The following is a 137,548-nucleotide window of genomic DNA, read 5'->3' on the forward strand; positions in this document are numbered from 1 at the left end:
GTGCTATTCTGACATCCTCCTGGGGCTGCTTATTATGAGGGGCTCCCACCATCCCTGTGCTGTGCTGACTTCCTCCTGGGCTGTACCTCTGCTGTGCATATTATGAGGGGCTCCCACCATCCCTGTGCTATGCTCATTATGAGGGGCTCCCACCATCCCTGTGCTGTGCTGACTTCCTCCTGGGGCTGCTTATTATGAGGGGCTCCCACCATCCCTGTGCTGTGCTGACTTCCTCCTGGGGCTGTACCTCTGCTGTGCATATTATGAGGGGCTCCCACCATCCATGTGCTATGCTCATTAATCGGGGCTCCCACCATCCCTGTGCTATGCTGACTTCCTCCTGGGGCTGCTTATGGTGCAGGTGTCAGTGCTGTATATCACGGTACTGGTGTCAGATCACTCTATCACGGTGCAGGTGTCATTGCTGTATGTCACGCTGCTGATGTCAGTGCTGTATATCAGGGTGCTGGTGTCAGTGCTGTATATCACGGTGCTGGTGTCAGTGCTTTATGTCACGCTGCTGATGTCAGTGCTCTCTGTCACGGTGCTGGTGTCAGATCACTCTATCATGGTGCAGGTGTCATTGCTGTATGTCATGCTGCTGATGTCAGTGCTGTATATCACGGTGCTGGTGTCATTGCTGTATATCACAGTGCTGGTGTCAGTGCTTTATGTCACACTGCTGATGTCAGTGCTCTCTATCACGGTGCTGGTGTCAGATCACTTTATCACGGTGCAGGTGTCATTGCTGTATGTCACGCTGCTGATGTCAGTGCTGTATATCACGGTGCTGGTGTCAGTGCTGTATATCACGGTGCTGGTGTCTGTGCTTTATGTCACGCTGCTGATGTCAGTGCTCTCTATCACGGTGCTGGTGTCAGATCACTCTATCACGGTGCAGGTGTCATTGCTGTATGTCACGCTGCTGATGTCAGTGCTCTCTATAGATCACTCTATCACGGTGCAGGTGTCATTGCTGTATGTCACGCTGCTGGTGATCATCTCCTGCACCCTCTTCTTTGCCTACCCTGACCTTCCCTCTCCTCCATTGCCTTCATGCGCTCCACAGTCCTGAATTGTCACAACAATTTCACATATAAAAAAAGAATGCCTGTAGTTGTCGATCCCAGATTCACCTCATACATGTGTTATGTCATTGGCCATGTGGTGGGACTATGTTTACACAGCTAGTAATTATTTTGTGGCTGCAAATTTGACCTGTAGGTTTGCAAAGTTCGCCTCCCATTGAAGTCAATGGGGCCCGCCGTGAACGTTGCGGTTCGCGAACGATCGGCCGCGTTCGCGGTCCGCTTTCGCGAAACGTCCCGTCGGAAGTTCGTCCATCACTAATTAGAAGGATATTGCTAACGGCAATTATCTGCATGATCCCAAAATCAAATTCCGATAACACATCCTGCTCGAATGTCCACCCCATTTCACTTTTAAACGACATAAAAATTCTAGCGAAAATGTTGGCATCCCACCTCAACAAAATCCGAGCTCAAACCTTCTGGAAGGAAATATTTTTAATTGCCTCCAACCTATTCAAAATGCCAATGCAACCAGACCCTAGCACGGTATTACTTGTACTTGACACATATACAGTTCAAGCTTTTTGTCCAACTCCTTACAGCTGCTAAGCAAACTCTCGTAAAAGCATGGAAATCCCCTTCTTTGGTGGTAGCTGAGTCAAAACATAGAATGAATAACTTCGTGATCCACTCTAAAATGGCTACCATAGAACATAATCAAATTCCAAAATGTGAAAATATGTGGCACCCATGGGTTAATTCTTTCGCACCATCATCCTTTGATGATTCAGTCCTCCTGCTATGGTAGTTGATTATATTTGATGGAACTCAAACCTTACTGGCTCTCAGATCAATCCAGTAAATTTCTTCTCTCCTCTCTTCTCTTCTTCCTTTTCTTTCTCTATTCCCTTTCTTTCCTCTCCCATCCCCGTCATTGATTGTTGAAGCTCATTTTTACTAATGTTGTATCTCATCCACGTTATATTGGAAACTAACATGGTAGAAATAGATTGATACCTTTTGATAAAATGTATCATTTCTAAAATCTCTATTCCGAGTATCCTTATTTATTTATCATATTTCATTACATGTTTTATTAGATTCTTACCTACTTCTGTAATTATTGAGCTTCATTCCTTATGTTAACATGTATTCATTAACATGTACGATAAGCTTATTACTATGAACTTAATAAAAATCTTTTGACAAGGAGAAATCATCCAAAATACCATATTTTTTGGACTATAAGACGCACTTTTTTACCCCAGAAATATGGGGGAAAATGTCCCTGCATCTTATGGTGCGAATATACGATAAGCACCGCCCCCGCCCCCGCTGGCACCGCCCCCCACGATGCTGGCACTGCCCCCTACCACCACTCGCATTGCCTTCCGCAGCCACCACCGGAAGAGAGGCAAGAGAGCGGGAACATAATTCAAAACCCCCCGTGGGCTCCGGGAGAGTGCATAGTGGCCTGCTGGAGGAGGAAGAAGTGCCAGCTGTCCCTCGGGGAACCTTGGCACCATAGAGGCAGAGAAACGCAGGACCGATGACAGGAGTGGCCGGAGGAAGAGGCGAAGACAGGAGTCAGCTCCCAGGAACAATGGCTGGGGAGGAGGAAGACGGACAGAGGACAGGAGGAACAGGCAGACCGCTGGGATAACATCAGGTAAGGCAATGGTCACTCTGCATTCCTATGGTAATGGTCACTCTGCATTTTCTATGGTAATGGCCACTCTGCATTTCTATGGTAATGGGCACTCTACATTTTCTATGGCATGGTCACTCTGCATTTCTATGGTAATGGGCACTCTGCATTTTCTATGGTAATGGAAACTCTGCATTTTCTATGGTAATGGTCACTCTGAATTTCTATGGTAATGGTCACTCTGCATTTTCTATGGCATGGTCACTCTGCATTTTCTATGGTAATGGACACTCTGCATATTCTATGGTAATGGTCACTCTGCATATTCTATGGTAATGGTCACTCTGCATTTTCTATGGTAATGATCACTCTGCATTTTCTATGGCATGGTCACTCTGCATTTTCTATGGTAATGGACAGTCTCTGCATTTTCTATGGTAATGGTCACTCTGCATATTTTATGGTAATGGCCCTCTGCATTTTCTATGGTAATGGTCACTCTGCATTTTCTATGGCATGGTCACTCTGCATTTTCTATGGTAATGGACACTCTGCATATTCTATGGTAATGGTCACTCTGCATATTTTATGGTAATGGCCCTCTGCATTTTCTATGGTAATGGTCACTCTGCATTTTCTATGGTAATGGACACTCTGCATTTTCTATGGTAATGGACACTCTGCATATTTTATGTTAATGCAACTCTGCATTTTCTATGGTAATGGATACTCTGCATATTTTATGGTAATGGCCGCTCTGCATTTTCTATGGTAATGGACACTCTGCATATTTTATGGTAATGGACACTCTGCATTTTCTATGGTAATGGCCACTCTGCATTTTCTATGGCATGGCCACTCTGCATTTTCTATGGCATGGTCACTCTGCATTTTCTATGGCATGGTCACTTTGCATTTCATGGGCACTGGAAAATATTTTAGTACACCATTTGGTTCAGAATATTTTTTTATATATATACACACACACACATATATATATATATATATATATATATATATATATATATATATATACATATACATTAATATTCTATAAAGAGTGCCAGGGAAAGTCTGTAAAGAACATTCCAGTAGTCAGTGACACAGAGCACAGCACCTACTATGGGATCCCAGCACAGGCCACGTCCAGGAGCTTTATATCCCGCTAGACAAGCCGCTCTTCACCATTTACAGGCATTGGATAGCATTCTGGGATTTGTAGCCGTATTATCTCATTGTGGTAAAGGGAATCAAATCAGGATTGTGTCAGGCTTTCCAGGTGGCAAGGGGAGGTAAATTATTGTATGATCATTACTAACCTGATTACACAGCCAGTACATGGAGATCAGCCGCTGATAAGGTAGTACAGCCAGCCCTCCTGTACAGGGTACTTTCAGTTCAAAAGGGGACCCAGGCATCTGTTGAGCACTAAAGCTGTCTGCACTGTCTATTCATCACTGAAGCATAGTAAACAACGTTTACTATGCTCCAGTATGTGAATGAACAGGAAGCCTCATAGCACTTCCTATTCATTCACCTGTGCAGCTGAGGCTGTAGAGAAAGGGACTGATAAATCTATGTCGTCAGTCACTCTTGGCTGGGGGGGCTGTCGGATAGGCTGTATGTAATGCTTACAACATTCCCATATCATCCACTTTTGTGGCATACTGTAAGCAAAATTTAAAATCATCTTCAGGTGATTGCTGAGGTATTAGGGTCAGAGATGTCTCTCTAATTAGTGTCTGTATTCTCATTGTGTAGTCAGATTTCCACACCTGTCAAACCCTGGGTTCACATCACGTTAGAGCCATTCTAAGCACAGATACCATGTTATATAATCATGGGATGGAGACACAGAGGGGTCATTTGTCAAGGATCAGATGACATGCAGCCTTTTCATTCTGCCTTGTTTCCTATTCTCGAAGAGTTCATTTATACTTGCATTGATCTCTGAAAAATGATTTGCAGTGGATCGCTTTTCAGAGAGCAATACAATAGCAGTTGTCAAAAAAAAAAAAGTATCAGTTTTAGTAACACCTCCTAAATTCCTGTTTTGTTTTCTGACAGCCAAACAAGGTTTTTGAATAGGAATACAGTGCCACAAGTGTGTGCCTAGCATTTGGCTCATAGTTGCAATGCAGTCATATTCACTTGAATGGGTCACGTTTGGTGGTGGTACTGCCCACTGACTGTAACAGGGCATATAATTTTTTATGTCCCTTGTGTATTAAACTTTCTTAACTGCCTGTCCACACTGAGTGTTGCATGCTCAGCTCAGTGTACAGTTTTGGTATCTGCTGGCTGAGATGAATTAACTACTGCACATGTGTGGCAGTGACGTCATCACAGACAAGCCAATGAAAATGGACAAAGATAGCCCACACACGCTCATTGGAATCCATGCTCCTATCTCTGGATGTGAACAAGGCCTTTGACACTCTGTCATGGCCTTACCTCATGTCAGTTCTTTGGCATTACGGATTTGGGGCCTCATTTATGCAATGGATGTCAGTCCTATACGACTTCCCCCAAGCAAAAATTAAGTATTACGGATTCGAAACCCCCCTTTTTCATATCAGGAGGGGGGCCCGCCAGAGATGTCCACTCTCACCTCTTCTTTTTGTTTTGGCACTGGAAGCCCTGGCGGAGGCAATTAGAGTACATCCAGATATCCGTGGCATTGAGGTTGCGGGTTGTCCCCATAAAATATCCCTATTCGCCGACGACATCCTTCTCACCGTCACCTCCCCTAGAACTTCCCTACCAAATTTACAATCTCTATTAGACACCTTCGCATCCCTTTCAGGGCTCCGGGTCAACCCATCTAAATCAAAAGCATTGTCGACTAACCTTTCTCCGGGTCTGCTGGGAGACTTGCAGTCTGCTTTTCCATTTCAATGGGTTTCTTTGCTACCTTACTTAGGAATCCACCTTACCCCTACGTACTCTGGTTTATGTCAGGCAAATTTTCCGCTATTGTTCAAAAAACGAACAGATATGCTGTAGTCGTGGTCAAATTTGCCTCTCTCTTGTTTCGGTAGAATAATGGCCATCCGAATGTCTTAACTTCCAAAACGACTATATTATTTTCGCGTTTTACCTATCCCGGTCCCTTCACATATCCTTAGTATTCACCAACGCAGGATTTTACAATTTATCTGGGGATCGTCCCGCCCCCGAATTGGCAAACAGATCTTGTTCACTAAGCGATTTAATGGCGGTCCCTAACCTAAGGGCCTATTATATAGCCGCCAATATAGCCCTGCTTTCACACCTCCATGAGACATACCAACTCCTGCTTTGGGCTACGATTGACCTGGTTGACGCCGACCCTATTCCTTTTTCTTCGCTGCCCTGGCTTCCTCTTGTGCACCGCCCATCGGTTATGGGGCCTTGCATGGCCCACACATAACGACTATGGGACTCGGTGAAATACTCTGCAGGACTGATCTCTTCCCATGTCCCTCTTTTGCGGCTCCTGCATTGCCCATTATTTCCTCCAGGCTGTGACAACCCCGCCCAATTTTTATGGTGGACCATGAATGGGTTCACAGATATCCATTCGTTGTTCACCCCCCACTAGGATCTTGACATTTGAGGCTTTACGCTCTTCTCATGATATACCTCTACGAGAGTATTATAGCTATTTACAAATTGTCATTTTCTCCAAAGTATTAAATTCCAACCCACTCCTTATACTTTGACTCCTTTTGAGAGCCTTTGCAGAACCAGGCCCCATTCCCCCGGCCTGATTTCACTGATATATTCGGCTCTGATATCCACGAAGAGACCCCCATTGAGGCCTTATCAGCTTCAATGGGAGAAAGAACTGGGGAATGGCAGACAATGACATTAGCTTTATCTAAGTGTTCACGTAATATGTTAATACTGGAAAATGCTTATAAGGTATTGTGCAGGTGGTATTATACACCGGTAAGGCTGGCTCGCTTCATTCCAGCTTGTTCCCCACTTTGCTTTAGGGGCTGCTCTCAGGAAGGCTCTATGGCTCATATTTGGTGGTCATGCCCGCGGGCATGCAGACTGTGGGTCAGGGTATACACACTTCTCCGCAACCTGTTTCAGGTAAATCTTAAAAGGGATCCATATGAAGCACTCCTTGGCAAGCCCATTGCTGAATTACTACGCCCAGAGCGACAATTAGCCCAACATCTCTTTACTGCAACTAAACTGACAATAGCGAGAGCATGGAAAATCCCTACACTAAGCTTTGAGGCAGTCAAAAATCGCCTGAATAACGTCATGATTAATGAGAATTTGACGGCTATTCTTTCTGATACGCATAACAAATTACTCAGGGTTTGGCAACCCTGGATTACATACCATCACCCTTCTAGGTTTGATGTTACATTACTATCATTATAGGACTCCGGTTGTGCACACCCCGTGGACCCCCCCTCTCTGTTCCCCTTCTCCTCCGTTAACCCCCCCCCCCTGCTCCATGCTGTTCTTTTTCCCTTTTCTATAGATCTACCAATTATTCCTTTTCTCCTGACCACTTCCCTTCTCCTCTCTTTCTTTTCACTCGCTTCTTGAGGATGCTAACCATTTGGTTACAATGTAGTGTATTAAACACACCTATTACTGTTCCAGACAACCCGGTATGACCCAGGTCTTGGATCTGTGTTTTCTATGTTGATAGAGGCCGTTAAACTCTGAATTACCATGTATACCACATGTTATGATACTCAGTTGTAAACCTGTTCTGTTGGCATATATGACAATAAAACTTTTGTAAAAGAAAATGGACAAAGATCGGTACCCGGAAGAAGACCAGCCGAAGATGTCAGTGGCCGGTAAGGGATTTCCAGGACACCACAGCACTGGAGTGGAGGTGAATATAGTTCCATATGGGCAGTCAGGGGTAAAACTGCGTAAATGAGCACTTAGGGAAAAACAGTACTGCTGTGTATAGTTAAAGGAATAGTTCACCTTTATCAAAAACTGCATGTAGATAAGAGATGCCTGCAGTGGCGGCTGGTGCTCAAAATTTTTGGGAGCGCAAACAAACTGAAAAATACTTAAAAAAAAAAAATCAATTGCAGCCTCACTGTGCCTATCAAATCCAGCCACTTTGCCCATCAAATTCAGCCGCTGTGCCATCAATTGCAGGGGACGGTTCTTTTATTCAGTGAGAAGTGTCCCTTGTGCTGGTGTCTGCTGTCTTTATGGAAATCTTCCATCCTCTGCTCTCCAGCCACTGGACCCGCCATGATCCCTCCTCAGGACTGCCCAACCTTTCTGCCCCCCCCCCCCCCTTCTCCATTCATAAAAGTGCTAGCATAGCTTCCATCAATGAAAATGCTCTATGAATGGAGGAGGTAGATCTTTAATTATTTTATCCTTTCCTTCCATTCATAGAGCGCTTTTCATTTATGGAAGTTATAGTACAGATTCTATGATTGGAGGAGGGGGTGTGTGGGAAGGGCAAGCATAGTTGGCACTTGATGAGGGCTTATGACCGGTCCGGTGGCTGTATTAACCCCTGCAACCCTGCTGGACATTTACTTATACGAGGGGGGAGGTGAGGGCAGAACATGGAAGACTTCAATATATAAAGCAGCAACCAGTACAAGGGACACTGCTTCTGGAATGGAAATATCATCCCTTGTACTGATTTAATTTTTTTTTTAAACAATGTAACTAAACTTAGGCTTCCCCTAAGTATCAATAAATGGCCCATTTCACCAATGTGTTCACGTTTCGTAAAGTCAGGGTGACTTGTCTCAAGCTGCTTCACCATCCACATTGACCACGCAGAATGGCTCCTCCCCCTTAGGAAACGCTTTATTAGATAAAAAGGGAGATATGGCCCCCCCTCATTTTTGGGCTTCATTATTGTAGTTTAATATATACAAGAAAGGAGTACAAGATAAATATAGATAATCCTGCTGTATGCCAAGTGCTGGCATGGTGGGGGAGGGGTGATGTGCCCCCCTACAGGATGGGAGGCGAAGCTTGTGATAGCGCTGTCTATATTATTATCCCGGGCTCCATCTTTTGGCACATACCCGGCTCCCATTACCGCAGAAGAAATTCATTAAAATTTCATAAATCTGCCATTCTAAAGGGCATACAAACCACTAACAACCTATTTCTCCTATTTATTCCTTTTTTGCTCTGTTAAAGCCTAACTCCGGGTTTTAGTGAAGTTTAACCACTTGACCTCCAGAATATTTACCCCCTTTCATGACCAGGCCATTTTTTGCTATATGGCACTGCATTACTTTAACTGACAATTGCACGGTCGTGCGTCGCTGTTCCCAAATAAAATTGACGTCCTTTTTTTTCACAAATATAGATTTTTTTTGGTGATCACCTCTGCAGTTTTTATTTATTGCAATATAAACAAACAAAATAAAAAGACTGATAATTTTGAAGAAAAAAAACAATATTTTTTACTTTCTGCTATAAAACATCCAATAAAAAAAAATTTAAAACATCAAATTTCTTCATCAATTTATTACAATATGTATTCAGCTTCATGTCTTTGGTAAAAAAAAAAATGATTACACACAGGTGGATTCTATTTATCACCATCAGTCATTTAGGACAACATTGGATCATTCAGAGATCCTCGCTGAACTTCTGGAGTGAGTTTGCTGCACTGAAAGTAAAGGGGCCGAATAATTTTGCACGCACCACTTTTCAGTTTTTTATTTGCTAAAAAAGTTTAAAATATCCAATAGATTTCGTTCCACTTCACAATTGTGTCCCACTTGTTGGTGATTCTTCACAAAAAATAAATTTTTTATATCTTTATGTTTGAAGCCTGAAATGTGGCAAAAGGTTGAAAAGTTCAAGGGGGCCGAATACTTTCGCAAGGCACTGTATATATATTAGACATGTGCGATTCGTTTCGTACGAATCTCAAATTCGTACGATCGGGAGGATCCGAAATACGAATTGCCGTGCGTCCGAATTCTGTACGGAATACGAACTTTTGTTTACGAATTCCGGATCTCAGTCATTATGCTTATTATGACTTGCAGAAGACTTCTGTGATAGAAGTCAATGTAAATTGCCTGAAGACATCAGTGAAGGACTTTCATCCTCTCTGGGCAGGCTGCCAAGAAAAGAACAAAATGATACAATGTTTCTTCTTCAATGGGCTGAACTCAGTGTGTAGAAGTTTTCAGTTTAACCATTTAAAGACTAAATCTTTTCTGACACTTGTTGCTTACAAGTAAAAATCCTGTATTTTCTGCTAGAAAATCACTCAGAAGCCCCAAAAATTATATATATTTTTTTAGCAGAGACCCTAGGGAATAAAATAGCGGTTGTTGCAATATTTTATGTGACGCGGTATTTGCACAGAGGTCTTTCAAATGCAAGTTAGCCCTTTATCACGGTGCTGGTGTCATTGCTGTATGTCACGCTGCTGATGTCAGTGCTCTCTATCACGGTGCAGGTGTCATTGCTGTATGTCACGCTGCTAATGTCACTGCTCCCTAGAGGTCCACCGAAAAAAAAAAGGGCTAACTTGTGTTTGAAAGACCGCTGCGCAAATACCGCGTCACATAAAATATTGCAACAACCGCTATTTTATTCCCTAGGGTCTCTGCTAAAAAATATATATATAATTTTTGGGGCTTCTAAGTGATTTTCTAGCAGAAAATACTGGATTTTTACTTGTAAGCAACAAGTGTCAGAAAAGATTTAGTCTTTAAATGATTAAACTGAGAACTTCTACACACAGAGGTCAGCCCATTGAAGAAGAAACATTGTATCATTTTGTTCTTTTCTTGGCAATCTGCCCAGAGAGGATGAAAATCCTTCACTGATGTCTTTAGGCAATTTACAGTGGTGTGAAAAAGTGTTTGCCCCCTTCCTCATTTCCTGTTCCTTTGCATGTTTGTCACACTTAAGTGTTTTGGAACATCAAACCAATTTAAACAATAGTCAAGGACAACACAAGTAAACACAAAATGCAATTTGTAAATGAAGGTGTTTATTATTAAAGGTGAAAAAAAATCCAAACCATCATGGCCCTGTGTGAAAAAGTGATTGCCCCCTTGTTAAAACATACTATAACTGTGGTTGTCCACACCTGAGTTCAATTTCTCTAGCCACACCCAGGCCTGATTATTGCCACACCTGTTCACAATCAAGGCATCACTGAAATAGGAGCTGCTTGACACAGTAAGGTCCACCAGAAGATCCTTAAAAGCTACACATCATGCCGTGACCCAAAGAAATTCAGGAACAATTGAGAAAGAAAGTAATTGAGATCTATCAGTCTGGAAAGGGTTATAAAGCCATTTCCAAAGCTTTGGGAATCCAGCGAACCACAGTGAGAGCCATTATCCACAAATGGCGAAGACATGGAACAGTGGTGAACCTTCCCAGGAGTGGCCGGCCGCCCAAAATTACCCCAAGAGCGCAGCGACGACTCATCCAAGAGGTCACAAAAGACCCCACAACAACGTCCAAGGAACTGCAGGCCTCACTTGCCTCAGTTAAGGTCAGCGTTCATGCCTCCACCATCAGGAAAAGACTGGGCAAAAATGACCTGCATGGCAGAGTTCCAAGGAGAAAACCACTGCTGAGCAAAAAGAACATCAAAGCTCGTCTCAATTTCTCCACAACACATCTTGATGATCCCCAAGACTTTTGGGACAACATTCTGTGGACCGATGAGACAAAAGTGGAACTCTTTGGAAGGTGTGTGTCCAAGTATATCTGGCGTAGAAGGAACACTGCATTTCATAAAAAGAACATTATACCAACAGTAAAATATGGTGGTGGTAGTGTGATGGTCTGGGGCTGTTTTGCTGCTTCAGGACCTGGAAGACTTGCCGTGATAAAAGGAACTATGAATTCTGCTGTTTACCAAGAGATCCTGAAGGAGAATGTCCGACCATCTGTTCGTGTACTCAAGCTGAAACGAACTTGGGTTCTGCAGCAGGACAATGATCCTAAACACACCAGCAAGTCCACCACCGAATGGCCAAAGAAAAACAAAATGAAGACTTTGGAGTGGCCTAGCCAAAGTCCTGACCTGAATCCTATTGAGATGTTGTGGTATGACCTTAAAAAGGCAGTTCATGCTCGAAAACCCTCTAATGTAACTGAATTAGGACAATTCTGCAAAGATGAGTGGGCCAAAATTCCTCCAGGACGCTGTAAAAGCCTCATTGCACGTTATCGCAAACGCTTGGTTGCAGTTGTTGCTGCTAAGGGTGGCCCAACCAGTTATTAGGTTTAGGGGGCAATCACTTTTTCACACAGGGCCATGATGGTTTGGATTTTTTTTCACCTTTAATAATATACACCTTCATTTACAAATTGCATTTTGTGTTTACTTGTGTTGTCCTTGACTATTGTTTAAATTGGTTTGATGTTCCGAAACACTTAAGTGTGACAAACATGCAAAGGAACAGGAAATGAGGAAGGGGGCAAACACTTTTTCACACCACTGTACATTGACTTCTATCACAGAAGTCTTCTGCAAGTCATAATAAGCATAATGAGCAATGTTTTTGCCTTTAAATTCATCGTAAAGAACGTTCGTACACGTTAACGACAATTCGTATTTCGTACGAAACAGAACGGAATTTCGGACACGAAATACGAAGTACGAATTAATTTTATTACGAATCGAAACGGAACAGAACGAAACAAATTTATTGACGGCGCCCATGTCTAATATATATATATTTTTTTACAAGTAATGGCGGAGATCAGCAACTTGACTGCAATATTGTGGCAGACACATCAGACACTAACCGACACTTTTAACACTTTTTGGGGACCAGTGACACTAATACAGTCATCAGTACTAAAAATATGCATTGTCACTGTACTAATGACACTGGCAGGAAAGGGGTTAACATCAGGGGCAATCAAAGGGTTAAATGTGTTCCTAGCCTGTGTTTTCTCACTGTGGAGGAGGTGTTTGACTAGGGAAGGCATTGATCTATTTCCCTGCTTTGTAGACACACAGGATCAATACCTTCCCTTCTAACAGAACAGCGATCGGCTTTGTTTACATAGGGAGATTACCGTTCTGGCTGTGTACTGTATAATCAGCAGATGCCGGCAGACATCAAGCTGCGGTACCTGCTGGATCGCTGCTCGCACAATCCCCAGACCCAGAAGTGTCAGATCATGTACTAGGTATGAAATCTGAAAAAATGGTATACAGTATACATAAAAATTTATATCTGGGTACAAATATAGAAACACTGTTTATGACCATGTAAGCCACATAAATTTATACATAATCCATGTAGGTATAGTCACCCTACGCGTTTCGGAACATAATGAACTGTCTCCTTCTTCAGGGAAATAGGTACAGGATTAACATGGAATAGAAATTGTGGCAGGGTTGAATATGTCCCAGAATTGTAGTTTATTAAAAGCAGAGCACAGTAAATAGACTCCCAACGAATAGTTCACTTTGCCAGTGTTCAGAGCACACGAGAAGGGTAAAGAAAAAATGGGCCGGTGGCATAGCACTGTGCAGGTATACTCGGGACCTTCTGTAATTGTAAAGGCCAAAGGGAAGTCCAAAAAATGGAAAATCCAAAGAGAGGCCACCCTGGAAAACCCTTATAGTTATCAGAGAGTGGAGATTGGCTGGCAACTCGTCCGACTGGCGTTCCGCATGTGAGATCTGCAGATTCGGTTAGAAAACAATCAAAAAAGACAAAAAGAAAAAATGGTATACAGTATACATAAAAATATATATCTGGGTACAAATATAGAAACACTGTTTATGACCATGTAACCTGAGCTGCAGCATGGTGGCCAAGACCATACAGCGGTTTTACAGGACAGATTTCGCTCAGAACAGACCTTGCCATGGTTGACCTAAGAAATTGAGTGCATGTGCTCAGTTTCATATCCAGAGGTTGTCTTTGGGAAATTGACGTATGAGTGCTGCCAGCATTGCTGCAGAGGTTGAAGGGGTGGGGGCCTGGGGGGTCAGCCTGTCAGTGCTCAGACCATACGCCGCACACTGCATCAAATTGGTCTGCATGGCTGTCATCCCAGAAGGAAGCCTCTTCTAAAAATGATGCACAAGAAACCCTGCAAACAGATGGCTGAAGTAGACTAAGGACATGGATTACTGAACCATGTCCTGTGGTCTGATTAGACCAAGATAAACTTATTCGGTTTAGATAGTGTCAAGCGTGTGTGGCGGCAACCAGGAGAGGAGTACAAAGACAAGTGTGTCTTGTCTACAGTTAAGTACGGCGGTGGAAGTGTCATGGTCTAGGGGCTGCATGAGTGCTGCTGGTACTGGGGAGCTAAAATTCATTGAGGGAACCTTGAATGCCAACATGTACTATGACGTACTGAATGATTCCCTCCCTTCGGAGACTGGGCCCCAGGGCAGTATTCCAACATAACTACCCACCCCAAACACACCTCCAAGAAGACCACTGCCTTGCTAAGGAAGCTAAGGGTAAAGGTGATGGACTGGCCAAGCATGTCTCCAGACCTAAATCCTATTGAGCATCTGTGGGGCATCTTCAAATGGAAGGTGGAGGAGCGCAAGGTCACTAGCATCCACCAGTTCCATGATGTCGTCATGAAGGAGTGGAAGGGGACTCCATTGGTAACCTGTGAAGCTCTGGTGAACTCTATGGCCAAGACGGTTAAGGCAGTGCTGGGAAATAATGGTGGCCACAGAAAATATTGACACTTTGGGCCCAATTTGGACATTTTCACTTAGGGGTGTACTCATTTTTGTTGCCAGCGGTTTAGACATTAATGGCTGTGTGTTGAGTTATTTTGAGGGGACAGCAAATTTACACTCAAATATGGAGCCAAAGACAGTCACCAATGGTGAACCACACAAAGGCACTAGCAGCGCTTTGTTTCTTTAAAACATAAACAAAACTAAATATATCAACCTACACCCAGTAAGAAACCTTATAGAATAATTAATTTCAAACTGAAAGCATAAATACTGTATGTTAGTTGAACTCAATACGTTCCTCTATGGATCACTCTGCCTATATATTTCAAAACATTTATTTATATTAAAAAACTCATAAAAATGCGCACTCACAAAATCAACATCTTGAATAGTACATAAAATACAAAATCACATTACGATCGGTCCGGTCTAACCTTGCATCGCCATCCGCGGTGTTCCCGGGAAGGATAGACTGTCAAACGATCGTTCAATCAGGTAAGCTGCGTGACTCCGCGCTGACGCGTTTCAGTCATCACTTTCATCAGAGGGCGTGGCCACGCAGTGCAGCAACCTTCTTTAACCGCTTGAGATCCGCGTTATAGCCGAATGACGGCTACAGCGCGGACCTGCTTTGCCGGGACTACGTCTATTGACGTTGTCCCGTGCACGAACGGCCTGCGTGCCCCTCTGTGATCAGCGAGTCTATGATGTTTATGTTTTAAAGAAATAAAGCGCTGCTAGTGCCTTTGTGTGGTTTACCATTGGTGACTGTCTTTGGCTCCATATTTGAGATGTTTGAGTAATATAGCACCAGCTATAGTTTAGTACTTACCGTGAGCGCTGAGGGAGTGGGATTTTTAGTTTTCTAATATCTTGCTCATATTTTCTTTTAGAAAATGTACACTGTTAAACAAGCTGTGCACTCACTACTTTACAATGTATCAAAGTGTAATTTCTTCAGTGTTGTCACATGAAAAGGCAGAATAAAATATTTACAAAAATGTGAGGGGTCTGCTCAACTTTGTGAGATACTGTATGTATTGGCATGTGCTAAGGTCTGCAGCAATGAAGAGACATTTGAAGGGGTGTGTGGTGTTCTGCCATTCACTATACCCATTCAGTGTTTACCAGTGACACCTATAACACCAGAAGAAGGATGAGGACCAGAGAAGAAGGATGAAAACCAGAGGAAGGCGAGGAACAGAGAAGGACAAGGAACAAAGAAGAAGGGTGAGGATCAGAGAAGAAGGGCAGGGACCAGAGAAGAAAGCCAAGGACCAGAGAAGAAGGACAGGGACCAGAGAAGAAGGACAGGGACCAGAGAAGAAGGGCAGGGACCAGAGAAGAAGGGCAGGGACCAGAGAAAAAGGGTGAGGACCAGAGAAGAAGGGCAGGGACCAGAGAAGAAGGTCATGGACCAGAGAAGAAGGGCACGGATCACAGAAGAAGGGGCATGGATCAAAGGAAAAAGACACGAACCATAGAAGGACACGGGATCATAGAAAGTCTCATCACTGAGCTGGGACGGCAGCTGCCATGCAGGCTGGACCTCCTGGACCACATACTCTTCAGGAGGTCTGTGAAGGCAAGAGGGACGGTGAACTGCACAGAAATTATGGAACCTGCAATAGAATGGAAGAAAAATGTTACATTACTCTATGAAGACATTCTTTACTTCAACAGCGGAGTTCACCTTTACTTCCCTACACACCAATGTACATTCCCGTTTCCTTCACTCACCTCTCCCCCCCCCCCCCCACCCCTCCACTGTGTAGCTGAAGGAAATACCTTCTCATTCAAGGGATGGAGGAGTGTGTGACCTGGTCAGATGACAGCACTGGGCCAATCAGCTCTGTCCTAATACCAGAGATGGGATTGTGGTGTCTCCCAGAACTTAGAAGAGTGGAGGAAACAACAACCCCCAGGCCAGGTGTGCTGTACAGGGATTTCAGAATAGGAGCGGGTATAATAGAAAGCCCCCCCCATAGTGTGACATTATAGATACGACCCCCAGATAGGAACAAGTCTGACCTTCTCCTATCTATGGGATGACAGGGGAAACGTGAGAGAAGAACATGACACCTTTCAACTCAGAAAACCACGGGCCGCCCTCATCCCAGCCAAGCGCGGTGTCCACTGTCCTGATCCCAGCCAAGTATGGTGCCCACTGTCCTTATCCACAGCACCCCAAGGGCCCATCCCCCTCATCCCGAACACCCCGAGTTCTCACCCCCTCACCCCAAACACCCCGAGGGCCCATCCCCCTCACCCCGAACACCTTGAGGGTTCATCCCCCTCACCCCAAACACCTTGAGGACTCATCCCCCTCACCCCAAACACCTTGAGGGCCTGTCCCCCTCACCCCAAACTCCTCGAGGACCCCATCCCCTCTCACTGCCTGTAAAAGCAATCGTTCTACATTGCAGGGAATCACTGGCTGAAAACAAAGATACAGTATGTGGATGATGCCTGTAGCTGCACCCCGATATCTCCACTGAAAGTCCAGGGCATCAAAGACATGAGGAGGACACACATGACATCTAACGAGAACAAAGAATTACAACCACAGTTGCCTTGCTCTGCAATTACCGTATTTATCGGCGTATAAAATGCACCGGCGTATAACATGCACCCCAGGTTTAGGAGGGAATTTTAAAGAAAAAAACTTTTAGGAGAGAAGTTTAAGGAAAAAAACGTACATTTAAATGCCCATCAACGCAGCCTTATCAGTGTCCATCTGCAGCCTTGTCAGTGTCATTTGCAGCCTTGTCATGCAGCCTTGTCAGTGTCATTTGCAGCCTTGTCATGCAGCCTTGTCAGTGTCATTTGCAGCTTTGCCATTTAAAAATGGCACCGGCGACATACAGAGCCGGATATCCTGTGTATCTCGGCGGTGCCCAGGAGCTCTCGTCCGTTCTCGGCGGCTCTCGGCTGTTCTCAGCTGCTTCCGGCTGCTCTCGGCCGTTCTCGGTAACTTTCGGTCGCTCTCGGCCGTTCTCGACATTTTATATATACATATATATATATATATATATATATATATATATATATATATATAAAACACTCCAAAACACACCCAAAGAAAAACGCACACCTCCACAACATATACAAACTTATCCTAATCTACAATATATAAGACTCCTATAATAAAACACACCCAAATAACAATAAAGAGGGGTACAGTGGTCCCCAAATTAGCAACACAATGGAGCTAAATATTCCATTCACCCTTAGCCTCATTCATACGGGGGGTATGAATCCATACCCAATAGGAGGGGCGTGTTTACCAGCATCCCGTGTAGGCTGTACCATTGCTGTCAACTGGGTTGCAGTGGCTGTACCCAATTTGACATCTGTGTGGGTGCTGGTGCACAGCCCCGAATGCACCCAGGGTGCGTCCGTGCAACTGCACCCGCATGGATGTCCTTTTTAGACTAACTCAGCCCCTACACAGGGTACAGATTCATACACCCCATGTGAGTAAGGCCTTGGACTTCTCCATGTAGGACCTCACTGGTGGGAAGTGTTCTCATTTCTCTAGCAGAGAAAGCCTAAAGAAAGCTGAAAAGACTCCTCCCGCCACTGAAGACAAAAAGAGTTCCAACCTCCCTTCATAGCCGGTCTAACACACGCCTCAAAAACATACTGGCCTTTAACTTCCCCTCATAGTCGGTCCAGCACACGCCTCAAAAAAATACCGGCCTCCAACCTCTGTCAGGGCTGGCTTAGCCCTTCCTCCTCTGGGCTGGCCGCTCAGCTGTCGGCTAATTGCCAGCTCTCTTCTCTTTCCACAGTTACCAGCTGTTCCCGATGATGCTCGTCTGACCTGCCTATTTAAAGCCTTCCAGCTCACTCTTTTGTTTGTCTTTGCATTGGTCACATCACTAGGAACCATCTCCTGCTGTTTGTTTCAAGACTGGCTTGCTGACAACCCTCCTGGCTTCTATCCTGCTTGCAGTTGCTCTCCTTGGATCCCTGACGTCTGGACTGGCTGATTACCCGATCTGGTTTATGAACTTTGGACTGGCTGACTACCCGATCTAGCTACTGGACTATGGCTATGCTTGGCTACACTTTTTTCTATTTACCTTTTTATTTTTATTAACCACTTACTTACTGGGCACTTAAACCCCCCTCCTGCCCAGACCAATTTTCAGCTTTCAGCGCTGATGCACTTTTAATGACAATTGCGCGGGCATACAACACTGTACCCAAATGAAATTTTTATCATTTTTTTCCCACAAATAGAGCTTTCTTTTGGTGGTATTTAATTACAGCTGGGAGTTTTATTTTTTGCTAAACAAACAAAAAAAGAAATCATGTTTAATAGTTTGTTATAAAATTTTGCAAACAGGTCATTTTTCTCCTTCATTGAAGTGCGCTGATGAGGCGGCACTGATAGGCTGCACTGGTAGGCACTGATAGGCTGCACTGGTGGGCACTGATAGGCTGCATTGGTGGGCACTGATAGGCTGCACTGGTGGGCACTGATAGGCATAGTTATGGCGGCACTAATAGGCACAGATAAGGCGGCACCGATGGGCACAGATAAGGTGGCACTGATGGGCAAAGATGGGCACAGATAAGATGGCACGGATGGGTGGCACGGATGGGTGGCACTAAGGGGCACTGATAGGTATCACTGATAGATGGGACTGATGGGCACTAATAGGTGGCACTGATAGGTGGCTCTGATAGGTGGCACTGCTGGGCACTGATGGGCGGCACTGATGGGCACTGGTAGATGACACTGATGGGCACGGATATGTGGCACTGGGGTGCAGCACCTTTGTTGAGGCAGATTGTGGGCACTGCTGGGTGGCACTGTGGGCACTGATGGGTGGCACTGCTGGGTGGCACTGTGGGCACTGCTGGGTGGCACTGTGGGCACTGCTGGGTGGCACTATGGGCACTGCTGGGTGGCACTAACGGGGGCACTTATTTTTTATTGAGGTGGCACTGGCAGGGGGCAGGTGGGCACTGGCAGGGCTGGCCGTGATCGGGACTGATGTCCCGATCACAGCCACCGGTGACCGGCTCTTTTTTTTTCTCCTCGCGCTGTCAGCGCGAGGAGGAATAATAGCCGATTACCGGCTCCGTTGTATCACATGATCAGCTGTCATTGGCTGACAGCTGATCAAGTGATAAGGGGTCGGGATCGACCCCTTGCTCGGATCGTTGATCAGGCGAGTCTCATAGACTCGCCGATCACAGAGCGCGCCTCAGGGGGCGCGCAGGCCACTCGTGCATGGGACGACGTCAATAGACGTCGTCCCGGAAAAGGAGGTCCGCGCTGTAGCCGTCATTCGGCTATAGCGCGGGTCTCAATTGGTTAATAAACAATTGTGATTTGATTGTACTTCTGTCTCTGTCTGTAGCATGGTTCCTGACAACCTCCCCTCATAGCCGGCCCAACACACGCCTCAAAAACATACCGGCTTCCAACCTCCCCTCATAGTCGGTCTAACACAAGCCTCAAAAACATACAGGTATCCAACCTCCTCTTACAGCCAGTCCAACACACGCCTCAAAAGCCTACCTGCCTCCAAACTTCATAACATAAACAATTACTTATAAACAAAAAAAAAATACTAAAGTGTTGAAATGCTAAAAGATGGATGAATGTTTAAAAAAGGTCTCTAAATGGTACAGCTGTCACCAATAAAGTGCTCTCACTATAAATGCAAGTGATAAATGTAAACAATTAATTAATTACTGTGACGCAAGAGTTAGCACGTATTTTGAGGATTACTGTGTATTTTATCAAGGTTGATAATAGCGCTCCAATTGTCAACAAGTAATTGTTTACATTTATCACTTGTAATAATCAATTACTTAATTTAGATCGACAATACATCAACCAAACATAATCACCTGTAAAAAAGTGCCTGAGATGTTGGCGTTAAACAGCCTGCTAGGCCTGTGGAGAACCAAATCAAGTCTTCCAAAAGCTGCTTCATATCCAAAAGTTGCCAAATGTAGACATTAAGCTTTAAGGTTAATGAAAAATATCACATTCTAAAGGGAAATGTAGTACAAGGGGTAGGGTGAGTATGGAAGAGGGAGGAAAAGAGAGGGGGGTTGGGGGAAAGGAAGGGGTGTGGGGGCTCCCCCCAACCTTCATACCCCTTCTTTACTCCAACCCCCCCTCCTTTCCTCCCTCTCTCCCTTTCCATACCCCCCCCCCCCTCACCCTTGTTCTACCTTTCCCCTTAGAATGTGATATTTTTCATTAACCTTAAAGCTTAACCTTAAAGCGGTAGTAAACCCGCACATTTTTTATTTATTTTTTTAAACCTGCAAAGCAAAAGGCATAATGAGCTAGTATGCACCGCATACTAGCTCATTATGAAATACCTTAGAACGAGGCCCCGACATCTGGCCCGATCCACGCCGAGGGAGCTGACATGCTCCCTCTGCGTTTCTTCCGGGTATCGCGGCTCCGGCGCTGTGAGTGGCCGGAGCCACGATATCGTCACTCCCGCGCATGCGCGCGGGAGATTTCAGTCCGGCCGCTCGGCTGCTGCCGGATTTTGACGGCGAGAAACCCCTTGTGCGCATGCGCCGCTGCAGTCAGCGGCGCATACCGAGGGGAATATCTCCTAAACCGTACAGGTTTAGGAGATATTTTTTTTACCTACAGGTAAGCCTTATTATAGGCTTTCCTGTAGGTAAAAGTAAAAAATGTGGGTATACAACCACTTTAAAGCTTCTGTAGAAGCTGCAGAAAGGGAAATAGAGGGCTGATGGGAGGACCCTCCTATTACTGGAATGGCAGCCGCCACCAGTGTAGGAACTTGTTTTTGGTACAGCCGTACCTGGTCCCTGGGAGGGTTCCTCAGACTTTTTGTTGAGTCTTCTTTTAGGAACAGCCAATTGTCCTGTTTGTCCAAACGTAGACATTAAGCTTTAAGGTTAATCAAAAATATCACATTCTAAAGGGAAAGTTAGAACAATGGGGAGGGGAAAGGGCTAATGGGAAATCCATCTAGTTACTGGAGGAGTGGCAGCCGCCACCAGTGTTGGAACCTGTGTTGGTACAGCCGTATCTGGTCCCTCAGACTTTTTGTTGAGTCTCCTTTGGGAACATCCAATTGTCCTGTGTGTTCAAATATAATGATAGTGATTCTGAAGCTGCAGAAAGGGAAATTGAGTGCTGATGGGAAGTCCCTCCAGTTACTGGAGTGGCAGCCGCCACCAGTGTGGGATGGAGGGAGAGGGAGGGAGACAGGGAGGGACAGCAGGCCCAGATCCTACACAACAATAGAAATTTGTGTATTCTAGAAAGTTTAACAATCAGCAGATAAAGATATTCCAAACACCTGGTGTTAGCACTTCAATCATCCCGGCACCATGGTTGTTATGGTGTTTGATTGAAGCGCATTATTTCTATTATTACATTATAATATAAAATTAAATCATTCAACTTAAAGCGATCCCCTCCTTACATCTGTGTCCCCATTAGCGGAGTCCCTCCTTACATCTGTGTCCCCATTAGGGATGAGCCGAACACCCCCGGTTCGGTTCGCACCAGAACTTGCGAACGACCCCCGCGTTCGAAACGAACGTTAGAACCCCATTGAAGTCTATGGGACTCGAAACGTTCGAAACGGAAAGTGCTAATTTTAACGGCTAATATGCAAGATAGTGTCCTAAAAAGGGTTTGGGGACCTGCCTCCTGCCTCAGGGGACACGGGTCACTGCAAAAAGAAGTTTTGGGGGGAAAAAACAGTTTTGTGCTTAAAAAACAAACAAAAAAACAGTAAAGTTAGCCCAATGTTTGCATAAAGTGAAAGATGAAGTTATGCTGAGTAAATAGATATCAAACATGTCACTCTTCAAAATTGCACATGCCCGTGGAATGGCGCCAAACGTCGCTACTTAAAAAATCCCCATAGGCGACGCTTAAATTTTTTTTTACTGGTTACATGTTTTGAGTTGCAGAGGAGGTCTAGGACTAGAATTATTGCTCTCGCTCTAACGTTCTCGGCGATACCTCACATGTGTGGTTTGAACACCGTTTTCATATGTGGGCGGGGCTTACGCATGCGTTCGCTTCTGCATGCGAGCACATGGGGACATGGGCGCTTTAAAAAATTTTTTTTTTTTTTATTGTTCATTTTACTTTATTTATTTTAGTTTGACATTTTTTTCCCCAAAAATATATTTTTGATCACTTTTATTCCTATTACAAGGAATGTAAACATCCCTTGTAATAGGAATATGGGGTGACAGGTCCTCTTTACAGTGAAATCTGGGGGTCAATATGACCCCACATCTCACCTCTAGGCTGGGAAGCCTGAAATAAAAAATAAAAAAAAGATTCTGGATTTGATCGTACTGGCGAGTTGGTAGAAGCACCGGAGGGCGGTGAGGGGTGGGGGGCGTCTATGGCTGGGTATTTCAGGGTATCACCGAGTATGGCTGGGTATCTCCGAGTATGGCTGGGTATGGCAATTTATGGCAGGGTATTGCAGAGTATTGGCGGGGTATTGGCGGGGTACTACAGAGTAATAGCAGGGTACTGCAGAGTATTGGGGGGTACTCCAGAGTAATGGCAGGGTACTGCAGAGTAATGGGGGTTACTGCAGAGTAATGGGGGGTACTGCAGAGTAATGGCAGGGTACTCCAGAGTAATGGCAGGGTACTGCACTGCAGAGTAATGGCAGGGTACTGCAGAGTAATGGCAGGGTACTGCACTGCAGAGTAATGGCGGGGTACTGCAGAGTAATGGCGGGGTACTGCAGAGTAATGGCAGGGTACTGCAGAGTATGCACTGGTATTGCAGAGTATTGGCAGGGAATTGAGGGGTTAAATTCGGTGAGCAGCGATGTGGGCACTGCAGATGCAGCCCACATCGCTGCTGACACCGATCTCTTTCCCCTCCGCTGTACCGATCGGTACAGAGAGGGGAGGGAGGAACCGGCGTCATAACATGACGCCGGTTTGTTTACAAGTGATCACTCCGTCATTTGACGGAGCGATCACGTGGTAAATGGCCGCGACGAGCGGCCGTTTACCGTGATCCGTGATGCACCGGGTCCTGTGGACCCGGCGGTCACGGATGCTCTCGAGTGCGCGCCCCAGGGGGCGCGCGAGAGCAGAATTCTGGGAGGCCGTTAATTAACGGCCTCTCAGAGTTAAACAACCGCCCTGAAGCCGTTAATCGGCAATGGGCAGTTGTTAAGTGGTTAAAGCTAGATCACTAGCTATATAGGTGAGGTGAATATAGTGGTGTATACTGCGGTCAGGGCACAGACAACAACCACTACACAGCAGCAAGATAGGAAATCAGCCAAAAACGATCGGTGTGTACTGTGTTGAAGGTACACAGAACACCCACTGCTTCAGATGCTAACACACTACACAAGGCCGCCTCAAAGGCGGCCTTATATAGTGTGGGGCGTGCACTACACAGCCTGAGCTATGATTGGCCACAGGCAGGATGCCTGTGGCCAATCATGGCTCTCCTCGCTGCTGGCGCTACGATTGGCCAAGCATGCGGGGTCACAGTGCATGCTTGGCCAATCATGAGCCAGCAATGCACTGCGCCACCGCAGTACATTGTGGTCCGCGCGCGCCACTCGAATTTAGACGCGAACGGCCCAAACGTTCGGAATTCGCCGAACGGCCGAACGGCCAATGTTCGAGTCGAACGTACGTTCGACTCGAACACGAAGCTCATCCCTAGTCCCCATGTATTGTACTGTCAATATATTTATAATTTTAATTTTATAATTTATGATATATATAGTTATATTTTTAAGTGCTGTGTAAACTGTCGCTATAAAAATCCTGTATAATAATAATAATACTCCTGCTAAAACACTCCATCGGCAGTGAAGGGGATCACATTACTTTTTCTTTTTTGTAATTTTATTTGATGGGCACAAAGTGACACTTCACTTATATGTCCGCACAGCAGAGTGGTGCATTAAGCTGCAGTATGTCGACATTCAGGGCCATCAAGTAATTGCGGAAAAATGCAGCATGTCTGCATTTTTTCACACTGCATGCACCTCACCTCACTCCAGCACTGTGGTATGAACAGGGCACTTAGATAACAATTGTTTTCTATGTACTGCTGCAGTGACTGGTGTTTATCCTGGGTGGAAAAATGAACCCTCATATCTGTGGCCTATGATACACATCACACTTGTGAACATTTTTTAGATGCAAGTTGTTTTTAAAGCACAGTTTTTTTTTTAAACTCCATTCAGTCATACCCTGTAGTTTATTACTGGGCCAATTTTCAGTTTTCAGTGCTGCGATAGTTTGACTGACATTTACTCGGTCTTGCAACACTGTACCTGAATTAATTTTATCATAGGTGTGCGCAGCCTATTGCATTAGAGTGTGCACCCCAAAGCCCAAAAGCACATGCGTGTGTGTGTGTGTGTATGGATATGCGCGGCATTTCCAAAAATGGAGCTGCCGCGGTGTTGACTCCCGTGCGCATGCGCGGGAGTGACGTCATCATGGCTTCGCCGAATGACAGCGGCGGAGCTGCGAGACGCCACCAGCAAGATGGATGCGGCGGACTACAGGGGACAGCGGCGACTTCGCTGGCTCCTGTGTCAGGTAAGTGACACATAATGGGCTACTATGCGATGCATAGTAGTCCATTATGCTTTGCCTTTGCAGGGAATGAAAGAGGAAGTAAACCCATCAGAGTTTACTTCCTCTTTAAAGGGGTTGTAAACCCTCATGGTTTTCATCTTATTGTATTCTATGCATTAAGGTGAAAAACCTTCTATAGTGCGGCAGAGACTGGATGCAGATCAGATGTACAAGAGAGGAAGGGGAGGTGAAAGGCATACCTCCCAATTTTTTGAGATGGGAAGAAGGGACACCTATTATCAAAAGTATGTAGTCATAGGACACACCCCCTGCCACACCCCCTTCAAGGAGAATTATACAAAAATCATTATTAGTTAAACCCACAAGTGTTTTTTTGCAGCAATTTAGAAAGTGGATGAAAGGTTTCACACTGGGAAACACTTTTTGATAAATATTGTATTTTATATAAAATGATATAGATCAGACCAAAATGAGGGACAAATGAGAAGACAAGAGGGAAAAGGGGGACAAAGGGACTTTGTTTCAAATCAGAGACTGTCCCTCCAAATCAGGGATAATTGGGAGCTATGGAAAGGGTTAAAAAAAAAACAATCAACCCCCACAATCTGATGGAGCTCCTAAACTGGAACTAATTAATAATTCATTTGTTCATTACTTCCTCCATTCTTCATTGAGAAAGGGGCGGGCTCTCAAATGTAAACACTACACTGCTTACATCTGCGATTGGCCATCACAGTGATCAAATGGTATGGAGCCGGTTCAGTACACCCCAATGATGTCTCAGGCATTACCAGGTACAGTGGCTGCCTGAGGGGTAATGAGCGCCTCTTCAAAAGCAGTGGGACATAAGTGGTGCTAAAGCTGGACCTTTGGGATAAGTAAATATTGTTTAATGCTGATGTCCTAGGGAAATAAGGGCTTCCCTGAAAAGGTTAAATGCTTGTTTAGGTCTACTGGACCGGAAAAAGGATTGAAACTTACCCGATCTTACACTTCCCGCAAGTCCCTGCCCTGTCAGCACTGTCTGTGTTTATGGGGGAATCATGCAAATTACCCGTGGTTGCAGCAAAGAAATTTGCACCGGCATTGACCAGCCGTACACTAATTTTGCATTATAAAACACAAGCATGTGCAGACCATACATTTACAACTGTATACTGTCTCACCCTGTGACTTTTAGACAATGTCATTTTATTAACATCTATAGCATTCTTTCACTAACTATGACTTTGGTTTGGACAAGTTTCCGCAGAACTAACTCCCCAGAAGGAAACTGTATTATGCAGTAGAAGGTATCTGGCTTCACATACCACAGCTTCCATTGTTTCAGCAAACAGATAGCAGACATAAAAGAGTGATGATTGTAATCTAAATTCACTATAATTAGTAAACTTTTTTCTAACATTAAATGAGTTTAATTACAGCATCCTACACCCAATGATGGACGCATTTTTGTATTGCTATCATGCTTCTCATAGCATATCACATTCCAGGCAAACTGTGACTACTATTGTATATATTGATATATACAGTAATTGTGCTGCCACTAAATTCCGGTAGACAAAGTCATGTAGAATTTTGAGGCCAACCAGTCTTACTACTGAACTAACACCAAATAAACCAACACCAAAAACAAATTCATGATTACATGGAAGCTCAAGATGATATATTCGCTATGCCAATACATTAATTGTACAATTTATATAAGTACATTTTTTGAAAGTATATACAATTACCTGTTGATTTTCGTAGAGGTCCAGGATTCTTATAACCTACCATGCAGTGAATTGAAATCTCAAACAATGTTATTAGTGTTCCAACTCTCTTCTGTGAGCTACACACCCCTTCCTCCATAGATAATGGAGATGAGGAAAGGGGGACTGGGGCAGCATTCCCTCTCCTCCCTACGTTGTTGAGCCCGATACCTGCTTACATCATGTAAGTGTTTTTCTATCGTTGTGGAATGAATACATTTGAACCTCTACACTTATGCCGCGTACACACGATCGGAATTCCAGTCAGAAAAAGACAGATGAGAGCTTTTCATTGGAAAATGCTACTGTGTGTATGCTCCATCGGAATTTAGCTGTCCGAATTTCCGCCAGCCAAAAATTGATAGCATGTTCTCAAGTTTCCCGACGGAAAAAATTTCTATCGGAAATTCCGATTGTGTGTATGCAATTCCGACACGCCAAAAATAAAGCATGCTCAGATTCAAGTACGAGACGGAAGCTATTGGCTACTGGCTATTGAACTTCCTTTTTCTAGTCCCGTCGTACGTGTTGTACGTCACCATGTTCTAAATGATTGGAATTTGGTGTGACCGTGTATAGGCAAGACAGCTTGAGCGGAATTCCTTCGGGAAAACCATCAGAGCTTTTTCCAACGAGAATTCCGATCGTGTGTACGCGGCATTAGGAGGTGCTTCCTTTTCTCTCCCTTCTTGAAGAGTCCTGTGCATCTTCTGGTCAGTTTCAGCCAATAATTCGGCCTGATTCGTCCCTGGAACAGAGAACAGGGATGCACCGGACCCCTGCTTTAAGCCACTCCACACAGCAGTGTGAACCCAGCCTGAGATAATGTTCATTGCCTGGCTGTCATGTTGATCCATTTACTTCAATGCTTTCTCAGTCTTTGGCCCAGTACTTTCTCAGTACAGGTTTCCTTTAATATCAGAGAAGAATGAGGGAACATGTCACTCGCTCCATCTATGAGAATGTGTAATCCCTGGCCTGAAAATTCCTTTACGTGCTCTCTTTTTACCGGTTTCACAGTCTGACCCCTTGCATTCTTTGCCATTCAGTTCATGAATGTTCTCAAGCACTGGCTCAGAATCTGAAAATGTTTGTTGGTAGTCAGTCAACTTAGTTTCATTTATTGCCTCTTTTCTTCTGGTAAGAAAGAAAGGGATACTGGCAGCGGTTCACACACAGGCAAAGTTGAAGTGAAGCTTTAAGCAAAATGTTTTTTTTTTCTGCTGTCACTGAGGGAGAAAGTGAGGAGAAACCCAACATTTGACAGATGTCATTGGGACAGGAAGTGGGGGGAAATTTTCCAAGGGGGACACATGTTCTGATGACAGCTCTCATACAGTAGGTGGGATTTTCCCTCACTGTGGGCAGATTGTCTTCCTGATGTCTCCCCAGAATATAATATTAGGGGAAATCACCAAATGGAGGCATAAACAACAAATAAAACCTCACAGAGTTTCTAACTTTTTCCTAATCAGCTCTGTTGTGAACTTTGGAAAAAAAAATAAAAAATTAAGAAATACAGGACTACTGCCTGTTACAAATTATTAAATATATAGTGTAGATTGTAAGCTCTAACAAGCAGGGCCCTTTGATTCCTCCTGTATTGAATTGTATTGTAAATGTACTGTCTGCCCTCATGCTGTGCAAACTGTTGGTGCTATATAAATCCCGAATAATAATAATAATAATATATGACTTATTACAAACAGTATATAATTTCTGTAAGATACTGTACAATAAAGAACCTTTGTTATAAAGCTCTCCATGCTTGCAATACTAAGTAAATATTCTTTCAATTAGAAAAATCTTGGCAAAGCTCCTGCAACAGAATGCTGAGCTTGTTAGCAGTAGCAAAGAATACTCCCAGTTATCCCCGTGTATACTTTGTGTATATAAAATTGCTGCCTATGCAATTGAGTTTACATTTGTGAAGTCGCTTTATGCAAGCATGTTTCTTTTATATTTCTGATTGTATAGGCATACCTTCTGTTTTATGTCTACTTTATGTTTACTTATTCTACCATTAAAGCATAACTAAACTCTAGGCAAAAACTTCTTCCTAGGATTCAGGACTGTAGATAGTTTTTTTTTTTGTGTTTTTTTTTTTTTGGGGAGCAAGCCTAGGGATACAGAGGAAAACAATTAGGTGGTATACACAGTGGTGGATTGTGTATGTGGCAAAATTGTACTAACAGTGAGAGGGCCTCAAAAGTGCTCAGGTGTCAGAAGTGCTTAAGACACTGACCACAGGGTATAGTAATGCACAGAGAGCAGGGATCAGAAGTGCATTACGTACCGAGTAAAGGGGTCAAGAATACATAACACACAGAGTACAGGGGTCAGGAGTGCAGGGAAAAAAATGCATATTTCTTATTTTTTCCCACAGGAACCTGCAAAGCATTGCACCTGAGATCAATGGACAGCAGGTGGAATGTCTGGCTCCCACAGACTCTTCCTCTCTGCCCATACCTCTGTATGGGCTTTCAGTTGCAGAGGAGGCTTCAATGCACTTTGAGTGTGGTGATCACTGCACACCTATTCCATTGAGAAGTCTGTAGTGGGGTTAGATGGGACTTGGGTAGTTTATTTATTAACAGATCTCCATGAATGGATGATGCAGCTGTACGAGCAGAGTATATGACAGCTGCTGTGGGGAAGAATAACCCCCACATGTTGCCGGGGTAAGGGGTGTTTTGGGGGCGAGAGAGTTGCTTAGCAACATCTTACACCCTAAGTAGGGGTATAACCTTTGCTAAAGGTGGAGTTAGCCTTTAAGGAATATTTTTGGGGTAAAAAGGCTGTGACTTGTGTGTGCAGTGTGTACTGCAAGTGGGCATAGACTGTATTTAAAGTAGTACTATAGGCAATTTTTTTTTTCATTTTGGATAGAGTATGTGAGGGTTATAACCCCTGATGGTTTATTTTTTGCCATCTATGCCCCATTGGGAAGATTTTCCTTCACTTCCTCTCCTATAGCACAAATAGGAAGGGAGAAGAACTCCCTGCAAATTAAGGGAATCTCTTGAGGACCCCCAGGCAGGGCCGGACTGGCCTACCGGGATACCGGGAAATTTCCCGGTAGGCTGCCTGCCCTGGGGCTGCTTTAAGTGGCGACTGCAGTGCTCTCCTCCCTCTGTCCTCTGGCGATCGTATATATCACAGAGCTGGGTCTGTATGCAAGGTCCCGCCCCCCCTAGACTGACTCGTGTGATAGTAGATTTAATCACTGTTCCGCCTATCACACGAGCCGGTCTAGGGGGGCGGGACCTTGCATACAGACCCAGCTTCATGATATACGAGTGCCGGAGCACAGAGGGAGGAGAGCGCTGTTATACAGAAAATTGTGAGTCTGCAATTAGTGGGCAGAGAGGCTGCAATTGGTGGACACAGAGGCTGCATTTAGTGGGCAGAGAGGCTGCATTTAGTAGACAGAGAGGCTGCAATTGGTAGACAGAGAGGCTGCAATTGGTGGACACAGAGGCTGCAATTAGTGGACACAGAGGCTGCAATTGGTAGGTAGAAAGGCTGCAATTGGTGGGCAGAGGGTGCAGTTGGTGGGTACAGAGATGCTTCAATTGGTGGGCACAAAGAGGCTGCATTGGTGGGCACAGTGAGGCTGCAATGAAGTGAATCTGCATTGGTGGACACAGAGAGGCTGCATAGGTGGGCACAGAGAGTCTGCATAAGTGGGCACAGAGAGGTTGCAATGGTGGGCAAAGTGAGGCTGGATTGATGAGCACCATGAAGCTACAATTATGGGCACAGTGAAGCTGCAATGATTGGCACAGGGAGGCTGCATTGGTGGGCACAGGGAGGCTGCAATGATGGGCACAGTGAGGCTGTATTGGTGGGCACAGCAATTCTGCATTGGTGGGCACAGCGAGCTGCATTGCTGAGCACGGCGAGACTGCATTGATGGCCATGGCAAGGCTGCATTGATGGGCACTGCAAAGCTGCATTGATGGGCACGGCGAGGCTGCATTGATGGGCACAGTGAGGCTGAATTTGATGGGCACTGATGAGGCTGCATTGATCTCTTGTATCGTGTCTGCAGTCTCTGGCCATCTCTTGTACTGTATCTGCAGACCATCTTTAGTGTGATGTCCTAAGTCTCTAACCATCTCCTGTACCATGCCCGCAGCCTCTGACACCTCCTGTATCATGTATGCAGCCGCTGACATCTACTGTATCATGCCTGCAGCCTCTGACCATCTCTTGTATCATGTCCGCAGCATCTACCCATCTCCTGTATCCTGTCCGCAGCCTCTAGCCATCTCTTGTATCCTTTCCTCAGTCTCTAGCTATCTCTTGTATAATGTCCTCAGTCTCTAACCATCTCTTGTATCATGTCCTCAGTCTCTAGCCATCTCTTGTATTCTGTCCTCAGTCTCTGAACAACACTTGTATCATGTCCGTAACCTCTGACCATCTCTTGTCTTATATCATGTCTGCAGTCTCTGGGGGGGAGTCTGGAGAGGAGTTAAGAGTGGGAGTGTTGCCAGGATGGGGGTTATGGGAGAAGTCAGATGTGTGTGGACTGTGGAGAGGAGACTATAGGATAAAACCAGAGGCATCAACCTGGAGCCATCTAACAGAGCGGAGGTCAGTGACAGTGCTGCCAGGCAAGTCTGAGGGAGGGGGCACTGATGAAAGGGGGGAGTGAATACAATAATATAAGGGGGCACTGATGTAAAGGTTTCTTCCTTATATCAGTACCCCCCCCTCCCCACCCATTCTTTCTGCGGAAGGTGGTCTCTGGAAACCAGAGTCCCCCCTGCGTTCCTGGGGTGTTCCTTGATGATGAACCAATTTTACCACTTTTAACTATAATTTGCTTTTTCATACACATATATATATATATATATATATATATATATATACCCTGTATGCTTTCATATCTGCCTTCTATGTATATATAGAATACACTCTTCAAATGTGCTTTAAAATGCATGGTTTCAGAAAGTCCTATCTGGGACAAAAAGTGACAGTGTGCTTCAGTGCTTGGTGACTTCCTGGATTGCAACCGGTGCGATTCCCATGCATAAAGACAATAATCTGCACTCACCAGCTCCCCTGCCCCTTGAGGGGTTAATGCGCCTCCACAGTGTAAGCCCCTGTGTCGCTATATGGAGCTGCTTCAGTGGGGCCAGACGACGTCCAATGACGAAACGCGTAGGGTGTGGCCTAAGGTGTACACTCTCTCATTACGGCGGCGGTGAATTCAAAAGCTGTGAGCAGAAAATATACTGAGGCATTGTTTTTACCCTTCGGTTTGTGAGTAACCTCTTATACACCTAATAAAGTGTTGTTTTAAACGGGATCACACTATGTTTGCATCATTTTGTTTTTAATGAGGGATACTACTGGATGGCAACTGAAGCAGCTCCATATAGCGACACAGGGGCTTACACTGTGGAGGCGCATTAACCCCTCAAGGGGCAGGGGAGCTGGTGAGTGCGGATTATTGTCTTTATGCATGGGAATCGCACCGGTTGCAATCCAGGAAGTCACCAAGCACTGAAGCACACTGTCACTTTTTTGTCCCAGATAGGACTTTCTGATATCATTTTTCTGCTGCTGGACATTTGTATCAATTTGCATCTGCATTTTTGTAATTTCTCTTATAGCGACTTTTTATTTATTGAATATAAAGCACTGTATTTATGTATTTTGTCATATATTTCTAAGCACGGTATATATTGTTGGTTGTAAATTGCACATAAGGATTTTTATATATTTTTTATTTTTATATGTCAGTCACTAGTGGATAATTTAATAATAAGGCATGGTTATTGTAGACACTAAGTAGACATAATCAGGAGAGCGCCATAACTACCCTTCTTTATACTTGTTTATGTTTTTCAACCTTTGGGTTGGATATTTTAGGTAGTGGCAGCCCCGCATTCCCACGTCAACTGTTATTTGTTTATAAGGTCTCGCGTTTTGGGTTTAATCATAATTTCACGTCCATAGCGTACCTTGACCCCCCCTTTTCCATGTACAAATTTAGTTTTTGTCTCAGAACAGTAAAGGGGTTCTGAGGGTTAATTGTGTAGGTTTAACTTTGACATCAGTTTGGCTGGGCTGTGTTAGAGTTCTGCCTGGTCATGTGTACAGTTAGGTGCACATGACAGGCTCAGAATCAGGCCTGGTTGGACGTTTTGGGTATCAGCTTTCCCGGAGCCAATCAGTGGGTGCGCCGGGCCCCGCTGAGGAGTCTGGGGAAGGGTACTTAAGATGCTGAAGTCACGTGTTCCAGGTTCGTTTGTGAGGCCCTAGCAGTCTGTTCCTGATTCTGGGCTGGGGTAGCCCCGTGAGGGGTCCCGGTCAGGGGAGCGTTCATCGCTCCGAAACATGCTTCGGTTGGCTAACCCCAATAGACCCGCCTGGTCTGGGGTAAGGATACGTCTGTTCCCGAGTCTCGGAACTGGCTGGTCCGAGGCGCAGTAACTGAGGGAGGATTCAAGGTGTCCGGGTGTGCTCTCAGCTTGGAGGGGCACCGCAGCTCGTGTAGGCGACCGAGGGAGGACTCTTCGGAGGAGGGCCAATAAGCTGGCATCCTGAGAAGTGCCTGGTTGCTGAGTTGTGAAGGACACTGAGGAATTCATGTTTTTTCCAGTACTGCCAAGGAGACAGAGAACGTTCCAGGTACTGAGGAAAAAGGTTCCTGTTCACTTCTGTTATCAGTTACTCAAGATCAAAGATTTCACAAGTTCTGGATCAAAGTGCTGACTGCCATAATCTCTGGCTAGAGATTTGTTCAGCCTTGAAGAGCCCAGCTGCGAGTGGCTACTCTCTGGGTGATATTAGAGACTTTCTGATATTAGCAGTTCAATGTGCCTGAGTTTCTTCACCCTTGCCCTCTGTTCCCATATGAGACTGTGTTGTTGGATGTTACCCCTGCAAATAAAAACCTTTTCTAAAGGACTTTTATGGTGTTAGCATCCAAAGTTGTGGGGTACTAACCCTGGGAACCCCTAGACGTGAAAGAACCAGCCAAGCGGAGGTAACCGGTAAGCCCAAAAGTTAAGGCCGCCCTGCCAAGGGTTATGGCCGCTACACAAATATCATGCATTTACCATCTTTATATTCTACAGGGCCTCTGCGTTCAAAAAACATAGACAGTGGAATACATAGAGAATGTCAATGACAAACAGAAATAAAAGACATGGTGGGGACAGCACAGAAGTCAGCATATCCATAAACCATGGACACTCCTGTTCTCAGTTTGTTCTCAGCTCCAGTAGCACAGCATCACTGGTTGCGCAGTTTATTGCATCATAGCAATCGATGATACAACCCCGGCCCCATTCAGCGGGATATTCATGTCATGAATTTGTAACACTTAAAAAAAGATCCTCAAGATACTACCTGTTAAAACTTAATGTATATATACATATAGGTACTGTAACTTGTTTTATTATATATACACAAAATATATATATATATGTACATTCACAATGCAAAGTTGTGGTACAGCAAGTAGCTGATAGGAAATGAAGTAGTATCAAGTCAAACAAGTCACAAGAAAAGTACAGCATATATAGGAAATGATAAACTTATAGCCTCCACCCCTCCGCTGACACATTTGGCACCTTTCAGGGGGGGGGGGGGGGGCAGATGCCTGGTTTTGACAGGTACCTGTTCCCACTTCCAGCTGATCTTGCCACGACAAAGTCATCTGGAAGTTCGGCCCCCCTCCTCCACTGGGCTATTCACAAAGCACAGCAAGCTTCGCTCATGCGCAGTAGGGAGCTTAGACCCCTTTCACACTGAGGCATTTTTCAGGAACTTCAGCTCTAAAAATAGCGCCTGTAAAGCACCTGAAAAAAGCCTCAGCTGCAAACCCAAATCACAAAAACTCCTGCTAGTAGCTTCTTTGCAGCGGTGTAGGAACGGTGAATACACAGCTCCTACACTGCTCCTCCACTGCTCCTGCCCATTGAAAACAATGGGGCAGCACCGTGATACCGTCAGCAAAGCGGCGTTTTGCGGGCGGATTTAACCCCTTTTCGACCACTAGCAGAAGGTTAAAACCGCCATGCTAGCGTCCGAATAGCGCCGCTAAAACTAGTTAAAAATAGCGCCGCTTTACCCCTGACGCCCACGGTGGCTCAGTGTGAAAGGGATCTTAGTGGAGATGGTGGCAGCAGCACCCGACAGCTGATTAAAAAATTGGCTGGGGTGAAGACACCACTGGATTCATGAACAGGAGAGCGTCCTAATATTAAAAGACAGCAGCTACAGTATTTTTAGCTGCTGACTTTTATTTTTTTTTTATTTATATTTCTTATATATCTTATATATCTTATTTATATTTTATTTTTTGTGAAGGAGCCTGGAGCTCCTCTTGTAAAGCAGGGGAATTGCAGGTCAGAAGGAGGTCAAATGCACTTGTCAATAAATTCTGAATGATCTAAGAACGCCATTGGTCCAGTCCCCTAAGTCTCACCAACATGGGGCAGACAGCAATGAAACCTGAGGTCTAAGGCAGTTGTGGCAGGTGCTCCATTTTTTGGGGAGGGTGGCGGTAGGTCAGTCGGTCACATGATTGCATTGACAACCCCACCCCCCCGTCGTTCAATCGTTAGTCAACCAACCCCAAACTTAGCCCATCTAGGTCGCGGGCGGGGCATCTTCCTTGTCAGCTTCACCCTGCGTCTTCTCCTCAGCATCATGGTAACTTCCCCTGAGTCTTCTCCTCCTTGGCAGCCAATAAGATTGCTTCTTCTCTCAGTCAATCAGGTCTCAGAACCCTCTTACTGTTTGGCCGGGAGGAGAATCAGGAAGACAATAGCGAATATTAATTTGCTATTGTCACACAACTGGGTGGGCTCAGAGTGCAGTGCCCTTATGGAGGAGCCACCACTGGTCTCAACCCTTTCTCACTCTAACAATATATATTGCTACATTAGAATCTTAATATGGACACATATTACAGACAACATTAAAAGTAGATTTTACTGGGTTTTAATAAGTGTCATGGGTAAATGTTTAATTTTAAAAATAAGGATTTTATACAAATAATTAAAAAGATAAAATGTCAGTTTATAAACGTTTTTGCAATTATAGTTTCCTTTTAGTGACTGACAAAGTGTATATGTGGTAAGCAGAAAGATATAAAAGTACTGTACAGCATCTGCTGTAATAAGTTCAGGTAAAATGCTTCATGTTTAATCATGTAAAATCTCTAATCCACAGACCCCTTTCACATGTGCTTTGTCCAGTCCGATCAGTAGGAGATCTGTGACCAGATGCTCGGCTGAACCAGATCAGAATAGAACGGATGTCACTTTTGTGACACCTGTGGCAGTTCATTTTTTTGCTGCAGGAGCTATATTGGATCTATATGAATTTTACATCCATTTACATCAAACTACCTCCAATTTGTCACAAGTCTGAAAAAATAGAAAAAAAATTTTTCTTGACCTGGGCAGATTTGCAAGTAATTGGATGTAAACAGACACATCCGTTTACATCCCTTTGTCCATAGACTTATGTGGAGCTTCTGATCAGGTCTGCTTGAAAATCTAAGCCCTTGTACACACGGTCGGAGAATCCGTCGGAATGTGTCCTATCGGACCGTGTCGTTGGATAATCCGACTGTGTGTGGTATGCATCGGACTGATTCCGTCGGAATATCCGTCGGACCCAATTTTCCAACATGTTGGAAATATTTCCCGACCAACTGGTTCAATCGGACATACTCCGATCATGTGTAGAGAATTTTGATCGGACCAAGTGCCACGCATGCTCAGATCAAATTCCTACATCAAAGCTATTGGCTACTAGCCTGAACGTAGTCCCATCGTAATGAAATTACATCATCACGTTCTGAATGATCAGATTTTTTGACAACTTAGTCCGACCGTGTGTATGCAACAGTTTCGGACAAGATCCGACGGACAAAATCCGACGGACAAAATCCGACAGATTTGGTTGTCGAAATCTCCGACCGTGTGTACAGGGGCTTACAGGCTGACCTGATCAGACTGCCCCTGTGAAAGGGCCCATAGTTCTGACTCCTCTGAGGGAAACTAGATAACGAATGACAGGATTTATCCAACCGCAAAGTGCAACATGCAGAAATATTGGTGTGTGTTTTTCATTCTCTTATGCGGCGTACACACGACCCAACTTTACGACGGACTAGATCCGGCGGACTTGCCGACGGACTTTCAAAATGAACGGACTTGCCCAAACACAGACTAAAGTCCCTTCATTTTGAACGTAACTCCAGGTATGACGGGACTAGAAAGGGAAGTCAATCTCGCAGCTTTCATCGGCGAGATTGACACATTGCGAGCCCCGTCGCCTGATATGTATTTTAAGGGGAACCCCCCTACGCTGAAAAAATGGCGTGGGGGTCCCCCCAAAGTCGATACCAGACCCTTATCCGAGCACGCAGCCTGGCCAGGCAGGAAAGGAGGTGGGGATGGGCGAGCGCCCCCCCCCCCCCGAACCGTACCAGGGCGCATGCCCTCAACATGAGGGGGTGGGTGCTTTGGGGAAGGGGGCCGCCCTGCGGCCCCCCACCACAAAGCACCTTCTCCCCATGTTGATGAGGACAAGGGCCTCTTCCCGACAACCCTAGCCGTTGGTTGTCGGATTCTGCGGGCGGGGGGGCTTATTGAAATATATAAGGGGCCCCCAGATCCCGGCCCACCACCCTATGTGAATTAAGTGTGGGGTATATCGTACCCCTACCCATTCACCTGGGGGAAAAAAGTGTCAATAAAAAACATACTACACAGGTTTTTAAAGTATTTTATTAGGCAGCTCCGGGGGTCTTCTTCCAACTTTGGGGGTCCCTTCCGACTTCTCTGTGCTTTCTGCCTCTTCTCCCGCTCTCCGGTTCTTCTGCTGGGCTCCTCCACTATCTTCTGCTCTTTTGCCGCTCTTTTGCTAGCTTTCTCCTTCGTTGTCGTCGCCGTCTTCTTCTTCTCCTTCCTTCTTCTGTTCTTCCGATGTTGACACAATGCTCTCTCCTGCTGTAATGACGTGGACACGGTGCGCAATGACTTATATAGGCATAAGGGCATGCTGGGACTGTGCCGTCATAAGGGGCGGGGTCACCGGGTGAGATCACCCAGTGACCCCGCCCCTTATGCCTATATAAGTCGCGGTGCACCGCGTCCACGGCATTACAGCAGGAGAGAGAGCATCGTGTCAACATCGGCAGAACAGAAGAAGGAAGAAGAAGACGATGACGGCAATGACAACGAAGGAGAAAGCCAGGGTGGGTGTTAGCGGTACTGGCACTAACCTAGCGCTGCCTGGGGTGACGCAGACCCTGACCCTAAAACCTAATTGATATCACCTGCCGGGTGATCAGGGGGTTAAACCTTTATTGGGTAATAAATGGTGGGTGCCCTGATGCTATAAAAAGCAAACTAACTAACCAGAGTCACCCGTAACACTTATACGGTAATCACTGGTGAAAGGGTTAACTAGGGGCAATCATGGGGTTGAAATCTTTATTAGGTAGTATATGGGAGTCCCTGACGCTATATAAAAACCTGACGGGGACCCTAAATAACTAACTGGCTAACCAGCGTCACCAGTGGCACTTATACAGTGATCGCTGGTGAAAGGGTTAACTAGGGGCAATCAGGGGCTTAGAACCATTATTGGGTAGTATATGGGGGTACCTAGCGCTATAAAAACCTGGCGGTGAACCTAAAAAAATAACTAGCTACCTAGCAGCACCAGTGACACTAATGCAGTGATCAGAAAAACAATCGCTTAATGACACTGGCAAAAGGGGGTGAAAGGGTTAACTAGGGGCAATCAGGGGGTTAAACCTTTATTGGGAGGGGTAGGGGGCTACCCTGGACCTAACACTAACTGCCCTGACAGTTTTTACTGTCACAACTGACTTTAAATGCAGTGATCAGTAAATAAATGATCACTGCAATCAGTGACACTGTGACTGGGCGGGGGGTGATCGAGGGGGGATTTGTGTGCCTATGTGTACCTACATGTCAGTGTAGTGTTTGGTGCACTTACTTTCTCTGTTCTCCTCGCAGTCCGGTCAAAATGACCGCCCCGAGGAGAATGACATCACTTCCTCCCTGCCTGTGTTTACAATACACAGCGGGGGAAGCTTCTCATTCGCCAGGAGCGATCGAGAGGGGATGGCCAGAAACAAACGGCCATCCCCTCATCCCGGATCGCTCCTGAAGCAAAACGGACCACCGCATCCAGTGGGAGGGGGTCCGATCGGACCCCCCACCCACTGGAAGGTAAGCACGTACATGTACGTGCTTGTGCCTGTCGGTGCCATTCTGCCGACGTACATTGCCATGCGGCGGTCCTTAAGTGGTTAAAAACCTGTGTAGTGGTTTTTTTATTGATACTTTTTCCCCCAGGTGAATTTGTAGGGGTACGATGTACCCCATACTTATTCACATGGGGTGGTGGGCCGGGATCTGGGGGCCCCCTTTGATAAGGATTCCAATAAGCCCCTTGCCCGCAGACCCCGACAACCAACGGCCAGGGTTGTCGGGAAGAGGCCCTTGTCCTCATCAACATGGGGACAAGGTGCTTTGGGGGGGGCCGCAGGGCTCCCCCCTTCCCCAAAGCACCCACCCTATGTTGAGGGCATGCGGCCTGGTACGGTTCAGGGGGCGCTCGCTCATCCCCACCCCCTTTCCTGACCGGCTGGGCTATGTGCTTGGATAAGGGTCTGGTATGGACTTTGGGGGGACCCCCATGCAGTTTTTTCAGCGTAGGGGGTTCCCCTTAAAATCCCTACCAGACCCAAGGGACATTGCCGCTTATCTCTCGTGCTCGCTGCAATAGGAAAATGTGTTTTTCCTATTGCAGCGAGCGCGAGATGCACAGTATCCTGCAGCTGAGAACCAGCGCGATAGGTTCACGCTGGAAACATTTTCGCGGGCGGGTGCTGTAGCTGCCCTTGCGTTGTATTTGGTCCGTTGGACCAGCATACAGACGAACGGGCTTCCCGATAGGAACTTGGTGCAGCGGCCCAAGATTTAAAACATGTTCTATTTCTAGGTCCGTCAGACTTTTGGGAAGAAAAAGTCAGACGGAGCCCACACACGATCGAATTGTCCGACGGATTCTGGTCCGCCGGACCAAGTCTGCTGGAAAGTCCGATCATGTGTACACGGCATTAGACAAGCAAAGTTTGTCTAAGAAATGCATAAAAAATGGATAGCGTAGGACCCTCTAATTCGGGTTACTTTGTTGCAGTAAGTGGGCTTAGCACTATATGACCATATAGTATGAACAAACCCCCATATTTTCTGAATATGCTCAGGTGTTTTAAATAGCCTTGCAGGAGTTAAATTTCACTTTTGTATGTGTGAGCTGTCTTTTTTTCTCTCTGTATGGTCTTATGGCTGCACCATCTTTTGCATTTTTTAGGGTGTGCCCCCCAAATCTTTGTTTGTCTAGTGTATAGATTCGAACCAAATCCCTTTGGGCTGGAGCACCCCAACCACCCCCTCCTCATCATTGCCCCTTATTAGTGTCCACCTACGTTATAGGTGGGGTCCTTTTAATCCCATTTAGAGGAGTGTATGCTCCCAGGGTTCAGAGAAGCAGGATATTCCATTCTATGGATAGCGTAGGACCCACTAATTCGGGGTACTTTGTCGTAGTAAGTGGGCTTAGCACTATATGACCATATAGTGTGACCAAACCCCCATATTTTCTGAATATGCTCAGGTGTTTTTAAATAGCCTTGCAGGAGTTAAATGTCATTTTTGTATTTGTGCACTGTAATTATTTTTTCTTTCATTCTCTTAGGCCCCTTTCCCTATGGGATGGCCAGATCAAAACGGACTGCATGCCTGTTTCCATCCAATTATCACCTGACCTGATCCGCCCAACCAGGGTTGCCAACGTTCCACAGCATTTTTTACTGACAAAACATGGAAAATTTACTGGTGGAGCACATTTTTTTACTGGCAACCTGAGAAATTACAGAACTCCTATTGAAAACTAACACAGTGAATATTTGAACAGTATAAACATGATATGGAAACACTGACAATACCTATACTAAAGCAATTTGCTTGATTTACACTTAAAAAGTCAACACCGCATAAAAATATCAGCCCCTGATATTTATTGGCAGTAGTAAAAAAAAATCACATATTTTTACAAACTGTCACTAAATTTACTGGCAGTTGGTAACCCTGCGCCCAACGGATGGAGAACTCATCCCTATACGGCAGTTTTTAGCGGACCGGATCGGATTGGATACTGGCAGGTGTCAGCAGACTCATGTCTACTGACATCCTCCGCCCCATAGAGAACAATGGGTGGTCCGATTGTGTCCACTTGAAAAACGGACAGACGGACCTAAACAGTTGGCTGGTGTAAAAGTGGCCTTAAAGTGGCCATACACTGATCAAAACTCAGCTGGTTCAGCAGAAACTGAACAAATTTAAATCAGTGTGTGGCCATGCCTGCTTGACAGATGTCAATTGACTTCTGTTGAAGGGACATACTAGAAAACCTTGATTGATGGCTAAAAAAAAAAAATACAGTACCTATCCATGGCCACCTACACAAGAACAATAAATAAAAATATGAATAAAAATTGTACTTCATATATCTAAAGCCTCACAAAGATCAACCAAAATGGTACCCATAACATGTTATGTTAGATCACCATAATAATCTCAGAGAGATATAAATTACAGTATATATATTTTTTTTTGACAAATTCTTTTTTATTGACTTTTCAAAACGACAGGCCAGCAACCAGGACTCGCATAACACATCAAACAAACAAGACCTCAGCACTAGGCCATTGACTTAGCTCCAAGCCTAATATATAATCATAAATGACAGTATATTTACCGTATATACTGTATTCTTTTACTTTCTTTTTTTTTTTGTACCAAAATGAAATTTAAATTTTCTCACTGCACTGCAGTATATCGTTTTTTTTTTTGCAAAAATAAAAAGTGAAAAAAATCGTTATGTGCTTGACAAAAATAACATGAGGATATTTTGGTATCGGTTTGCACAGCCTGGACAACAGCCAGAACATGATTGTCCCCAAACAAGCCTTTAGAAGACAATCAGGTGTATTTGGATAAGCTAACAAGAAAATAAACAATCTGTGCGATCAGAGATAGCTGGAGCTATTGAAATGTCAACAGCTACTTTAATGCAGCTTAGGGCTGGATTTCACAGACATTCTAATATATTATTTGAATAGTTCTCCCAGCCTTACCAGCTATTTAAATGGCCCTGCGGTTAAAGCAGAACTAAGCTTGCTCAATCATTATTATTTGTAATCCTTATGCAGCTAGCATTAGTAAATAGATAGAAAAGTATATTATTGTTTACTTGTTTTAAATGTTTCTTTTACAGTTCTTCAGTTGCTTCCTGGTATCTGGCCTAGGAGAATATGTCATACATCCCAGAAATCCTCATGGGCATTTTTTTTTCATCTGCAAGGGGGAGGAGGTTTTTCTCAACTAAGCACACCCTCCTGCCTGCATGCCCGAGCTACGGGCAGATGGATTCCAGGAAGTAAATGCTACATTAATCACCTGCCCTTACTCAAAAAAAAAAAAAAATAGCAACAAAGCTGCTCTGCACCGAAAAAAAAAAAGTAGAGGAGCTCGCTGATAATCTAATATCCCGGTAAAAACAAAGATATATAATCATCAAATCCAAGGTAGCGCTGAGCCACACATATGAAAAGTGCATTATCAAAATGATAAGAACCTTATAGATCCAAATATGATTAAAAAAAAGTCTACAATTCATGTAAAAAGAAAATTTAAAACAACTCTATGAATAAGTTGCCACATCAAGTGTACAATACATATAGTGAATAGACATAGATGGTGCTATGTCAGATGGTGCAATCCTGTGATAAAAATATGACACACAACTCTATAAATATACTAAAACAGCAAACAGCAATTCATGTAATAGGTAGATATAGACAGCCCTATGTGAAACAGTGCAATCCAGTGCAAAAACATGCATAAATCATAAACAAAATGTCCATAAAGGCCAATTAGTGATCATAATTGATAAATAAACATTCAAAAAAGTGAAAAGTGATGAAGACTCCAAGTAAGGAAGAAATAAAGCGTGTATCCCAAGCTGGGGAAACAGAGAAAGACTTCTGTGTATCTCTACCACAGGTGCAGAGAAAAGAAATCACAAGCCGCTTACACATTTTGTCATAATATGACGTCTTCAGGGCAACCTCTGAACCTTATGCGAAACATGTAGGAGCGTAGTCCACACCACTGCATAGTTGCCAGCCGATGCTTTGTTTGTTATACGCTTGATGAAGATTTTCATATGTAAGTGCAATACTGATTTAATTTAATTTAATTAATTGAATTTCTTCATAGAGTCATTTTATATATTTGTTTACATGAATTGTAGACTTTTTTTTAATCACTGTTGGCTATTGTTCTCTCAGTGCTGCTTCTTTAAACTTTTAAAAGGATACTTTACTTTTATTTTACTTTTTTCTTCTTTCTTCTTTTTTTAATTTTACATTTAGCATGGATTTTTCATTGGGTTGTGGAAGTTTTGGCTGCAAGATTCACATTTTCGGTCTATTACCATTTTCCAATGTAAGTTTTTGGAGTGCCAAGAGGTTCTTTGTTTTTTTTCTGTTTCCCTGAACTTCTGGTCTTTACAGAAATGAATTAACAGTGGACAGTGCAATCTACGCTTGGTCTGTTAGTTTAGAGAAGGGAGGAGAAGGAGGGAGGAGCGGGGGAGTACTTTGCTATCTTAAGCTATGGGCTGTGTGTTTTTTATTGACACACACAGTGTACAGAGTAATAACTCTAGTCCCTTCATGTAAGGGTGGCTCCATAGGATGTTGCAAGAGAAAGGAGCCACCATGAAGCAGGAGACCCGGTGTAGTGTCACATTTTGCTGCCTATCACAGGATGCTGCGGAAGTGACGTTGCCGCCAGAAATTGCGTACTGCGCATGCGCGATGCGTTTCAAACACTCGCGCCATGCGTTCCAACATAGTTTCGGCAATACAGTTCAGCGAAACCATCACATAATGTTACGGAAGTGATGTTACACACAACACAAACACTGGGCCGTACGTTACAACACTAATACTTCCCTTGTTACCTAGTAGGTTTTGCATTGCTGGGACTTGTAGTGCCTATCCTGAGCTACATGCTTCAATGTTCAGTGTCCTCATCCCTATCCCCGAGCTTCAATGTTTAGTGTCCTCATCCTTATCCCCGAGCTTCAATGTTCAGTGTCCTCATCCCTATCCGCGAGCTTCAATGTTCAGTGTCCTCATCCTTATCCCCGAGCTCCAATGTTCAGTGTCCTCATCCTTATCCCTGTGCTTCAATGTTCAGTGTCCTCACCCCTGAAGCAGATGTCGCTCGTCTCGCTGCTGCCCCCGCCGCCATCCTCTGTCAGGGAATCGGGAAGTGAAGCATTACAGCTTCACTGCGCGGTTCCCTACTGCGCATGCGCGAGCCGCGCTGCGCGTCTCTTATGGTCCCCCACTGTGTCTCTGGGAACTGTGTGTTTCCCAGAACACAATGGGGGGGGGGGCGGAGCGTCTGCGGGGGTCTGCGGCGGTCTGCCCGGAAGTGGGTGCAGATACCTGGACTATCCAGGTAACTGCACCCCCCTCCCCCCTGAAAGGTGCCGATTGTGGCACCAGAGGGGGGGGGGGGAGGGATCAGATTAGCGGAACTTCCCCTTTAGGATGAAGAACCGCTTTAAGCCTGGTGGTTGATTGCTCTTGCCAGCCTTTGGAAGAAGCTTCCAGAAATAGAGTAGAAAGGTTATCCACCGGGTTAAAAATATTCTTCTAACCTTAGCTAATCCCTGGGAAGGAGGCCCAGAAAGTATAGCTGGAGAAAAGATAAATGTTTAGGAAGACCTTTTTTATGGCTCTCTTGGGGCTTCTCACCTGGAGGCAGCCTGCGTTACTGAAGAGATGGTTCTGTTAGGCCTGTACTTGGCTGAGGGCCTGAAAAAGCCTGCATTAGGGCTCCAGTCGCACAAACAAACCACTTATTTCCACAGCCAGAGTACCTGATAAAGGGGACATGACAAAGAAGACTCTGCCCTGCAAAATGTAGCTCTGCCCCCTCAAGCCCAATGTGTGATGTCACCATGGCCGGCTCCCCTGGACAGTCATCTTGCTTAGCCACAGTGGCTCCAATCATACACACCAGTGTGGGTTCTTCCTGGCTCCCATCCTATGAGAAACTATAGTACCTCTTGGCATACGTATCCACGTATACACCTATGACCATCCAGGACTGACTATCTATTGGGACCCATGACATAATGCCACGGGCAGGAAGTTTTTGGTATATTGCCTGTTGCTTTATTTACAAAATCTGAGTGCATTTTTATCATTTATCTTTTTATTTAATAAATAGTACTATTCTTAGAACCGATCACTGTTTCTTTGGTTTTTTGGTTTTTTTTTTGCTACTGTAGTTTTACATCCACTGATGAGACCATCCACCAGGAGCAACTCCTTTTCCATCCTCCATACATCTCCATTGGGGAACATTAGAAGGTCGCCACCTGCTGGATATATTAGGTAATGCCTGTGTTACACTACCTTCTCATCCTATGGGAAACTAAAGTACACCTTGGCATACGTATCCACCTATGACTGTCCAGGACTGACTATCCATTGGGACCCATGACATAATGCCACGGGCTGGAAGTTTTTGTTATGTTGCTTGTTGCTTTACTTACAAAATGTGAGTGCATTTTTATCATTTATCTTTTTATTTAATAAAATAATAGTACACTTAGAGAAGCCCACTCTCCCTTTTTTTTGCCACTGTATCTTTACATCCACTGATGAGACCATCACCAGGAGCAGCTTCCTATCCACCCCCATACATCTCCATTGGGGATCATCAGAAGGTCTTGTCCTCCTGCTCTCATTCATATATTCTCTACCATCTGTATCCTCATTACCAATCGTTACTGACATTTGGTTTGTTCCTTGACTATGCTTCAGCCCAACCTGCAACCACTTGTCACTGACCTTTGGCTTGTTTACTGACTACGCTTCTGCTGGATCCCTACCTGCTATATCTGCTACTGGACCTCGGCTTGCTCACCTCCTGGTGGGGTGATCCTGAGGACTGCGACCTGGTATTAACACACAGCAAAACCCATCTCCATCATCAGGTGCTCTGGTGAATACCGGTTAGTACTTAGATCCCCCATCTTGGGTGAGTCTGCTTGTATACCGATCCTGCTAGTTGGTGGGAGACTACAATAACTACTGGTCTTCAAGCCTGACCCTTGACGGTGACAGGGGGATTGGTTTCTGGTCTTAGGCAGTATAGCCAGCCCTCCTACACATCAGGTGCTTGGGCTGCCCTGTTGAGCTGATGTGGCCCAGGCCCCATACAGAAGGGCTGACTGTACTGCCTTAATGGTGGCCATGTATGACATAATTTTGGCCTAGGCCAGAAACCAAGAAGCCAATGAAGATTAAAATTTGATTGAGAAAGTTTAGCTACACTTTAAGTTAACTGAGAAATGAGGCTGAATGTTGCCATTCCCCAGTGTATGTATGGACATATACTTGAATCTTTCTATGTACATACCCACAAATATTCAGATTGGTTCCCAAACCTAATGATTTAAGACAAATTCAGCAGATTTACCCAGACAGGCTTTTTTTAGTTACTTACAAATACGCCATTATGCACAATCTTTGGTAACGAACTTTCAATTCTCCCCCCTAACCGAATTTGAAAAAATATGTCTAGAGGGCTCGTTCCCTAAAGCTATGATTTTGCACACCTATCAGCTCTTGCTCATGAACTTGTCACCAACCAGACCACGGCATGCCAATTTGCATAAGTGGGAGCAGGCCCTGGGTGAGGATATACCCCTGAACACGTGGCAGCTCTAAGAGCTCCATCGGTAAGCTCTATAAAGAAAATCTATACAAGATCTTATTTCATTGGTACCAAACCTCTGACCTGCTCCACTCCATATACCCCCAGCTGTTGGCGCTGTTGTAAATATAGGTGGATGCTATATCATACCTACTGGACCTGCCCTCTACTCATCCCCTATTGGCAGATGGTACACTCTTTACTCCAATCCATCTTTGGTACCAGGGTGCCCTTCAATCCGAAAAATCTTCTCCTGGGCCTCCCACCTCCCTCTTTCTCTAAATTGTCAAAAAAGCTTTTAGCCCAAGTGCTAACAGCAGCTCAGTGTTTGGTGGCCCTGAAGTGGAAAAAGAGGGAAGCTGCACTCCAGGATCAGAGATGTTAAAAGAATGGAGTACCTGACAGCTTCCCTAAATAATACTCTTGATATACACAATCAAGTGTGGGAGTCGTGGGTTCTGTTGGAGACCCCTACAACCTGATATTCTGTGAACATTGACCTTGCAGAGGTCGCTTACACTTATGGTTGGTGCCCCTCAGATGGTACAGAACTTCTAGTGTGGCAGGTGGTTGTCCTCTCTTATCCTTTCTCCTCCACTACTCTCTATCTCGCCTCTCTCTCTCCCTTTTCTAACTCTCCATAACCTTTTCATTATACTCTTCTTCTCCTCCATATGTTCACATGCACTTCTGCAGGTTAGACTCTGAAGTACTACAAAAATTCTGAATTCAACTTAACTAATCTGACAATTCCACATATTGCCACTGGATGTATGCTTTGCATGTCTGTACCAAATTTTACCACTGGCCAAAATGTATCTTGATTATCTGCCAGATATATTCTCTCTACAAGAATGCGTGTTTTCTTATATTTTATGTTGGACATTTTTTTTAAATCAATAAAAAATTGTCAGTTTTCAAAAAACAAATTCAGCAGAAATAATTTTATGCCCTTAAAGAGGAAGTAAACCCTGATGAGTTTACTTCCTCTTTTTTTCCCTGCAAAGGTAAAGCATAATGGACTACTATGCATCGCATAGTAGTCCATTATGTGTCACTTACCTGACACAGGAGCCAGCGAAGTCGCGCTGTCCCCTGTAGTCCGCCGCATCCATCTTGCTGGTGGTGTCTCGCAGCTCCGCCGCTGTCATTCGGCGAAGCCACGATGACATCACTCCTGCGCATGCGCACGGGAGTCGACAAATGCGGCAGCTCCATTTTTGGAACTGCCGCGTTCAGTGCTCCTGCGCGCCGCTGTCTACGGCGCATGCGCCGTAGACAGCGGTGCCCGTTTTTGGGCAAATATCTCCTAAACCATATAGGTTTAGGAGATATTGCTTGGACCTACAGGTAAGCCTTAATCTAGGCTTACCTGTAGGTCAAAGTGGTTTGTAAGGGTTTACAACCACTTTAAGTACTATAGAGTCCATCAGTCCATAATTATACCTGTTTTTTTTACATCAGCAACCCTGGTTTGTGATTTTGTGTGCTGTAGGGGTTAATATTGTAAAACTTATAGCTCATGCTCTGAGAAGAGTAGATGATGGGAGATTTCCCAGATTTTGATTGCATTGATGCCAAAAGCAGTCATATAATCTCTGTGACTTACAAGTGGCTTTAAAGTGTCAAAGCTGGTTCCCCTTTTTCCAGCTGGGGAACAACCAGCATAGCACAGGAAGTTTCCAGCTTGCTCAATCCCTGTCTACTTATACCATCTCAATTATCACAAGCAATGCTTGACTCTGTTGTCAACAGTGCACTATACATGGGATGGTTGAAATGGTCACTCTTAAATTTTTTTGTTGAACCACAGACAATCAGAAGACTTGTTGAGTTGGATACTTTTCTGGTTCTTTGGAGATTTTAGTTAGCTTAGTTTTGTAATGTATTCCAGCAGATGCTGGGTAGTATTTTGGCCACTGCCGTCACTGTCTCTGGATGCATGCACACTGGATATTTGATTAGTTTAACTGGTAATGAGCCTTTAGAGAAAGACATTAGGTTGATGGTGCACTAGCGTGGGCTACTGGCAGCAAGGGGTGAACAAAAAGGGAATTCGCAGGAGTTCAGTCAGCTTGGCATTGCCAAATCTGTGCAATGAACTGCGCATGTACTGTACAGGGACAGACAGGCAGGCAAGCAGCTTAAATGCATGTCTCTTGTGCATTAAAAATCCCGTCTGTTCACCCATTTTTAATATTTGCCATAATATGCGGCAAGATCTCTCGGAAGTGGGGAGGGGTACCTGTCGAAAATAGGTACCCATTCTCCCCCCCCCCCCAAATGATGCCAAATGTGGCACAGGAGGGGGGAAGGAGGCAGATAAGTGGAGCTTCCACTTTTGGAAATACCAGCCTTTCTGGCTTGATCACCAGGTGAAAATATAGGGGGAAAAAGTGAAAAATGAAAACGTATACAGCCATTACATTTAAGTATTGGTAAGCTGCAATTTAATACATTTTTGTTTTTGGGTTTATTATTAATATGGGATTGAACTCGGGGGGATGTGTCTAGTTGTAAACACTAGACAGTGCATGTTGAGTGGATAGTGGTTGGTCTGTCTAGAGAAATGGGGGGGGGGGGGTCTCCTATAATAGAATATATGTAAATATAGTTTAGGTGGGAGGCAAATGATAGAATGGAGGGTCATTAGGTAATAGTCTTGTTTGATACCATTGGGTGTATCGAAAACATTGCAATATAGATCATTGGGTATTAGTAGGCATGGTTTGAAGGAAAGATTCCTAGACATCAAAACATTAATGAACCTGTGTTTCCTTATGTAACACTCGGCCCTAGGCTGGATACATTTAGTTTTTGGCTCTGTTGCACCTAGCTGGGCAGCAATTTCTTTTTTAAGTCTGACCAGATTTATCCCTAAACCTGGTGGCTGATTGCTTCTGCCTACCTCTGGAAGAATGTTCCAGAAATAGTGTGGGAGGATCAGTCACTGGATTATCAATATTCATCTGACCTCATCCAATCCTTAGGAGGTAGGCCCAAAAGGCCAAAAGGTGTGGCTGGGGAGAAGATGAAGATTTGGGAGGGTCTGTTCAGAGCTCTCTCTCCTGGGGCCTGTGCCCCTGGGAGGCAGCCTGAGTGTGATACAGAAGAACTACTGCTGTCACGCCTCAGCAGATGCAGCAGCTGATGGCCTAAAGGTAGCCAAGCTTAGAGAAACTTGCTGTAAGACATTACCTGTAGAAGCTGGGCTGGTGAGGAAACTTTTCACTGTCAAGTCTTTCATTGGTGCTGCATCTGGATATTGTGAGTCTTTTTGCCTATAGCTCCAGGTGTTCAATCACTTTTAGGGTTAGATGGCAGAGGTGGCTGCAAGGATTGATCCTGCTTATAGAGTGTCTGGTTCACTGGTCATCCCCTCTACTTTCAGAAACTTTTCGAGAATTCGTCCCCTGAGTTTTGCATTTGATTTTTTTTTGTTTATCCTTAACCCTTATCTCCCCTTCCTGGTTATGTTCAAGACCTGCAATAAAACTTTGAAAGACACCCCTAAACTGAGCCTGATTCTTCTTGGTGTGCCTGATACCTGGTCTGCCAGCCTCTGGACAGGTAAATAAGACCTGGTTTATTTTTTGTGGCTTCTTCGGGGTAAGTGTTATACTTATTTAAGGAGTGGACTCACACTTTACTCTCACTTTAAAATAAACAAGTAGTCTGTGTTTAGTGTAATAATACTTTATGTACGGTGTAACAATATAACATCATATAATAAACCATTGTTGTATGAAGCTGCTCCTCCTTGTTTAATATGCTTCAAGCACAATGTCATAGGATTGTTGTTACAGCTGTTATTGTTGAGGTCACTGTTATTGTGGCATTGATGTAAAAGTCTAATTTATGACTAAAGGTTTCCTTTAAACAAGAAAACACTGCATAGAAACAATGTAAATGACAGCCAACAAACAAACTGTATTCAAAAATACTTGCCAAATGTGTTGTCATTTCCAAAGCGTATATTTACTAGATTTAGATTTTGCATTTAACATTTTAACTCTTTATAACATTAAAATGACTATATTGTTGAAAGCAAGGAAAATATGAAAAATTAAGCAATTTCCATATCAGTATTGATTGGTAAGGTAAACAAAAAAACAATTAATTTGTTCTTCAGATGACTGTAATCAAGGCAGAAATCAAGGTGCTCTCCGATCACATTGTTGGCCGACTCATATTCTGGAAGGCCCACTGTAAGAAGTAATCAAATGAGATTTGTCAGAGGAAAAGAGTACGCAACCAGTCATAGGACAGAATGTTTTCTTTTTTTTAATTAATCATTGTTGGTTTTTTGGACATTTCTGGGAGTAAAGTCTGCAAAATACATCTTTAATTAACCCCCCTGTATATATTTCTATGTAATGAATCTAAAAATATCAGTGTTTCACCATACAGTTCTAGAGGTTGAATGCACATACTGTATGTGTAGAAAAGAGAAGTGTTATTTTAACTACACAGGATCGATCGGTCAGCTTAGTACATTTAGCCTGCCCATACAGGGTTCGAATCTCGGGCAATTCAACAGGAACCGGCTGAGATTCAAACCGTGCATGGCTTGCTTAAATGCTGTGTGAGAAAGCAGCGTTGGTCCTGTCAGAGCGCAGTAAGTATAGTGATAGCTATACTATTGGCACTCAGTAAAAAATAAATTAAATATAAAAGATTAGCCAACGAGATAGTATACACCTCACTGGACTTGGGCCTATTGCAAGACGGCACTTAAAAAAAAAAAGTGGCTGAATTCCTGGGGTTCTGCTTTAATATATTTGGATCATGAAAGAGTTTCTTAAAAAGCTTTTACATAATAGTATTATTCTGGATTCAGAAGGTTTCAGAAGGTTTTTCTTTAATCCTATAGAAACCACTGAAGTTTATTGGGGGGGTTAACAAAGGGAAATACAACATGCAAATCCAAACTATATGGACAGCGAGGAGCAGCACTGCGGGGGAGGAGAGGCGGATGTGTATAAACCCAACAGTGAGGAGCTGCTCTGCAGGAGGGGGAGGAGAGATGGATGTGTATGGACAGGCAGTAAGGAACAGCAATGCAAGAGGAGAGGTTCATGTGTATGGGCAGGCAGTAAGGAACAGCACTGCAGGAGGATAGGAGAGGTGCATGTGTATGGACAGGCAGTAAGGAACAGCACTGTAGGAAGAGGAGAGGTGCATGTGTATGGACAGGCAGTAAGGAACAGCACTGCAGGAGGAGGGGGATGTGAGGTGCATGCATATGGACAGGCAGTAGGAACAGCACTGCAGGAGGAGAGGTGCATGTGTATAGACATGCAGTAAGGAACAGCACTGCAGGAGGAGAGGTGCATGTGTATGGACATGCAGTAAGGAACAGCACTGCAGGAGGGGAGGAGAGGTGCATGTGTATGGACAGTCAGTAAGGAACAGCACTGCAGGAGGATAGGAGAGGTGCATGTGTATGGACAGGCAGTAAGGAACAGCACTGTAGGAAGAGGAGAGGTGCATGTGTATGGACAGGCAGTAAGGAACAGCACTGCAGGAGGAGGGGGATGTGAGGTGCATGCATATGGACAGGCAGTAGGAACAGCACTGCAGGAGGAGGAGGAGAGGTACATGTGTATGGACAGGCAGTAAGGAACAGCACTGCAGGAGGAGGAGGAGAGGTGCATGCATATGGACAGGCTGTAAGGAACAGCACTGCAGGAGGAGGAAGAGAGGTGCATGTGTATGGACAGGCAGTAAGCAACAGCACTTCAGGAGGTAGAGGAGAGGTGGATGTGTATGGACAGGCTGTAAGGAACAGCACTGCAGGATGAGGAAGAGAGGTGCATGTGTATGGACAGGCAGTAAGGAACAGCACTGCAGGAGGGGAGGAGAGGTGCATGCGTATGGACAGGCAGTAAGGAACAGCACTGAAGGAGCGGGAGGAGAGGTGCATGTGTATGGACAGGCAGTAAGGAACAGCACTGCAGGAGGAGGAGGAGAGGTTCATGTGTATGGACAGGCAGTAAGGAAAAGCACTGCAGGAGGAGGAGGAGAGGTGCATGTGTATGGACAGGCTGTAAGGAGCAGTACTGCAGGAGGAGGAGGAGAGGTGCATGTGTATGGACAGGCAGTAAGGAACAGAACTGCAGGAGCAGAAGGATAAGGTGCATGTGTATGGACAGGCAGTAAGGAACAGAACTGCAGGAGCAGAAGGATAAGGTGCATGTGTATGGACAGGCAGTAAGGAACAGCACTGGAGGAGGAGGAGAGGTGCATGCATATGGACAGGCAGTAAGGAGCAACACTGAAGGAGGAGGAGGAGAGGTGCATGTGTATAGACAGGCAGTAAGGAACAGCACTGCAGGAGGAAGAGGAGAGGTGCATGTGTATGGACAGGCAGTAAGGAACAGCACTGCAGGAGGAGTAGGAGAGGTGCATGTGTATGGACAGGCAATAAGGAAAAGCACTGCAGGAGGAGGAGGAGAGGTGCATGTGTATGGACAGGCTGTAAGGAACAGCACTGCAGGAGGGGAGGAGAGGTGCATGTGTATGGACAGGCAGTAAGGAACAACACTGCAGGAGGAGAGGTGCATGTGCATGGACAGGCAGTAAGGAGCAGCACTGCAGGAGGAGAGGTGCATGTGTATGGACAGGCAGTAAGGAACAACACTGCAAGAGGAGGAGAAGTGCATGTGTATGGACAGGCAGCAAGGAAAAGCACTGCAGGAGGAGGAGAAGAAGAGGTGCATGTGTATTGACAGGCAATAAGGAACTGCACTGCAGGAGGATGAGAAGAGGTGCATGTGTATGGACAGGCAGTAAGGAACAGCACTGCAGGAGGAGGAGGAGAGGTGCATGTGTATGGACAGGCAGTAAGGAATAGCACTGCAGGAGGAGGAGGAGAGGTGCATGTGTATTGACAGGCAGTAAGGAACAGCACTGCAGGAGGAGGAGGAGAGGTGCATGTGTATGGACAGGCAGTAGGGAACAGCACTGCAGGAGGGGAGAAGAGGTGCATGTGTATGGACAGATAGAAAGGAGTTGCTGTGCAGGAGGGAGAGGAGAGGAGATGTGTATGGGAGAACAGCGAGGAGCAGCACTGCAGGAGGGGGAGGAGAGGTGGATGTATATGGACAGACAGTGAGGAGCGGTGCTGAAAGAGGAAGAGGAGAGGTAGATATATATTGTCAGACAGCGAGGAGCAGCACTGCAGGAGGGGGAGGAGTGGTTGATGTGTATGGACAGGCAGTGAGGTGCAGCACTGTAGGCAGGAGGCAGGAAGGAAAGGTGTATGTGCATGCGGCAGTGAAGAGCGGCACTGCAGGAGACAGACAGCACACCACCATAAATGTATTTTATTGGGATTTTATGTGATAGACCAACACAAAGTGGCACATAATTGTGAAGTGGAGGAAAAATGATAAATGGTTTTCCAAACTTTTTATAAATAAATATCTGAAAAGTGTGGCGTGGATTTGTATTCAGCCCCCTTTACTCGGATACCCTTAACTAAAATATAGTGGAACCAATTGCCTTCAGACGTGACCCAATTAGTAAATAGAGGCCACCTGTGTGTAATTTAATCTCTGTATAAATACAGCTGTTCTGTGAAGCCCTGATAGGTTTGTTAGAGAACCTTGGTGAACAAACAGCATCACGAAGGCCAAGGAACACAACAGATAGGTTAGGGATAAAGTTGTGGTGAAGCTTAAAGCAGGGTTAGGTTATAAAAAAATATCCCAAGCTTTGAAACTCTCACAGAGCACTGTTCAATCCATCATTCAAAAATGGAAAAAGTATGGCAAAACAGCAAACCTACCAAGACATGGCCGTCCACCTAAACTAAAAGGTCGATCAAGGAGAGCATTAATCAGAGAAGCAGCCAAAAGGCCCATGGTAACTCTGAAGGAGCTGCAGAGCTCCACAGCTCGGTACACATGATCGGATTTTCCAACAAATGTTGGATGTGAGCTTGTTGGCGGAAAGTCTGACCGTGTGTATGCTCCATCGAACAAATGTTGGCTAGCAGGTTCTCAAATTTTCCACCAATAAATTTTGGCTAGCAGGTTCACAAATTTTCCACCAACAAATGTTTTATTGTTGGAATTTCCGATCGTGTGTACACAAGTCTGTTGGACAAAGGTCCACATATGCTCGAAATCAAGTACAAGCCGGAAGCACTCGGTCTTGTAAAACTAGCTTTAATGTACGTCACTACGTTTGTAATTGTTGGCCAACATTTGTGTGACCGTGTTTATGCAAGACAAGTTGAAGCCAACATCCTTTGAACAAAAATCTGCAGCTTTGTTGTCAGAAAGTCTGATCGTGTGTACGGGGCATTAGTCGTGCACTCCACAAATCTGGTCTTTATGGAAGAGAGGTAAGAAGAAAGCCATTGTTGAAAGAAAGCCATAAGAAGTCCCGTTTGCAGTTTGTGAGAAGCCATGTGGGGGACACAGCAAACATGTGGAAGAAGGTGCTCTGGTCAGATGAGACCAAAACTTAACTTTTTGGCCTAAAAGCAAAACGCTATGTGTTGCGGAAAACTAACACTGCACACTACCCTGAACACACCATCCCCACGGTAAAACATGGTGGGGGCAGCATCATGTTGTGGGGATGCTTTTCTTCAGCAGGGACAGGGAAGCTGATCAGAGTTGATGGGAAGATGGATGGAGCCAAATACAGGGAAATCTTAGAGGAAAACCTGTTGGAGTGCAAAAGTCTTGGCACTAAGGCAGAGGTTCACCTTTCAACAGGACAATGACCCTAAACATACAGCCAGAGCTACAATGGAATGGTTTATATCAAAGCATATTCATGTGTTAGAATGGCCCAGTCAAAGTCCAGACTTAAATCCAATTGAGAATCTGTGACAAGAATGTAAAATTGCTGTTTACAGACACTCGCCATCCAATTTGACACAGCTTGAGCTATTTTGCAAAGAATGGGCAAAAATGTTACTCCTAGATGTGCAAAGCTGGTAGAGACATCCCCAAAAAGACTTGCAGATGTAATTGCAGCAAAAGGTGGTTCTACAAAGTATTTTCTCAGAGGGGCTGAATACAAATGCACACCACACGTTTTACATATTTATTTGCAAAACCATTTATCATTCTCCTTCTACTTCACTTTGTGTTGGTCTATCACATACAATCCCAATAAAATGCATTTACATTTTTGGTTGTAACATGACAAAATGTGGGAAATTCCAAGGGGCGTGTATACTTTTTCAAGGTACTGTAAATAAATATGCATATAGAAATTGGTACATTTTTCTCCATGGAACAATCTTTAATCAATCACCCTGTATAAATATGTTTATTTCCTTGTAATGAATAAAATATACTTAAATATCTGCGTTTCACAATACGATTCTTGAGAATGTATTAATGCACTAGAATGTATACTGTATGTGTAGAAAAGAGAAGTGCTATTTTAACTACACAGGAAAGAGATAGTTTGTGGTCAGCTAGATATAAAAGTCAAGTGAACCACATGTTCATACTTAATTAAAATGTGTTTATAGTAACCAAACAATACTTATTACTGAACTTTATAGGAAAAATGGTAGTAACTGTTAACATACTAAAATATACAATGTGAAGGGGGGATAAGTGCACAAAACTGATACCAGGACATTTACCTCAGTGATGAGACATTCCAGCTCATGTCGGCTCAATGTCAGGTTGCTGCCAATAGTTTCAGTTAGTGCCTGAGGAGAAGGGTATAACAAAATAACCATTGTAATTTGTACCCGGAATAAAAGTTTATTGAAATATACAGTATAAGGTCAGGTAGTAGATACATTACAATAGATACATTATCAATGTTGAATGTAGCATGAGCTTTTTATGTTTGTTTTTCACCTGAAAAATTTATTTATAATAGCTCTTTTACCATGCTGCATAGAATTGTCCAAAAACCTCTTTTCTATGTCTAATCTATAAAATTTGCATATTAAGCTAGGTTCACACTAGAGTGCGGCGAGGGAAACCCGCAATACGTTTGCGTTTCCCGTACCGCGTTCAAAATGCCTTGCAGTTGTGATCTGCTGAGGGTGTCAATGTAAAGTTAATGACACCACAAATGCAAGTTGCAACAGGCGTTGCGGTACTGCAGTGCCCCATGATGTTTCATCGCTTTGTTGTTGCCGATTTCCAGCTGTGAGCTATTGACCTTCCATTTCAGGCCTGAACCAAAACAACTTCTTACCCATATGTTAATCTTGGCTCTAGAGCAGTGGTCTCCAAACTGCGGACTGGGGGCCAGATGTGGCCCTTTGCTTGCTTTTATTCGGCCTTTGGGGCACTATTTCATCCATTGATGCCAACAATAGGGCATAATTCTACCCCCCCCTACTGACACCAATGAAGGGGTAACATTTCTCCCAATGACACCAGCAATGGGGCACAATGTCTCCCAAGGACACCAACAATAGGGAACAATTTCTCCCAATGACACCGACAATGGGGCACAATGTCTCCCAATGAGACCAATAGGGCACAATTTCTCCCAATTACACCAACAATGGGGCACAATTTCTCCCAATGATTGGGCACAATTCCTCCCACTGACACCAATGGACACCGATGGGGCACAATTACTCCCACTGAAACAAACAACGGGCATTATTTTTTTCCCACTAATGTCTGGAACTTTTCTACTCCCAATGACCACAGTCTGACCCCCATAAAGTCTGAAGAACAGTAAACTGGCCATTTGCTTAGAAAGTTTGGAGACCCCTGCTCTAGAGCATGTGGATGTTTCACAGAAATGGAGAGAGGTTTAGGCCACCAACCCTTCTCAGTTCCCAAAGTGACACCTTTCTAATTTATCCACAGAGGGGAAGGAAATTAATCTGGCTCTATTTAGAACTGTTGAGAAATAATTTTTGGGAGGAAAGGTTGTTGTGCTGTAAGAAGCTATGGGTAAAATAAAATGGCGGGGCAGTATCACCTCCCCCCCAGCCCCTGCCAAACCCTAGAATGCACATACATCTGCAGAGCCCAGTTGAAAGTCAAACTCCAGGAAATAAATTATTTGGAAACTGCAGAAGTTAAATAAGTAGCCTCTAGGGCCACCTTTACATGGGTGCGCTGATCCGTACACCCATATGAAGGGCCGTCTTCACCCATGCGTTCTCTGCAGAGAACACCTGTACATCCCGCGCAGGTGAAGACAGCCCTTTTACTTCCTCAGTTTAGGCCAATATGTATTCTTGCACATATTTTTGGTAAAAAATATATATTGATTGGTTTGCGCAAAAGTTATCGTGTCTACAAAATAGGGGATAGATTTAGGACTTTTGTATTATTCATTTTTTTTTATTAGTAATGGCGGCAATCTGCGATTTTTTTTTATCATGACTGCAACATTGAGGTGGACACATTGGACACTTTTGACACTATTTTGGGACCATTGGTATTTATACAGCGATCAGTGCTATAAATATGCACTGATTACTGTGTAAATGTCACTGGCAGGGAAGGGGTTGAAAACTAGGGGGCGATCAAAGGGTTAACTGTGTTCCCTCAGCGTGTTCTAACTGTAGGGGGATCGGCTCACTGGAACATGACAGATATCACTGCTTCCGATCACTGGGAGCAGTAGATCCCTGTCATATTTCTAGGCAGAACAGGGAAATGCCTTGTTTACATCTGCCCATTCTGCCTCTCTATGTCATGTTTGCGGGCCTCCGGCAGACATCTAGTCTTGGACCCTTGGGCATGCTTCCACGATGGGCACGAGCACCATCAGTGGCATGTGCTCGCCGGCTAGCCACCGATGACGGAGTGACATACGGGTATGTCGTTTTGCACACCCGTTCCACTTTGCCCATGTATCCTGGTGTGAGCCGGTCGGAAAGTGGTTAAAGAGGAGCTAAACCCCCATGGGTTTTTCGTCTTCTCTGCAAAGTAAAGGCATAATGTGCTAGTATGCATTGCATACTAGCACATTATGTGAAACTTACCTTTAAACAAAGTCAGCGCCGTCCCCGCTGCAGGCCGCATCCATGTTTTTCCGCCTTCCTTCTGGGGCCACAGACTCCGGCTGTGTGCTTGGCCAGAGCCACGTGACCTCACTCCTGCACATGCGTGCATGACCTGCCAGTAAGGGCACACGCTCCTCATGACATCGGCGCAGTATACAGTAAATATCTTCTAAACGGGACATGTTTAGGAGATATATACAGTGCCTATAGGTAAGCCTTATTCTAGGCTTATCTATAGGTACAAATGTCACATTTTATATTTAACAAAATTCTGCGGACTAACAAAAATCTGTTTTTATACATGAACAAATAAAATCGAATTGAATAAATAAGTTTTACTTCAAGCTTTTTTTTGTAATCAGCATGATTTGATTCACAACAGATAAAGAATAAAAAAAAAAAAAAAAAAAAACGTGGGCCCGTCTAAGTCCCTTTTAAATTAGTGTCCCTCTGATGGGGGACTTCTATGTAAGGAGGGGCTCTGATCTGGGTCCTGATGTAAGGGGGGGTTCTGATAGGGGACTCATGTAAGTAGGGGCTCTGATATGGACCCTGATGTAAGGTAAGGGGACTTTCATGTAAGGAGGGGCTCTGATCTGGCTCCTGATGTAAGGGGGGGGGGGTTCTGATAAGGGACTCTTGTGTAAGTAGGGGCTCTGATCTGATCTGGAACCTGATGTAAGGGAAGGGGACTTTCATGTAAGGAGGGGCTCTGATCTGGCTCCTGATGTAAGGGGGGGGGGGGTTCTGATAGGGGACTCTCATATAAGTAGGGGCTCTGATCTGATCTGGAACCTGATGTAAGGGAAGGGGACTTTCATGTAAGGAGGGGCTCTGATCAAGACCATGAGGAAAGAGGGAACTTTGATCTGGACCCTGATGTAAGGGGGGACTCTGATGGGGGACTTGTATGTAAGGAGGGGCTCTGATCTGGACCATGATCTAAGAGGGGGAACTCTAACCCAGGGCTCTGATGTAAGGGGGGGGGGCTCTGATGACTGTTTTTATGTAAATGGGGACTCTGATGTAAGGGGGACTTTGGAGGGGCTGTCTTGAAGGCCTGTGTGAGGGGCCACTGACACTATCTGGGAACCATATAAAATCATAGTTTGGAGACCCCTAAGTGTGAGCACTAGAGGGTGCCCAAAATGTTTCATACTGGCATTGTGCAGTAACACAGACAGTTTAGGTTCTGGTAACACATATCAGCTACTCTCACAATTGATTAAGAGTAGATAAACCTATTAATGGGATATGTTGAATTATTTATATTTGCATATCACTTAAAATCAATATCCTGCTTTATAATCAGATTGGAGCTCTTTAACCCAACTCACCTCTGTCTGTAAGGTTGCAGAGTTTTGGACCATTTCCGCCCGAGCTGATGACCCTGAAGCTTCTGTTCTGGAGGTAGGAAGAGGGTGCCTTTCACTCTGATGTACTGCACTATAATCATGCCTGGACTCAGTGTGGGTACATGTGGCATGTGTGTGACTGATGTCAGTGCTAGGAGGAGGAATCTGAGCAGTAGTTGCCGTATAGCGCTGTGCGGTAGTTATTGGAATTTTCTGTGAGTTTCTCATTTGTTGCCCAAATGGGAGCTGTGGGTAATTCTGCCCAGATGATTCAGAGGGACAACTGTGAGATGACAGCTGAGGCTCATTCTGGGGTTTAGGTATGATCTGATGGAAGTTTTGTAGTGGTGGTGGCTGTGTGCAAGCCTGGGATGTGGAGCAGATTTTTGTCTGGGGTGTAGCCTGATGATACATGGTCGGCTGATCACAACTGTACTCTATGTCCTTTACTGCACTGTAATGACAAAGAACAAACATTGTATAAATATATATCAAGGATACTGAAAACTGTTGCATGACAATAGGAACAATCTAGATGAAAGACATTTTTTGTTGTTTTATACAAAGGCATGTTTTTATTTTTTTACAGGCCTTACTGCGCACATAATAACTATAATTGAAAAAAGAGCACTCTATAGCTCACCTACTGTACATACATTTTTTTTTTCCGTGTATACCATTTGTGCAGACAAATCCAGCAAGGGGATCAACCTACCCAAAAATTAGGACTATCGAGCCGCTTCAACTCAAAAACTGCAAAGAATTCAGGTTCTTCCATCTTGCTAAAAAGGCAGTTTTCCTATGAGTATTAAAATGACACTAAACAATATCCTTAAAGTGATACTACAGTCTTGTTTGTTTGTTTTTTGTTACAAATAAACATGTCATACTTACCTGCTCTGTGCAGTAGTTTTGCACAGAGCAGCCCAGATCCTCCTCTTCTTAGGTCCCTACTCCAGCCAAGTGCCCCTACAGCAAGCAGACCCGAGCCAAACTCCTCTGTGCCCATTCAGACATGGACAAAGATTTGGGGGGCACACCCTAAAAAATGCATTAAAGATGGTGCAGCCATAAGACCATACAGACAGAAAAGACAGATTACAGCGCACACATACAAAAATTACATTTAACTACTGCAAGGCTATTTAAAAACCCCTGAGCATATTCAGAAACTATGGGGATTTAGTTACACCATATGGCCATATAGTGCTAAGCCCACTACTACTCCAAAGTACCCCATTCCTATTCTATACATAGGATTGAAGATCCTGATTCTCTGAACCATGGGAGAAATACGTGTGACATAATCTGCTGGTTCCATCTTCCCCCTTGCACCTCACTCCTCGCTTTGCGTCCCGCCATCCGAGCCAGCTCTTCCTATACAGCGGTGGACTCCCTTCAGTCAGCGTTCGAGTGAAAAGGACCGGGAATAGCAGGACCGCGCACACCAGGACTCATCCTTGTTGGAGCATGTTTGCTTTTAATTTCTACTTAAATGTGAGTTATTCACCTTATGTACCATTAAAGTATTAAAACGTCTACACTCAGAGGTGCCTCTCTCCTTATTTTTGCATTATCTCTTGAACTTGGCTTCTGTTCCCATATGTTGGCAGCCCTGAGTGTTCCAGACTCCTTATCCTTTCATTAACTATCTACATGGACTAATATAGACTGTGTAATTCCACAACAGATTGTACTACTATTGGGACACCTATGATTTAAGTTTTTGCGCCTATATTTGTGTTTAAATACACATTTGCACACTGGTACTGACTAGTATTCCAATGTTTCTCTCCCTCAGTTTTTCTCCATCACTCAGCTAATGTGACCCCAGTGCTGATGGAGAGGGGCGGGGGTGGGGGCAAACAAGGATGCTGTGCAGGCGATCAACACCCTTCTTATCAACACTGATGACATCATTGGTTGTTAGGATGCTGGTGACTGGAAGGTTGAAATGGTGCACAATAAAAACCTTTAGTCCGCCGGACTTCACGCTGGAAAAGTCCGCTGAAACCCACACACGATCAGATTGTCCGGTGAAATGGGTTTCATCGGACTAAGTACGCCGGACAATATCTAAATATCTTATTTACAAATTATTTTAGTATGTTCAAAGTAAAGTGCCCACCTATTTCTGCTGTGATCCCTACATCACATCCAAGCCCATGTCACCCTGCATGCCATCATTCTAATACCCAACTTCAAGCACAGTAATTGTTTAGATTTTTAAATCCTTTACTATTTCATAAAACCCCCTTTTGAAAGGTAATACATGTCTTACTGAAATAAGTGTGTAAAGGCTTCAATGAGCAGCTGGTGGGGCACATAGTCAGAGACATCTATTACAGACAATCATACCGGTGTTGTGCCTCTTCTCCTCTACTACTCGGCCATTTACAAAGCACAGCCACAGTCTCATTACAGTCTGTGCTTTGTGATTGGCTAAGGCCCTTTCACACTGAGGTGGGAGGTGCGTCGGCGGTAAAGCGCCGCTATTTTTAGTGGCGATTTACCGTCGGATTTGCATCGCTATTCGGCCGCTAGAGGGGCGGTTTTATCCCCTGGTAGCGGCCGAGAAAGGGTTAAAAACCACCGAAAAGTGCCTCTGCAGAGGCACTTTGCGGGCGGTATAGCTGCGCTGCCCCATTGATTTCAATTGGCAGGAGCGGTAAAGGAGCGGTGTATACACCACTCCTTCACCGCTCCAAAGATGCTGCTAGCAGGACTTTTTTTACCATCCTGCTAGTTCACCACTCCAGTATAAAAGCCCTGGGGGCTTTCACATTAGAGAGACAGCAGTAGCTGTTTCAGGTCGGTTTGCAATGCTTTTTTTAGTGCAATATCACCTGCAAAACGACCCAGTGTGAAAGGGGTCTAATGCCGCATACACACAACCGGACTTTCCGTCAGAATAAACTCTGATTCTGCGTATACACGATCGGAGTTCCGGCCAGAAAAAGACCGATGAGAGCTTTTCATCGGAAAATGCGACCATGTGTATGCTCCATCGGAATTTAACTGTCCGAATTTCCGCCAGCCAAAAATTGATAGCATGTTCTTAATTTTCCAGACGGAAAAACTTTCTATTGGTAATTCTGATCATGTGTATGCAATTCCGACACGCCAAAAATCACCCATGCTCAGATTCAATTACGAGACAGAAGCTTTTGGCTACTGGCTATTGAACTTCCTTTTTCTAATCATGTCATATGTGTTGTACGTCGCCACGTTATAAATGATCGGAATTTGATGTGACCGCGTGTAGGCAAGACAGCTTGAGTCAAATTCCTATGGAATTCCGTCGGGAAAACCATCAGAGCTTTTCCGACGAGAATTCCAATCGTGTGTACGCGGCATGATAGTCTTTCTGACAGAGTTCTGACCAAATGGACTTGCCCACACACGATCACAGCAAAGTCTGTTTGTGTCAAACGCGATGACGTACAACCAGACTAGAAAAGGAAGTTCAATAGCCAGTAGCCAATAGCTGCCCTTGCGTCATATTTGGTTCTTCAGAATAGCATACAGACGATGGAATTGATTCCGTCGGAAAAATATAAAACATGTTTTATTTCTAGGTCCGTCAGACTTTTTGAAAAAAAATGTCCGCTGAAGCCCACACACGATTTGAATATCTGATATAATGATTCCGTCTGACCTTTTCTGCCAGAAAGTCTGGTCATGTGTATGCGGCATAAGAGTCAGGAGGCGTCACAACATCAGTACTATTTTCTGTATGTTCTGGCAGCTGCTCAGTGTTTGCTTATTATTATTCAGGATTTATATAGCGCTAACAGTTTGTGCAGAGCTTTACAATGTGAGGGCAGACAGTACAATTACAATACAATAATATACATAATACATAATATAACTGGATACTATCATTTATAGGTAAAGTTGATCCAGGGAATATTTGATTGCCTCTCAGGGGATCAGGAAGGATTTTTTTTCCCCAAATTGGATCATGCTCTGCTGGGGTTTTTCCCCCGTCCTCTGGATCAACTGTGGGTATAGGATTGTGTACATGGGATAGTATGTTTTTTTTGTATTGTTTTTTTTGTTTGAACTAGATGTGTCTTTTTTATTTTTATTATATTTGTATATTATTGCCCTTAAAGTCCCATTTCTTAGGGGTATTTCCTTTTTGTCCCTTGTGTCTTTTTTGAACCTAGCTAACTATGTAATTCACACAGGAGAAATCAGAGGGCACTGCTTGTTAGAACTTACAATCTAAAAGAGAGGGCAAGTGATACCAAAGGTAATAACTTTTACACACTTATTTCAATAAGATGCATATACCAAAATACTGGCTGTTTCAAACATTTAAAAATCACTGTGTCTGATTTGGGCTTTAAAGTGGAATCCTCTCAATAGGCTCAATTCAAGTCATAATGCACGTGTTATTTGCCATAACCGTCTTTATTTTCAGCCATATTAAAGTCTTTTCCAGTTCAGATTAGCTCTCTTTGTTGAATATAATGGTTGTTATGGCAAATGATGACTGTAACAGCTTAATCAATTGTGCCTCGGTCAATTACATACAGTGAGTGAAAAGGATTTTCAGAAACTATGGATTCTGCTCTGTAGAGACTGATAACAGTTGAACAGGTGAAGAAGGTTGAGAGTGCTAAGTAAGCCTCTCTAGCTGCTATAATCACATGCTCGATCCTAATGTATTGATCGTTAGAAATCAATTAATTCTTGTGAAATGGCGTGACTAAATGTTGGAAATGTGATACAAACAGTGTACCGACCATCCCCTGTATTGCAACAAACAGGAGGACTGGGGGTTGGGACTTTAAATGAAGCAGGCAGGTGTAAAATGTTTAAATTGATTGGAAATCAGTGATAGGTTACATGAGGGTAATCACATATCACAGGTGATCATTAAGTTGAGTCCTGGTCTGCCATAACCACCTCAGCTCCCACCAGTTATACCTCTAGTGCCTCTTTCATACGGGGCGGATCAGTGATGATCCGCCCCGTGGACATCCGCTTGCTCAGCGGGGACCGCTCCATCGATTCCTGCTGAGCAGGGAGATGACAGGTCCTATGGGAGATCGGGTGAAGACCTCTATGGAGCATCCGTTCAGGTCTGCCTGAAAAACTGACAGGCGGACCTGAACGGATCGGCCATGTGAAAGAGGCCTAGGGGTTTTCTGACTCATGTTGGCACATTGCTACTGCATAGATACATACAATGTAAGTACTGAGAGTGGTTTTGGGGAGGTTTATCCTAGGCAAGATTACCTTTAATTACCTTATTTTTATCTTCTTCAATGACAGGGTCAAACCTTACAGATATTCTTGTTACTATTATACTACAGCATTCAGTTTTCCACGTGCATGCTCCTGAAGAGTAGATGAATCCACAAAATGCATAGACAGGCATACCCCACTTTTAAGTACACAATGGGGTTTATTTACTAAAGCTAGAAAGTGCAAAATGTATGCCATGTTTTTATGACTATATGTTTTACCTACTTAATGATCACCTGTAATATGTGATTTGTATTATTAGTGGTTAATTGTCATTGCTGTATGTTTATTCACTGAATTAAAATATATTGGTTTTCTTGGTGTACTCATGATTACTCATGTAACCTATCACTAATTTCCAATAAATTTAAACGTTTTACACCTGCCTGCTTCATTTAAAGTGGTTGTATAGTCAATTTTTTTACTTTTACCTACAAGAAAGCCTATAATAAGGCTTACCTGTAGGTAAAAAAAATATCTCCTAAACCTGTATGGTTTAGGAGATATTCCCCTCGCAATGCGCCGCTGACTGCAGCGGCGCATGCGCACAAGGGGATTCTCGGCTGGAAGCCCGGCAGACGCCGGACCCTGCTGGGATGAAATCTCCCGCGCGCATGCGCGGGAGTGACGATATCGCGGCTCCGGCCACTCACAGAAACGCAGAGGGAGCTGACGTGGATCGGGCCAGATGTCGGGGCCTCGTTCTAAGGTAAGTATTTCATAATGAGCTAGTATGCGGTGAATACTAGCTCATTATGCCTTTTCCTTTGCAGGTAGCAAAAAAAAAAACACATTAGCGGATATACAACCACTTTAAAGTCTTTGTGTCCGTTTACACCTGCCTACATCCAACCCGGTCCGAGCTGCCAAAACCAGTCGGGTGTAAAAGGACAGGTGGTCCATTTACATCCGGTGGCCCATAGAGGAGAGTGGTCTGTGTCAGTTTCAGCTCTGCACGAGCAGATACGGACCTGTCATCTGCCTGCTCAGCAGGGATCAGCGGAGAGATCCTGTGCTGAGAAAGCGGATGTCAGCCGCGGTGTGAAAGGGGCCTTAAATGGCTGGTGCAGCAATTATACAGTTTCAATTTATTAAAAAATTCAAATAATGATCATCTTTGACATGACTCTGTTGCTAGGTTAAAAAATCCAAAAAGAAACACCCTATAAAAGTGGATCACAAACACTTAGCTGCCTGGTAGGGAATAAATTAAAAGTCTATTTGCTGCGGATTCTGGGTGCCGCTGTTATGTGATGCTTATGGATATTTTGGATAGCCATCTCTGCTGAAAGCAGCAGCTCCTGTACCTCCACAAAAGAGCAAATATTGGAGCAGCCACTTGGACCAAAAGGGTTGCTGTAACTAGGACCATGTGTATGAAGTTGTTTAGAACCTACATTTGGTATCTGTTCCAAAGAACATCTAAATAAATCAAATAATATTTTGGTAAATTGTGAACTCCTTTTGAATACACATGATGCATAGTTTTGCAGACACACAGTCCTGTCACTACCTTCGTAGAGTATTTTGGATGTGAGTTCAGAACATTGCAGTCTACTACCTGAAAGGCCCACGTTTCTCTGGCAACACTTGACAATCTTTGCTGCTTTCTTGGTGTCTTTTCTCTTGAGTTGCCTATAATGGCAGGACAAGATATCAAGTGTGAAAAGAATTGTCAGTAGTAAACCCAAAAGCAAACATTTATTTTACTGTAGCTTACCAATTCTTAAATGTGAGGTCTGCATTTGTTTTATTTGTTTAGGCTTTCTTTCTTTTATTTTCATCTGGTGATCCAGCTAGTAATTCTGTTGTTTCAAAAGAACAAGCTCTTATGCAGATGTATCAGTTTACAGGAATGAAACAAACCATTAACTTCTGACAGAGGTGCTTATAAAGGCCAGCTGTTATTTTTTCATGGAAAACCTTTATACCAAAAGGAAAACAAAATGCTGTTTGCTGTAAATTACTATAAAGTGTCAGCTGAAATTTGACTTCAGTGTGTTAGTGGATTTAAATCTTCTAGTGCATCCAAGACTAATGCAGGCCATACACGGTCGAATTTCGAACGAATTTTCTTTTCAAAATCAGAAAATTCGTTTTTTTTGTGATCCGATGATGCCACCATTGATTTTCGAAATTCGGCCGACCAAGCCTTCCATTTCACCTCATGTTGCTACAGAAAAGAATTTTCTTGGCTGGGAATCTTCTTTTCTCTCCGTAAATTTTCTTTTATCTCCGTACATTTTCTTTTCTTATTACGTTTCTCGCACGATTCTCCCATCATTGATTAGAAAATCGTTAGTTTTTCTAAAAATTTCCAACATGTCCGATTCCTCAAATTTTATTTCCGCACGAAAATCGGCTGTTGCTGCAGCCCACCAATGGTGCAAAATTCATATGAAAATTCTTAGATACGATTTTCAAAAGAAAATTCTTTCGAAATTCGAACCGTGTATGGCCGGCATAACTTTCCCCAGACTACCAATGAATTGTCCAAAGGTGCCCCTTGTGCTCATTCATCCAGAGTGGAGGCAATCTAATACAGGAAGTGTGTTACTGGGCAGATCACAGGTGAAAAAAGCCTAAAAAAGAAAGCAGATACCACATCTAAAGATCGGTAAACTGCCATATAATAGAATTTTTAAAAACAGCTTACCTGTAAAATCCTTTTTTTGGGAATACATCACGAGACACAGAGCCTCTGATAATTACTCAGTGGGTTAGATAGTCACCATCAGGTAATTGGACACTGGCAACCCTAATTACAAGACGAGTTCCTCCCCTATATAACCCCTCCCACATAGAGATTACCTCAGTTTTGTATCAAAGCAATAAGTATCCCCACGTATAATCCTGAAGAGGGATGGGAGCTCTGTTTCCTAATCCTATTTTCTTGTTCATACTTCACGGGACACAGAGCCTTTGATAATTACTTAGTGGGATGTCCCAGAGTAATGCCCATATTTGAAGGGAGGACTCATACCGCTGCCTGCAGCACACTGTGCCCAAAGGCTGCATCCTCATGCTCTCTCACATCCACTTGGTAGAATGTATGGACCGAAGTCCAAGTTGCAGCCTTGCAAATCTGAGCCATGGAAGCCTGGTGATTTACTGCCCATGAAGCAGTAACTGCCCTAGTCGAACGCGCTTTAACTTGAAAAGGAGAAATTTTCTTCTTTGCACCATAAGCCTGAACATTAACCTGTCAAATCCATCTAGAGATAGTGGATTTTGATGCTGCCTGGCCCTTCTTGGGGCCTTCTGGCAAAATAAATAGACAATCAGTCTTTTGTATCGTTGCCTGCTGACAGATTTTGACTGCTCTTACATCTAGAGAGTGTAACAACTCCTCTGCGGACTGTGGATCTGTAAAAAAGGACAGTAGGGCCACATCTTGATTCAGATGGAATTCTGAAACCACTTTAGGCAAAAAAGTCGGGTGAGGACGCAACACCACCCTGTCTTTGTGAATAATCAAATATGTTTTTTTACAAGAAAGAGATGCTAATTCTGATACCCTCCTAGCTGAGGATATTGCTACCAGAAAAACCAATTTCTTTGACAAAAGAACTAAAGAAGCATGGTGCAACGGTTCAAAAGGTTGTTTCTGTAAAACAGACAAAACCAAATTTAAATCCCATGGGCACACGGGAGGCTTAACTGGTGGATTCAAGCTCAGTGCCCCCTGAACAAAGGCTCGGATCAGGGAATGAGAGGCAAGCGGCCTTTGGAAGAATACAGACAAGGTCAAGATCTGGCCCTTGATAGTGCTCAAGGCCAGCTTCATTTCTATGCCTAATTGTAGAAATACAAGAATCCTGCTAATGGCATACTTTCTAGGACCCCATGGATTCACACCAGGAAACATATGCCTTCCAGATTCTGTAGTAGATGAGCCTAGAGGCCGGCTTCCTAGCATTAACCAGAGTGGATAGGACTGGCCCCCGAAAGTCCACGGCTCTTCAGAAGGTGGGTCTCAACAGCCAGACTTTGTAAGGCAGAATGGAATATTGGACCCTGTAAGAATAGATCTGGGCGTAGCGGAAAAACCCAAGGTCTTCCTTCTGCCATATTTACGATCTCTGCATACCAAGATCGTCTGGACCAAGCAGGGGCCACCAGAATTACCGGCTTTCCTTCTCTTTTTACCCTCAGAAGAAAACAGAAGAGAAGCAGAACTGGAGGGAACGCATAGATCAGAGAGTACTGATCCCATAGAATCGTTAAGGCATCTGACCCTTGTGCTAGCGGATCCTTTGTTCTTGACACAAAGCTGTCCAGTTTTCTGTTGAACTTGGAAGCCAACAGGTCCACATCCGGGGTACCCCATTTCCGACATATGGCCCAAAATATATTGGGGTGTAGAGACTACTTTCCTGGACACAGCTGCTGGCGGCTTAGGATGTCCCCCTGACAATTTTCTACCCCTGGAATAAACCGCAGACAGGCAAAGAACATGCCGTTCTGCCCAATAAAAAATGCGATTCACCTCTTTTTGGGCATCCAGACTCCTGGTGTCTCCTTGGTGATTGATATAGGCCACTGCCGTAGAATTGTCGGACTGTATCTGGACAGGGCAGCCTTGCAACCTGTAATTCCATACCCCGAGGGCAAGACGAATTGCACGAATCTCCAGAATGTTGATGGAAAAGAGTCCTTCAGCTCTGGACCATCTTCTCTGAGTTGAAGCTTTTTCCAGAACCGCTTCCCAGCCTATTAGGCGGGCATCCGTGGTTACGACTTTCCAAGTAACTGGGACAAAGTATTTTCCTTTTTAGTAGATTTTCTGTCAGCAGCCACCAATTGAGGCTCTGGCGTACCCATGGTGTTAAGCACATTGGAAGATCCGAGGCTTGAACTCTTTTGTTCTAGGCTGAGAGAATGCTGCTCTGTAAAGGCCTTGAGTGAAACTGGGCATAAGGAACAGCCTAGAATGAGGCCACCATTTTCCCTAATAGTCTCATGCATAGTCGAATGGAAGGATTTTTCCTTGCTATGACCAGCCGGCCAAATCCTTTATAGCTTTGGCTTTTGACCCGGGTAAAAATACTCTGTTTTGGATTGTGTCTATGACTCCAGCCATTTTAGGGGCTGTAAGGAGGATTTTTCTGGATTGAGAACCCAGCCTAGGTACCTCAAGTACTCCACTGTGCTGAGTACATTGCGGTCTAATCGTGCTACGGACTATTCTATGAGTAGCAAATCGTCCAAATAGGATGTCACTGTTATGCCCTGAAACCTTCATTTTGCCAAGGGTGGGGCTAGAATTTTTGTGAACACTTGAGGTGCGGTAGCAAGACCGAAAGGTAGGGCCATGAATTGGAAGTGGCGCTGATCCACCGCAAACCTTACAAACTTTTGGTGAGCGGGAAATATTGGCACATGTAAATATGCATCTTTGAGGTCTATTGATACCAGGAATTCTCCTCCCTAAAGGGTGGAAACCACTGAGCGGATTGTCTCCATGCAGAAAGAGCGAATGTTTAGAAACTGATTAAGGTCTTTCAGATCTAGAATAGGTCTAACATCCCGGTTTTGGAACTGTAAAGAGGTTTGAGTAGAACCCCCGAGCCTTGCTCTTCTAAGGCTACATCTATAATTACCCCTTGGGATAACAGACGTTCTAAGGCTAGAAACAAGGGCCTCCTTTTTTCTGGATCCTTGGAGACCCCTGACCTTAGGAAACTAGATGGCGTAAGCTCTCGGAACTCCAGCTTGCAGCCCAGAGACACCGTGGAGGTTACCCCTTTGTCCTGAATCTCTTCCTGCCAGGCACCTGTAAACTGTAGCAGCCTTCCCCCTACTGGGCCAAGCGGGGCACCTCTTCACAGGGAGGGGTTCTGTTTACAAGATCTTGGACACCAACACTTCTTCTGTCCTTGGGCTTGGCCTTGGACCTTTTCCCTAGTATTGGACTGGGGAGGGCATCGCCACTGCCTGGATGTTAATGCTCCAGGGGCTGGGGAAAGAGAACGTCTAAATGAGGGGCATTTATTCTTCTTCTTAACTGGTAACAACGTGGTCTTGCCCCCCGATAATCTTCTGAATATATTTGTCCAGATCATCCCCAAACAGCCATTCCCCATAAAACGGGAACCCAGTTAAATATCTTTAGCATGAAGCCTCAGCTGGCCAATGCTTAAGCCAAAGGGACCTGCACATGTGTACCAGCACAAGAGTAAGGCGGGATGCTTGCTGAACAGAATCCATAATGGCATCAACTGCAAAACACAAGGCCTTAGGAAGGTCTGCATAAACCCGGACCTTCTCGGTGGGAAGGAGGTTAAGCACCTGCTTCATTTGTTCCTTGAGGAACTGGCACATGCCAATTGCTGCGACCGCAGGTTGGACCACAGCGTCAGCCACAGAGAAAGAACCTTTAAACAAAGTTTCCAGCTTTTTATCAGTTGGATATTTGAACCCCTGAGTACTGTCCACAGGACAGGTCGGGCTTTTATTCACACAGGAAATAACTGCATCAATTGCTGACACCCCCCATTTCTTGGTGAACTTTTCGTCTACTGGATAAAGCATGGAAAACCTCTTAGGAGGAGAAAACAGTTTATCTAGTTGAGCCCAGTCCTCATACAACAATTTCTCCAGCAAGGGATGAATTGGGAAGTTATACGCAGCCTGTGGGGATTTCCGAGATCCCGAGGAGGAAACAGAGCCTATGGCATCCTCAACAGATGGCAACTTGTATGTGATACGCACTGACTCAGTATAATATTGCACCTGCACTTTGAGGGCCTGAGAGGCAGAAGAGAGCTTCTCCTCTTCCCTTGAATCATCTGACTGTTCCTGATCTGCATCCCCAGATAGGGATATTTCCTCATTATCCGAATGCTCATCCGATAGGGAACCCAGAGCAGTGGAAGGGGTTCTACCCATTTTTTTGCTACTTTTCAAGGAAGCTGCGATAAAAGTAGCAATCCTTCCTTCTAAACCATCCAATGCAGCTTTCATAGTGTCTTTAGCAACATACACAGGTGCTACAACATTGGGAGAGGCTGCAAAGCCTGACAGGGGAACAGACTCATCCTGTGAGGCTGCCGCCAGTCTTTCAGAGGGGGATGGTATCCTGCAGGTATGCCCAGAACCCCTAGATCTAGGCGGTGATTTCTTAGTGCCTCTTTTACCTGCCCCTGAAGCCCTCTTACGGGGAGACATAGTCCTAAGCTGCCAAAGCAGAGGTAATAGTACAAATGCAATCACTGTTATGCCTTAGTCTTACAATATTAACATTTGCTCAGTCTGCACAACCTGATGCCGAGTAGGTGTCTTAGGTATGCCTGGATCTGAATCCACTGAGAAGCTTACTGCCCACAGCTCTGTGTCCCACTGCTTACAGGGGCTCCGGTGTTCTGGGCTTTAAGCATAGCCACCTTGCACCTGCATACACGTAGGACCGTCATGGCAGCGGTCAGGGGTGAGGGGGGAGAAAGAAGTGCACCTGAGGACTACGCAGGACCCCCGGACTGTGTGGGATCCCCCCTTTCATCATATGTGGCAGAGCCTGCAGCGGAGGAGGTGAGTGGCTTCTCAGACCAGCTTCACTGAGCATGTATCCTGGATGGCATGTATACACCAGGTTTGTCTCTTACTCCCTCTAGTGGCGGAAACCAGGTAAGACATGCAAACTACTCAAAAAAAGAAGATAATCCATAATGTGTATACTTAGGATTGTCTTCACTTACCTTATCACCGCCACAGGAAACTGCTGATAACAGACAGGTCCAACCTTCACCCATCACGGCGGTTAACGTTGTGCCAAACTTCAGGGTTCTGGGTTCCTACTCACAGGATCCTCTTCCTCTGTAGAAGACTTTGCCAGAAAAAAATGTTCACGTAACTTCATTTTTGTGCAGCAAAGCGCTGGATCCCAGAGCCCAGTCCTCAAAGAGAGACATTACTGGCAAAACCTTGTTTCTTCTTTCACAAGGACTCGGGTACCATCCATCTTAGGTTTATTGGCCCGAGGCATGGATCCGGTTGTATAGCTCCTAGGCCCCCCACAGAGACCATCAAACTGAGCTTTCTTCTTAGCACATCTTTAAAGTGACCAACCACCTTAAACACTGGTGAAAAAACAGATGTACTCTCCATGTGGGAAGGGTTATACAGGGGAGGAACTCGTCTTGTACTTAGGGTTGCCAATGTCCAATCACCTCATGGTGACTATCTAACCTACTTAGTAATTATCAAAGGCTCTGTGTCCTGTGATGTATGAACAAGAAATAACTTTTTCGGTTTTGGGTTTAATACCACTTTATATATCAAATAAATGTGAAAAAAATATCATCAGCTTGGTCACTAAAACGATCTCCTCTCTAAAAGTCCGGGTCCCTCGTCAGCAATGGCATGTTCTCTCCGGGTGCCAGTCTTTAGGTATCTCCAAAGGCCAGCTTAGGATGATGTAACTCCTTCATATGTGCAGGAGTCAGTCATCCCAGCACACAGGACAGCTCGGGCACGGTAAGCTGAACTGCGCATGCACATCTCAGTTTTACATGCCAGATGAACTGCGACCAGGCAGGTAAGTGTTTTTGTTGCCCACAGTCTATTATAAGACTTCAGTTCCACTTTAAAGGAAATTGGGAAAAAACAGACTCACTGCTAGGATCACCAAGTGGGAAAACAAAGGAAAAAATATATAAAATATAATGAATGCAGCCACTACATTTAAAGCGGTAGTAAACCCGCTAATGTTTTTTTTTTTTTTACCACCTGCAAAGCAAAAGGCATAATGAGCTAGTATGCACCGCATACTAGCTCATTATGAAATACTTACCTTAGAACGAGGCCCCGACATCTGGCCTGATCCACGCCGAGGGAGCTGACATGCTCCCTCTGCGTTTCTTCCGGATATCGTGGCTCCGGCGCTGTGAGTGGCCGGAGCCGCGATATCGTCACTCTCGCGCATGCTCGCGGGAGATTTCAGTCCGGCCGGTCGGCCACTGCCGGATTTTCAACCGAGACTCCCCTTGTGCGCATGCGCCGCTGCAGTCAGCGGCGCATACCGAGGGGAATATCTCCTAAACCGTACAGGTTTAGGAGATATTTTTTTTACCTACAGGTAAGCCTTATTATAGGCTTTCCTGTAGGTAAAAGTAAAAAAAAAAAGAGTATACAACCACTAATAACAACCACTAATAATGATTGGTAAGCTGCAATACAGTATATTTAAGATGAATTTCAGGTATGCAGGTATGCATATTTTTACCATACATAGTTACATCAGCTTGGACCAATGTAACTATGAATGTATGATATCTGTGGGACCCTCTAGAACAGTGGCGGCTGGTGCTCAATTTTCTTGGGGGGGGGGGCCCATCCAGCCAATCAAAAACCCCCCTACATCTCCTCTGCTTCCTCCATGCTTCTCCTCCCGAGTCCCGGCGGTCGCTTTTCCTCCTGGCTAATCGGGTCTTAGGACTTCCGGCCAATCAGATCCCAGGAACCTCTACCTGATTGGCTGGGAGGATAAGCAGGAAGACATTAGTGAATAATAATTTGCTAATGTCATACAACTGGCTTGAAAAGCCCACCCTTTTAGAAATCATTTCAAGCCTCAGGCTCTAATCATGTGCTTCAAAAAACAAAACAAAACAACATTGAAATCCATGCGTCCGGCACCCTGCATTTAGATTAGGGGCCGGGCGCATGGATTAGGGGGGCGGCACCCCTTATGAGTGGCCGCCACTTCTCTAGAAGCTGGAAATAAGTATAGTAGGCACCCCTACTCCAGTGATCTCCACTAGCTTCCAGGTCTCCAGCTGCCCAAGGGCATTGTGAACACAGGAGTTCGGCCTCTGCTGCACTTAGCACAAAGCATTCTCTGACTGGACAAATTGTAGAGGCGGGGCAGAGTGACATCATAATGTCTGTTCTAGATAATGTACAGTAGATCTACAGCAGGCCAGTGCTGAATCTGAATCATCTGATACTTACTGACATCAATGAGGCTTCAGGTTCAGCATTGTTCCTTTGTTCAAGTGGTATTTCTCCTTCTGCATTGCAAGATGCACATCTCCATGTACCACTAATAGGGAAACAAGGATAATACTTATGGGCCACAAATTCACACCATATATAAAGTTATTCTGTATGGACGCTCAGAATTCTAACCTGCCCCATCCCATACCTCATAATTGATGGGGCTGCCTATTGTAACTGGTGAAGAAACCATGGGACACTGGAGGCAGACAAGGGCAGGGCTCAGTGTGACTTTAAAGAGAATGATAGTACTTGCATATTAGAGGAATGTCCCATTTTGTGAGGCTCTTTAAGCTCTTAACAGTATAACCAGGTTATATTTTGCACTGGGTGTCTGCTCTAAGACTGTTCTGCCTCTCCAATCTAAGCACTGAATGTGTGATCTCTATAACTGATCCAGTTGTGGCAAGATAGCTGTAACTTACAGTCTTAGTAGAATTAGCAGACAGTTACTCAATCCAAATGACATCTTTGAGATCGTAGAAAGCTTTAATTCAAAACTTGTGCAGATAATAACAGATGAACATCAGATAGGTCAAATAATCATAATATATATAGCTCCAGCAATTACTTGTGCTCCAAATAGAAACTGAAGACACACTAAAAAGAGGGTAAGACTAACAGTACAGAGCATCTCCTAGATCAGTGGTTCTCAACCTTCTAGTGCTGTGACCCCTTGATAGATTTTCCCAAGTTGTGGGGACCCCTAACAGTAAAATTATTTTCGTAGCATGGGTTGTCAGCACCCAAGGCAAGGCAAGACAAGTAATTTGCGCCCCTAACCCGCAGACATTTAGCACTCCCTGAGTCCTTTTAATGGCAAATATAATCACAGGTAGTGTTACTCACTGTGTCTACGACTTTGTGGTGTCTTGTAACAGTGACACCTATGCCAAAATCAGGAGATTGGATCTCCTCCAGCCCCTCCCACTTCACATTCCTCACCAGTCAGATGACCTCTAGTCTCTGCCCCCCAGCCATGCCGTGAACTAAATGGGTGCCTGCGAAGAGGCTGAGTGGGCGGCCGTGGGCTCCAGGAACAGCCCAGCTGGGCAGCCACAGGCTCCAGGGATAGCCCTGCTGGACGGCCGCAAAAAGGCTGGGAGAGCAGTGCAGGCTTCAGGAACAGCCCAGGATTCGGTGACCCCTGGCAAATCATTCGACTCCCAGGTTGAGAATCACTGTCCTAGATACAGAGTGAGGAAGGGAAAAAATTATTTAAAGGCAAATAAACAACAATGCGTGTGTAAGATGATAAAGACTGATTTTAAATCAAGAAGAAGGTCATATCTACAGGGTTATTTTAAGCAAACATGTAAATGTACAGACAGATCCAATTTGACTTAAAGTGGAACTATAGTCAATCTTTTTTTTTCATTTTGGATAGAGTAAGGGAGGGTTCTAACCTGTCAGATGTTGCTTTTGCCATCTGTGTCCCATTGCAGAGATTGCCCTTCACTTCCTATCCCATAACCAAACAGGAAATGAGATGAAATCCCAGCAAATTAGCTACTTCCCACCCACCATATAGTAAAATGACAGCTGGCAGGGTCCCCTCTTGTTCTGGGGCAATATCATATGATGTTGCCCAGTGGCACCACTCTCACACTCCCACGGGAGCATGCAGCGCTGTGAATGCAGTCACACTGTGTCCCTAGGACACAGCGTGACTTCGTTCTTGGTAAAAGGGCCAATGGCGCGGCTCTTTACCCATGTAAAATGCTGTTGATAGGCTCGGCTCACACTGACAGAGTGTAAGGCGAGGAGAGCCGGTCAGCTGCATTTCTCCTTGCAGGGGAGATCAGGGCACTGATCATCAGTGCCGCCCCAGCAGTGCCCATCAGTGACACCAATCAGTGCCCATCAGTGCTCATCGGTGCCACCTATCAGTGCCCATCATTGCGGCATATCAGTGCCCATCAGTGAAGGAGAAAAAATAGTATAATTACTAAATTTACTGACAGAAACTAAGAAACAAATATTTTTTTTCAACATTTTCTGTATTTTTTTAGTTAGTTTTTTTTTAGCATAAAATAAAAAACCCAGTGATAATTAAATACCACCAAAAGAAATCTCTATTTGAGGGAAGAAAGGGATAACAATTTAATATGGATACAGTGTTGCATGACCATGCAATTGTCATTCAAAGTGTGAGAGCGCTGAAAGTTGAAAATTGGCCTGGGCAGGAAGGGGGTAAAAGTGCCCTGTATTGAAATGGTTACGGGAATTCCTTGGGGACCCCCAGATCACCAGAACAAGTTTCCCCATTGGAAGATTTCCCTTTTCATTTACTTTTCCAGGCACAACCCAAAATTTGGGATCTTCTTTTACTTTCTTTTACAAAAGTTTTTATTGTAGAGTAACAAGATTACGGGTCAATACAATAGGCTTACAGTGTGATGCCGGTACAGGAAGTTTCAGTCCAGTACAATTAAAGTAAATTTCCAGGTAACATTGTACACATTCCCTGGATCAAAACAGACCCTGGGTTCACAGAAATGCAACACAAACACGGCCTGGAGAATGCCTGAAGCCTATGGTGATCATATCTAGCGTAGTTGAAGGATGAAAAGGGAAAAAAAAAAAAAAAAAGGAGGGAAGGAAGGAGGGGGAAAGTTAAGGGACAAGAGAAGATTGGAGGGGAAAGAAGGTGTAGAGTGCCAATAGGGGGGTCTGGAGGGAAGAGAGGGAAGTCAGAAAGAGGAGAGGGGGGATGGGCCCACGGGGTGTGCCCCATCGGGCTCCTACAGCGACAGCAAGGTGGTATCGAATCTGGGAGAATGGTGATACTCTATCCAGGGTTGCCAGACTCTAAGAAATTTGGCATGAGTGTCAGAGAGAACAGAAGACAGTTTTTCATTGACCATGACATCATTCAGACGGTTTTTGACCGCCTAAAAGCTGAGGGCCGGGGTTCTCCATGCTCGCGCTATAGTCAGCTTAGTTGCGGTAAAAAGATGCTGTGCCAACTGCCGTTCGGAGCGTAGCAGTTCTGGTATCGCTTTCCCGAGAAGAGCCTCGAAAGGATCCCTTTTTAGGTTCACCCGGAGTAAACTGCGGATTAACGCGTAGACCCTGACCCATAATCTGCACACCTTCGGGCACGTCCACCAAATGTGGGCCATTGTACCCTCCTGGTCACACCCCCTGAAACAGAGAGGGGAGCAGGTGGGAAAAAAGCGGGCTAGGCGTGTTGGGGTGTAATACCACCGGTATAGGACCTTGTAGGCGTTCTCTAGGATCGTGACATTGCAGGAGCATTTTGACAAGGTTAGGGTCATTGCCTGCCAATCCTCCAGGTCCAGCTGTTTCCCCAGGTCCCTCTCCCACTGCAGGTGATAGGATCGCACCGGGGGTTTCTTCCCGGTGATCAAGGCTGAATATATTAAGGAAATCAGACCAGGAGAGTGAGGCCTGGATCTGCAGATGCTCTCGAACGGTGACAACCGGTATGGGGCGTCCTGGGACTTGATGAGGCTTTGCAGGAAGTGATGAAGCTGGAGATATCTAAAATACTCCCTTAAGGGTATATCATGAGACGAGTGCAAGGCTGCAAATGGTAGTATTCTAGTAGGAGTAAGTAAGGAATGAACGTCTACGAAGCCATTGAGGGTCCACCATTTAAACTGTGCAGAGTTATCAAGACCCGGGGGGAAAAGGGGGCAACGAAGGAGTCGCAGCAGCGGGAGATGGGAAGAAGCCAACCCTGCCGAATACTTCACTGAGTCCCAAACTCTCAAAGTGTGGAGCATGCAGGGCCCCGTAACCGTGGGGCGGAGTTTTGGCGGGAGCCAGGGTAAGGAGGAAATGGGGATGGGGTCCACGTCGAGTATGTCGATAGTAGCCCACAAAGGGAGCTGATGCGTCTCGTGGAGATGAGAGAGGGGTGCTATGGTGGCTGCTATATAGTAGTCTCTTAGATTTGGGACTGCCAGGCCTCCATTTGCTCTCTTAGCGAACATGATTTGTCTATTGATACGGGGGCGGGATGAGCCCCAGATAAATTGTAGGACCCTACGCTGGTGAATATTGAGGATGTGTGGAGGAATCGAGATTGGGAGGACCCGAAAATAATATAGTAGCTTCGGGAGATATGCCATTCTGACGGCCGATATCCTCCCGAACCAAGAGATCGGTAAAGATGACCACGATGTCAGCATATCCGATAATCGCTTGAACAATGGTGGGTAGTTAGCCTGATATAGGGCCTGATATGTGGAGGTGATGTAAATTCCCAAATAGGGTAAGGAGGAGACCCATTGATAGGGAAAGGCCGCTCGCAAGTCCCTCAGTAGTTCCTGGGTCAGGTTGGTCGACAACGCCTTCGATTTCGACGGGTTGATCTGGAGCCCTGAGAGTGATGCAAAAGTCTGTAGTAGGGCGTGTAGATTGGGCAGGGAGGTTCTAGGGGAAGTGACAAAAAGGAGAATGTCATCAGCAAACAGGGAGACCTTATGGGGAGAGCCGGCTATTTCAATGCCCTTGATGTCGGGGTGAGTCCTTATCGCTTCCGCCAGGGGTTCAAGCGCCAGTACAAAAAGAAGGGGTGACAGTGGGCAACCCTGGCGGGTCCCTCTTCGGATATCAAAGATGGGGGATTCAAACCCGTAATATTTTACTCTTGCTCTGGGGGAATCGTATAGAGCCGATATCCAAGACATAAACGGGGACCCAAAGCCAAAACGTTGCAGAACCGACATGAGGTAGGGCCATGACAAGGTATCAAAGGCCTTAGTCATATCGAGGGAGAGAAGCATAGATTCGAGAGAGCGAGTGTGAGCTAGGTGTTGAAGTTGCACTATGCGGCGGATTGCGTCGCCAGCCTGTCTCTGGGGCACAAAACCGACCTGATCTTTTTTTATCAGATGAGGGAGAAACGAGTTTAGGCGTGTCGCCAAGATTTTTGTCAGAAGCTTCATATCGATATTGATAAGTGAGATAGGCCTGAAGTTAGCCCAAGATGTGTGATCACGATCAGGTTTCGGAATCATTACTACATTTGCCATCAAAAGATCCGGGGTAAGAGGACAACCTCTCTTCACCGAGTTGTACATAACCACCAGGTGGGGCGTCACTACTGGTGCCAATTTTCTATAATATAGCGCGGTATTGCCATCCGGCCCGGGTCGCTTGCCCACTTTCAATTCTTTTATGGGTTGTAGAACTTCTGAGGGTTGGATGTCCCTATCCATAAGGGTGACATGAGCCCCCGTCAAGGATGGGAGTGAGAGGCCAGCAAGAAAGTCTGCCGTTCTCTGAGTTGAGGGCCCCCCCGATGCCGTATACAACTTAGCTAGGCGGAACCCAAACTCCTCTAGGACATGCTTTGGGTTCCCGGACAGGACGTTGTTGCGGTCCCTCAAAGTAATCGGGGTTACCTTGGGGGCAAATGTTCGGAGTCTGTTGGCCAGCATGCGCGTCGGTTTATTTGCTCTCTGGTACCATCTCTGGCGGGACCAGCGAAGTGCTCGCTCGGCCTCCTCAGTGAGGCACAAATCAAGCTCAGATCTGGTTCGTTCCAGAAGCTTGCGGTTGCTCGGGGTAGGAAACTGCATGAACCTCTCAGATATCTCTGCCAAACGGGACTCAATCTCCCTTCGTCTTTTCTCTCTAGTTTTCTTCCGGACCGAGGCTAGGCCAATTATACGTCCGCGCAACACTGCTTTATAGGCCTCCCAGAGGACCACCGGTGAGGTCACTGAGCCCATGTTTTCGCGAAAATAGTCCTCAGAGGCCTTAATTATCTCCTGTGTAGTTTCTACATGGGAAAGGAGCGAGTCGTTCATGACCCAGGGGGAAAGTCGGGGTCCATCCAGGTAAGAACGGCAGACAATCAAGACAGGGTCATGGTCCGACCACGGTACGGCCAAGACTGAGGCCGTTTCCACCAGTGGCAGGTGTCGTCTCAGCATGAACATGTGGTCAATCCGTGAGTGGACCTGGTGGGGGTGGGAATAATGGGTATAGTCTCTGCCCTGTGGATGACATTCCCTCCATAGATCAACTAAGTCCAGAGATTGTAGGGCACGGTTGAATAAAGCGGCGCTCGTCGTCGGGCCTTTCTTTTCCGACGGGTGCTTGTCTACTTTAGGGTTAAGGATCAGGTTGGAGTCTCCCGCCAGTAGAAGGGTGCCCTTGCCGTGGGAAGCCAGCAGTGCGCAGACATGGGTCAAAAAGGGTCCGGGATTCACATTGGGGGCATAGTACGTCAGTATGGACACTTCCGTGTCATGAACAGTGCCTTGAAGCAGTAAATATCTGCCGTCAGGATCAGCTATCTGTCTAGCGCAACTAAATGGAACTGATTTGCGGAACGCCACGAGAACCCCTCGCTGTTTAGTTGGAGCATTCACCATAAAAACTTGGGGAAATAGAGCATCAAAGTATTTAGGATGAGAGGTCTCAGAAAAATGTGTCTCCTGTAAGCAAGCAATATCAATGTGTTGTCTGCGAAGGTACTTAAATATTTTAACTCTCTTGTGGGGGGAATTCATTCCCTGAACATTCAGGGACAGCCATTTAATCGTCATTGATAGAGTAACAGAAAAACGCTTACCTGGAGCCGAAGATCACACCCCGTGCGCCCGAAGGAGAGAGGGAGAAAGGAAAGAAGTACAGAGGGGGATAGAGAAGGGATAAAAAGCATCATTATAGCACAGATGGTAGAGACATGCAATGCTAGGTACCAAAACGTATTATACAGCAAGATTGCTATCGGTCGTGGGATACAAGACCCACTTCGCGGTTGGGAGTTGGCTCGAGCAGGAGTCCGAGCCAAGAACCAACACATGGGGGCACGGTGGTCCGTCGGAAACCACCTGACTTAACATTAACAATTATTGCAAACGTCAAAAAACATGACAACAGTGGCATAGCTGCATAAAACAGGAGTACGAACATTAAAAAGGATAAACAAAAGAAAAATAATACTGGCATAAGGAACAGAGAGCCCAGACGCTAAGGCCTGTAAGAAATTTCCTCGGTTAGACGGTAAGTCCCTGTTCAGAAATAAAAAAGAAACAAACATGCAACCTGAGGTTAGTACTGTCTGAATACCGTCTGAGTCCAGCCTTAGAGACACCCGGCCACATGAAACAGAAATAAAAGAACAAAAATAAGAAACCCATGGGCCGAGTCGCGCCCTGTCTGGAATGAAACTCTCCATGTATAGGCCCATAAAGCAAGAGCGTAGGAGCAGGAACCTAGTCCCCGGGTGGCCACGGTGATTGACCCCCTGGACTAGTAATTCCCGGGTAGCAAGGGGGGGACCCGTTTCTTGAGGTCAAGAGCCATGAATCATAACCGCCCGTTACCTCGAGGGGCAGAAAATAGGGGAAAAAAATTTAAATAATAATAAAAAAATAAAAAAAAAGGGGGGGGGGAGGGGGGGAGAAACACAAAAAAAAAAAAAAAGGGTGGAGGGGGGGAGAAACACAAAAATAAAAAAAAAAGGGCAGTCACCCCCGGAGAAAAACCAGCGTACTTGGAAATGATGGGCTGTAGTAAACCGGAGTTGTAGGAAGCCCCAGTCCATCCAAGGTATAAAGGGGGGGCTCAGTGTGGCTTCCACTTGAGTCCTGAAAAAGAATACAAGGGAACCCCATTCTTATTGCCTGGGGCGTCCAAAGTACAACAGACTCTCTCAATACCCGCCTGCGGGACCCTTGTCGGCAGCGGTTAGAAAAAAAATGAAAAAGAAAAGGGGGCAGTCAAGCAAGTCAAAGCAAAAAACTGGATCCTTTCTGACTTCTAGCAATGGCCACCCGAGGAGGCCTCTTGAAATTTCTGAGCCTTGAGGGAACGGAGGGCTTGAGATCCGCTCTGAGATGATTGTGATGGTAGCAGCGGGGCTCTGGAAGGGCCCGGGCGGGCCATGGCGGCCTCAGGCTGGGAGGGGGGAAGGTCAAACTGAAGTTCCTGGAATTGCCGTCGCAGGTCTGGCAGGGAAGAAGCATGAAACTGGTGTCCCAAATGGTAAAAAGAAAGTTTAAAGGGGAATCCCCACCGATAGCGAATGTTCCTGTTTTGTAAGATTTGCAGATAGGGCTTCATATTTCGCCTCTTAGCAATAGTGACCGGGGAAAGATCTGCAAATAGTTGAAGGGGATGACCTTGAAACGATGTCTGGTAGGTCTCTGGCGGCTTGGAGGAGTCGCTCTTTGGTCCTGTAGAAGTGGAATTTTATAATAACGTCCCTGGGCGGACCCTCCGTAGGCTTGGGAGCGAGGGACCTGTGTATTCGATCGAATTCAAGGCGCTCAGTCGGGATATCGGGTGCGAGCTCCTGAAAGAATGCCGTTGCTGTACCCTGGAGGTCTATAATGGTCTCCGGGAGGCCTCGGATGCGGAGGTTGCCCCTGCGGGCCCTGTTTTCAGAGTCCTCAAGTTTATCCTGTAGAACAAGAAGTTCTGCGTTAAGCTTTTCTACCTCCTCCTCGTGACCCTCCAGCACCGTGGTCGTCAGGTCCATCCTCTCCTCCAGCTGATTTGTGCGGTGTCCCAGCTCCTTGAGACCTTTCACCAGTTCCGCAGATAACTTACGGGAAGCCACGTTGATCTCATCTCTTACTATAGTGCGGAATTTCTGCAGCAGGGCATCTGAGCCTGTGTCCGCTGGGCTGGCCAGATTTGATGGGAATTGTGACAGACTATCGTCCGACTGCTGAGTGGTGTCATCAGGTTCTGGGGGTTCGGGCGCCATCCTGCCTTTCCCTTTCGCCTTCCCCGGTGCCGGGGATGTTTTCTGTTGTGATTTGTTGCGGGGGCGATTCCGGGGCGTATTATACATCCCCGCCGCTTGCTCAGTAGTGCACGGCCGGGGCAGCAGTGGCAAAGAAATATAACTGGGTATGCCTTATATGTCAAGTGGTACTTCGGACGGCACGACACTAAGGGACTACACTGTCATCCCAGCGTCCGCGCAAGCACCCCCACACAAGTTCGTCAGTCACTCTCAGGGCCCTCCAGGGCCACTGACATGCATTGGGTGCTGTAGGTAGAGGTTATTGGGGAGGGGGGGGGCCAGGTCCCAGCCCAGGGAGCAAAGGATGCCTGCAGTGAGGTGGAGGGTGTACCAAGATGGCCGCCTACCTCTGCTTCTTCTATTGTCCCTCTCTGGCTTACCTCCCAGTAAGGCCAGGCCGACACCTCCAAATTGGGGCCTCAGGTCGCAGGGGTCTCCTCGCATCCGCGGCGAACCGATCGCTGTGCTGTGGGCGCTGAGCAGCACTCCCGGGCGTAGGCTCCGGCGCCTCCGCAGGCCGCAAGATGGCGGCCGGGGCTCGAGCAGAAAAGTAGGCCGCAAGCCTGATCGCGAGGCCCGCGGGCCGAAAGTGCGGCCAAAACACTCCCGGGATGTAGCGCTGGTGTTTGTCAGCAGGGCTGAGACTACCGCCGGCCGAGACTCCGGGATCTTCTTTTACTTTCAATGATAATGGTAAACAGGACAAATAGAGAGGATGAATTTCCTTATTATGCTTAAAAAAAAAAAAGTTTTGCCTTTAGTTATACTTTAAATTCAAAATCTAAAATATTTCTCCAAAAATAGAATAACAAAAGCAGACAATATTGTATTGGTGTTTAATAGCAATTAAAAGATGATTGAAATTAAAACTAGATTGCGAATTGTGTACCTTGGAATGTGGCTAAGTGGTGGTACCAAACACGACAGGTGAAACGAACGAGGACAACCATCACAGCATAATAGCTCTCCACCATCCCTACATACCGAGCACTCATCATCGTTACTCTGTGAATGGCAGAAAACCAAAGTGGTATTGAGTACCGTGACAGCCAACACATGATAAGTACATGAAGCTGAATATGGAAAAGAATAGGCTTATTTAACAAGAGTTGAACAGCTTTCCTAAGATCTAAAGAATGCCTATCTTCCCTGGCACCCCTTATTAGCCTGTATGTAAAATGACTAGTAAGACCTTTCAAATACCTACCAAGCGGCAACAGCACAGATCAAATGGTACTTGTTCCAATCTTGTTTATTTCCTCCCACTGACCTGATCCACCACTTCATGCCTCTGAAAAACTAAGTACATCAAGATATGGGATACATGTAACAATTTTCAGGTTCCCCAAAATACTGCACTTGGGGTCTGATTAGCCAACTACGAGGCCCAGGCACTGTCAAGTGGGGACAGGAAGAGCTTACTTAATCCCTTCCTGCCCAGCTCTGGCATCCCTTTAAGTGGGTCTATATGTCCCAATGGTCACATGATTGGGAGCACATCCTGCCTGCTCCCAATAATAACAAGAGACCAAGAACTCCCAGTACAGAAACCTCAACTTTGCATGAAAGCATACGTGTGGCATGTGGGTGCGGAAGCTCCCCATTATTCTGGCAGCAAGAGGGTAACCTTCTGCAAGCTTTGTGCGTGTGTCAACTTTTAAAAAGTAAAAACATACACGTATATTTCAGTGAGTTTTTTGGTTAGTTTTGATAAAGTGGAGAGGGACAGGAATGCCTGACTGGCTCCAACTGCTTCCTGTGTCCCCAATAGGGGAGTTCACTGTCTCTATTTGTCCTGATGACCATTATAAAGCATGCAAATACTAAAAGGGAAGGTCAAAGAAAATCCCAAATTTGAGTGGTCACCGGAACAGTATTAGAGGAGAAATCTTCAAAATGGTGACACTTGTTCTGGTAACCAACACGGATTTCCCTTCACTTTAGAGGGACATCCTCTCACTTCCTGTTCTGACTCTGGGACAGGAAGCACAGGGAAATCTCCCCAATGGCAAAAAAAAAAAAAAAAAACAAGACAAGGGTCTAAGCCTCCTTTACTAAAGTTTTGCCTTCAGTTCTACTTTCAGGTGCAGAGCAAGAGGCAAGGAGTATCAGGAAAGCAACAGCAGACATCAAATGGTGCCTCTGGAGCTTCAGCGTTTTTTTTATCACAGGGTCACTTTAAAAAAAGTTTTTAGCTGCTGATAGCTCCAGCTTCTAAACTTGAGTTTAGGAGCTTTTGAAATTATTTTGCCAAAGCTCCTAAACGCAACTCCATAAAAGCCTATGGGGGTTATTCACGAAAGGCAAATCCACTTTGTACTGCAAGTGCACTTGGATGTGCAGTTGCTCTAAATCTAAGGGGTAGATCTGAAATGAGAGGAAGCTCTGCTGATTTTATCATCCAATCATGTGCAAGCTAAAATGCTGTTTTTTATTTTCCTTGCATGTCCCCCTTGGATCTACAGCGACTGCAGTGTAAAGTGGCACTTGCAGTGTAAAGTGGATTTTCCTTTAGTAAATAACCCTCTATGTGTCCATGCACACATAGGCTTTTGCAAGAGTTTAGAAGCTGCTGCGTTTAGGGAAGGTTCAACCTCTCTGAACCTGCCTCTCCTGAACGCAGAACAATCATGTTCAGGAAAGGGACGTTTTGACCGCTGGCACGTTTTGCATTTTCCCTTGGCCAGCAGTCAACCTAGTCTGTGTGTACGTCAGCCCTAAAACTTGTTCAATTTATGTTTAAAGGTATAACTAGCACCCTTGATGAAACAGACTTAGAGCAGAACTTTACTTAAAAGTGAACATTCTGCTTATCCTACTACTGCAACCTTTTTTTTTTTTTTTTGTGGGTACCTTTTTATTCCCCCAACTTCCATTTTTCTCAACTAAATGAGAATAGCGGAAATTGACAAAAACCTGAACTTGAAAGAAGACTGGGTGAATATGGTGCTAGTGAGGAAGCTGGGGGAGTCCAGTTCTGCTTTAAGGATCTCTTAACACCACAGTCTTGCACTAATGCATTAAATACAGTGTTAAGCATTCACATTAGTACTAAAAGCACAAAGGCACCTACACAGTGCACCACAACATGTTTGCATTGTATCATACCACAACATAAAGATAAGAACGTTGTGTTGGTCTTGGTGGAAGAAAGAATGCTGCAGAAGCCTTTTTGGTGACAAGCTTTGCACGTTGAAATTTGCCACAATAATTGCGGCAAAACTCCCCTGTGTTTTAGGTGAGATCCCAAAATGCCAAATTTGAATGGAGCGTATTATAGAGGACATACAGTATCTAAATAAATCTGCACAGTGTTTGAAGTGACATTAAAAACGAATGGCACCCAAAAAAGCGTAACACTTTTTAACACGAGTGTAAAGTGTTTTGGAATCATGAGCAGACTCATGGCAATTCTGCCGGCGATCCCAAATCGCCAAATGTTAACAGGGCCTTAATCTACCATAGAAGACATGTCTAAATAAAAACAATAGGTTCCTTGCAGTCTTTAAAGAGGTGATACATCTACAATGCTCCTGGTAGCTGAAAACAATGTAACCTTTACCCAAGACTAAAGTCCCATTCACATCTGCTCCTTTTTGGGTGACAAGCTTTGCACAATGCGGTTTGCCGCAATTGTCATCCGATTCTGTCTTGCGACAATCATAGCAAAACCACACTGAGTTTAATGAGTGGCACCAATAAACACATGGAACGTTTTGCCACAATTGCAGTGTGATTTGTAATTGCACCGATTACACCCACGATCCCCTAATCACCAGAGGTAAATGGGTCCTTAAACCGGAGTTCTACTCTAAAGTGGAAGATCCGCTTCAAGGACTTCTCACCCCCTTTCATGCTACATTTGGCATGTCATTTTTTTTGGGGGGGGGAAGTGGGTACCTGTTTTGACAGGTGCCCAGCTCCAACTTCCACTGGGCCTCCTAGGTGACTTGAGTGGAAGTTCTTCTCTCCTTGTCCCTCACTGCACTCTTCTGGGACACATCTCGGGGACCAAAAGATTGCCTGGCCATTAAGAAGGCGCAGTGCACACCTGGCTGTAAAGCTGTAAGCTGTCACAGCCGGGTGCCCACACTTGTGATGTCGGCGCTGGGGGAGGCAAGGGAGAGAACCGAGGCTTCGGACGGCCGCATCGCTGGACTGTGGGAGACAGGTGAGTGTCCACTTTTTGTAGCTGATGATTTTCAATATACACCAAAAACAGTGTAAATCCGCTTTAAGGTCACTTGTTTTTAGTTTTTGATAGTGTGGAATGGGATTAGAACACCTGGCCGGTGTCTATTGCTATCTGTACCCCCATTAGGGAGATTCACCCTCTGTCCTGTTTAATGTTATCACCAAAAGTGAAAGTGAAAAAAAATCCCAAATTTTAGGTTGTCCCCAGAACAGAATTAGAGGTATAATCTTCCAATGGGGACATCAGTTCAGGTGATCCTGATGACAACCAGGTATTCCCTTACTTTAGAGGGATTTTCTTTCACTTCCTGTTTTGGCTGTGGGACAGGAAGTTAAGGGAAATCTCCCACAGATGACCAAAGAACTGACAGGAATTATAATTTATAACCTTCCCTTACACTATCCAAATAGAGTAAAAAAAAGTTTTGCTTCTAGTTCTACCTTAAGTACCTGATGATTTGGTACTTCGGAATCAGATTGTGGAGGAGTTATGATCCCAATCTACAAATTGAAAACAAGAAAGACTATAATTTAGCATCAACTGAGAGAGAAAAAAACCATAACAGCCATAAAGAGATACATAGCATTTTGAAGAATTTCTTGTATACAACCTAGATTATACATGCATATTATACAACAGTGCATGTGTGTGTGTTCCATATGATGAATGATAAGTGTTACAGAATGATACATAAACATATGCATTTGTTTCACAGAGAGGATGATTAGAAATAGAAAGACAGAAAAAGGTTTTAAAGCCCCACTCCAGCTAATATAATCCTCTGTCAGGATTAAATGCTATAAACCCTTGTACACATGGTCGGAGATTCCGACGGAATGTGTCCGATCGGACCGTTTTGTCGGATATTCCGACTGTGTGTGGTCTACATCGGACTGTTTCAGTTGGAGTATCCGACGGACCAAGTTTTCCAACTTGTTGGTAAAATTTTCCCACAAAAAGCTCCGATCGGACATACTCCGATCATGTGTAGAGAATTCCGATCGAACAAAGTGCCACGCATGCTCAGATCAAATTCCTACACCAAAGTTATTGGCTACTAGCGTGAATGTAGTCCCGTCGTAACGAAATAACGTCATCACGTCGGATATTCCGACAACTTTGTCCAACCGTGTGTATGCAACAGTTTCGGACAAAATCCGTCGGACAAAATCTGACGGATTTGGTTGTCGGAATCTCCGACCGTGTGTACAAGGGCTAAGAGATTTCCCTCACATCCTCCTCTGTCTGACACCTATCACCTTGACAAGAAGGGGGGAGAAAACTCTCAAACAGAACCAGACAGCAATACAAATCTGATAGAGATTCTAAACTTACCCACTCTACTACAAAAAAAATGGCATTTGTTGCTCTCGGGTAGTGATGGACGAACTTCCGACGGGACGTTTCGCGAACGCGAAACGCGAACGGGCACAAACGTTCGCGAAAACGACCGTTCGCCGCGGGCTCCATTGACTTCAATGGGAGGCGAATTTCGCAAACCTTTAGGTCGAATTTGCGGCCACGGGGTAATTATTAGGGGGTAGCACGTAGTCCCACCACCTGGACAATAGCATAATACATGTATGAGGTGAATTTGGGATCGATAACTACAAGCATTTTTTTTTTATTTGGGAAATTGTTCTGACAATTCAGGACTATGGAGCTAATGAAGGCAATGGAGGAGAGGGAAGGTCAGGGACCAGGGTAGGCAAACAAGAGGGTGCAGGAGATACAGAGCACTGACAGCAGCACCGTAATACAGAGCACTGACATCAGCACCGTGACATACAGCGCTGACAGCAGCTCCGTGACATACAGCGCTGACAGCAGCTCCGTGACATACAGCGCTGACAGCAGCTCCGTGACATACAGCGCTGACAGCAGCTCCGTGACATACAGCGCTGACAGCAGCTCCGTGACATACAGCGCTGACAGCAGCTCCGTGACATACAGCGCTGACAGCAGCTCCGTGACATACAGCGCTGACAGCAGCTCCGTGACATACAGCGCTGACAGCAGCACCGTGACATACAGCGCTGACAGCAGCTCCGTGACATACAGCGCTGACAGCAGCTCCGTGACATACAGCGCTGACAGCAGCTCCGTGACATACAGCACTGACAGCAGCTCCGTGACATACAGCGCTGACAGCAGCTCCGTGACATACAGCGCTGACAGCAGCACCGTGACATACAGCGCTGACAGCAGCTCCGTGACATACAGCGCTGACAGCAGCTCCGTGACATACAGCGCTGACAGCAGCTCCGTGACATACAGCGCTGACAGCAGCTCCGTGACATACAGCGCTGACAGCAGCTCCGTGACATACAGCGCTGACAGCAGCTCCGTGACATACAGCGCTGACAGCAGCTCCGTGACATACAGCGCTGACAGCAGCTCCGTGACATACAGCGCTGACAGCAGCTCCGTGACATACAGCGCTGACAGCAGCTCCGTGACATACAGCGCTGACAGCAGCTCCGTGACATACAGCGCTGACAGCAGCACCGTAAGCAGCCCCAGGAGGAAGTCAGCACAGCACAGGGATGGTGTGATCCCCTCATAATAAGAACCCCCAGGAGGAAGTCAGCACAGCACAGGGATGGTGTGATCCCCTCATAATAAGAACACCCAGGAGGAAGTCAGCACAGCACAGGGATGGTGGGAACCCCTCATAATAAGCAGCCCCAGTAGAAATATGACACCGCTCAACCTCTTCAAAGAGGAGGGTAGGGGCATATAGTACGGTGTGCTTTTTTGGATCAGGGAAGTGAGCCAAATGAATTAAGAAGGTCTGTGTGCTTGATTCCAAAAATTGTTTATAGACATATACATGGTCTACTGATCACATGTGTTGAATTCCTCCGAGATCCATGCCTCATTCATTTTTAGAAATGTGAGGTAGTTAACACTGTGGTGAGCTAGGCGAGTACGCTTATCGGTCACAATCCCCCCTGCTGCGCTGAACGTCCTTTCGGACAGGACACTGGATGAGGGGCAAGCCAACAGTTCGATTGCAAATTGGGCAAGCTCTGGCCAGAGGTCAAGCCTGCCCACCCAGTAGTCTAGGGGTTCATCACTCCTCAGAGCGTCCACATCGGCCGTTAACCCAATGTAGTCGGACACCTGACGGTCTAGGCGTTCCCTGATGCTGGATCCGGATGACACCTGTCGATGGGTCGGCTGAAAGAATGACCTCATATCCGAAGTCACCAACACATCTTCAAACCGGCCTCTTCTTGCAGGCGCTGTTGGATTGGTACCCGCAAATCCTTCTCTGGGAGTGGGAATTGCTCCTCTGCCAGCGCACGCAAAAGCAGAATGCAGCATTTCTCGAAGCAAGGCCTGGAAGTGCTGCATTCTGACAGCCCTCTGCGACGGCGGTAACATTTCCGCCATTTTGTGTTTGTACCGGGGGTCTAAGTACGTTGCCACCCAGTACTGGTCCTTGACCCTCATGCTTTTTATACGGGGGTCCCTATTAAAACACTGGAGCATGAAGGCCCCCATTTGCACTAAAGTGGAAGCGGTGTGGTGGCCTGGCTCCTGCTCATCATCCAGGATAATGTTGTCCTCTTCATTCTCCTCTCCCCATCCTCGCACAACAGGGATCCCAGAAAGGTTTAAAGCATGCTCTTCTTGCTCCTGCTCATCCGCCCCGGCACCATCCTCCTCTGACTCCTCATCAGACTCCTGTTGTTGACTTGTCTCAGATAGAGTAGCCCCCCCTGGGAATTCATCCAGCATTGCGACTTCCTCATCTTCCCGCTCCTGCTCCTCCACAGCCTGATCAATGACACGACGCAATGCACGCTCCAGAAAGAAGGCATAAGGTACCATGTCACTGATGGCGCCATGGCTGCGACTGACCAGTTTGGTGATCTCCTCAAATGGCCGCAGAAGTCTGCATGTGTCGCGCATGAGCAGCCACTGGCGCGGTGAAAAAAAACCCAGCTCCCCAGAACCGTTTCTTTCGCAGAGTTCATACAGGTAGACGTTAACTGCACGTTTCTGCTGGAGCAGCCTATCAAGCATATAGAAGGTTGAGTTCCATCGCGTCGGGCAATCGCAAATAAGACGTCTGACCGGCAGATGGTGTCGCCGCTGAATGTCAGCAAGGCGAGCCATGGCCGTGTAAGATCTTCTGAAATGGGCCGAGATTTTCCTTGCCTGCCGCAAGATGTCCTGGACCCCAGGGTATTTGACAAGGAATCGCTGCACGACCAAGTTTAAGACGTGTGCCATGCACGGCACGTGCGTGATTTTGCCCTGTTTCAATGCGCTAAGCAGATTGGCACCGTTGTCACACACCACTTTACCAACTGTCAAATTGAGCGGTGTTAGCCACTCATCTGCCTGTGAACGCAAAGCTGAAAGGAGTGCCGGGCCAGTGTGGCTCTTTGCTTCCAGGCACAACAGACGCAGCACGGCATGGCAACGTCTCACCTGGCATGTGGAATAGGTTCTGGGGAGCTTGGGCGGTGCAGTGGAAGAGACGCTAGCAGCGGAAAAGGAGGAGGCAGCTGAGGAGGAGAGGGAGGAGGATGGAGTAGGAGGAGGAGAAGAAGAGTCAGGCCTGCATGCAATCCGTGGCGGTAAAACCAAATCTACACGGGTGCCACGGGTTACATGCTTGACGGCCGTCAGAAGGTTCACCCAGTGGGCAGTAAAACTGATATACCTTCCCTGCCCGTGTTTGCTAGACCACGTGTCTGTGGTCAGATGTATCTTGGCACCGACACTGTGTGCCAGAGATACATTCACTTGCCGCTGAACATGGCCATATAGCTCTGGGATGCCCTTCTCTGAGAAATACTTCCTTCCTGGGACCTTCCATTGTGGTGTTCCAATGGCCACAAATTTGCGAAAGGCCTCCGAGTCCACCAGTTTATATGGCAGTAGTTGGCGGGCTATGAGTTCTGACAAGCCAGCCGCCAACCGTTGGGCAAGAGGGTTATCCGGCGTCATCATTTTTTTACGCTCAAACATTAGGCCCACGGAAGCCTGCCTTTTTGCAGAAAAATGTGAGCTTGGCGTGATGGAAGGTGGAGTGGAGGACAATTGTGAGGAGAGAGGAGAAGGAGAAGTAGAAGACGAGGCTGGACGGTGAGAGCCTGCAGTGTGGCTTTGTGTGTTCCGTTGCTCCCACTGGGCTCGGTGATGGCTGCTCATGTGCCTTCTTAAGGCGGTCGTCCCTAGGTGAGTATTGGGCTTACCGCGACTAACGCGTTGACTGCAAAGATTGCAGATGGCAACGCTATTGTCAGCAGCGGACACGTTAAAAAAAGCCCACACTGCGGAGCCATGTGCCGGTGTCCTGGGAGCGCCAGATGTGACCGTACATGGTCGATGACTCGCTCCTGATACATTTGCAGTCTGCTTTGTCCCTGCTGTGCAATGTAAGTCATTGCTGCTTCTCCTCCCTATCTGCTGGTCCATATCTCCCTCTGAACTCCCCTCCTCTTCCTCTCTTGTGGGCACCCACGTGACATCACTAGACACGTCATCATCAACGTCACCTTCCCCACCGCTATAAGTAGAGTAGGCAGCAACACCGGGGACCAACCTCCTCCTTGGGCTGATCTGGGTACTGGCGTCAGACTGCTGAGTAGCGCTTGTTGCTACCTCCTCTTCCTGATCCAATACCAAGAGTGGCTGCGCATCAGAAATGTCCTCTTGATATGGATCGGAAAATAATTCCAGTGACTCAAGCGGAAGGTATGTGGTGGTGGTGGTGGTGGTCGTGTTGTTGGTGGTAGTGTCTTTGGGGGTGCACATAGCAGAGAGTGAAGAAGAGGGTGCAGATCGAGAGGATGAGGAGGGTGCAGAAGAGTAAGGCTGAGCGAGCCACTCAACCAAGTCTGGTGCATCCTTTAAAGTAATTGAACGCACCTTCTGCAACTTCCCACTTTGGCTCAAGCCTGTTGCTCCTGCCCTACCCCTACCACCCCTGCGGAAGGGCCTGCCTCTTCCTCTGCATGTCATTTTTTAAATGACCCTGTGACAAAACTCTTAGTCCCTATACCGCTGAAGGACTGCTGCAGTATAGGTGAGCGGTCAGCAGTGGTGCACGTCAACCCTATCTATTGTGGACCTATAGCGGTCCTTACAGAACAGCAGACTGTACCGCACTCAAGCCTATGTACCGTAGCACCCTATACCAAGTTACCAGTCCTTATAAGAACTTTTGTGGACCAAGCAGGTTGTGTGTTAGTGATTAGCAGACTGTACGTCAGTCCCTATACCAATGAAGGACTGCTGCAGTATAGGGCAGCGGTCAGCAGTAGTGCACGGCAACCCTATGTATTGTGGACCGATAGCGGTCCTTACAGAACAGCAGACTGTAACGCACTCAGGCCTATGTACCGTAGCACCCTATACCAAGTTACCAGTCCTTATAAGAACTTTTGTGGACCAAGCAGGTTGTGTGTTAGTGATTAGCAGACTGTACGTCAGTCCCTATACCAATGAAGGACTGCTGCAGTATAGGGCAGCGGTCAGCAGTAGTGCACGGCAACCCTATGTATTGTGGACCGATAGCGGTCCTTACAGAACAGCAGACTGTACTGCACTCAGGCCTATGTACCGTAGCACCCTATACCAAGTTACCAGTCCTTATAAGAACTTTTGTGGAACAAGCAGGTTGTGTGTTAGTGATTAGCAGACTGTACGTCAGTCCCTATACCGCTGAAGGACTGCTGCAGTATAGGTGAGCGGTCAGCAGTGGTGCACGTCAACCCTATCTATTGTGGACCGATAGCGGTCCTTACAGAACAGCAGACTGTAACGCACTCAGGCCTATGTACCGTAGCACCCTATACCAAGTTACCAGTCCTTATAAGAACTTTTGTGGACCAAGCAGGTTGTGTGTTAGTGATTAGCAGACTGTACGTCAGTCCCTATACCAATGAAGGACTGCTGCAGTATAGGGCAGCGGTCAGCAGTAGTGCACGGCAACCCTATGTATTGTGGACCGATAGCGGTCCTTACAGAACAGCAGACTGTACTGCACTCAGGCCTATGTACCGTAGCACCCTATACCAAGTTACCAGTCCTTATAAGAACTTTTGTGGAACAAGCAGGTTGTGTGTTAGTGATTAGCAGACTGTACGTCAGTCCCTATACCGCTGAAGGACTGCTGCAGTATAGGTGAGCGGTCAGCAGTGGTGCACGTCAACCCTATCTATTGTGGACCGATAGCGGTCCTTACAGAACAGCAGACTGTAACGCACTCAGGCCTATGTACCGTAGCACCCTATACCAAGTTACCAGTCCTTATAAGAACTTTTGTGGACCAAGCAGGTTGTGTGTTAGTGATTAGCAGACTGTACGTCAGTCCCTATACCAATGAAGGACTGCTGCAGTATAGGGCAGCGGTCAGCAGTAGTGCACGGCAACCCTATGTATTGTGGACCGATAGCGGTCCTTACAGAACAGCAGACTGTAACGCACTCAGGCCTATGTACCGTAGCACCCTATACCAAGTTACCAGTCCTTATAAGAACTTTTGTGGACCAAGCAGGTTGTGTGTTAGTGATTAGCAGACTGTACGTCAGTCCCTATACCAATGAAGGACTGCTGCAGTATAGGGCAGCGGTCAGCAGTAGTGCACGGCAACCCTATGTATTGTGGACCGATAGCGGTCCTTACAGAACAGCAGACTGTAACGCACTCAGGCCTATGTACCGTAGCACCCTATACCAAGTTACCAGTCCTTATAAGAACTTTTGTGGACCAAGCAGGTTGTGTATTAGTGTTTAGCAGACTGTACGTCAGTCCCTATACCGCTGAAGGACTGCTGCAGTATAGGGCAGCGGTCAGCAGTAGTGCACGGCAACCCTATGTATTGTGGACCGATAGCGGTCCTTACAGAACAGCAGACTGTACTGCACTCAGGCCTATGTACCGTAGCACCCTATACCAAGTTACCAGTCCTTATAAGAACTTTTGTGGAACAAGCAGGTTGTGTGTTAGTGATTAGCAGACTGTACGTCAGTCCCTATACCGCTGAAGGACTGCTGCAGTATAGGTGAGCGGTCAGCAGTGGTGCACGTCAACCCTATCTATTGTGGACCGATAGCGGTCCTTACAGAACAGCAGACTGTAACGCACTCAGGCCTATGTACCGTAGCACCCTATACCAAGTTACCAGTCCTTATAAGAACTTTTGTGGACCAAGCAGGTTGTGTGTTAGTGATTAGCAGACTGTACGTCAGTCCCTATACCAATGAAGGACTGCTGCAGTATAGGGCAGCGGTCAGCAGTAGTGCACGGCAACCCTATGTATTGTGGACCGATAGCGGTCCTTACAGAACAGCAGACTGTAACGCACTCAGGCCTATGTACCGTAGCACCCTATACCAAGTTACCAGTCCTTATAAGAACTTTTGTGGACCAAGCAGGTTGTGTGTTAGTGATTAGCAGACTGTACGTCAGTCCCTATACCAATGAAGGACTGCTGCAGTATAGGGCAGCGGTCAGCAGTAGTGCACGGCAACCCTATGTATTGTGGACCGATAGCGGTCCTTACAGAACAGCAGACTGTAACGCACTCAGGCCTATGTACCGTAGCACCCTATACCAAGTTACCAGTCCTTATAAGAACTTTTGTGGACCAAGCAGGTTGTGTGTTAGTGATTAGCAGACTGTACGTCAGTCCCTATACCAATGAAGGACTGCTGCAGTATAGGGCAGCGGTCAGCAGTAGTGCACGGCAACCCTATGTATTGTGGACCGATAGCGGTCCTTACAGAACAGCAGACTGTACTGCACTCAGGCCTATGTACCGTAGCACCCTATACCAAGTTACCAGTCCTTATAAGAACTTTTGTGGACCAAGCAGGTTGTGTGTTAGTGATTAGCAGACTGTACGTCAGTCCCTATACCAATGAAGGACTGCTGCAGTATAGGGCAGCGGTCAGCAGTAGTGCACGGCAACCCTATGTATTGTGGACCGATAGCGGTCCTTACAGAACAGCAGACTGTACTGCACTCAGGCCTATGTACCGTAGCACCCTATACCAAGTTACCAGTCCTTATAAGAACTTTTGTGGACCAAGCAGGTTGTGTGTTAGTGATTAGCAGACTGTACGTCAGTCCCTATACCAATGAAGGACTGCTGCAGTATAGGGCAGCGGTCAGCAGTAGTGCACGGCAACCCTATGTATTGTGGACCGATAGCGGTCCTTACAGAACAGCAGACTGTAACGCACTCAGGCCTATGTACCGTAGCACCCTATACCAAGTTACCAGTCCTTATAAGAACTTTTGTGGAACAAGCAGGTTGTGTGTTAGTGATTAGCAGACTGTACGTCAGTCCCTATACCGCTGAAGGACTGCTGCAGTATAGGTGAGCGGTCAGCAGTGGTGCACGTCAACCCTATCTATTGTGGACCGATAGTGGTCCTTACAGAACAGCAGACTGTACCGCACTCAAGCCTATGTACCGTAGCACCCTATACCAAGTTACCAGTCCTTATAAGAACTTTTGTGGACCAAGCAGGTTGTGTATTAGTGTTTAGCAGACTGTACGTCAGTCCCTATACCGCTGAAGGACTGCTGCAGTATAGGGCAGCGGTCAGCAGTAGTGCACGGCAACCCTATGTATTGTGGACCGATAGCGGTCCTTACAGAACAGCAGACTGTAACGCACTCAGGCCTATGTACCGTAGCACCCTATACCAAGTTACCAGTCCTTATAAGAACTTTTGTGGACCAAGCAGGTTGTGTGTTAGTGATTAGCAGACTGTACGTCAGTCCCTATACCAATGAAGGACTGCTGCAGTATAGGGCAGCGGTCAGCAGTAGTGCACGGCAACCCTATGTATTGTGGACCGATAGCGGTCCTTACAGAACAGCAGACTGTAACGCACTCAGGCCTATGTACCGTAGCACCCTATACCAAGTTACCAGTCCTTATAAGAACTTTTGTGGACCAAGCAGGTTGTGTGTTAGTGATTAGCAGACTGTACGTCAGTCCCTATACCAATGAAGGACTGCTGCAGTATAGGGCAGCGGTCAGCAGTAGTGCACGGCAACCCTATGTATTGTGGACCGATAGCGGTCCTTACAGAACAGCAGACTGTACTGCACTCAGGCCTATGTACCGTAGCACCCTATACCAAGTTACCAGTCCTTATAAGAACTTTTGTGGACCAAGCAGGTTGTGTATTAGTGTTTAGCAGACTGTGCGTCAGTCCCTATACCGCTGAAGGACTGCTGCAGTATAGGGCAGCGGTCAGCAGTAGTGCACGGCAACCCTATGTATTGTGGACCGATAGCGGTCCTTACAGAACAGCAGACTGTACCGCACCCAAGCCTATGTACCGTAGCACCCTAGACAGACCAAGTTACCAGTCCTGATAAAGAGCTTTGTGGAACAAGTGAGTTGTGAATGATTAGCAGACTGCAGCAGAAGGGCAGCAGTCAAGTATAATATTCTTTCTATATTTGGAAGAAAGAATATTATACGTGTACAAGCCTATTACCGTACCACTGATACCAGTCCTGAAAAGAACCTTTGTGGAACTAATAGTAACAGCAAGTCTTTAAAATTATCCTCACTGCCTGACACACTGCTTCCTGCCTGTCCCTATACAAATTGGCAAAAAAGAGTAGGCTGGAACGATTAGCTGGAACAGCTCTTTTGTGGACCTGATAGTAACAGCTAATGATGATGATGATGATGATGATGAAGAAAGACTAATCTGGCTGAGCTGTCCCTAAAATAGCAGCATACAGCGCTCTGTCCCTTTATCTAAACTGACAAAAGAAACTCAGGCTGCTGACCTAACACCTATACCAGTCCTGAAAAGAACTTTTGTGTACCAAATAGCTAGCGTTTTCTCTGTCCCTACTCCACACAGGATCCTTTCCCTACAGTGACAGAAGAAAGAATGTAAAATGGCCACCGGATCGGGTGTATTTATAGGTTAGGGGGAATGTCCAAGTGTCCATGAGCTGTCATGTCTCAATTGGTTGTCCTGTAACACATGATAAACGTGTCACGAAAGGTTAAAGTTCTTGTATACATTAAACACGTAAGTCCGCCGGGGCGAACGACGGAAAAAGGCGTTCGAACCCGCGGACGGCGAAAGTCGGAAATTCGCCGCGAAACGACCGCCGGGCGAACCGTTCGGCCATCACTACTCTCGGGGTCTATGTTGTAGAGATTTACCCATACTTCCTGCACTAACATCCTTCATTGAGCTCAGCCACGATCAGATCCTAGTCCGACCATGCCTGAGCGAGCCCTCCAGGAAACTGTCACTGTATGGAATCTCCTACCATCTATACAAAGGGGTGAGGATGCCCATGACATCATTGCTTTAATATGGTCATGTGGCTATATTAGCACAATGATGTCAGGAGCAGATGATTGGCCCGTACGACAGCTTATATGGTTTATTATTGTGACATTATAGTGACAGCTCACATTGGCTTATGACATTGGCCTGTACAGTGACACTCACAAACAGGAAAAGGAAATAAGGACATAGGAAAGGGATTGCAAACTCACAAGCAAGAAAACGTAGCTAAATGCAATATGTAAAAAAAAAGAAAATAAACGAAAAATGCAAGTAAATGCACACAAACATGCATATCATTTTTTTACCTTTATTTCTTATACACACAAAAGTGAACCAGCCCTAAATGACAAATACCAATCTTCAAATATTATGACTGTAATAATTAAAATGAAATAATGAGCAGAAAGTAAATATTAGCCTCATTTACACAGTCCTCCTGTGTTTGTTTTATTTAAATGCAGGAAATATTGTTTTGGCAAATATAATGTTTGTTTTGCATTGATATTTTCGCCTTTCAAAACTCATGCGCTTGCTCTGTTTAACGTATGTAATCTGGCTCTGAACGCACAGATTTCTATTATTTTTATTTTTTTTGCTAAACACAACTACTGTGCTACCGTGCCTCAACTACTACGTATATTCTTACATAAAGAGCAACGCAACAACTCACTGAACACTGTTAGCTGCAATTGTGGCCTACCTACCTGTGTCTTAGTTAGCATTCAGTGTGCATAGGGACCAAGCTCTCCCGTAACATTACTAATACAAATAAAACAGGCTCTATGGAAGTAGTGTGCACCACATAGGACACAACAGCTGCTACTGACCTCCCCTAAAGCACAGGAGGCAGGTCAAACACATTCAGTGGGACTTGTGGGAGGCTGGTTGTAACATAAATGTAAAAGTAGAATAACTTTATCAATAGCTGAGATGTGACATGATCTGGAGAAGTAGTGTAATTGTAGATATAGTTTAATTCTGTGGCATGAAAGATACAGCATTCCCTTAAAGTGGTTGTAAACCCTTACAGACCACTTTGACCTACAGGTAAACCTAGATTAAGGCTTACCTGTAGGTCCAAGAAATATCTCCTTAACCTACACGGTTAAGGAGATATTTTACCAAAAAGGGGCACCGCTGCCTACGTAGACAACGGGGCAGGCGCACTAAGCGCAGGGCGAAAGTGAAGGCGTACATGCCATCAATGATGGCTCCCACGTGCATGCGCCAGAGTGACATCATCGCGGCTCTGGCCAATCACAGTGCCGGAGCCACGAGACCCGGAAGTCACTCCGGGATACATGGCAGCAGCTGAGATGAAGAATGAGGACTGATTCGGGGGCTTCGATCTCAGGTAAGTTATTCATAATGAGCTAGTATGCTATGCATGCTAATTCATTATGCCTTTGCCTTGCAGGGTTTATTTATTTATTTTTTTTGTTCAGGTTTAACTTCCTCTTTAATCAGCAATTAGTCATAGGACACACTTCAATTAATATTTGAAAAGGACAGAGCAAGCTTCTAGACTAGAGTTAACACCTATGTAGATGCCAATAAAACTATTCCGTCCATGTAGACATAGATTTGCCACATTCCTGAACCTCAACGAAAAGTTCTAGTCACTGTCTACAAGAACCAGCAGAGGCCAATGAGAAGGACCAAAACCGACCACCAGCATTGAGTTATGTGAGAAGATCAGAGGATTTGATTTTATCTCTCATAAAAGCTAAAATATTAGTTGCAGAAAAAGGAAAACAATTCTTTCTGATCGTACACATTTTGGGCTATGTGTATGTGTAAAAATTTGTAGTGTGTATACAACAAAAGAGAAATCCCCAAAACTGTTAGGCCGCGTACACACGCGGGGACTGTTCGCTCAACTTTGTTCGTCAAACAGTTTCAGCGGACAGTCCACTCAAAATTAGCATGGACGGACTTGGCCACACACGACGAACGAACAGTCCGCTGAAACTTGCGCGATGACGTGAACGGCACGTACGACGGGACGAAAAATACGACGTCCTATACACTGCAATACAACTTTCGGCGTGTAAATCCTTTCTGAGCATGCGCGGAACTTAGTTTGACGAACAAGCCTACACACGAGGGGACTGTTCGCTGAAACAAAGTTTCAGCGGACAGTTTTTCGGAAACTCCGAAAAACTTTGTTCAGCAGACTGTTCGCTGAAACTGTCCGCTGAAAGCCCACACACGAGCGGACTGTCCGCCGAAACACTGTTCAGCGGACAAAGTTGAGTGAACAGTCCCCGCGTGTGTACGCGGCCTTATACAGTGCCCGGTCATCTCAGCCAAGCAGTGATTGGCACTGTCGCAATCGAACTGATGTGCTGGTGTCGGAAATCTTGTATCCAACCCAGCCATCAGAAATACAGTGAAACCTTAGATTACGAGCTTAATCCGTTCCAGGAGAATGCATGTAAGCCAAAGCACTCGCATATCAAAGCGAGTTTCCCCATAGAAGTCAATGGAAACCAAGTTAATTTGTTCCACATTGACTTCTATTGCATGCAATACCGCATGTCACCAGAGGTGGGGGGGATCGGAGAGCCTCAGCTTATCTGGGAAAGCCTTGGAAAGGCTCAGGAACACTTGAGTAATTCAGAGTATTTCCGAACAGCTCTGAACCATTCTGAGTGTCACCTCTGGTCAAATGTGGTACTGCACATCTCATTAGCTTGAATTCTGCTTGTTTTGTGAGACAACACTCGCAAATTCAGAATTTTTATTAAAAAGTTGTTAGTCTTTCACAACGCTTGTTAACCGCGTTAATCAAGGTTCCACTTTATTCATGGTCCATTTTATCCTGGTCACTTTAGACTCTCCACAATTGATTGGCCAAGGGCTACAGTCCTGCCCACATCCATATTTCAATAAATTGAGGACCTTAGATAAGGATGACCTTATTCATACAGAGACAGGTGGATTGCAGACGTTGCACCTGTCACAGAATAAACCTCTGTAAACTTTATTTCTGTTTTTATTCCTTTTTATTTTCATAGTGAATAGCCAACTCTGTATGTCTTTTTTGTCTTTTTTTTTTTTGTAATTCTCTTTCTTAGTATAAATTTTATGCACTGCCCACTTTTGGGATATTATATTAAAAAAATAGTGGCTTCTGGGTTCTAAACTAAGACTCCCTAGAGAGATTTTGCATTTTAGTTTCTATATGCTCGGTCTAAATTTGTTGCCAATCTGTAAAAAATTGTACTGTGAGTTGGCAGATTGCATGCATATTATAAACTAGCAGCCAGCTAGATTGGAGTGGAGTCTCCCTCCACTGGTGGCCAAAGGTAGTGCAGGCTGGGAAAAGTATATTGCGGCTAAGCTCCCCCTCATTCCCCTACCTACCCCAGTTAAGGTCCACGCCCTGGTTAGCTAGCTGCCATGGGCATGCGTTCCTTGACACTGACCTTCAAATAAAAATTTGGAGGCACTCAAAAGTAGTGGCGGCCAGTCTATAAGGGGTGCAGAGGTGTCACCCCCTCCAAAGTTTTGGTTAATGGGAAAGCAATTCATAGAATGGCTTATTTTTAAATAAATGATAACATGACTAATGTTTTTTAACATCTTAAAGTTAAAAAATGTTAGTCATATTATGATTTATTTAAAAATAAATTGTTCTATGTGTTTGTAGTGCACTGTGGAGCACTGGACTAACAGAAGTCTATTAGGTCCTTCAATGTTTTTACAAGCACGTGATTAGAGCCTGAGGCTCCAATTGGCTTGTTTAACTTTGTGCTTGGGGCACAGAGCACTGTGCCTTAAACCGTCCCACTTTTGATTTTTGCGAATCAAAATTTGACATGCGTCATTTCGGGTTTCTTGTCCTAGCCAATCAAGAGGCTGAAGATTTGGAACACGGAAGCTGCCGGGTATCAGGTTAACTGTGACAGCCCAGGATGGAGGCTCCATTTGCAGGTAAGGACCATGGAGGGGTTTGTTTGCACCCCCCCCCCCCCAAATTTTTTTATCAGTAATTACCACTGCTCAAAAGGGAGGAGGAGAAACAAAAGCAAAAAGTGTACCACCAAGCACCACGAGCAGATGTGACAGAAGCAGGTGAAGCTGGCATTCCCCTCTAAGATGGAGCACATGGAGGGTGAAATAGATATTGTTAAGCAGGAAGGTAAACACTCTGCCACTTAGTCGACAACATAACAAACATTGCTATTTCCAGCACCATAACCAGGGGCATGGGGAATAACTGGAACAGAAAGCAGACGATTCAAGCCACAGGAAAAATAACATCTCCTTTCATTGTGTGGACGGGCGAATGGAAGAAATCTTAACACGTATGGCTAGCTTTCATCAGATGAGACCAAGGATGTCTTTTTTTTTTTACCAGTTTGGATCATCTACTCTGGGTTCCAGTGATTGGCCCTGACACTGGCCATAGCACAGAAGAGAACAGGGTGCAGACTGTTACGCTATTAGACAGCAGAGTTTTGCCTTAGAACGTATTTAAATACAGTCTCACCTTCAGATGTTCCTTTTTTCAAGCTGTAAAAGTTTTTATTTATTATTATTATTATTATTATTATTATTATTATCATTAAAACATAATGCTTGGACCTTATCATCCAAACGCACTGGCTTTTCTTCTTTCATATATATTGTTTTTCAAAACTAAACATTAAAATAATAATATATATTATTAGAGCTTACAAGACCAGAGGGTGGCTTTGGACGAAGGGTCAGCTTTAGCGGATGGTTGCGGCTCTGATCTACGCTCTCCAGTTCTGTTTCCTTTGGTCTTGCCCTGTCTGAGTATTAGAATGTTTTCAGCCTATGACAGAACTGAATTATTTTTACCTAATTTTATTGAATTATCAATAAAATTAGGGTAGTTTTAAATAATAATAAAAAAAATCACACAAACATTTCCTTATTGTAGCTGTAAATGTTTCTAAAGTTTTAACACAAAATATTGTCTATGATGCACATGAAGAACTATATACAAATGTATGACATGGTCAAATACTTGAATTATACTAAATGTATCTTTATACATTTAAAATGCTGAACATGTATAAATATCTTTGTTAAACTAGAATTTATTAGGAGACAACAGATTTCTTTTGTAGTTAAAGATGAATTTTTATAGTTCGAGAAGTAAAAGTTCAAAACTTGGGCCATTTTCTAGACTGAAAATTTCACAGGAATTAACCTTTAATGGCAGTCCCGGGAAAGCAGAGAAAATGAAAACTTTTCAATAATGCTTACATATCAAATAAAAAGGTAATTTTACTGAAAACTAAAGCTGGTGAGTGGAACGAATAAGACAAACAAAAACAAACAAATAGATTCTAATATTCGTACAAAGGAAGTGGATGGAGCAACCTCCCAAGACATTGTATTCAGACAGCAGGATCCCCCACTGTGAGAATAGTTTGATCAGCAGCTGCAGCTGATTGGCTGCAGCACATCATTGCCAGAAGCTTTCCAGAATGTCCCTTTGACAGAAGTTGATCAAAAATTAACTTTTGTTGGGCATGGATTGCCACACACTGATCGAGATTCAGCTGGTCCCTGCTGAATGTGGCCAAATATCGACCAGTCTATGACCACCTTTAACCAGATAAATTTCCATTATCAAATGTAAAAGAACATAACTAAGCCAAAAGGCAACCCAAGCAGGCCAGATGTCAAAAAATCCATGGTGCTCTGTTTAAAGTGGAATCTTGGACAAAATAGAGAATTAGACATATGGTGCAGTCTTTTACTAGCATTAATATACCAATTGTGTTTATGTAAGGCCAAAATGCTCCCCCCCCCCCCATTACACATCCCACGAGTTGTTTAATTTAGCATTGCAAATGTGCAAACTATACTTAGAAATATAAATGTTTTGGTTTTATTTGTTTTTTGTGTGAAAGCAATAATCCCAAATGCAAAATCCAGGTGTAAAGAAGTCATCTTATCTGCATAACTGATCTGTAAGTGATTTTGCCCACACAGGGGGTAAGGAGGTGTGGCTCCTCTCAGCAGGTGGCACATTCGTTATTGTATCTTGTACCTGGAGAAAGCCAGACATCTCGGCACCAGTAGTCTGAATTCAGCCATGACATTGGCACCAAAGTACAATAGAATTTTCCTATGCTGGCAGAAAATTGTCAGACTTTTCTGAGCTTCCCCCAGTGATGGGCACAGGGGAACCCTGTTTGGGGGTTCCACTGGAAGGAGGCTAGAAGGTGTTTAGGACTGCTGCCCAGATGGACACTAGGACTGATGAGACTTGTAGTTCCAGTTTTGGCTGAATGTTCTACATCGTGCAAGACATGGTTGGACAATGTAAAGACAACAGAGGCTCCTGCTCCAGCCCCACACCTTGCAGCAAGGTGCCTAAGGCAAATACCCCTTATGCCTCTGCCTCAGCTTAGCCCTGGCTCGGCTGTACCCTGAGACAGGGTAGTCTTAGACGGACATGCATCAATATCTATATTAGCCTATTTTTTGTTAGCCTTAAAATAGGTGAGAAAACAAATTAAAAAGAAAATCTAGCTAATACTTTTAAAGCAGTTACAGCAACATTGTTTTTCTTTTGAAAAGAAGGTTTAAATCAGGGGGCTCAAACTGGTGGCCCTCCAGGTGTTGCAAAACTACAAGTCCCATCATGCCTCTACCTGTGGGAGACATGCTTGTAACTGTCAGCCTTGCAATGCCTGATGGGACTTGTAGTTTCACAACTGGAGGGACCCCTGGTTTAAACCATATATATAAATGAACTTTTTAAGCACCCCTCACCAGTGTTAAATGATTAGTTTCAACCATGTAACTGCCACTTTTCCTGGACAGCTTGGCCTGTTACAGTAAGTGTTAAAAAACAGATCTATGAATAGGATTATCAGGTTATAAAACTATTGTTACCTTAGGGGATAAAAACGGCTGTGCTAATGCTATTGACAGACTGCATTATATATGTACCGGTCATTTTATAGTTTGTTCCAAGAACCACTTTAGTGCCAGAAACCAAGACCTGAATAAAATGCCCACCTTCACTTTAGGATAATTAGGTAAGACATTTTTTTTTTTTTTTTTTTTACCTTTTTTAACTATTGAAAGCCTAGCAAATACTTAGGGATCTATCTAATAAACGTTTTGTCAGAAAAATTTGTGTAAACCAGGGTTCCGCTAGTCTAGAGGTTGCTAGGGGTTCCTTGAGCAATGAGCAATTTCTGCCTCTCAGAGAAGTTCCCACTCACATCATTGAACATTTTAGCCACCTGTAATTCAGCGTACACACGGCCGGAATTTCAGATGGAAACAGTCCGATGGGAACTTTTCATCGGATTTTCCAACAGCGTGTATGCCCATCGGCCTTTTTCTGTCGGCATTTCCGACGGTCTTTAGATTGATAGCCTGTTCTTAATTTTTCCAACGGAAAATCTTTCTATTGGATTTTTCGATCGTGTGTATGCAATTCCGACACGCAAAATTCAGACGCATGCTCGGAAACAATTCGACGCATGCTCGAAGCATTAAACTTCCCTTTTATAGTGCCATAAAACGTGTTGTATGTCGCAGTGTTATTGACTGTCTGAATTTGGTGTGACCGTGTGTGGCAAGACAGTTTGAGCGAAATTCCGTCGGAATTCCGACGGGAAAACCATCAGAGCTTTTTCCGACGAGAATTCCGATCGTGTGTGCGTGGCATAAGGGACTAATTCATCCCAATGACCACTAGTGTACTGAGCTTTCCCTCCCTCTGACCATCACGCAGATTATCATGAGTTGTAGATATAGTAATCTTTAGCAGGGGTTCCCTGAGATCGGAAAGTTATTTCAAGGGTTCTTCCGTGTTGAAAAGGTTGAGAAAGGTTGTAAACTGAAGTAAACTTCACCATGTTTTCCAATAGATTAACTCCTGTATCAACGCCATCTAGTGGCCAATATTCAGTATAGTTTTCTGAAATACCTAAATGAGAAAATATACCACACTTTGGCCACAAGATGAAGCTGATGATACAGGAGTTTATCTATCCAAAACCATAAAGAGGAACTGCAGTCTGCTCACATAATTTGTAATAAAAACATCTTTGCCATTCTGAAGCTTCTCTCCAACCACTTTGCATATTATTTTCTATATACTGTGATTCTGTACTTGCCAATATGCTGCAGAAAGCTCCCTCCCCTAAGTCTGGCTGCTCCATTTTAACTGTGGGCAGCTGAAACTGCTGCCTGTTCACTTCCTAGATTTACACAGACATACAGAGGCACACCTCCAGCTCTGGAGCCCTGCAGGTCTCATTGGCCCTCTTAGAACTCACCCCCCCCCCCCCCTCCCTTCCTGGCAAACTCTCACAAGAGTGAGAGAGAGAGCTGTGTATTATGTCAGAAGCCTAGGCTAATGACCAGACAAGAATCAGGAAGTGGACTGTATAAGGTATTTACTGGCAGAAAAAAAAAACAACAAGGGCAAAAGTTTTAATAGATGGAAAGTTGAAAAAATTACTGAAGGTCTGCTATAAGGTGAAATGTCTTTCAGTTTGCACAAATAATTCTGGCTTTCATAGAGTAAATATTTTATAAATAGACCCCTACAAATCATGTTAAAGCGGAATTCCAGTGAAAAAAAAAATTAAAAGTCAGTAATACAAAAAGTGTAGCTGCTAACTTTTAATAATCGGACACTCACCTGTCCCACGGTCCAGTGATGTGGGCGTACGAAGCCCCGCTCCTCTCCGAGGCGCCAGCATTCTACTGCACTGTGTAATGAGTGAGCCATGCTGCGCACTGTGAATGGCTGGGCAATCTCCTGAGACCTGTGTCCTGTCCCAGAAGATTGCAGGTAGGGAGGGGGGGTGATCTTCCTTCCAATGCTGCGGAGCCCCGGGGAGAGAAGTGGGAGCTGGATGCCTCTAAAAAGAGGGTATCCGCTCCCCCCCCCACAAAAAAATGACATGCTAAATGTGGCATGTCAGGGGGTCATCTGCACTTAAAGCGAAAGTTCCATTTTTGGGTGGAACTCCGCTTTAGACATAACTTTTAATAATTAATTTGAAAGCTGTTATTTATTGTTATGATAAAAGATTAGTGTAGCGCTAAACTTTATGTACACAAGTGTGAATACAGCACATAAAACAGCACTACTAGTTGTCTGAAGTCACATCAACATCAACCAGTCAAGAAAAAAGGTGGGTACTCTTACCGGTATAGTTGGACTTCAGACAACTAGTCCTAGCCTCCGTTGTTGGCATCCCTTTTTCCAGATTTCTCTTTTGTTTGGCATTATCCTACCGGAATATTCACCTGCACATTTGGGCTTATGCAGACTATTTCCAATATACACACTGGATTTAATTTTTTCAATGTGACCCAAGTGCTTCACTTTGTCCACTTTTTTCATATATTGTTTTGCACTTTTATGTCAATTTTATCACATTGTGCAGTGCTGTTTTATGTGCTGTAATCACACTTGTATTTACACTTGTGTACATAATATTTAACGCTACACTAATCTTTTATCATTTTGTTTAGCTTTGTTTGCTTGAGTGTTAACTGCTTTATCACCTTTGTTAAATAGTAGCGCAGTGTTTACTCTCTTTTCATGTTTGTTATTTATTGTTACCTACTATTATGATTTGTAATTAATACTATACAGAAGGACAGCATAATGCTTTATATTTGTTAAACGTTCCTTTATTTTATTGTTTCCTATATGGAACAGATCACTTGATAAACAACTACTTCTTATTCCCTCACTGATTTTTATATAGTTAGTTCAGCCTTGAATTAACAAAGTAAACCAATAAAAAGTCCAAATGCTGCTGAAGTTACCTGTGTTAGTTTTCTTGTCCACAGCTGATTTGCTGATAGTGAGAACAACAGGCTTCCCTTCACCTCCATTCAATGAAGTCAGGATTTTTGGAGGATCTATGGATGTCATGACCCAAAAGTCAAATTTTCATTAAAAGGTGAGACTGAGCAATGAATGCAAGGTAAAAATAAATAAAAAAGAAACAGAAAATATTAACAAACGGTATCAATTCACTATTTTTTCTCCAACGACATTGACTGACAGTGAAAATGATGTTGGCAGTCACATGACTTTTAAACCACATCAAATCATATGATTTTCCATGGTGCTCTACAAAATAAAATGGTACTGATGGTAATATGACTATAACCCAGGGGTGTCCAACCTGCTGCCCAAGGGCCGCATGTGGCCAAACACAAAATTGTAAACTATGTTGATTTATTTATTTTTTAATTTAAAAATGTTTACACTTAGCGAACACAAGTGGCTGAAGAAAAAAAATTGATAGTGTTTCTTTACTGGACTTTAATAAATTTTATCTTCCTAAAGAAAAAATATTTCACTCTTCACAATTCGTGTCGAAGGGCAAAATTAGAACCAAAGTATCCAATGAGCACCTGAGAATTCATTGAGAATTTTTACTACATCCAATCAGATATTGATGCATTCGTTTATCAAAAAGAGTGTCAAATATCTCACTAATTTTATGTTGTCCTTTTTTACCTTTATATTAAAAAATTTTACAAAAAAAATTATGTTGTATTACTCAGGTAGGTACATTATCTATATCAGCAATTGTTAACTTGCGATCTGCCCGACTTTTTCTGCTCATCGGCTATCCTTATTGTTAGTGTATTTTATGTGTGGCCCAAGACAATTCCTCTTCTTCCAATGTGGCCTGGGAAGGTCAAAAGGTTGGACACCCGTGTTATAACCAGTCAGCGTGCAAAGTCTGCAGGTACCAAAATCTGACCCAGTGAAAAGACACAATATTGAAATATAGACCTAAAGATCTAAAAAAGAAAAAGAGGGACGACAGAGCCATGTCACTTTCTGCTGGCATCTTAAGCTTTGCTTAGAAGAATTTTCTGTCCCAGCATTTTTTTAAGTCAGGGACATTCATATAATAAATAGAGGAATGGAAATTAGGGACATTGGGGTAAATCTACTAAATGCAAATAGGCTGCTCACTTTGTAAGGTCATTTAGCCAAGTGCTTTCACTTTGTAAATAAACTTGTGCAAGGAAAAAAAACAGAATTTTTGCTTGTGTAGGGATCTGCTACCTTTTACGGTTACCTGCTAACATCACAGTGTGTGGACCACATGTCCACATACAGGTGCTGCATTACTGTATTTTACCCAGACCCGCCTATTCCTACGTTTTGGCTGTTTATTTCTGGCTACCTGTAACTTCTTGCACTAAATCCTAGTGGCAAACAAGTCTCTGCCCTATTGTTATTATCTCACATGCACATAGCCAGATAGCTAAAGTAGATCTGTGTTGCTGTATGTATGTAGTGGTCACCTTCTAGTATATCACTAGGTGAACCTGTTTATTGAAATAGAGTTTATATTCAGTTCCTGATATTTTAGTTAACCCTGTTCCTTTCAATCTGGGATTCTATAGCTAATTTTAGCTTAGGGCTCAATAACCAGCATAGGCTAGAGCCAGGTTAGGCATTCAACAGTCACTTCTGGTAATTAGAGGTCCACTTACATGTTAGAAACTACTAGGGAGTAGATAGGTTGACTCTGAGTTCCAGTGCCACATCACAGTTTCTACATGTGAGAGACTGTGTTCCAGGCTGGTCGACAACAGTTGAAGATCTCTTTATCACTGCTGATCCTTTCTTCAGGTCTCCAACACAAAGAAAAAACAGCATCACGATCATCCTCAGGGGCCGTGTGCAACTGGGCTTTGGTGCAACATTCATCTGGGTGTATCTTTAGAATTACTATATATACCTGGTACATGTGCACAATTCCACCAGTTGCTGCTAATACCTGGTTGCACATTGGATGTACTGGATGTACTATTGTTAATCTCTTCTTCTATATAAAGCTTGTAATATTTCCAAACTGGTGTGCATGTATATACTTATGGTAATGCTTATGCAGGCTGCTGTAGTCCCCCTGCTCCCCAGTACTTTAATTTAATTAATTTCCCAGGAAGGGAATCCCCTCTGTTCAGAGGTCCTGTCCTAGGTGGAGGCACGGCCAACTTTATTATCAAACCCACTTTTCTAGCAAAGGTCTTGGTTCTTTTATTTACCTACAGATTTAGTGCAATATCCTGTTTGGGGAGCGCCATTTCTCATATCTCCCAAACAAAAGAAGACTATAATTGCACACGATTAGATGATGGTCAACAGAGCTTCATCTCATTCACTAAGCTCTAGGGAAAATTACCTTGAAAAGTGCAACTTTCCTTGCAAAGTGAACAGCCTATTTGCTTTTAGTAAATCGACCCCATTGTCCAGTAAGTGTAAAGATATGTGTGAGGAAAAAGCATTCATTCACCTCTAGTACATTTCTACCTATTTACAGCCACTTACCAGGTATCTACTACACCCCTGAAGGAGTGCTTAGTACTAGGATGCACTCCATGGCAAAATGTATTAGATGTTATAACCAACAGTTTTCCTTCCATCCCTCCATAGAGTTCAGTTTTCATACTTTGTATTTTTTGTCTTGTATGTAACATCTGAAGATAAGCAAATCTGTCTACTTAATTAGTAATTCATGTTACTTACATTGTGCTTGAGATAGCTCTGATATCCCCATCTTGTCGTTTTTTTCCGATTTACGAGGTAACTTGGATTTGGATGGTGTTCCTGGTCGGCATAAAGAGTAATCAATCAGTTATAATAAAATCAATTACATACCTAGGATATATTTTGGACAGAAATAGGGTTGATTATCCGGAATTTATAAGCAGCATTTGATTCAGACTTTTATGTTTCTTCTTTAGATAAAGCCCCCATGAGCACATTATTGAGCACTAATGTTTTCAGCATCTGCATGCCTTGCTTTACTACAACTATATAAATCATTTCTCAGATTGACAGTTTGAGTCAGAAAATGTAAAACTCACTCAGTTGTGCATTCCTAGTTCTCTGCTGCAACACTAAATTGTTTTCACTGAACGGGGCATAATGTCTGGTATATTGCATTCACAAAGTGCTTAACCTGACCCTAAGCTGTAGTTTGAAAAAGAAAATGAGAGTCAGAATTTACAATGCCAAGCCCATTTTTAGTGATAAGCCCATGCCACCCCTGAGTGTGGCTGGTTTAGACATTAGTTAATGGCATTGGAGAAGCAGCATAGGTGTGTATATTTTAAATGCCAGCACTCTTTCTACAGTGCACATGCAACAAGGTCAGAAAATCAGGTAAAGTCCCAAACTACTCTTGACGGAAAAAAAATAATTCACTTTGCCAAAATTCAGAAGTATTTTAAAAATAAAGCTATGCTTAGAGTGTTACGTAACCCAGGAACCTGTACTCACTATATCTGGTCTCCCAAAGTACACAGAATATGGAAATGCATTTTAGTAACTGTAGACTGCTAAATACTTTTTCTCATCAGCAGTATATAGCAGTCTTGTGACATGTATCAGTGTCTGGTTAATGCTTGTAAAAGGAATTTTCATTCTACACTGACTGTCCTATGAGGCTGCAGGGCCCCTGACCCTCTCTCTGGACAGTGATGATTGTCCCTGCGCTGATCACATGCACTCTCCCAAACAAAAACAAAAAAAATCTCTAGCAATACACACCAAACCGAGCATGTGCAGAGTGACTCCAAAGGCTCATTAATATCAGGCGATGGCTTGGGGACAGTGAAATCAGAGTGGATCAGAGAAGACAGGCTCAAACAGCCAGAATAAGTATAACAAGCATGCATTACTACACATACAGACTGATTTTACTGTTGTGGGTTTAGTAACACTTTAACAACACTACATTTTTTTGAATTCTTAGGCCTCTTGCACATGATACTCCTGTTTGAGCATCTACTTTTTTAGATGTTTTGTTTTTGTATGTATTTGCTTTTTTGGTGAGTAATTTTTGCCTCATATGCGCAAATGTGTACAAATGAAGGCAAAAAAATCCACGCAAGTGCCTATTTACCTATTTTTCCAGAACGAGAACGTGAGAATACACTTTCAAATGTACGAAACCGTATTCTCTCGTTCCCATTCTACACAATATGTAAATAGACATTTACATGCGTTTGTGCGCATTCGTGGACACAAATGCGCGGCCCTTGTTTACGTGCCTGTGTGCATAGGCACATTACAATTAATTGGCTGTATTTTAGCTCAGTAAAAAAAAAGTTGTACTGAGCTTTTTTCAAGCTGCATTGTGCAAGAGGCCTTATTGTGGGCACATCACAGCACAAACAGTCCAGCCTTGATGCGCGTCATATTGAATTTAAAGTAATACAGAAAGAAAAGATATATCCCCTACATAGCCTTTTTTTCATACAAGGGTTTATAGACCGTGAACATTTCACTACTGGGTTTTTTGCTAAATAGGCTACACTTTCTAACCTTTCCTTCGGCCCAGCTTACCTGTTGAAGAGAAATGTGCTGTGGGTCCACTTTCCTCACTTCCAGCTTTCCGTTTTGCCTGAGCTTTATGATGATCTGACCGTTTGGTGGTAGAAGGATGACGACGTGCCTTGCGCTGAGACAAGGTGTCAGATGCTGATAAATGAGAGTTAAAGGTGAACTCCAGGCAAATATGAAAATCATACATACAGTATCTCACAAAAGTAAATACATCCCTCACATTTTTGTAAATATTTTCTTCTATCTTTTCATGTGACAACACTGAAGAAATTACAATTTGCAACAATGTAAAGTAGTGAGTGTACAGCTTGTATAACTTGCTGTCCCCTCAAAATAATTAAACACAGCCATTAATGTCTATACCGCTGGCAACAAAAGTGAGTACACTCCTAAGTGAAAAGTTCAAATTGGGCCCAAAGTGTCAATATTTAGTGTGGCCACCATTATTTTCCAGCACTACATTAATCCTCTTCACGATTGACACCATCTGAACCAAATACGTTTTTTCTTGGTCTCATCAGACCACAGGACATGGTTCCAGTAATCCATGTCCTTAGTCTGCTTGTCTTCAGCAAACTGTTTGTGGGCTTTCTTGTGCATCATCTTTAGAAGAGGCTTCCTTCTGGGACAACATCCATGCAAACCAATTTGATGCAGTGTGTGGCATATGGTCTGAGCACTGACAGGCTGACCCCTCCACCCCTCCAACCACTGCAGCATTGCTGGCAGCACTTATATCTATTTCCCAAAGACAACCTCTGGATATGACGCTGAACACGTACAACTTCTTTGGTCAACCATGGCAAGGCCTATTCTGAGTGGAATCTGTCCCGTTAAACCGCTGTATGGTCTTGACCACCGTGCTGCAGCTCAGTTTCAGAGTCTTGGCAATCTTCCTTATAGCCAAGGCCATCTTTATGTAGAACTACAATTATTTTTTCCAGATCCCCACAGAGTTCTTGAACTTCCAGTGACCAGTATGAGAAAGTGAGAGTGATAACACCAAATTTAACACACCTGCTCCCCATTCACACCTGAGACCTTGTAACACTAATGAGTCACATGACATCGGGGAGGGAAAATGGCTAATTGGGCCCAATTTGGACATTATCACTTAGGAATGTACTCACTTGTGTTGCCAGCAGTTTAGACATTAATGGCTGTGTGTTGAGTTATTTTGAGGGGACAGCAAATTTGCACTGTTATACAAGCTGTACACTCACTGCTTTACATTGTAGCAAAGTGTCATTTCTTCAGTGTTGTCACATGAAAAGATATAATAAAATATTTACAAAAATATGAGGGGTGTGCTCACTTTTGTATTCACTGGTAAATCATGAATGTAAATGCAACTTGTGCAAGTATTTGTATTTGACATAGTACAAGTCTCTAGCAATCCCCTGTATGACAGAGCTCCAGGACAGGAGTGGTCTGCTTATACTAGCAGGCTGTTTTATCACAGTCTGTATGAAAACTCTCTATAAGTGATTGTTTACACCAGCATGCATGCTGGTTGTCAGTTGTGTAGGGGCAGTGCGATGCATTTTTTTTTAAAACGTTAAAAGGTCCGTTCAGGCAGCAGACAGGGACATCCACGATAAAAACCAGAGGTCAGGGCAGGCAGCAGACATAGATACCCAGAATACAAGTGAAAGGCCAGGGCAGGCAGCAGAAATGCATAACCAGGATACAAGCTGGAGGTCAGGGAAGGCATTGGACATGAATAATCAGGATACAAGCCAGAAGTCAGGGCAGGCAGTAGACAAGCATAAGCAGGATATGAGCCAGAGGTCATACGAACTAGCTAGAGGTACATTGCAATCAGTACAAGGAAAGGGCATTGCTCTGATTGGATAGGTAAAACCCAAAAGGGTGTACGGCTGCATGACATAAAGGTGGAAGTGGCACTACATCAGGAAAGGTAAGTAGCAATGACAATTTTTTGTCATTTCCCACACACTGAGTCGTCTGTTACTTAAGAATTTGAAAAAAAGAATTTTCTTTAAAAAAAAAACGTTTTAGTTAACAATTGAGTATACAGTTACCGGTTTGTAATTCTTTGTGAATTCCTGAGAGACGAGGGTAGCTCTTTATTATATATTCGGAGGATAAGAGAGACCAGAAGCTGCGGACATTGTCCTTGTCACAAGTCAGAAGCCAAGTAAGAAGAGCGTGGAAGGCTTTCTGTGCTCCCATGCCTTCACCTGCCCGCTGGGTCTCCTGTGAAAAAAAGTAACGGTAAGAAATTATTTGAACTGTAAATTGTTACCTTTAACTGTATTACCAAAAGCAAACAAAACAGCAAACAGGGTTGTCCAACCTGCGGCCCACAGGTGGCATGTGTCCTTAGTCGACTATGATTGCAGCCCAACACATAATCGTAAACTTACTTAAAAATGTTGATTTTTTGGGGGGAGGGGGATTTTTTGTAAAAATGCAGTTACATTTAGCGAACACATGCCCCAGAAGAAAAATGTGACAGTGTCTCTTTACTGGACTTTTATAAGTTTTATCTTCCCAAAGAAAAATATTCCACTCTTCACAATTACACCTTATTCATGTCACCAGTTTTTGGCAACATCTGTATTTGTAAGCAACTATTTTCAGGGATGAAGCACACGAAGGGCAAAATTAGAACAAAAATATCTGATGAGCACCCTGAGAATTCATTGAGGATTGCTGCTACATCCATGGAACCAGATACTGATGTGTGTTATTTTATAAAAAACAGTGTCAAATATCGCCCTAGATTTATGTTGCTCCTTTTACTTTCATAGTAAAAAATATTAATAAAAAAAAATGAGTTTGATTACGCAGATAGGTCCATTATATATATATATATATATATATATATATATATATATATATATATACGTGATCTGATAACTTGTGATCTGCTATAAATAGCGCTCCCTAAATGGGCAGCGCTTCCAAAGCTCCTTAAAATCGCTGCAAAATTGGTCTTTTTTCTTTTTTTTTTTTAAAGTCTTGTTGTCACGTGACCTTAAAAAACCCTGCCCCCTAGCGCCCAAAAAAAGCGCAGAAAAAGCACGGCTTAAGCACAAAAACGACTGGCACTTTAGCGCTGTTTTAGCGCCGCTGCAGTGTGAAAGGGGTCTAAGTGTATTTTATGTTTGGTCCATGACAAACTTCTTCCATTGATGCTAAGGAAGGTCAAAAGGCTGGACACCCATGATCTAAAGGTTCTGAAAGCTTAAGCTGACCATAAGCAGAGTGAATTTCATCGAAGGCCTGGTGAGCCTGCTAACAATTATTACTCAGTGGGTGGCCCGTTGGCCTTCTCCTGCTCAACATCTTTCATTTTTATAAAAAAGAAGCCAGGTAGATTATGGTTGGCTGCATGCAAACAGCTGCAGGCACTGTTTGGGTATTTTGACAGGCGGTGGTGCCAGCCATCAGAACATAAATTCAGGCACACATTTTTTTTTCAGGCCAGAGAGATTTAATGGCTGGTCACATATTTGTCACTATGATACACACTTGCAGATGATAACATCTACCTGAAATTTGTCTTCAGAAACAAGGTCTCTGTCCATCATACCATACAGAAGGGGGAACAGGTCAGTAATCGCCACTGCTATTTCTGTGCGGTGCCATTTCAGGAGTGCTTTGAGATCTCTCCCTTCAGAGGAGTCCTTTTCAGACATTTTCTACAAACAACAGAAATATACTTGCTTAAACCTGAACTCCAGACAAACAGCTAAATACACAAATGAAACACATATAAAGTATTGGGGCTCTTTTACTTGTCAAAGGAGTTGAATTTCCTGCCAAGTAGCACCAGTTGCTGCAGGTTAGGAACATTAATGCCCCGGATACACAGGCGGATTTTCTGACGGGAAATGTTGGATGTGAAGTTGTTGTCGGAAAGTCTGACCGTGTTTATGCTTCATCAAACATTTGATGTTGGAATTTCCGCCAACAAATGTTTGATAGCAGTTTCTCAAATTTTACACCAAAAAAACTTGTTGTCGGAAAGTCCAATCATGTGTACACAAATCCATCGCACAAAAGTGCTCTGAATCAAGCAGAAGGAGCCGCACTGGCTATTGAACTTCCTTTTTCTCAGCTCGTCGTAGGTGTTGTACGCCACCGCGTTCCCACGTTCAGAATTTTTGGCCAACATTTGTGTGAGACAAGACAAGTTTGAGCCAACATCCTTCGAACAAAAATCGGTTTGTTGTCGGAAAATCCGATCGTGTATACGTGGGATAACAGTTCTCCTCCCCACCTTCTGCCAGTGACTGTGATAGTAGAAGCTAATCTGTTACCTTGCTCTCTCTGGCTATCAGCATGCTCATCGCACAGGAATACCATTGATTGCTACCTTGTGCTGCTTCTGTCTGCCCCAGTCTGAGCTCTGATGTGCAGGGGCTGCAAGAGGCTAATACCAAGTACAATTCAGGTACTTACACTACTTGCATTTGTTAAAAATGCATTACTGAATAAAAAGCTGTGTATTTTATATATGCCTGGAGTTCAGCTGCCAGTTTTATGTATTATTTGCTCTGAATGTTCCTTCTTCTCTCCATTAGGCATTGTGGAATATATACTGCTGGTGCAGACAAAGCACCACTTTGCAGCAGTTATGGATTCTTCAGGATACTCTTATGCCGTGTACACAATATCTGAATTTTGGTGGGAAAAAGCTCTGATGATTTTCCTGATGTAATTCCAATGGGATTTCGCTCAAGCTGTCTTGCATACACATGGTCACACCAAATTCCGACTGTCAAGAACACAGTGGCATACAACGCATACGACGAGACTAGAAAAAGGAAGTTCAATACCCAGTAGCCACTAGCCAATATCTTCCGTCTCGTAGTTGAATCTGAGCATGCGTGAGTTTTTGCGTGTCGGAATTGCATACACACGATCGGAATTTCCGATAGAAACTTTTTCCGTCAGAAAAATTGAGATCCTGCTCTCAATCTTTTGCTGGCGGAAATTTGGCCAGCAAAATTCCGATGGAGCATACACACCGTCGCATTTTCAGATGAAAAGCTCTCATCGGTCTTTTGCTGGCCGAAATTCCGACCGTGTGTACGCGGCATTACTATGGCTTATGGGGCATGCTGAGGTTATTGTTTTACCTCAACCAGAGACACACTCTGCCATCTGATAATCTACTACGCATATAAATGACAGTGCTTAGGATGAAAGAAATAGTCTTTAGAAAAAGTAGTAAACCTATGAAGTTTTGATCTTTTATTGTTATAGAACATTAAATCACATTTTTTACACTAATCAACAGAAACAGACACTTTCATATCAAATAGAAAGCAGATCCCTGTAATTTATAAAATATCCACTGTGATTCAATGTTCTGTGACAATAAAGCATGAAAATGTCCAATATGGTGAATATTTTGTTTACTGCATATACAGAACAGGTTTCCAAAAACATCCTCATCACCTAAAAATTTTTAAGAAAAAAAAATTAAAACCCTCACTGTAAAGTAATTGCTCCTGTAAAGAAACAACCATCAGATATTTACATTTCTCATGGTATTCTTACCTGGACACCGAAGTTCTCCCCTTTGTAGACGGAACTCTCTGTAATAATTTCCTTTAAATTGAAGTTGTGATAATTAGTCAGCCAATAACATTAAGAGATGATATTAGGAAAATGAGAGTCCTCCTCTTATTTTTCTATTTAGTCACCTGTCAAGTGAAGGTTCATTGCTGACACACTGAAACCGATACAAAGGGGAAAAGGGTGTTTAAACCACATTAATGAAGGGAGGGAAAGTACAATGTATATCATCCGTGGCTTTGTTCTCTTCTGAACTCTGTTTATGCTGGTATCCATGTGACCGCTGTACTTGCCTCCCAAAAATTAACAAGTGAGAATCTATGGGCTTATTTAGGAACCAAAGCGACAGGGTTCCATAGTTTTTTGACCAGGACAGACTTAAAGATGCCAATTACACCTGAGAGTTTGGTAGTTTAAAGCTTGAAAATGCTCAACATTCCAAATTCCATGTTTTTTCAATTATGCATGTTCTTACCTGGGCATAGTGTCACTTGAAGCCCGAAGGTCGAAAAAGTACATGCGTTTCTTTTGAGCTACAAGCTTCAAGCATTTTTGGCTCCAGTAGACTTCAACTGAAAAAATGCAAAACACATGAAAACACACATATCACATGCTTTTTCCATAGTAACTAGCTTTCCATTAGCTAAAAATTATTTAAAAAAAGCTCGAGCATCAGACATCCTCAAAAAATTGAAAAAACGCTAGACAAACGCGAAAAATGTTGGCAGCCACCACCAAAGATGCTCAATTCAAGTGTGAATGCAACCTCAAAAGCCTCTGAACAACAGTGGGGAACCTTAAAGGTGTAACAAATAAGAAACATAGAAAAGACAAAGTACAGTAAGATTTTGGATGAGTTTGGGCAGACCGGCATCAAGTCATTATGTTGTTTCTTATGCATTTCAGTTTATAATATAACACACATTAATGGATCAGTTCATCCAATATTAATATTTTAAATATACAGTAATGCTAGTGGGCTAAATCATTCATATGCTTACAGAAAAGGTGAGATTGCCATTCTGGAGATCTTGCCTTTGCACCCCTCCTCGCAACCATCATGAAGTCTCAATCATCTTTGTTGTCTCAATCATCCTGCTGCAATTTTTCTAAAGTAGTATTTGTAAAAAATTTTGTACATTGACTCCTCCTTTAATGGTCACAGGTGGGTGAAATAGGGAATGTGGATGCAAGGATCTCTCTACCTGGGTCCCCAAGAGCTATGCAGCTGGGTAATTCACATTGGCCATATCTATTTTCCATTAATGTGATATGAAGGACTTTTTCATATGATAGAAATTGCAGTCACTTGGTTTTTAACCTACTTGTGGAGTAGTACAAGGAGATACTTATCAATTTACTTTAACCAAGTGACATTTTCATGCAAGAGCCACATTTGTACAAAGGAAATGGGCAACCTGATGAAATGCTGTGACGTCATGCAATACATTGGACGCTTTCATTGGGAAGTGTTTTTACTGAGGGCCTGTTCACAATTAGTGCGCTATGGTAACATGCTTGAAACACCACACATTACCCACTGCAATACGTTGCACTGCAGTATGGTTATGAATGGACCGTTAGGCTGGATTCACACCTATGCCGTTTTAGTGCTTTTTGCATTTTGCAGATTTGCACTACAGTCCATTTAACATGGTTTCCTATGGAACACGTTCTGTAGCGCAAACCTGCAAAATGCAAAAAGCACTAAAAATGCATAGATGTGACTCAGGCCTTAGGGTGAGATTTTCTAAAACTGGAACACTCAGAACCTGGTGCAGCTGTGCATGGTAACTGATCAGCTTCTGAATTCAGCTTGTTCAATTAAGCTTTGACAATAAAACCTGGAAGCAGATTGGTTTGGAGCTTTGGATTATAGAGAGTTACACCAGATTTTGCACTCTCCAGCTTTAGTAAATAACCTCCTTAGTGTTTTAGGTTGGAGTCACACTGTTGTGAAAATGTGTGTTATGCATCTTGGTACGTTGTGGTGCCATTTTTAACAGCACCTGAATGCACCTTGCCCATGTATCTGCATTAAAAAATACCACAACACACAGTAATGTGATAAGTCCTTGTAACAGAGTGGTGACAAAGGAGCTCAATTGGGACACCGTTACCAGGAAGTGCTTGACCAGGGATCTCCATGTATTATTTTACCATTCACAATATATGTGTCCCAAACTATGTCTGCCACTTCACTTAGGTAAATTGCATCAATTTTACATTTAAAAAACAGCTTTTTCGGCTTTATTAAGATGTTCCATCAGGCAGGACTTCATCAACAGCTCTCTAAAACATTCTCTGTGAATCTTTGTAAATTGCAGCCCACCCAGTAAAGTGAATGTGAAGCTTTCCTGGCAGAGTACAGCCAGAATCCCTGACCGAGGATTCACATGACCTATCCAACGTGGTTTAAATCCCCACCTGACAGCTCAGGCAATTAGATCTCTTTTTATCTCACAGTGGGACTTCCCGGACTTTCCAGGAGCCTCTACCCCTAGCCACAATTTAAATAAACAAAAAAGATTGGTAATTATTACAACATAAGGAAACAGAAAGTTTTGGCAACATATAATAAAACAAAATGTAGATAACTTTAACACTACAACATAAATTAGGTGACTTTTTGTTTGGATTCATTCTCATGGAAAGAAGGTATTTTTAAAGACAAGAACTGAATATGAAGACTATACACATTTATATTATTAAAGGAGGGAAAAGTACAGAATTCATTCTTTGAAATCATCTTCCATTGTTCTGAATGATTTAAACTAGGTGAGAATTCCAATTTTCAACTTTAATGATACCCATTGTTCAATTAGGGGCGGCTCTTCAAAAAGCTATTGGACCCGTTTAATAGATCCCGGGATACTAGCAGATCATATGGAAAGGAGAGAGTGCCAAGAAAAAGAAAAACCACCAAACAAAATGTTTTTAGACACACTAATGAAGCAAAAAAAGCAAATCATTTCACTGGCTTCTCCAATCCATCTTCATCGGGACTAAACATCATTTGTGAATCCTAATTCAGTACTGCTAAAATAGTATGATATAGTATAAAACAGGTATCTAAAGAGCATGTCATTTATGCTAAGGATCTAGTTTTAAAATTAAGCGGTTTAAAATTTTTTTTATGTAATTACAAAGTATCAATGTTGTATAAAAAATTTTATATAATAAAAAAATTATAAGCATGAAGGACATTAACCAATATTTTAAGCTGTTAAACACATTGTCTTTAAGCAAAAAAAATCTTTCAGCCCGAAGGCCAAGAATCAACACCAAATAATAAATATTTAAGAAATTGATTAAGATTACAAGATAAAATGTATGTATAATGTTAATTTTTTTTAGCTAAACAATATTGCTATTATATATGTATATATATATATATATATATATATATATATATATATATACATACACACTGCCTTGAAATAGTATTCATACCCCTTGAAATTTTCCAAATTTTGTCATGTTACAACCAAAAAACCACAAGTATTTTATTGGGATTTTATAAAGGAAAATGATAAATGGTTTTCAGCATTATTTACAAATAAATATCTGAAAAGTGTGGAGTGAATTTGTAATCAGCCCCCTGATTACAAATATTTACTCTGATACCATTAACTAAAATCTAGTGGAACTAATTGCCTTCAGAAGTCACTGAATTAGTAAATAGAGTCCACCTGTGTGTAATTTAATCTCAGTATATATAAAGCTGTGCTGTGAAGCCCTCAGAGGTTTGTAAGAGAACCTTAGTGAACAAACAGCATCATGAAGTCCAGGGAACACAGCAGACAGGTCAGGGATAAAGTTGTGGAGAAGTTTAAAGCAGGGGTAGGTTATAACAAAAAAAAATATCCCAAGCTTTGAACATCTCTTGGAGCACTGTTCAATCCATCATCCGAAAATGGAAAGAGTATGGTACAACTGCAAACCCACCAAGACATGGCTGTTCACCTAAACTGAGAGGTGGGGCAAGCAGAGGAGCATTAATCAGAGAAACAGCCAAGGTAACTCTGGAGAAGCTGCAGAGATCAACAGCTCAGGTGGGAGAATCTGTCCACAGGACAACTATTAGCTGTGCATTCCACAAATCTGGCCTTTATGGAAGAGTGGCAAGAAGAAAACCATTGTTTAAAGAAAGCCAAAAGAAGTCCTGTTTACAGTTAACAAGAAGCCATGTGGGGGGCGCAGCAAACATGTGGAGTAAGGATGTTAAATGCCAAATGTTTTGTAATGCTGATTCGTTTTAATACATACAAAAAAATACATGTGGAATAAGTTGCTCTGGTCAGATGAAACCAAAATTTTACTTCTTGACCTAAAAGCAAAACGATATTTGTGGCGGAAAACTAACTCTGCACATCCCGTGAGCACACAAACCCGCCCCCAAAGATGCTGCTTGCAGGACCTTTTCTAACGTCCTGCAAGCGCACCACCCGAGTGCGAAAGGCAGGCGCTATTCAGGTGCTATTTCTAGTGCTAAAATGCCTGAAAACTGCCTCAGAGTGAAAGGGGTCTTATAGTCTACAAATGTGTAAAGAGAGGTCCTCCAAAAGAGGGACCACTCTTTACTCATTTATGTATGGGATGGTGGCAACGCCTCAATCAACTTTTGTTGAAACCTCTTTTTGAGTTATAGTTTGCAAAAGACTTGAGACTGGGGCGGGGTTCACCTTCCAGCAGGACAAAGACCCTAAACATACAGTCAGAGATACAATGGAATGGTTTAGATCAAAGCATATTCATGTGTTAGAATGGCCCAGTCACAGTCCACACCTAATTCCTATTGAGAATCTGTGGCAAGACTTGAAAGTTGCTGTTCACAGACGCTTTCCATCCAATCTGACAGAGCTTGAGCTAATTTGCAAAGGAGAATGGGCAAAACTTTCACTCTCTAGATGTGCAAAGCTGGTAGAAACATCCCCAAAAAGACTTGCAGCTGTAATTGCAGTCAAAAGAGATTCTTCAAGGAATTGACTCAGGGGGGCTGAATAAAAATGCACGCCACACTTTTCACATATTTATTTGTAAAAACTTTTTAAAACCATTTATCATTTTCCTTCCACCTTTCAATTATGTGAAACTTTGGGGGTTATTTACAAAAAAGAAAATCAACTTTGCACTGCAAGTGCACTTAGAAGTGGAAGTGCAGTCGCTTTAAATCTAAGGGGTAGATCTGAAATGAGTGGAAGCTCTGCTGATTTTATTATCCAATCATGTGCAAGTTAAAATGCTGTTTTTTTATTTTCCTTGCATGTCCCCCTTAGATCTACAGCGACTTTACTTCCAAGTGCAATTTCAGTACACTTGCAGTGCAAAGTCGATTTGCCTTTCGTAAATAACCCCCTTTGTGTTGGTCTATCACATAAAATCCCAATAAAATACATTTACGTATTTGGTTGTAACATGACAAAATGTGGAAATTTCAGGGAGTATGAATACTTTTTCAATGCACTGTACATAAAGCCTCCTTATCTACATGGCTGGAGCTATCAGAATTAAGCCGACTGTAGACGGTCCAAATATTGACCAATGAACCGGAGGAGATTGGATCCATGTATGGGCAGGCTAAATGTACCCAAGTTGACCGATTTATCAACTTGCGTAGAACTAGCCTGTAGGATTTTACATGCGACTATTGCTAGCTGCTGTTGTATCCGCTAGCAATAATCACTGTGTTCTCTGGTGGGGATGGCTACACAGAAGGGATTCCCCTACCAACACGGACTGTATTGATGGGGGAATCGAGCAACCACAGGTTTCAGGCAAGAAAATTGTTCCATCTATGGTCAGTCTTAGGTGATCCATAATAAACGAAAGCAGTTAAAAGTGTTAGCTCCTATAGAAAGACTTATCTGTAAATAGTATTTCATCTACATAAATGTCAGTGTTCCCAAAAAAGGGACAGTAAAAAGGGAAGAATGCCTTAAAAATTGCAGACTGGACCCAAAGCAGGGTTCTGAAATGGATTATAGAAGGGCATAGTGTGTATAAAAATGAAAATGACTGGAGAGAATATTACAGGCAGACTGGATAGTCTATGAATTGCAAGTGAAGTAGATGTAGAAATGTAATAAATCATGTACAGACAAGAGAAAAATGTATCAGTTTTTGAACAGAAGAGACAGTTGTGTTGAAAAGCAGACAGAACTGTATTAAAATGGGACACAGAGCAAGGGTTTCCAAACTACAGCCTGTGGGTCACATTGGGCCACTACAAGATTTTAACCGGTCTGCAGCAGTTTAGGTCATGCTTTTTTCATGGTACAGGTGGCCTGTCCGCCAGTATCACAACAACCAATGTCACTGAGCAGCCAGGACACACAGCGTCATTCATTTCTCTGGTGCTGGTGGCTGGTCTAACAGTAAAATGGGAACGTACAATGCTGATCTAGGGTGGTGGTATCTACAACCCAACATTCAGAAGAGGACCTGCTCTGCCTCCCGATCTCTGTCCAAACTTGCTTTGCCTCCCTCCCTGTGCCATGCTGCCCCTGCTTTTATGATTGTAAAGCAGGACAGGGAGACTGAGGATTCTTATGTGAATGGGGAGCTCTAATGTACAAGGGAGGCCTCTGATGTGAGGTGGGCATTGATGTGGAGGGGGATTAAGGCACAAAACTTTATCCTGGCCCACTTATGTCTTAAAGCAAACCTTCTTTAAGATAACAACCAACATGACCATATCCTCCTTCTTCCAATAGCAATGTGACAGGTTTCTGACCTACCAGTCTATTCATTTTATTATCACTAAATGCTAAATCCTGTTGTCTGCATTAACCATTGTAATCTTTTATTTCTTTAAGCCGAGACCCTGAAACCACTTCGCAACACAAAGATGGTTGGAATACTTCAAGAAACCCAACCTCTTTCACAAAGCAAAGGATGAGTTCCCATTTCAGTACACTTGTAAATGCTTCACTCTACTTAGATCTGGACCACCCATCCACTAGTTAGGAAGGGTCCCTGTGTGTTGTTCTTGGAACGCTTTATTGGAAGAGGAACACTACATTTAGTATAGTGCCAATGTTTAAGTCAATGTACTACATTGTAAACAATTTCAACATACAACTGATCCTCCCCCCCACGCACACACACACTCATTTATCAACCATGTGTGTCTGCAATATAGAAGTAATTCTAGGGTCAAGTGACACTTTGCTAAATTGTTGTAGAGGTCAGCAACCAGGTTTCACAATCCAAAGAAGGATACATCTCCTAATTCCTTTTACTGGCAATTTAGATCACCACAATGACTATTTTGAGAAGTGAAGTAACTTATTCTGGAACACTTAAGTAACCCGAATTTTGTAACAATTTTAAGACAAATATTCTTTTAATTAAGTGCCTATTTTTGTTCCATGTCTTCATCCCTTTTTTTTAAAATCTTTGCCAGGATGGTACAGCTTTGCCTTTCTGTATCTGTTAGAGAACTGCTTATCTTGGAAACTGGCTTCTGGTGCTTAGACTTTCTGTCTGCAGCATAAGCCCCCTGACCAACCCCTGGTAACTTTCAACGTCACTGCATCCAGCTTTCTTCCAAAATAATTATTTTAATCGAAAGGAATCATGCATCAATTCGATTTTGACGCTGGCTTGGCCAACCATGGCTTTAACTAAAGAGCTCTGGAGTCTGTTAAAAGCATTGCCTGGGGAAAGCATTGCCCTAACTTTATCTCTAATCCTGTGGTCTCCAAACTGCATCCTGGGAGCCGGATGTGGTCCTTTTGCTTGCCTTTTTCTGGCCCTTGGAGCACTATTTCACCAACTGACCCCAATGATGTGGCTTTACTTCCCCTACTGACACCATCAATCGGGCACTATTGTTCCACTGGTACTAACGATGGGGCACAATTTCTCCCATTAAAACCAATGATGGAGCACTGATGTTAAGGCATTTTCTACTCCCATTGGTCACAGTCCCCCCCCCCCCAAAGCCTGAAGGACAGCAAACTGACCCTTTGCTTACAAAAGTTTGGAGATCCCTGCTCTAATTATCTGAATTGATGTTTATTTTAGAAAGACTCTGGCCATGCTTAGCTCTTGTAAAAATGTAGTAATTTGCTCTGGGTCTATGCTATTTCTAATTGCTGTTTCAATATTTGATATCCAGGTGACATTAGCTTTTGCTATGGCATTCAGTGTGACTGCTGGCTTAAATGCACCTGTACGCTGAGTAAATGTTTTTTTTTAAATCCAAACAGATCTTGCAATCCAACAGATCTTTAAGACCCCTTTCACACCACACCGCCCTTTGCGTCGGCAGTAAAACGTCGCTATTTTTAGCGGCGTTTTACCGCCGGATTTGCGGCGCATTTCGGCCACTAGCGGGGCACTTTTACCCCCCGCTAGCGGCCGCGAAAGGGTTAAAACCACCGGCAATACGCCGCAATATCGGCGTTTTGCCGGCGGCATTACAGCGCTGCCCCATTGATTTCAATGGGGAGCAGCGGTGGAGGAGCGGTAAACACACCGCTCCTTCACCGCTCCAAAGAAGCTGCTGGCAGGACTTTTTTCTGACGTCCTGCCAGCGCAGGGCTTTCACACTACAAACAATGGTGCAGCTTCTTTAGGGCGGATTGCAGGCGCTATTTCTAACGCTATAGCGCCTGCAAAACGCCCTGGTGTGAAAGGGGTGTAAATGTAACTGCATCCTCCACTGGCAGCATTACGACCCCTTTCACACCACACCGCCCATTGCGTCGGCGGTAAAACCGCTGGATTTGCGGCGCATTTCGGCTGCTAGCGGGGCGCTTTTACCCCCGCTAGCGGCCGCGAAAGGGTTAAAACTGCCGGCAATACGCCGCAATAGCGGCGTTTTGCCGGCGGTGATACAGCGCTGCCCCATTGATTTCAATGGGGAGCAGCGGTGCAGGAGTGGTAAACACACCTCTCCTTCCCCGCTCCAAAGAAGCTGCTGGCAGGACTTTTTTCTGACGTCCTGCCAGCGCACCACTGTAGTGTGAAAGCCCTCGGGCTTTCACACTACAGACAATGGTGCAGCTTCTTTAGGGCGTTTTGCAGGCGCTACTTCTAACGCTATAGCGCCTGCAAAACGCTCTGGTGTGAAAGGGGTCTACATGTCTTGCCAACTTCATAAGTGATCCAGAAATGATTTGTTAACCCTACTTTATTCTTCTAGTATGATATTCCTAATTTCCTATTTGAAAAAAAAACAAACAGTGAACATCTATCTTCAGAAATGGATAACATTTTAATTTTTTTTTGGTGATGGGATGATGATATTGATGTGAAGGGGAGCCAGAATGGCTTATTCTGTTTGCATACCATTGGTCATGGGGAGAATGGTACTCACCTGAGAAAATTCTCTGTGACGAGAATATACAGTATATACTGTATATACATATCATTGAGTGTAAGTATGAGAATACAAGAAAGAGAATATATAGACAAACAGATCCATCTACAAGAACCTAACAGGTCTGACACTATAGAGACCTCGAGAAGAGTAGAACAACACAATACTCTCTCCTTGGACACCATTAAAAAAGCAGCTTTTAAAAAGGGTGACATTGGCTGTGACAACGCTATGTCATATGCACATGCCCTTTGTATTTCTTGTGTTTTCCTTATAAAGCGCTTTGAGAAGCAACATTTAAAAGCGCTATTTAAAATAAAGTTTATTATTATTATTATACAAGAGACCATCGAGCTACTGCAGTATGGACAGTGAGGGAAGACATTCAGCACATCCTACCAGTCACCTATCTCCTGAAATTTCTATGAAGGGCAGAGCAGCAAAAGAAGGAAGCAAAGAGGAGGAATCATGGAATGCAAGTCCCAAGACCAACAGAATGGTGGACCTCTGTGGGAACTTGTGTAGAAGTTGCATAGCTTTCACCCAGAAGAGGCTGAGCCTGTATGGCGAAGTTTATCTAGAGAACAATAAGGGTTTTTATTATTTTTAAAGGGATTCTAGTCCTAATGATGAAGAGAAAAAAAAATAATGGGATTGGCAGAGAGTGGGCTACAATTTATTGTTAGCCAATCCTAGAGTTTTGCGTGGAGAGGATCCACGATCCATCATATGAGCTATGAAGATGCATCAGAAAGTTACATTTTTGTTATTGGGTTCAAACTAAGTTTAAAGGAAAGTTGAGAACAATTAAATGTATTCATGTATGAGTGTTGCCTACCAGTAAAGTATAACTGCTTTATGTATAAACCCATCAACACGGGCAGCATCAATAGCATGTACAGCACTTAAGCTGGCCTTACAGTTTTTTTTTAATTCAATTTCCGTTACATTTACCTTCAACTATGTAGTGCAAGGGCCTTCCTGATTGCATACAAATTGAAAGTGTTTAGCTTTGAGCTCAATATGTTCTTGGTAAATCAAAAGGAAGAGCCTTATCAGAATTGCCAGCATAGAAGCTTTGTAGCAATACCTCCAACACAACAACATAGAGGGGTGGGGTAAAGGGAATATTTACTATGGAGTCCAGTCATAATAGCCTGTTATCTCCTGGAGAAAATAAATGTAATAAATAGCACAAGTTGTATACAGTAAACATGAAACATGTCTGATGGGCTGTGCAGTTATTGCTACAATAGAGCTAAAAGATAAAAATAGCTTGGTAGTTCCCCATTTACATCAACTCACTGTTTGGTAATCCCCAATTCAGATTTCAGTGTAGCATAAAAGGGACATTTTCATTTCAGTCTTTAAGCTCATTCTAAGTCAATCATGTATGTAAATTTTTATAGCTTTTCAAATTATCAAGATGCTGAAATATATATTCAGGTATTGAAACTCTGTCTTATTTTGCTGTCTGGCGCTACAGATTTATTTATTTATTCATGGTACGTATGTAGTGCTATCAATTTATGCAGAGCTTTACATATTCTGTATATATTGTACATTCACATGAGTCCCTCCCCTATATATATATATATATATATATATATATATATATATATATATATATATATATACACACAGCATGGCCAAAAATATTGGCACCCCTGCATTTCTGTCAGATAATTCACCACTTCACCAAGAAAATTGTTGCAGTTACAAATGTTTAGGCATTCTCATGTTTATTTCTTTTGTTTGTATTGGTATGAAACGAAAAACAAAAAGCCAAAAGCACATTCCACGCAAAACTCCAAAAATGGACTGGGCAAAAATATTGGCACCCTCAATTTAATATTTGGCAGCATATCCCTTGGAACAAAATAGCTGAAATCAATCGCTTCCTGTAACCATCAATGAGTTTCTTAAACCTCTCTGCTGGAATTTTGGACCACTCTTCTTTCGCCAACTGCTCCAGGCCTCTCAGATTGGAAAGGTTTCTTTTCCCAGCTGCTATTTTGAGATCTCTCCATAGGTGCTCTATGGGATTTTGATCTGGATTTATTGCTGGCTAGTTCAGTACAATCCAGGGCTTTGGATTTTTGCCCATGACTGTATATACAAACACAAAGGGGTAGATTTACTAAAGCTGATGCACTCAAAATCTGGTGCAGCTGTGCATGGTACCCAGTCAGCTTCTAACTTCAGCTTGTTCAATTAAGCTTGGTAAAAAAAAAAAACTGGAAGCTGATTGTTTGCACTCTCCAGCTTTAGTAAAAAAAAACAAAAAAAAACAAAACAAAGGGAGTTATTTACTAAAGGCAAATCCACTTTGCACTACCAGTGCAAACTACAAGTATTAAGTGCACTTGAAAGTGCACTTGGAAATGCAGTCGCTGTAGATCCGATGGGGACATGCAAGGAAAATAAAAAAACGCATTTTAGCTTGCACATGATTGGATAATAAAATCAGCAGAGCTTCCACTCATTTCAGATCTACCCCTCAGATTTACAGCGACTGCACTTCCAAGCGCACTTTCAGTGCAATTTCAAGTGCATTTTGCACTTGTAGTGCAAAGTGGAGTTGCATTTCGTAAATAACCCCCAAAGTGTATATGTAGATACACGTATACACATAACCATCATGTATTAACATCAGTCACTTACAAAACTTCAGCTGCTAGGTCTAGCTTCATTGTCACTTGCCATTTTACCATGTCTCTTTTCAGAGATAAGAAAGAGGGACACCACCCAAGGCAACAATGTTCTGGTTACATGATGTAGGATTGTAATTGCAATGTGGGATTAAATATGCAAAAAAATATTTGCCTTCAAATAATATTTTTACACTTTTTCTGTTGTTTTGGCTTTTCAAGATAGCAAACATTATATTGTCTGCTGATTAGGCAACAGCAGAGGGATTCAGCGTGTAAAGTCTTCAGCTTTCCAGTGTGCATCCATGTTTATTTCTTACAGGTTCTTATATATCGCCGTCAATTTACGCAGCACTTTACACATATTTATTGTACATTCACATCAGTCCCTGCCCTCAAGGAGCTAACAATCCCAACCCCTTCACGCCGACGTAATGCAATTATGCGGCCTTCGGCTTCAAGAGGTTGAACCGGGGTGATGCCTGCAGCTGAATCACCCTGCTACCATTTTTTTGAGCCGACGGTTGGCTTTCTTATGATAACAATCAATGCGGCTAAGCAGCTGCTCCCGCTACATTACGCAGCTCGTCTTGGCTCTTCTGCCCTACCGGAAGGCCCGATCGGCCAACCGGCACGTCCGCCGGAGACCCGAACGATGCCGCAATTGCCTTTAATCGGGTATCGAGTATAGTAACCTGGAAGTAATGTCATGACATCTTTTCTGGTTCACTGAAGACTTAAAGGCGCCAGATTTTTTTAAAATTACAGTATTACTGCCTCTTACTGTCACAAGGGATGTTTACATTCTTTGTGACAGCAATAAAAGTGATCAAACTTTTTTTTTAAAGGGACAGTGTAAAAAAAAAAAACTAAAAATAAAATTTTTAAAGCGCACCATCCCTCCGTGCTCATTCACAGAAGTGAGTGCATACGTAAGGCGCATCCGCAAATGTAAACAGTGTTCAAACAACACATGTGAGGTCGTCTGATTGTAACAATTCTAGCACTAGACCTTCTCCGTAACTCTAAACTGATAACCGTTATAAAATTTTAAAGCATCACCTATGGAGATTTTTAAGTACCGTAGATTGTTGCCATTCCACAAGCAATGCGCAATTTTAAAGCATGACATGTTCGGTATCTATTTACTCAGTGTAATATCATCTTTCACATTATACCAAAAATTTGGGCTAACTTTACTGTTTTTTTATTTTTATTTTTTAAATTCATGAAAATTTATTTCTTCGAAAAAATTTAGCATTTAAGAGACCGCTGCGCAAATACAGTGTGACATAAAATATAGCAACGATCGCCATTTTTTTCTCAATAGTCTCTGCTTAAAAATATATATAATGTTTGAGGGCTCTGAGTAATTTTCTATAAAAAAAAAATACTGATTTTAACTTATAAGCAACAAGTGTCAGAAAAAGGCTTAAGCATGAAGGAGTTAAGGTCCTTAACTCACATTCATACACAAGTAAAGAACTCTATTGCAGCCACTAAAATGATCTCACCCTGTGTGTGCCATGGGGTTGATTTACTAAAGGCAAATCCACTCTGCACTACAAGTGCACAGAAAGTGCAGTTGCTGTAAATCTAAAGGGAAGATCTGAAATGAGGTGAAGCTCTGCTGATTTTATCATCCAATCATGTGCAAACTAAAATGCTGTTTTTTATTTTCCTTGCATGTCCCCCTCAGATCTACAGCGACTTTACTTCCAAGTGCACTTTCAAGTGCACTTACAGTGCACTTATAGTGCACCTGTAGTGCAAAGTGGATTTTCCTTTAGTAAATAACCCCCCCCCTGAACTGGCATCCATATCTAAAAGATGTTCCATCTGTTATATATTTTAAAATAACACAATAGCTCGTATTTAGCAAAAGTTATAACACGTCTTTTTTTAGTTTAAGACCAGACTGAATGATGATGAAATGTTTACTGGTATTATCTGTAAAGCCCATTTTTCAAAACAATGTGTCTCTAAAACTTTGGTAATTTGCAGTGTTTACTCTGGAAGTGTGACTCCTTTCACACCTGTAGTAGACAGCACATTTCACACTTTATAATCTCATCATTAGAGGTGTCAAGTCAGCTAAGACGGAAGACTTGTAAAGGCGTGTGCATTTCAATAGATATGTATATCACTCACATAGCTACTACTGCACAAATTTTGCATACTTCCCGGATTATAAAGCAGTGGTCTGACTACTATTCTATGCTCTGATTGTTTTGTTATGGTTGTTGGCTTTTATTGTTGATAGTCATTTCTAGACTTAGCCACCAAGAGTTCTTTATTCTCTAGTGCTAATTCCTGAAATGATTGTAAAACGAAATTTCTTTAATTAAAAAAAATAAACATGCTATTCTTACCTGCTCTGTGCAATCACCCACAACTGCAGGAAGAGAGGAGAAGGTTTTAAGGGGAAACACAGCCATTGGAAGGTTTTTCACCTTAATGTAGAGAAAGCCCTTATGGGAAAAAAATAACTTTGCCTTTAAAACTAATATAAAGTAGGTAAAGCCCAATATTTTTTGTTTTTAGTTTTACATAGAGTAGGGAAAGTTAAAACTCCTACCAAGTTATTTTTTTGCTATCTGTGGTCAGCTGGGGAGATTTCCCTTCACTTTCTGTCCTGAAGGCACAACAAGAAATGAGTGCAAATCTCTCCAATGTGAATAGAATTCCCATCTTAAGCTGGCCAGAAATTATATGATTATCCTTTCCTGCAACCACAGGTGACAGACATAGACAGCAAAAAACATGAAAAACAAAAAAATACAAAGGGTCTAAAGCCGTACAGATACCCATCAAAATGCTGCTTCAGCAGGAAACTACAAAATTTTGATTAGTGTGTTTGTATTCACGCTCGACAGAAGTCGATCATTTGATCAAGTTCTATGGAAGGGACATGTTGGAACATTTTCCTTGTTCAGTGTCTGCAGCTGCAGGTGCTACTCTCAGAATACAATGTTTCAGTGGAGGGTGTAGAGGATCCTCCATACACATCTTTTGTGTGTATTGAAGAATCAATTAGTTGCTCCAACAGTGTATTGCCCGCTTAAGTTTTCCCTTCATTATCCAAAATAAAAACAATTACCTTATAGATATAATTCTGATTGGCTGGGTTTACTGCTTTTAAGAACAAGAACTGTTTATTAAAAATGGCCATCTGTGTAAATGGGTCCAGTATTTGTTCCACATCTAGTATATGTACCATACGGCTCTATGTTGACATTTTCACACATATGAAAGTGTATCTGATAGCTTATTGGTTATTAGATGGCAATATTTTTTCCTACATAAAAATTAGTTACCCAACTACTTTCACAAAATATAATTAGCCCAATCTAAATAGATTTTCAGTTAACACACATGTCTAAGATTTAAATTGTGTTGGTAATGCAGCATCTGATGTGATTTTCTGTATGAATTTTATTGTCAGTGCTGTCTCAGCACTGTACTTCTTTGTTAATAGAAAGGGCCAGATACCAGTGCTTTCCTTGAACTGGGCAAAACAATTTGGTAAGAATAGAAAATATTAGGGGGGCTATTGATAAAATGGTCATGGAGTCTGTACAGTCAATACATGCTCATTCAGATTATTTTTGGCTTGTGCTACTCTTCCCCTTCCATTTTCTAACTACCATGACAATCTTCAATTGTTTAGGCTTTGTATGCAGTCTTTTCAAACTGAAAGGTGAAAAGTAAAGCAAAAATATTGCTCAGCACTAAGGAATTCCCTGCTTTTGTATTGAGTGAGTATCAACTTCTAATTACAAACCTCCCTTTAATCAAATCACTTTCTTGTCTTCTTAAGCACTTCCTGCCTGGCAGCAGTAACATAGATAAACTTGCAACTATGCAGAAAGCACCCTGCAAAAAAGGGGTGGTGGAATAAATTCTTCCATGACATGGAAGTTGCACAGTGGTGCTGCCTAATGCTTTCCCTATGCATGGTTGATCTGTTGGTCAAAAGCAACTTCCTTTTTCCGCTAGAAAGGACATTATTCAGCAACTCTGCCATGGGTGCCTTCCAGAATGGCAGGTTGAATGCAGACCTGAAAATGCAGGGGGCAGGCTTGGCTCAAGCACTGCCTAGAGTACCTAAAACTAATCTAAGAAAGTATTATTTTTCTAAAAGAGTAGTTGATGCTTGGAATAAACTACCAGCAGAGGTAGTGAGACAGTCAACAGTAAATGCTTGGGATGAACATAGATCTATAGTCAGACAAAAAAGTTAATGAAAAAAAACCCCAAAAATTTAAAAACTAAACAAAAATGGGCAGACTCTGCCTTTATCTGCTGTCACTTTTCTATGTTTCTTAAATTAAAAGTACAATAAAAATATAAGCAATATTATTTTCATAATATTATATACAAATATATACAATAAGCTCCTAAAACAAATGAACTAATATCTAGTGGGAAAAGTAGTTTTGGCACAGAGATGAGTGTGATAACAATGTAGGACATACAAGGCCACAATCTGCTCTACTCTCTCATTTCATGACTTCCATATTATAAAACAATTATTTGATCCAGATCTGGCCAATCATGACACAAAAGCAGAAACATAACAGGACATAATAATTCATTAAATGCCTCATTAAAATAAGAACCCAACTAATTATTGCCATTTCACTATTTACATGTGACATGATTGGATAAACTGAACCTAGGTGTCATTATAATAACAATAGGAGGCCAATCTAGACAACAATGCATTCAATAGGTAGTGAACTTGCAAAGATCAAGGGATTTTCAATGTGAATTACCACTGAAGCTCTGGGCTATATAAACTTTCAGAGTTATCTAGGATTTAGTACAGTTTGGTAGACTACCAAAGACGGCAACATCTTTGAGCTTTCAGAGGCAGAAGGAGCTGAGCAGGAATGGCCTGGCAATGCACTGCAATCCTGAGCTTCACACTACTAATCACACTGGTCTTGGGAAGACCTAGACCTTTAGAAAGAAGGAAGGCTAGCAATGTTCTGATTGCATCTAGAATGGAACCGAATGCTTCTTTTACACATCATGAAAATATTAATTCCAAAGATCTAAAGATTCCTGTGTACATGATGCAGCTCTACAAGACTCTCATCATGGGCAATGACACTGATTCACCCACGCTGGAACATCCGGTTCTCTGGGGATCAGATTCAGTGCTAAGTCTTACTGCAAAACGTAAGTATTGTTACTTTCTTTTCTTATAAATTCCAATGTCATATTGTACTTTTATCTGTTTTCTAAAAACATTTATTTTTGTAGTTATATGCCATCCCCTCTGTCACAGACCCCACTGTCAAGTGACTATGGAACTATTGTGCCAACATTGCTTACATAGTTTTTTGGACAATATCTACCGGTATCTGTTTAGATATAATGATGCGTTATAACAGCTAAACCAATAAGCTAAATCAGTTGTGATGTGAATTACACAGTAACCCAAATCACATTTAGTGTATTCAAAACAAAGCTGGGTGTGGAGTAAGCCCCAAGAAGTGCCATCTACATGATATACTGTATACTCACTCATAGTAATTGTTATGGGTATCTTTAATTTGGTAGTTCCAGGGCCAAGTTCTCCACATTCAATATTTTACTTTTCCTTGGAATCAGAATGTGGAAACAATATCAGATTATTGAAGGGCATGTACAAGTCCGCAGACCTAAGTAGTGCATTGGAACCTTTAGGTAGATTGATAAATGTCAATTTTAAAATTGATTCTGGTGGCCAGAAAATGTTAAAAATTTGCATAGAATGTGTTTATCTGTTTCCATTAACAATAAATCCAAAATCATAAAAAATGTGCTGCAGTTACTATACACTTAAAAAATAGAATTTAGTGGCTCCTGTACAATTATAAGGTGTTTGATACAAATAGTGGAAGAAATATAACTGATATGATAGTGATAGATGATATTTTATGCATATAATCACAACAGATAAGGTAACTCCAACTTCCGTAAAAATATTACAGTATCATTTTATATAACATTTTCTAGAAATGGCTATAAAGGAAGCCTTTAATTGAGAAAAACATGTAGTGACTATTTTAGAAATTAAATTCTTTCTCAGCAGTTTCTCCAACTAAGAGAACCTGTCTGTGTCTGTTTCTAAAGCCCCATACACACTATCATATTGTCTGCTGATTTTTTCCTTCAGGTTTACCAAAACCATGTAGTACAAGGGCCTGCCTGATTGCATACACATTGAAACTCCTAAGGTTTGACCTCATATTATATGGTTTTGGTAAA

At 43.8% G+C, this 137,548-nt stretch overlaps 2 protein-coding genes across 2 annotated transcripts in view; one reads left to right on the top strand and one right to left on the bottom strand.

The window, feature by feature from the left end:
• Window positions 1-50,248: 50,248 nt before the first annotated feature.
• On the bottom strand, window positions 50,249-117,417 carry LOC143988712 (autoimmune regulator-like). The gene is made up of 13 exons (XM_077488493.1): window positions 117,271-117,417; window positions 115,795-115,969; window positions 113,750-113,884; window positions 111,926-112,006; window positions 109,192-109,287; window positions 104,080-104,177; window positions 88,534-88,584; window positions 84,779-84,894; window positions 75,102-75,192; window positions 66,712-66,785; window positions 59,874-60,345; window positions 56,188-56,256; window positions 50,249-50,774 (listed from the first exon to the last, which is right to left on the bottom strand). Exons 1-13 carry the CDS (start codon window positions 117,415-117,417, stop codon window positions 50,739-50,741), a joined length of 1,641 nt encoding a protein of 546 aa, XP_077344619.1. The 3' UTR covers window positions 50,249-50,738.
• An 18,879-nt stretch (window positions 117,418-136,296) lies between these two features.
• Window positions 136,297-137,548, top strand: part of LOC143986748 (nodal homolog 2-A-like) — a 3,880-nt gene continuing 2,628 nt past the window's right edge. Inside the window, exon 1 of the mRNA XM_077485152.1 lies at window positions 136,297-136,474. Coding sequence (XP_077341278.1) covers window positions 136,297-136,474 — 178 coding nt within the window. The remainder of the gene's footprint in view (window positions 136,475-137,548) is intronic.

This window comes from Lithobates pipiens, unplaced genomic scaffold, assembly GCF_037356315.1.
Source record: "Lithobates pipiens isolate NorthernLeopardFrog02 unplaced genomic scaffold, aLitPip1_a1.2 Scaffold_18, whole genome shotgun sequence".
Lineage (NCBI taxonomy): Eukaryota > Metazoa > Chordata > Amphibia > Anura > Ranidae > Lithobates > Lithobates pipiens.

Bases quoted from the DNA above. Each gene is read 5' to 3' on its own strand.
- LOC143988712 (XM_077488493.1), bottom strand. From the start codon at position 117,417: ATGTCTGAAAAGGACTCCTCTGAAGGGAGAGATCTCAAAGCACTCCTG. The intron at 113,885-115,794 runs GTAACTGTATAC...CTCATTTATCAG, and splicing joins TCACAAAGAATTACAAACCG to CATCTGACACCTTGTCTCAG. The intron at 109,288-111,925 runs GTAAGTAACATG...TGACATCCATAG, and splicing joins AGAGCTATCTCAAGCACAAT to ATCCTCCAAAAATCCTGACT.